The following is a 139,195-nucleotide window of genomic DNA, read 5'->3' on the forward strand; positions in this document are numbered from 1 at the left end:
AGAGCGGGGAGCCCCACGGACAACTCCCCCTGCGCATGCAGACCACCCGCCGGAGACCCCCAGGCTGCAGGACAGGTCAGCAGGGAGAGAGGGAGCCAATAAATAGAGGCAAATTTGCAGGTACTGGTGGCAGCCCCATCCGCCCGGGGAGCGCAGGCCGCCTCTGCCGGGGCTGGCCCCCGAGAGCGGGGCAGGGCAGGGCAGGCTGGATGGCGAGTGGCAGGAGCGCCCGTCCCTGGGGAAGGGGCAGGCTGGAGGGAAGCACCCCGTCCCCCGAGGGAGGGCAGGCGGCTCTGCGAGGGGCTGGCGAAGGCGCTCTCCCCGGGGACGGGCAGGCTAGCTCTCCGAGGCCGTGTGGCACACAGAGTTCTGATCGGCACAAAATCTCTTCAGAGGCGGCGCACCGGAATCCTCCTCCTCTTCAGCTACCTGCAAGAGCCAGAGGCACAGGTCACGGGCAGTGACAGGAGCTCAGTGTGCCCACCAAGCCACATGGACCTAGACAAGGCGGTGTCGAGCTGCGGGGACACCCCGGGGCTTTCATCTGTGAGGAAGCCCCAGGGCACCAGGAGTGAGAATCGACTTCAGCCCTGGAGTGGCTAGAACCATTGTTTTACTCCATCTCCACAGCCTTTCTTCACACTTTAACACCTGAACTGAACCAGGGGACAACCCGGGAAGCCGGGAGGTTTGGGGAGCTCCTGGAGGGCACTTTGGGACGGCAGAGCAAGTCCATCCGTCCAGATGTTTCTGCTACAAGGGGCAGCAACGGGAGTGAAAGGGCCAAGCTGGGTCTGTGCTCATTTAGACGAGGTTTCAGTGCCCCTTCCCTTACCTGAGTCTCAAGGGGGACTGGCTCTTCCTTTGTGAGAGTGGGAGGCTCATCTGCAACTTCCGAGGAAGGCAGGGAGGGCTCTGGGGAGAACAGAAGGGTTAACGAAACTGCCGACCCAGGAGCACAGCAGTACCCAGCTCCGTGCTGAGCTGGGAGAGGAGACCTCCAGCAGAAGACACAGGTCTCCGCTGCCGCACCCACTTCCAGCAGTGCCTCCATCACCCACCGGACAAACAATGGCTCCAGCAGGGCCTTCCCCAGGCCCAGCTGTCCACCTCCTCCCTTCCCAGCCCAGCACCCACCTTCCAGCGTCTCCTGCCCCAGTGTGGGTGGCTGCGAGTCATCCGTGCGGAAGTCAGACGTGTGGGCAGGACTCATGGACTCGCTCTGCTGGGGACTGGGGCTGGAGTTCGGGCTGCTATCCACCTTGAGCTGGTAGACGTCCGACAGGGAGCTCTGGTTGCTGTTCTCATCTGCAGAAACAGCACCTAGTGAAGAAGAGCACCTTGACCCAGGGGCACAGGCAGCCGAGGGCAGCACTGAGAGCCGGGGTCTTAGGGAGAAGGAAGAGGACGGTCAGAGGCAGTTAGAGTACAGGGGATTCACTGTCACCCATCAACATAAGGGCTGCCAGGCACAGGACTCACTGCCGAGACACGTCTGGCATCAGATGCACAACTGGCCCACTGGCGAGGGGGTGCTACTGCCCGGGACTGAGTCTGAGCAGACAGAGAGCAACCCTGGGCTATTCAGAAAGAACGAGCAGAAGGCACAGGGGCGAGACAAAGTGCCACGCTGCCAAATCTCACGTCTGCAGCTTGCGAGGGCCCCAGGCGCTGGAGGGCAGGAGGCCTCTTGCCTGTGAACCAGGGTTATGTACCTCCTCTGTTTGTAAGGCAGCAATCTAACACCAGGAGCAACATACAGCATCTGCCTCTGGACAGGGAGGCAATCCTGGCACACATCTTTTCCAGGTAAAGCAGTCCCAAACTGCAGACCTGCAACGCTAACCTTCCCACCGCATCTACTGGAAGTGCCAACGTATTCCCCAATTTTCCTTGGCCACACTGAGAGCGGAGTGGCGAGGCTGGGGACAGGCACATGCTCTGCTCCAGCAATAAGTCCATGAGCTGCCTGAGCCTTGCTCGGCTCCACCACAGAGCCGGGCCTGCTCCCGGCTGGCTGCAGTGCTCCGGGATCAAGAGCAAGGTCAAGGAGATCTCTGCCCTTTCATCCTAAGGTCCATGCAAGTCACTGCTGGAAGCCGCGGGCTCAGCTGCAGGCAGTTACCAGCCTCTCCCCAGCAGCGACTGCAAAGTGGGAACAGGAACCCTCACTCCTCCAGTTCCCCATGAAGCTTCCTACAGGAAGATCCCATAAACAGCTGATTAAGAATCCTTCTGACGGCAAAAATGAACAGTTTCAGAGACAGTCCAGAAGTGGATCAGCACAACCCTCCACTGAAGACATGTGCTGCTCTTCCCAATACACGTAGCGTACATAAGCCAGCAACATCCCAGCTTCTATAAGGCCTTGGAGTCTTTCCCCAGCTTGAAGGGGGCTCAGCCAGACTCACCTTGGAACTCCAGGAGGAGAGAAGAGTTGGCAGAGGTGTCAGCTGGGAAGCCATTGGGTTCTCGGGCAGTACTGCTACTCGACTTGGATTTCTCTTTCTTGAGGAGAGAAAGAAAAGCAGAAACACAAGGTTAGAGGAGCCCATGACTGGATGCAGAGGTTCACAATTGCTCCAGGGAAGCTACTCCCCTTTCTCTCTCCCAGCAGCCCAGAGGGATGTGCTCGCACAGGCTTTTTCCCTTTCCTTTTTTGGCACTTTTCTAATTGAGAGGCAAAACTTTAGCTGCGAAGGGTTCAGAATCAGGAGTAAACGGAGGAGTTGACACCCGCCTAGGGGTACCACCAAATAAAACCGAGTCCTCTGGGGATTAAGGCAGAAAGGATCAGAGGCAGCCAGAGGAGATCAGCCAAGAGCACGCGCGGTCAGGCGCGGGGGAGAAAACCGGTGCCGACCCACCGGCACGGCTGCCTGGCGACGGCAGACGGAGACCCTGGGAGCCGTTACAGCCCAGGCTCGGGGGCAGCGAGCCCACCCCAAGGCACAACCTGCGGCGGGCCCCGGCCCCGCTGGAGAGGCCGGGGGGAAGAAGCAGCACAGAATCACCGAATCACTAAGGTTGGAAAAGACCTGTAAGATCATCAAGTCCAACCTAAAAAAAAAAAACCAAACCAAAAACCACAACACACCAAAACCCAACCCACCCAACACCACAGCACCATGCCCATCAAGCCACATCCCACAATGCCACATCCACAGCAGCTACCAGAGCCGCCCCGAGGAGCCCCCGGGCCTCTCCCCTGCAGAGCGACCGAGGCGAGCTGCTCGGCCGGGGCCGGGGGCGGCAGGTCCCGGCTCGGTCCCGGCTCGGTCCCGGCTCGGTCCCGGGCCCCCGCCACGGGGCAGCCTAGGCCGGTCCCGAGAGGACGGGTCCGGCCCGCGCGGTACCCACCTCCTTGCTGTCCGCCACCGGCACCCACTTGAATATCCGCAGGGAGGTGTCGCCCACCGTCACCCACTTCTTCTCCCTGCGCGGACACAGCGGTTAATGGCGATGCGGACGGGGGAAGCCGGGCCCGGGGTTACCCCGGCAACAAGACCCGCCCGCCCGCAAGGCTCCGATTGGGCCAGGAGAACGCCAATCCAGAGCAACGCCGCACCCCGCACACCTCGTTGTGATTGGTCGTGTCGCCCGCCGATCACCGGCGCTTCCGGGCCCCCCCCACACGCGAGCCGACAGGGAGAGCTAATTGGCTGCTGCCTCGCTATCCCCGCCCGCTACCCCATGCAGCACGCTGATTGGCTACTCGCCACCGGAGCACCTCCACCGGCACCCGTGTGGTGCGGTGATTGGCTGCACGCCGGGCAGGCCCCTCCCCCCGCGGCCCCGCCTCTCACCATCTGCGGACGCGCTCGATGGCCGCCATCACTTTTTTGATGTCATCCTTGGCGCGGCTGCGGGTCTCGGCGCGCACCGAGCGGCCCGACATGGCGCCCGCAGCCCCGGCAGCCCCGGCTCCGCAGCACCCGCCGCCTCTCTCCGCGCATGCGCGCGCCCCGCCCCGCCCTGCGCGTGTGCGTCACCGCGCTCGCCACGCCCGGAGGAAGGGAGTGGGGAGGGGAGAGCAGCCCCGCGTAGTGCGCCTGCGCGACTCGCCCCGCCCTCCCGCAGGCCGTAAGGCGACGCGGAGGCGGGGCGACGCCGACGCCGCCATCTTACGTTAGGGCAAGTCCCGCCCAGCGCTGGGCAGGACGCAGGTGCTCCCGGTGCCGGTGCAGCGCCTGGGGAAGGACCCGTACCGGGACTGGAGGCCCCCGGGTCGTGCCCACGGCGGCTGTGCATCACCTCAACTCCCCCACCCGGGTGGAAGGAGCCCTGCCTGTGCACAGGCTGCACCATTAAAGCGCTGCCCCTTCCAGTGCAGCAGAAACCCCACCGTTCAGCGTGAAAGCTCCTCCGCAAAAAAGAAAAAAACCACACAAAACCCCCTCTTCTACGCCCAGAAAACCTCACTGGCCCTGTCTGAGCAATCACTCCCATGGGATATCGATGAGGCAGCAGGCAGGGACAAGCCACTGGACCAAAACAACAGCGTCACCCCAAGGACCCCTCATTCGCCCCCCACCTTCTCCCCGCAGACGTGCCGTCCAGCTCTCCAGCGCTACGGTCAGAAAGCACGTGAGGCCCTGGGGGCACTGTCTGCGCGCTCTTTTATTACAAGTTGTTCAGTGTTACTAAAAAAAAATTCCCAAAGGCAGAATGCAGCTGCCTGCGACCGCAGAGGGCCGGGACGTGCCACCACGGGGGGAGGATTAGTGCTTCTTGCCGTAGATCGCAGCCAGCGCCTTGCGGGCACTGGAGAGCTGCTGCTCCAGCCTCTCTCGGGTGGCTTTGTTCACAGTTTTTTTCAGCATGGTCTCCATCTCCTCCACCACTGCCCGGTGACCGGCAGTGTTGTGGAAGACGCGGATGGCCCGGTCCCCACATGACACCAGGTAGCGGCTGTTGGTGTCAAAAGCCAAGTCTGTTATGCACTGTCCGTGCACACCGAGAAAGCGCTCCTCCTCCTCTCCTCTTCTCGTGTTGTACACGACAATGTCTGTGCTGCTAGAGATGGCGACAACACGAGCATCGGGGGACAGGGCCATGCGACAAGGCTCTGCCACCTCACACTTCCCTGTCAGAAGCAGGTACGGATCCTGTTGCTTCTTATATTCCACGTCTGTGTCCCAGAACTTCCACGTCCCATCCTTCGAAACAGTCGCCATCCTGCAGCCAGGAGACAAAGCAAAGGTGAGCATAAGGAAATCTGGCAGCACCTCTCCCCCTGCCACGCCTGTGAACCAGGAATCCTTTGTGGCCAGAGAGCTCTTTTGGGAAGCGCGAGTCTGTACACATATACGGTCCTCGTCCTATTTCCAGAGCACAGATAGCAGTCACCCCCAGGAGTAAATTCACGGGGAAGATGCAGATAGCACGAGCCAGTCAGGGTTTTGCCGCCCTGGACTCCCAGGAGAGCGCACAGGGCAGCATCCCCCCACACCACACAGGGCTGCAGCCCCACTGCGCAGGCTGATGGCGTACGCTTGGAAGGGGTGAGCTCACGTGTCCTGAGGGCAAGCCAGGGCGTACTGCTTCAGGCAGCGGGTAACACACGCTTACCTCCTCGAGTCATTGGAGAAGGAGAAGGAAAGTACGCCAGCAGCGTGGCCTTTCAACTCAAAAGCCCTGGCCACCTCCCGGAAGTCTCCGTTCTTGCCAAAACACACCTCCCACACCTTCACATCAGGGGTAAAGCCACAGGATGCCACAAACCTGCCACAAACCAAGCAGAGACAAAGGTTACAGAGCACCTACTTCAGCCGGGCCGTGGGGCCAGCCCTGCAGAGCTCTCCTCCGGCCTCCCGAGCAAGGCAGGGGCCAGGGGCAGCCCTCCTGGGCAAAGGGCTGCGTAAGACAGGGCTCTGTGAAGGCAAATCTATTCAACACTCCTACATTCAAATCTTTGCTTTGGTCAGCTGCAAAAGAGTTTTCACTTTTCACTGAAAGCAGGCTGGTAAAGGCAACGCTAAGGAAGGCCACCAGGGACCAGAGCAGCAACTCCACAACTCCGGCATGAGAAACTCCCAGGCCAAAATAAAAAAGCTAAGTGCTTTTGATCCCCAAGCTCACTGAGCTGGGAGCATGGCAAGCCTTCCTGCAGCAGCAAGTTAGAGACAGAGCAGAGAACACAATTTTCCTGTTAAACAAGCTCTCAGTAATAAATATTTTAATTGTATAATTAACCTTTAAAAGGTTAAAAACAAGTTAGAAATGCTGTTTGCTTTGCATATGCTGTTTGCGTTGTCCCACCTCCATCACCTGAGGCCAATGCTGTTCTCAGCTCTTCAGGAGACAGTTAACAGGAACAGCAGTGCTGAGGCACAACAGCAACCCACTGAGCGTTTCAGACTACGCAGGCAAGAATCAGCGCTCCTGGAGGGCTGCTCTCGGGGGCCAGAATTGCTTTTTAAAATGGGGAACCCTCAGAAAATTGCATTAAAATAACAGCTAACTGCTGATGAACCGATGACATCCCCTGGGAAGGAGCGAGGTTCCTGTTCACTCCTGTGGCCTCCCACTCCGCAGCAGGAACGGCCTGGAATACCTCACGCCCCTCACCTTCCACAAGGCGACACCGTGGCGTAGGCATTGTTCATCTGGTTAGTGTTAATGCTGGCCAGGACTTCACCCTTCGGGCTCCAGATCAGGATGGTCGTGTCACTGGAAGCTGTCATGATAAACTTTCCTGGGGGAAAAAGGGCAATGGATCAGGAGAGCTCCCAGGCCTAATGCTGCCACAGGCTTATCTAAGGCCTGGGAGGGTCACTAAGCAGGACAACCTCACCCTGCACCTGGACAGTCAAGAAAACCAAAAGCAGCACCAAAATTCAAGGAGTGTCAATCTCCCAGCACAGAGAGAAGAGCAACAGCAGAAGACTCGGCTCCTGGTTATGCCTTAGTGCACCCTTGGCTTCAGCAGCTGTTGGCTGGCACCACACGTGCGTCTCGCCCCAGCACCCCTCAGATCGCACTTGTAGAGCTCAGCACTAAGCTGGTACCACAGGATTAATACAGCAGAGCTGATCTTCCCCAGATGGTTAAAACACAAGTCGAGGTATCTGTGGCTTTCAAGTCATGGATTGCAGCCAGGTAGTTGACTACAAGTCACACTACTATTATCCACGATTACTGGTTGTGTCAGCATTTTGGACTCCTGCTTGTTCCCACTTGCAATGTTTTCCCCTCTCCCATCTCAGCCCTGACAGGGAGTTGCCTGTTTACCTTTCAGCTACTTGTTGCAGGTTTAAGTTTTCACTTTCACGCTGAACAAAGGTCTCAGTTAACATTTTCTCTGCTCTCCTATTACAGAGGTGAGCCCACATTCACCCACTTCCAACTGCGCGCTGTCACATATTTGAAGCATTAATCCAACAAGCCCTCACCACTAACATATACCCCCCAGCCTCTGTTCCAGAAGATCGCAGAAGTCCAAGACAGACCATATGAACTCACTAGAGAGATTTTTGACTGGTTAAAGACAGACTGATGGACCAGAAAATAGCGATCCTCTTGATATTGAGACCAGCCCTCTTTGCAACAGCGTCTCTGAAAATGCAAATTAAGAGACTGTGCGTATCGGGGACCTAATTCTGTACTTACAGGAATATCGTCTGTCTGAAAATTACATCTTTCAGTTCACTCAGTAGCGTACGTAACTTGTAAACAAAGGCTAAAAAGTAACATCTAAGAGACTATAGCGAATCGAGTACTGGTGCAGAAATGGGCCTTGAGAATGCCAAAAACTCCAACACTTTCATCCCAGCAGCTCTTGCTTTACAAGGAAATCAATGCGATCTCGAGAGCTCAGAAAGTGAGCAGCTCATTTCCATACCTGTCTCTGCAATTCCTATGTTAATGACAGGAGCCTTGTGCTTCTTTGGGAAGTCCCCAGAAGTTGCAGTGAAGGTGAAGCTGCCATCGTCCTTCTTAGTCATTTTATAGACACGAATAGTCTCACCATTCGCCAGCCAAACAATGAAGGCCCTGTGGAAGGACAGACACCCTGAACCGTTAAGAAACAGGCTACCTCAGCTCAGCCTAGCTACAACAGCTAAGCTAACAGGTCGTTCAGTGGCACCTGGAGAATGGGATCAACTGGCAGATAAAAAGCTGCATGCTTTACGAGGGCACCAGGTTCTCTCCCTAGGTTAGCTCAACTGCAACACTAAATGGAAAAGAACAGAATTTATTACTCCACATCTGGAAACGAGATCCGTTCCTCTTTCTAAAAGAGGCTGCTTCACAAAGTGCCAAGGCATGTTTTTCAACCCACCTTACCAGCCAGCAAGAGCTCTCTCCCCAGCCCCCGGAGAGGTTCAGCAGCTCAACCCAGCTGCAGGGCCTGCTGGCAAAAACCTAAACAAGCACCTTCCACGGGGGTGACAAGCTGGGCACCGGGATATTTGCCCGGAGCACCGCATTAGAGTGCCCGCTGCTTTCATGAATCAGTGCTGCTGTCAAGGCCCTGAGGGATGCAGCCTCCGTGCAGCCCCGTCCTGCTGGTGCCGGCTCACCCCAAGTGGTCCCCGGGCTGGGGGGGGATGAGGAGTGGGGAGGCCTGGCCCTACCGTGAGTCGGGGCTGAGGCGGACAAGCTCGGCGTGGTCCAGCCCCACGTTGGCGCGCAGGCAACGGTGCTCCCGCGCCGTGAAGTCCCGCGTGCTCCACAGCCGGACCGTGCGGTCGTCGGCGCACGACGCCAGGTACTTGCCGCTGCTGCCGAAGTCCAGGCAGGAGACAGAGCCGCCGTGGCCCTGCGGAGAGAGCGCGGTCACCGCGGGGAGCGGGGGCAGCACTGGCGGGGCAGGAGGCGCCGGGCCCGGCGGGGCACCCGCGGTACCTTCAGGGCGGCGACCAGCAGCCGGTGGGCGAAGCTGTGCTGCTGCGGTTTGTCCCTCCGGGCCCGCGCCGGCAGCTTCGCCTTCCTGTGCTCCTCCGGCCTGGCAGCGGCGGCGCCGTTCGCCCTGGGGCCTGCGGGGAGCGGAGGGCCGGGTCAGCTCGGCGCCGGCCAGGCCAGGCCAGGCCCCCCCGGTACCCGCGGTACTCACCGTCCGGCGGGGCGGCGGGCGGCCGCGGCGGGGCGGCGCGGCGCAGCGCGGCCGCCAGCAGCAGCAGGATGAGGAGGAGGGCGAGGGCGCCCGGCAGCACCGACCCGCCGAGCGCCACCGCCTCCATCTTCCCGCCGCCACCGCCACCTCAGCGGGGCGGCACCGACCACCCCCCCCCCTCACCCCCCCGCGGTCGGACCCAGCGCGCATGCGCCGAGGCGCGGCGTTGTGCGCGGCGCGGCGCTCCTCTCCGCGCGCGCATGCGCGCCAAAGGGGGCGGCGCGCGCGCGCGCACACACACACACGCGCGGCTCCACGCTGCTCCTCCTGCGAGCTCCGCGCAGGTCGGCCCCTGGCGGCTGGGGGTGGTACTGCCCCGCTCCGGGCCTGCCCTCAGCCTGCCCGCCCCTGCCCTCACCCTGCCCCTGCCCTCACCCTGCCCTCACCCTGCCCCTGCCCTCACCCTGCCCTCACCCTGCCCTCACCCTGCCCAGGGCAGACCCGGGGCAGGAAGAACCACGCTGGGGCCTGTGGGCAGAGAGAGTCCTTTATCATCCGGGAGCTCCCCATGCCCCGGCCTTCTGGCCGCGGGTGGACCGGGCCCCACGCCACGCCTGCCGCTCTGGGGTCTGGCAGGCCCTGGGGTGCAGGACCATGATGGAGCCGGCGGCGGCCCTCGCCCCTGCGCCGGGGAGAGGGAGCCCACGGCCCCAGGTTCCAGCAGGCCCCGCCAAGGCGCTGGTCTGGCAGCACGGAGGGTCTTGGCAAGGCTGGGAAGGCCCCTCCGGGGGTGGCTAGGAGGAGCCGCCGCCACGGCCCATCCCCGCCACTGCCTGCGTGGCCTGCTCGGGGATGCAGGCCGGGTCGCTCAGGATGGATGTGGAAATGCTCAGTTGCCGGAGGGAGCTCAGGACGGCTGTGGGGAGACGTGGGACATGTCAGCTGCACCCCTATGCCTTGGGGGCTGGAAGGGGCCCGGGTTAACCCATCCCAGGGAAGATGGCTCTTCCTGTCCCCGCTCCAGCCCTGCCATGGCCCCTGGAACAGCACCACAGCTCCCTGCCACAGCCCCCAGCAGAAAGGGCGAAGGGAAACCCACCCTGCGGGGCTTTGGGGAGGGCTGAGCCCTGCCCAGCCAGGACATGGGCTCTCGGGTTAGGGCAGCAGCAGCCAGCTTAGCTGGAGCGTGGGTGTGAAAGGAGCGTGGAAAAGCACCGAGCACACAGCCCCAGGATGTCCCACGGGTGCTTCCCTCCCGTGCGGCAGAAGGGAGGTGCAGCACCAGCCCCACCGCCCCCATCCTTTTCCCCTCTGCTTTTCCGTCAGTCCGTGCCAGTGGGCTAGCCTGGCTTCTTCAGGGTGCCAAGGACAGGAGCAGGGCCACCTACTCGGCCGAAGTGCTGGAAGGGAGCAGTGTTGGTCCAGCCAGGCGAGAGACGTCTGGGTGAGGCTCTCCATGCTGGCGGTGGAGACCATGCCATTGAAAGACTCGAAAAGGGGCCGGATGATGATACTGAACTGATGGGGGCAGAGGAGTTAAGGACCAGCATTGCCAAGACCATGGTCTCCCACCTGCCAGGTGTGGGCAGCACCCTCCTACGGGCAGCAGGACAAACCTCCCTGCCTGGCCATGGAGCAGACCTGCTCAGTGCCTTCCTCAGCGCAGCACCACGCAGGCACCAGCCCATACTGCTGGGGTGATGGGGACCTGAGTGTCACCCAGGGCAGGCAGTGGGAGAGCTGCATAACCCCCGTCACGACTGGGGCTGCCGGAAATGGTTGATTAGACACAAGACAACTCTTCCAGAGCAGATCAAGGAGCCAGCTAGCGCAGTGTCCTCTGAAGCGCTTAGGAGCAGCGTATGACACCAGTGTGTCCAGTGTGCTTCCCTTATGCTCCCAGCCTGCAGGGACCACCGCTGGGGACTGGGGACTGTGCATGTAGTAATCCACAGCAGATACCTCCACCATGAGCATGTCCTGGAGCCCATGTTGACTTCAGCATCCCCAGTGTCCTGTGGAAGGAGCTCCACAGCGCTCCCAAACTCTGCGTCAGGAGCCATCTCTACCTTGCCCAGGCTGCCTGCACTGGATTGGACTGTGGGCAGCAAGGCCTGCCCATTTCTCTGCCTCTTAGGATTTTGTAGACCTCACAGTCTGCAGGCTTAATGGTCCCAGTGTAGTTAACCCCTGCTTACGGAGAAGCAGGTCCCGCCCTTTGACCACCCATTCCCTGGCCCTTGGTCCCCTCTATCCTTTCCACTGCGTGGAGCCCAGACTTGTGTCCCAGGCATGGGCACACCTGGGTTTCCAGAGTGTGCCACACGGCCACCAAGGCCAAGCCATCATGTCCCCAGCTTCGCGTCTAATCCCTAGTTGATGGTTGCTGCCTCTCAGAGCCAGTTCCCATGTCACCAGGAGCTCTTCCCTGCACAAGCTCAGCTCCGCTAGTGACTTCCCTTCTCCCCGAGGACTGACCATTTACTCCTACTCCGTTTGCATCTTTGTAACAGAAGCTTCCTCCTAACCACAGTATCTTGGCATGTTCCCACCATGTGCCCTTGACTGGGAAACATCTCCCCATGGTCCCCAGAGCCTCTCAAGCTGGAGGGACCCCACAGACCCAGGAAGAGTGCGTTAACCAGAGGACCCGGTGTTTGGTGGAAGGGTGAGAGCAAGTAGCCAGCCCCAAAGGATACGATCCAGAACTTCCAGTTCTGCAGCGTGGAGGAGCGGACGTACTCATCAAACATGCTGCGCATCTGGTCGAAGCGCTGGCGCGTGATGGGCACCCCCGTGGCCGGCAGCTGCTCCTGGCACAGGCTGTGTGGCACAAGCAGCGCTGTGGGTCCGTGTTCAGGAGGCTGGGAGCCGCAGGGGCCGCCCTGTGGGGAGAGGCTCTGGCAGGACCTCAGCTCTCAGCAGTGTCCCCCCACCGAGGGCAGCTGTGGGGCATGGCCCCACACTCTGGTCCCACACACCACTGCCTCTTGAGCACACCCCCCCCCCCCGAAACAGGGTTTGAGGGGGGACAGAGTCCAATCCAGGTCCTGGGAGATGCTCAGGAGACCTGCTGTGTCCTGCTGCCTCCCCGGCACTGCCGCTTGCCCTGCCTGGCTACCCCAATGCAGGCAGTGGCTCCCTCCCACCTCCCCCGGGCCATGCCCCTCTTACTTGATGGAGCCATTGAGCTCCTCGATCTGCTCCCGCAGCCGCTGTGCTTCATCCTGCAGGGCCGCCCGCTCCTGCTGCAGCTTGCAGATGTACTCGGCTGTCTTCTGCAAGGTGGTGGCCTTGCTGACCTACAGGGCCGTGGGGTCAGACGGTGAAGGGACCCCCCAGGGTGGGCAGGGTGTGGGGCACCCGGCGCTTTGTGCAGCGGGGCTAGCAGCGCGAGGTGTGGTGTTGCCCACTGCCGAGCCTTGGCAGCTTCTGCCACAGGCTCCAGAGCCCAGACCACCCTGGCACGGCTGCACCGTGCAGGTCTCCATGTGCCTGGCGTGGGCTCGCAGCCTCCTGCCCTATGGGCTGGGGTGCAGGGCAGGAGCCCCATGCACAGGGGCAGACGAGGGACGCAGCGTCCCCGGGTGAAACACCACGTCCCTGCGTGCCCAGGGCCAGTCCATGCAGCCCTGGGCGCTCACCTTGATGCTGGGCTGGGCGCTCAGTGTGCTCACCAGGCTGTGCAGCGTGTCGAAGCCCAGCTTGATGTTGAAGCGTCTCTTCTGCTCGGCGGAGAGGTGTGTGATGCGGCGGCTCTCCATCTGTGGGCAAGTGCTGTCACGCACCTCTTGGCAGTGGGGACAGCCCTGGGCCACCTGCCCCATCCGGGATGGGCTGGCCCAAACCTCACAGCAAGGGCAGGGTTTGGGGGGCAGCAGGAAAGGGGGGTGCATATGGAGATGGTGCCCCCATAGCAAAGGCAGCTCCTGATGTACCTTCCTGGACTCAGGCCTGCCCCGACGGGACACAGGGTGGTGCAGAGAGGTGCCAGCGCCCAGCCCCACAGCGGGTCCTGGGGAAGCCTGGCCGGGCTTGGGCCAGTCACTGCCTGGGAAAGGAAAGGTGATGCTCTGGGGTGAGGGGCAGCAGCAGCGGCAGCCCCTCATGACAGACTGACACCAGGGTCCCGTGCTGGGACGGGCAGAGAGGAGCAGCCTACAGTGCTATGCCAGCCCCGACCTCGCTCAGCTGACACGGATGCTCTGGTCCAGCATCTGAACACGTCTTATCACTTTGTCGTGTTCCAAATCCCACTCATTTTACAACTGTTCAGAAATGGGAACATTTGGGATGTGACTTTTTAAATTACTGGCGTTTCTTGGGGTGGAAATCTCCGGGAGAGAGTCCCAAGAACAGCAAGACTGCGGTCTGCAGCACCAAACTGAAACTGGGAACAACATCAGAGCCGGCTTTCCAGCCGCCGCTCTGGTTTCTGCGGGTAAAAGCAGGGTGCTTCCTGCTCAAAAACCAAGCTCCGGGTTTTCAAAACCACAGTCCGACACTTAGCTCCTTTTTGTCTTGTTCTGCTTTTGCCCCTGGAGAAGGAGGCAGGTGAAGGGGCTGTGTCCTCCCCCGCAGAAAGAAATTATCCATGCTCAGCTGGGTCAATGTAAATATCTGGGATTGAAGCCGAAATGAAACATTCCCACAATGTTTGGTCCAAGCTCCTTGCAGGAAACGTGGTGTCCTGTGGAGCTCCTTGGGGTGCCCCAGACTCACCGCAAGCCGACGTGGGAGACAGCTGCTCTGCCTTGGGGACCAGCAGTGGGCCTGGCTGGGCACCCGCCAGCGGCACCGGCACTGGCACCGGCGCTGCCTGGGAAGGGCTGGAGCCAGCAGCCAGCCCTGGGCTCAGCTGGGCCATTCTGGAGAGGAAGGCGGCAGGGACGTCGGGGACAGCGCTCTGCTGCTGGGAGAAGGCAGAGGGGAGTAGGAGGTTGGGGGGCCAGCGCCCCACACATGCCAGGGACTGGACCTTCCCCTTTGGTCAGTCAGTGCCTGGGCACTGACAGCTGAACACCCGTGAGGGAACCAGGGAGGGGGACGTGTAGCCCTGTCCCTGTGGGGCAGGGGCCGCCCCAGCCCCATCGCCCCAGGAAAGGGGCCCTGCAAGCAGGGTATTTCCCACCTCTGCCCTGTTTCTTTTATGGGAGACAACACACAGGTGACTCCCGGCACCCTGGCCACATGTCCCCACCTTCACCCCGTGCCTGTCCAGCCCCATATTGCAATGGGTGACCCCACAGAGCCCCATCTCCCCACCTGCCATAGGGTGGCTCTACCCCTGCCCCAGCAAGCAGGAGAGGACACTTCCTGAGCTGGGGGGGCAATTCCCAACCTGGGGGTAGGCGAGCACTTACCGTGGAAACAGGGGACGGAGGCGTGAGTCCTGCACCCATCGGGCATGGGGCATCCAGGGCCAGCTCCTGCTTGGCTGCAAGAGGGCAGGGAGCAGAAGGGTGCTGCTGTGTGAGGATGTCGGGGCTCGAGTGACCTTTCCTGCCCCACTGGACAGCCAGTCCCCAGCACCAGCGTTGCTGCAGCCCCTTCCCTGCCTGTCTGCCCCAGGGAAGGGTGCAGCAGCTCCTGGGGAGAGGTGCCTTTGACCTCCGCAGCGGGGATGTCCTTGGGAGCCTTGGTGCGGGCAGGGAACCCCAGCCCCTCCCCAGCCAAGCCCAGGGCCAGACACGACAGCCTCTGTGGGATCTGTACCATCGCACACATGGGCAGCAAGTCGGGCAGGACACTGGTGACCCCTCAGCCATCCGTGGAGAGCCATGGAGACCAGGCTGGGGACACAGGGACTTCGCAGCAGTGCCCGTGGCCAAGCCCTGGGGCCATCTGGGCCCCGTCTCCTTCCAGGGGCTACTGGAGCTGGGGGGGCTCCCCCGGCCACAGCTTCACCCCTGGGTTTGGCTCTGCCCCACTGTGGGGACAGCCACGCGCCCTGCCCAGCATCCCCAGCATCCCAACCCTGGGGAGAAAGCGGGCCCCCCTCTCCGATCCCCGCCCCCAAGCATCCCCCCCGCCACCAGCTCGTCTCTGTGTCCCGCCGCAGCCCCCCGGCCCCATTACCTGTGGTCAGCAGCTGGCTCAGGCAGGAGTTGGGCACGGCCAGGTGGGGCGATGCAGGGGGTCCCGGCAGCCTCTTTGCCTTGGTGCCGCCTGGCTTCGCCTTCTGCTGCCCGCCCTCGCCCTGGGGCAGCCCCTTAGGGGGGGCAAACCTGGGGTCGCCCAGCAGGGCGTGGGGCAGGAGCTGGGGGGCGGCCGGGCCGGGGTACCCTGGTGGCACCATGCCAGCGGCATAGCCCAGCCCTGGGGCGTGGGGGGCGAAGCGGGGTGCCGAGAGGGGGGAGGCGGGGTGGGCAAGGAGCGAGGGGCCCGGCGAGCCCACGTAGGGGAACTTGGACCGGGGTGCTGAGGTGGGGGAGAACGGGGGGTCTGGGCCCAGCAGAGGCACCTTAGGGGGTGGGACAGGGGGGGCATAGGGGGGTCCCGGCGGCTCTAGGCTGAGGCACTTGCTGGGGAGGCCATACTGCAGCAGGGGCTTATGTCGGAGCTGGGGGCTGAGGCCGCTGGGGGTCGCAGCAGGAGGCTCGGGGGGCAGGGGGACTGGGGGGAGCTCGGGGGCCAGGAAGGCGCCGTGGAGGCCGAGCTGAGAGGCACCGCCAGGCTGCGGGAGACACGGGAGGGTCAAGGGGGGTGGCTGGGGCACCGGCAGCTGCGGGCCGCGGGCCGGGGTCCCGCTCACCTGGAGGAGGGTACCGGGTGGGAGCGGGGCTTCAGGGCTGGCGGGCTGCCCCCGCACGCCCATCAGGGACCCCCCGCTGCCGAACAGGGGCTCGGCCATGGGCATGAAGCAGGGCGGCTCCTGGTAGCCCAGCTGTGTCTGCGATGGTGGTGGCCGGTGGCTGGTGAAAATATCTGCAGGGCCAAGTGGAGACAGAGTGACGGGCATGAGGGGACTTCCTGGAGAGGGGTGGCAAGCCCTGGGGCATGCCGGGGGGAGCCGTACCCCATCACCGGCACTGCTGGAGATTTGGCAGTCCCACCTTCACCTGCGGGGCCAGGGCAGCTCCTGGCTCTGCCAGCGGATTTGGCGCCTGGGTTGTGAAACGCTGGAGTGTGGAGAGAAGAGGCAGCCCACATGCTGAGGACCAGCCTTGCCACACACATGGGAACAGGAAAACCCGCCCAGGGTGCCACCCAAGGGTGGGAACCCCATCCCTGACACCCAGCTGGGCACCACGTGCTCCCGCGCCAGGACTGCTCCCAGGGGGTGCATGGCCATCTGGCTTCTCCTGAACCAGCCCCGGGCTGGGGCAGGAACCACAAAACCCAGGCTGCGGGGCAGCCACAGCGGGGGAGCTCAAAGGAGCAGGTCACAACATCCCTGAGCCACGGGGACGGTCCCCTGGGGTCGTGGCGAGTGCTTGTCTCCCTGCCCCAGCGCTGCTGTGCGTGCAGCCTGCGGCTAACCACATCCCATGGCCTTCCCGAAGCCGAGCCCCGTGACCCTGCCGCGACTCCCTCTCCCTTCCTCTCCCCTTCCCACAACCCTGCTCCTTCCGCAGGCCCAGACGCCGTGGCGCAAAGGGCTGGCCTGACACTTTGAGCAGCTGCCTCCCCTGTGAAATGAGCTCCCCGGGCACATCAACCCCACGTATGCCTCAGCCGGGTGCCGGTGCTGCTGTTGCCTGTGCCAGTGCTGGCTCGGGCATCGCCACCAGGAGGGTTTTCCCTGTAGAGGGTGACTGTGGGGCAGGGATGAGGCTGCTGGATGCTTCCCCGTAGGATGGAGCAGGAGTGCTGGGTGGGTTTGCAGGCAGCAGACCGACAGCCCCTGGCACAGGCTCTGTGCCTGAGCAGCCGCCCCGGGACACAGACGCTTGCTTCCCCTCCGGGGAGCACCCGGCCATGCTCCCAACTCCTTGGCTGGCACAAGCATCGCTGCTGGCAGAGCCCAGCTGAGCCCACATGCTGGTTCTGTCTGCCCGGCGTGCGCAGCCATGCCATGGGCACCGGCAGGGCTGCAAGAACTCCGCACTCCCTCCACGCTGTGGCACAGGCTCCAGTGCCTGGGCTGCCCTGGTTGGGACCCACAGAGGCCTGAGACCCTTTTGAATCTACACCAGAGGAGCAAACGTGTCAGCAGAGTATGATGCCATGGGGCTGAGCATGGTGACGATTCTGGCAATGCCATGTGCTGCCAGCCAAGGGTAACACTGGTGCGAGACAGGGCAGTGCCGCTGCTAAGCTGCCCCGCTCAGCCCTCAGACTGCCCCTTCCCCTTGCCAGGGACATGGTGAATGCCCGGGAGCACGGCAGAGTTGTCCCTCTGTGGGCCAGCACTCACCGTGGGCCGCGGTGCTGCCAGGGAGGGTCTCAGCCTCCCCAGGGCGCAGCACCCAGCTCCACGCTGCCCCCGGCCTTCCACCGTGCCCACGCTAGGCTGTCCCCCGCCACCAGAACTGAAGCTCTGTGGGTATTTATAGGCATTTCTGGTGCCCAGCTTTGCAGATTCGATTCCTCTTGTGCCTCTCACTGTGCTGCAGGAATGGAAGGTGTCTGGCAGCCTCTGGGTGCCCTGTCCTCCCTTTCTCCTGCCCCTTCCCCACCCCACAGCTCTTGCCCACACTCCTCTCCACTGTCGCATCACCCTGGCCTGCTCCCAGGCCACGCAGCGGAGCCAGGGCATGCCGCTGCTCAAGGGAGAAGAGCCCGTGCGGGCGGCACGCCACGCCTTTGGCATCCCATTCAAACCTGGGGCTGCTCTCCAAAGGGCTCGGGGCTACTGAGCCCATTCCCAAACCACGGACCCTCCAGCATTGGCCCTAGGCTCTGGGAGACTCCTGCAGTGCTTCGGGGTGATGCCACCCTGCGGGAAGGCCAGTCCAGCCCCGAGCTCCCCGGTGCCCGGTGGGGGTCCTACCTGGAGGACGGTGCCAGCAGGGCACGGGGCCGGGCTGCTGCCTTGCCTCTGCCATCAGGACTTCTCCATCCGCCTCACACCACGCTCCAGCACCCACCGCGGACACGGGGTGCTTCCTCATTTGGGGATTGGTTTACACACATTGACTGACAGGCGCCGAGCTCTGCCACAGCCACCAGACACGGTGACAGCCATGTGACCCTGCGGGACCCTGCACCAACCATCGCAGTGCCCACCTCACACGCTTGCACCATGGTGCTCTGCATGAGGCTGCCGAGCGGATCCCCGTTCCCAAGCCACATAAAGCCATCGCATGCCCTGCTAGAAAAGTGGCCTTTGGGACATAACTGGGTTGGCTGGCACCCGCAGCTCTGGCACCCAGCACCCAGCATTCACCCCCCATCTCCTCTCCCCACTCCTCCCACTGTCCCATGGGCACACACCCCTGGTGCTGCCCATCGCATGGTGTGTGCACACCTCTCTGCTCCTACACCTCTACCCCGCACACCGGTGCAGCCCAGCGCACACATCTCTCGCACACACACGCAGCCCTGGCTGTCACAGGACTGTAACCTCTCGTCATCAGGGCAAACTGCTCCGTGCAGCGTCCCAGGAAATGCCACGTCGGGACAAAACTCCCACCCACAAGTCTCTGAGCACCCCGCAGGGTGCTGCTGTGCCCCGGGGGCACACAAGCCTCTCTCCAGCCATACTCTGCAGCCGGAGCCTGGGCAGACAAGGAACCAGACCTGGGATGCCATCCCTGACCCCAGCTGGGCTTGGGACCCTCCCCAGCCCCAGCAGTGCCCCCATGCAGAGCCGCTGGGCATGGGCAGAACAGGAAGGGATGTTTTCCTAGGATGTAGTGGCTTGCATTAAGATGCATCCCATTCCCAGGCAGCACCCTGGAGCAAAATGCAGGCCTTTTCTCCAGGAAAAAAAAGATAACTTGGCTGCTCATAGAAATATATTGCTACAGATGGGCACCACCGTGCCCTTTGCCATCTCCTGCTGAGCACAAGGACATGCCACGCCGGCGGCACAAACGGCAGCTGGGCCCACAAAGAGAGGTGCTGGGGCTGCTGCTGTGACACCATTGCAGTGAGGTGCTGCTTGAAAGGGGTTGGTGCAGCTTGCCAGCACCATGCAGGACCTCTCGGGGTGGGAGGGACAACTTGTCAAGCATCAATTTTACCCATTTGGAGCTGTCCCACCTCCTAGCGACTGATGCCCACATGGGGCACCTGGGGACAGGAGGCAAAGGGCCAGCAGTGGGGACAAACCCTCTTCCCAGCACAGCTCACCCTGATGGGACCTCAGGAGGGAATGAGCCAAGGAGGGTTGGCAAGAGCCTTCCCACCCCATCCATCCCCAGGGCATCCCACCACCTGCCCCGGCACATCAGAGTGCCCCAGCCTGCTCCCTGCCAGCATCTGGTCTTGCATCACCCCGCAGCTGTATGGTGCAAGCACCCTCATTTCCTCCCGCCGAAGGAAGTGGAGACCAGCCGCAGAGCTCGCAGGGTGCTCACGGATGCACAGAGGGATCTAGAGATGCTGGTGCTGCCTGAGGCCATCAGCTGCCTGAGAGGGCTGTAGCCACCAACCCACACCGACTGCCACCCTGCGAAGTGTGCCCAGGCCACGGGCTCCGGCACGTTTGAGGGCAGAGCTGGTCCCCAGCGCAGCGTGCACCAGCGGTGCCTTGCCCTGGCATATGGGGACACTGCACCGCACAGCTGGGACCGGGACATGTCCCAGCTGACTCCACGGTGCTCGCAGACACTCATGGCTCAGAGCCTGCATGGCAGCGCTGGTGGCAGCCCCATGGGAGGATGCTGCCATTGCCCGGTTCCTGGTGTTTCCCTCAGCAGCCCCCTTGCCCCAGTTGGACTCCAGTGTCAGGTTTGTCTCCGGGCCAGCCTGGCAGGGACAGTGACTTGTCCCCAGGGGACATAATACAGCTCAGCAGAGGGGCCCAGCTCCAAGCCAGCCCCCCTGGGCTGGTTAGCCTGGGGCTGGCCAGGGAGTGGGGTGAGGAGGGGGACACAGCAGCATAGAACCTGCTCTCTAGAGGTTTCCTCTTTCTTGTGGGGGACCATTGTCCCTCCTCTGTCAGTGGCCAAAAACTCCTGGAGAGACCCTCTGTTTGTAGAAGTTCCCTCCCACAGCTCCTGGTCAGGCCCTTCCCGACCTGCCATGGCTCTGCCCTGTGTGCAGGCAGGCATTCCAAACCCCTGCGCCACAGCATGCCGCAGCACCCTGGCCCATGCACGCTGTTTTTTCCATGCCAATGGATATCTGGTGCTTTCTGGCTGCCTGACCAACCCTCTGAGCCTCGCGTTTGCAGCTGCCGAGGGGTGCAGAGTATGCTGGGCTTTGTGGGATGTGGTACCACATCTGGGCTGGCTCTTACCTGAGATCTCCATATCATCCAGGCTGGGCTGCAGGGGTGCCAAGTCCGGCTGTATCATGTCAGCATTCCCAACGTATGCTGGAAGAGGGCAGAGCTGCAACATTGGGGTCCAGCCACTGCACCCCCAAGACCCTCCCTCAGGGCTCCCCCCACCACTGCCCTCACACCTGCCTGGCTGCCCCCTCTCCGTGGCACCCCAGAGTCACCCCGCATCGCTGCACCCTGCCCCGCAGCCATGCATGGGCAGGGAGATGGGCACCCACCCTGCAGACACCCAGGGCCATTCCATCCCCATCACCCTGCCCAACAGCACCTCTGGGACCTCACCCAGCACCCAAGATCCTTGGCACAGGACCTGCCTGGTGCTGCAGGAGCTCCAGGGACCTAGCCAGGCAGGGACAGCAAAGAGTGGCCATGGAAGGCAGGACCTGCCTGCCGCTTATCCAGGACTGGCAGCCCTGCCCTGAGGTCTGGTGCAAGGTCCTTCACAACTCAGCCCATCCCACCTGGGACAGCCTGGGCTGGTCTGTAGGGAGCCACCGGAGGAGGGGATGCTCCGTTTGGGCAGGGAGGAAGCATCCCCTCCTCTGGTGGCTCCCTGCTCCATTTGGGCAGGGTAGGAGCATCCCCTCCTCCTGCCCTGGCAGGAGGGGTGCCAGGGGATCCTGTCTGCCCACAGGACACAGGTGGCAGCTCTCAGGGGCTAAGTCAAGAGGCAACAAGGTGCTACGGTGCATGCTGCCTGCCTGGACCTTCTCCTCCACATCCTGCTAGAGCATGGTCTGGGGCACCTACCATCCTCAGGGAGTGCCTGGTGGGCACTGGGCGTCTGTGTCATGGTGAAGAGGGTGTCAGAGATGTCTGAGAGGAAGGTGTCCAAGTCAAAGTGCTGCCTGCCCCCCGATTCCTCTTCCTCATCCCCAAGCAGCATGGGCACCACATTGCAGAAGAGCTGGTTGCACCATTTCTCCGTTGGCCTCCAGACATCCTCATCCTGCATGACATGGAGCAAAGGAGCCAGGTGGGCACCTCTCATGGGTAGGGTCCGTCCCTGGCTCCCTAGCTGCTCTCGCTGACAGCTCCCATGCTCCCCACAGCATTTATCACTCCAAAGCTTTCACATCTGGCATGTTGGTGCTTCCAGAAGGGTGAATCCAGCATCCCAAGTGCTTGGCATCCCATCCCATTGGACTTCGCCAGGCCTGGGGCTTTCATCTGCCCTTCTCCCAAGCTGCCCAGCGCAGGGGTTCGAATTGTGCCACCCTTTTCCCCCCTCCCCACCCTTCCCCAGTGGACTCACTCGCTTTGGGCTGGACAGCTCTCCCTCCCGGGTGGATTTTCGGAGCTGGAAGGAGAAGACAGGCTCTGTCAGCCCCCAGCCAGGGCAGGCACGGCATGGGGCAGAGCCAGGGGCAGGGCAGAGGGGGGCAGTGCTCGGGAGGGGGATTCCTGGGGGACTCAGCGTGGTCGCCACGAGTTCACATCTGTCTTTAGTCTATAGGGTCTGGGCTGAGCAGCCGCTGCAGTGGTGGGACCGGCGGTGTGTGGCGGTGCAAGGCTGCCAGCACCCTGCCCGCCTGTGGCACCTCCAGCCTTTATCAGTCTGGAGCAAGAGTCTGGGGAGGAGGCTGGACCACGCTCCACCCCACGTGGCACGTGGCCAAGGTTGTGGTGCCAGCATGCTCGAGAGTGGGCACCCGGAGTGACACGGAGCCACCAGCCCTGCCTGGCAGCAAGTGCTGCCGGGGTGAGACGTGGCTGCAGTGGCATGCCAGCAAATCCCAGCCCAGCTGGAGTGCTGTGGGTGAGCTGTGGCCCTGCTTGACCCACCCCAACATGGGTGCTGTGGGTGCATTGCCAAACCCAGCCCCAGATTGTGCACTGGGCAGGGCAGAGTCAGCCCAGGTTGGGCTGCCGGAGCACACTGCCGCACCGCGGGCAGCTGGGGATAGGGTCCCCACCAGGCTCCCCTCCGTCGGTGCCACGAGGGCAGCCAGCATGCCTCTCGCATGCAGGCAAGAGCCTGCCACGTCCCACTCCCAGTCAGCCATGGCTCCACTGATGTCCCATTCCACCACTGGCACCGCCATGGGACGGAGAGCAGCACAGGCAGAGCCACTCACCCGCTTCTTGTAGTAGATTCTCCATTTGTGGTACTCCCTCATCACCACCTCGATGCGGCGTTTCCAGTAGTTGCCCTCCAGCACAACAGCCTGGGGGAGCAGGACAGGGGGTCACGGCTGAGCCCCCCAGCTCCAGCACCCCGCAGCCAGGGCTGGTTTTCTCATGCTACGTCAGAAACACCTTTCCCAGCAAATCTATGAAATACCATGAGCTCTGCCCCCTGCGTGTCCCCAGCTCCCACCTGTGCCACCCAGACCTGCTCTTGGGACAGAGAGCTGCGAGGGGCCATGCCCTACCTCTGGTTTTCGGTGCTCGTCAGCCTCCGACCCCTCCAGCGGGGTGATGAAGCCACACACAGGGTTCTTCCTCCGCTCCACATCTGCACAGGGGGAAAAACAGCTGGCTTTACCCATGGTTCTATCCCCAGGCAGGGGAGGGTGCCCGTGCACCCATACATTGCTGCCCCGGTGCCAGCCCCATCCCACTCAACATCGCCCAGCACTCAGCAGACAGAGCAGGGTCTGTCCCCGTACTCACACTGGATGTACCACGCTCTCCAGATAGCGTTGTTGAGACGGATTTTATCCCGGCAAAGCAGCCGCAGCCCCTTGAAATTCTTCCACTTTGGAGACACCAGTTTCCCACTAAAACACCAAGCAAAGGAAGGCATGAGGGGCACCATCCCAGAGCCCTTCCAGTTCCGGGTCTCCTGAGGGGGCCGTGCCTCGACAGATGCCCAGGGCCACCAGCATGGTGGCAAGCCTGGAGCAGGCACAGCCGTGAGGCTCTACTGCATCCTGCTTGCCTGGCACCCATGGGAGCACCCATGGGAGCACACTGAGCTCCTGTTCACCCTGAGAGCATCACTGACCTAAACCAGGAGCTTCACAGGCCCACACGAGGCTTCTCGAGCTCCTGGGATTAAAGCACAGCACATGGAGGAATTGATTCACAGAGGCTTGAACCCCGGGGTCTGAGGTGGGACACCGCTGCCCCCAACCAGGACGGCTGCATCCTGGCTCCGGGCTATGGGAAGGGAAGTCTCCTGCCCAGGCGAGACACCTGGGGACATGTGTTGCTGTGGCTCTTGCCTCATTGCAGCATTTGGGGAGCTATTTCTGACCCTCCTTTTAACACCAGGCAAGGCTTGGAAATGCTACCTTCAGCTGGGGGCAGGCGCAGGCAGTGGGTTGGGCAGCGGCAGCCATCTGCCTGGGTCTGAGGAAGGCAGGACAGCAAGCTGGAGGATGTTAAAGACATTAAGGGATACTTGCCTGTGCCCCGGGAGGGGCAGAGAGCAGGACCAGTCCTGCCCACAGCCCAGCGCTGCCCTGGGCTCCTCTCTGCACCCATCCCTGCAAACCTGCGCCCCTCGTCCTGGCCCCCAGCCTGAGCTGGGCTCCCTCCTTCCCGTTTCCCGGCTCCCGGAGGCAGTCGTGTTTGTTCTGCAGCTTGTCGTGGTGGCAGTGATGTCCCTAATGGGGTCTGCAGTGCAGGCAGCCTCATTTCACTAATTGTCTTATTTCCTTCTAGCTGAGGGACACAACCTGGAAAGCTGGAAAGTGGCTGGAAAGCTGCCTGGCAGAAAGGACCTGGGGGTGCTGGTTGACAACCGGCTGAATATGAGCCAGCAGTGAGCCCAGGTGGCCAAGAAGGCCAACGGCACCCTGGCCTGTATCAGAAATGGTGTGGCCAGCAGGAGTAGGGAGGGGATCGTGCCCCTGTACTCGGCACTGGTGAGGCCGCACCTCGAATGCTGTGTTCAGTTTTGGGCCCCTCACTCCAAGAAGGACATTGAGGTGCTGGAGAGTGTCCAGAGAAGGGCGACGGAGCTGGTGAGGTCTCTGGAGCACAAGTCTGATGAGGAGCGGCTGAGGGAACTGGGGTTGTTCAGTCTGGAGAAGAGGAGGGTGAGGGGAGACCTCATCGCTCCCTACAGCTACCTGAAAGGGGGTTGTGGTGAGGTGGGTGCTGGTCTCTTCTCCCAAGTGACAAGGGATAGGACAAGAGGAAACGGCCTCAAGTTGTGCCAGGGGAGGTTGAGGCTGGATATTAGGAAAAATGTCTTTACTGAGAGCGTGGTGAAGCACTGGAATAAGCTTCCCAGAGAGGTGGTGGAGTCACCATCCCTGGAGGGGTTCAAGGAACGTGTGGACGTGGCACTGCGGGACATGGTTTAGTGGGCATGGTGGGGTTGGGGTGATGGTTGGACTTGATGATCTTACAGGTCTTTTCCAACCTTAGTGATTCTGTGAACCGTCTCGTGTGCACCTGCCGGCGGGGGTCCTGAGGATCCTGCTGTCCCAGGAGCTCCACAGGGGAGGTTGGGGTCTCTCTGCCTTACTTTGGGGTCCTTTTCACCTCTCTCTGCAAGCCCGGCGGTTGCCTTGGCTCTCCAACCCACCAGGGCATGGCGTCAGGGCAATGTCGGCTGCACAGAGGGGCCCTTTGAGAGCAGGCTGGGGGCTGCACAGCATCCCTCCCTGGGAAGCCCACATCCCTCCCTAGCCAAGAATTTGTCCCTTAAAGATCTTGGCACTGCTTTGGGTCCCACTTAACCTTGGGGTTAAGTATATACCCTTATGTAGGGGTGCTGTATCCCCCTGTTTCCAGCATCTCCTCAGGTGTACGCCAAGATGCCATCGGGCCGTGTCCTGGGGGATGTGCTGGGGGTGAGAGCAGTGCCTGGCTAATGCTTTAAGAAGCTGCGTACTCATTCATTCAAGCTTGTGAAACCTTCAAGCACCCTTGAACAAAGACTCTGGCCAATTCTGCATTAACCTGCCTGCGTGGCGTGGCACAGCACGGCAAGTGGGGGTCCGTCCCTCCCGGCTCGGCTCGGAGCTTGGCTCGGAGCTTGGCTCGGAGCTCCGTGCAGCCCAGCAGGCAGGTGGCTTGTTGCAGACAGGGTGCTGTCCTCGACGTTAGAGCCAGGCAGCCTGAACAGGCAGCAGTGCAGGCAGCAAGACCCCTGTGCTGGTCCAGCATGGCTCTGCGGCCTGGAGGGAGTGTGCCGGGGCGGAGGGGAGAGGAGACCGCTGCTGTCCCATCTCACTATGGGGGACAAGGACTGGGGACCCCTCCAGCTCCAGGGCCTGATGCAGGGACATGTCTGGGAGCAGGTACTCCCACCTGCACCGGTGGGTGGGGATGGCCTCCCCAGGGAGACCCAGCCCGGCCCACAGCCCCAGGGGCTGGGGAAGGACCCATGTCCCCGAGGGCTCCAGCCCGCAGAGAGTTAAGGACTTGGCTACGCGCTGACCACTCCGCTATCACCAGGATTTTGAACTTTCCCCAGTGGCACAAGGCAAACAGTGCTGTGGTGCTAAGCAGAGGAGCCAATGGAAGGGACGGGTTTCCCGGGCGCGTAGCCAGATCCTGCCGGTCAAGGCTACCCAGCCACGCTCCTCACCAGTGCCACCTGCCCTGACAGCCAGCTTAAAGGAGCAGCCCGAGCCTGCGGGCTGCGGCCCTGCAGCTGCAGACAGGCACCTCAGCCCCACACGAGGCTGGTGAGGCCGTGGCTACAGAGCTGCCGTGGACCTGGAGACAGAGGAGAGATGACTTTGGGCTTTGCCTCTAACCACCTTTTTTCCCCATTAACCATTCTTTCAGTTTTGGGGATTATCAGGCTGATCTTTGCTCCGTCGTTTGCCTTGAAAATGGCCCCGCCCTTCCCTGAAACCGAGGAGATGGATGCAAACCCCACGCTAAGCCACGAGGAAGGTTTGGGATGCCCCAAACAGGCTGGAGGTCCCATTGCCCCATGCTGCCGGAGAAATGGGGACACAGACCCCACTGTCAGCTAAGGGGTCTCTGTGGGATGGGGTGAGGTGGGAGCAGGGCTCAGCCTGTGACCAAACCCGGTGTGGGTCAGCACTGACTCTGTTTCAGCCAGTTGCACCTTGTTTGCTCCGTGATTCATTTAGCCCGTCCAGAAGTTTAAGGTGTTGCAGCCCCTGCTTTCATGGCAAAATGAGTATTTTGCTCTCCGCTAACGGCAAGAGGAGGGGAGAAGAATGATCTGGCGAGACGCAGAGCTGCACGAAGAGAAACGGGTGGCAGCAGGAGGGGAACAGCTAAGCTGAGTGTCCTCTGGCAGGTACAAGCCTGCTCGGCCTTCCCAAGTTTAGCAGGAGCAGGATCCCACAGTGGAGCCATCGGAGCCCCCGTTGCTCCCTGGGCTGCCGGAACACAGCTTGGCCCTGCACTGGCTGAAAGAGGACAGCCCTTCCTGGAAGTTCTGAAAGCTCCCGTTCCATTTCTCACAAATTTTGCTACCAAAGCCATGTTTTTTCTTGAATTTTTATGTTTTAAAATCCAGAGTCTGGGAAAAAAAGTTAAAAATCTAACCACAATTTTCCTGAAAAGTGCCCCTAAACGTGCAAAAAACAACTGTGTTCAAATCCGACTTCAAATCTCTACTATCCGACTGAGCTTTTTTCTTTACCGCGTTGTGCTACCACGTGTAGCCCTGGCACTGCGGGACATGGTTTAATGGGCACGGTGGTGTTGGGTTGATGGTTGGGCTTGATGATCTTACGGGTCTTTTCCAACCTTAATGATTCTGTGATTCTCTGCTGATGAAAAGGCTGCTGCACCAGCTCTGCTGCTCGCCGCGCTGCATCCGAGGGAGCGAGCTCTGCCCCAGCAGGCGCTGCAGCCGGTGCGGGTGCATCTGTGGTAATTCGAGGGCAGTGTTGTAACAAAGGTGTTAATAGACTGTACTGGGGATTAGATAGGGACCCATTCTGTGTATTTACTCCCAGATAGGAGTGCCTCTGCCCTTATAGTTCTGCCTCTCGGGCAGCCATTTATCTCCGTGCAAAGTGAGCATGAAGTGCTCCAGACGAGAAGGGAAGTCATTTAAATCCTCTCGCAAATAGTTGTCTGGGAAGCTGGATAGCTGCGAGCCAAGCTAGGTACATCTCCACAACCAGTTATTTTGGTGATCTCTGGAGGTATGACCCCGCTGTGCATCAGCGTGGGAACAGGCTTGCATGCCAGCCCAGCTCCTCTGCACACTGCTTGGGCAGGATCAGCCCCAAACCCTTGGGAAATGACAGAGGAAAGGCGTGCAGCTCCCTGCCGCAGGTGACAGCACAACCACACTGCAGCGTGGATGGGTGTAGCCCGAACATGAGCCTTTCCCCCTCGCCAGACCCGCTATTGCCCGTCGTGTGGATAATTCATAGCAGAAGCTGCCCAACCTGCCGCAAAGCCCCAAAGGGATCTGCCGAGCCAGAGCTGCCATCGGCACCAAGCTCCGCTCCCCTGGCCGGAGCACCCCGCTTCCTTCCGGCTGGGGCACAGGCAGCGCCCAGTCTTAGGTCTGGATGAGACCGAAGCCTCATCAAATGAGAGGGGTGGACCCAGCAATCGCAGGATGTGGCTACATCGGTGCGAGCCACTTCCAGCGGGTCTGAGCTAGTGCACAGGGCTGCAGGCAAATGCTGGTGAACTGTAGTGAACTGAGGTGAGCAATTTGCCAGGAGGGCCAAGGGAAGTGCAGGCTAATCCTGAGAGAAGAAAATGGGGAGAGGGCAGCTCAGCATGTGCATCACTGGGGTCTCTGTTTGGGCGCTTGCTGCCCCTGTGCATGAGTGTTTAAGGCACTGTGAATTAGAGAATCAATTAGAGAGCACGGCAAAGCTATAGCAGCAATTCTACTTCTAGGAAAGCCTCAGAGGCTGCTATCAGCTTGCCAGGAGGATGAATTAGTACCGAATAAGCATGCAAGGGTGTAATCGAAGCCTACCTTGTTTTAAATCACGAAAGGGGCAGAGTGAATACACCACATCACTTACCAGTCTGATGTCCCTGCTAAATCTCCCCTCTCAGTACTTGCAGGGGAGCAGAGGAGGTTAATCTACATCACGCTCTGGGAACAACTACAGGAGGCTTCTTCTGAAGCACAAGATAGATGTGTGCATGGGTGTCTGCAGTTTGCAGTTCCCATCTGCACCCTGGTTTTCTCCCTTCAGGAGGACAGTTCCCCAGGTCAGTCACCCAATGATTCCCTGCAACGGGTGACAGGAAGGTGTGTGAGCGCAGAAGACCAGCTCTGCAAGGCAGGACACCGGGGAGTGACACTGCGGAGAAAGTTTGCTCAGCTGGGGAGATCGTGCTAAGGCGATAACGTGAACAGTTCCTGAAGGAGCTCGGCTCCACATGCTCAGCTTTTTGGGGGAACCTGGGGAGGCCACGTGTGCTGCAGGGAGGTCCACCCATGGGAGAAACAGCAGTTTAAGGAAGGGATTCAAGAAACACAGCAGGTTGCAGGAGAAGTGGAAGAGAATCATTAAGTCTTTGGCAGGAATGCTGCTGGAAGGAGAATAGTGTCCTGGAAAATGGGTACAAAGGGCCTGGGAACTGCTTCATCCCAACCTCTAGCACCAGGAGGAAGACCTTGGTGGGGGAAGTTGCCTCTCTTTGAGGGATCTGAAGAAACAAGTTACTGCTAGAAACAAGTCTTGATGCAGAGAGAGCGTTTCCTTCCCAGCGAGCGGGTGATGCGCAGTCCAGCCCATGGGGGGATCAAACGGCAGATCTTTGGGGCAATTGCTCAAGCTGAGACAGGACTGCCATAAAGGTCTGTGAAGTGCCACGGAGGAATGCTGGAGAGGGGAGGAATCACAGCTACCTAAATGCCTATTCAGCTACAGCCTTTGAAAAACAAATGTTTAGAGAGAATTTAATGTATTTGCCTTTGAAAAGGTGTGAGCCAGGGCTCGGACAGCAAGGAATGGGGGGCTGAAACAGTCACAGCTGAGCCAGCAGGGATATTGTGTCCAGCTTGGTCCCCCCGATAAAAGAGGGAGGCTCACAAAGTGGAGTGATTCTGGAGGAGGATGTTAAGATGGTTGGGAACTAATGTACATGACAGAAGAGGAGGGTGAGTGATGGGTTTGTTCAACCTGAAGAAGGAAAGGTGAAGAGAGGAGCTACTTACTGTCTTCAACTACCCAAAGGAGGCTATAGAGGAGATAGAGCCAGACACTTCTCAGACATGCACCAAGAAAGGAGAAGAGGCAGTGGACACAAGCTGAAACGAGGGAAACTCCAATTAGAGCCATGGACAGCACTCTTCCCTGTGAGAGCGGTGCAGCCCTGGGACAGGGTGGACGGGTGGCGGGCTCACCGTCCTCCGTCTCCATCCATCAGAGTGATGGCCCTGAGCAACCTGACCTGGCTTTGCAGTTAGCCCTGCCCTGCACAGGGGTGGGACTATGAACTCTAGAGGTGCCTCCCAGCTGATACCATTCCGTGGTTTCCGCTTTGTTACGGAGTTAGTCTACAACATAACTGTGGACGCACTCCTGACGACTGGAGGACATTCGGCTGGCCGCTCTAACTGAGGCTGTGCTGCACCAAGACCCCTTCTAAGGAACCTGGCTGGGAGGGAAGGTGGGAAATGGCAGATGATGCAGAGAAGTATCAAATCAGATAAGACTAAAAGTAGAGGTGCACCAAGTATCTTTAAACTCCATTTTCCCCCTCTGATACCTTCCTCCAACTACTGCTTACAAGTCTGACAAAAATGTATTAGCAAAGCTGCCGTGGGTTTCCAAAGCGAGAAAAGAAATGCCTGAGCAGCAGCTAGCCAGCAGAGCCATCAGCTCTAGAGCCAGAGTCCAGACCCACCTGTGGAGAGGCATATCCAGCACTGCATTGCAGGTCCAGGTTCACCTGAACCTGATCTCTGATCAATGCTTGTCATCCTGTTTTTAGGGTGCTGGCAAGCTGCAGAGCATGACAGCTGAGAGGTGGAAGGGGAGAGCATCTAAGGATGGAAGGAACCCCAAGAGAGAAGAACCGAGCACGACGTTTGGAAAACATCTGAAGTCAACGTTTCCCTGCTTGGGTCCGATGGCCTGCAGCTACTCTGGCTTCACAGCAGACCAAGAACTGCTCCCGTGGGTGTTGAGCAAGACCTGGTCTTGCACCAAGGCAGTCAGGAGACATCTCTAGTGCTCTGGACTCCAGGGTGGCCATCAGTGGTGGCACTAATGCTTTGTAGCTGATGTGGATCCTCCTCACTGAAGGCTACCGTCCAACTGCAGTTACGGTTTGCCATGGTGCTGGGCTTGGGGCTGGTGTGTGCATTGTCATGCTCAGTGCCGGAGGGAAACAAGACCTTGAAAGAGTCCAAGGGATAGAGAGATCTGGAGTGATGGAGGCCTGTCTGCACCGTAATGGCCAGCCCTGGGTGGCATATAGCTGCTGTGGTCTGGTCCACCTGCCAAAGCCTTGCACCCTGCCCCTTTCCCCTCTGCCTGGGGACCACCAGAGCTCAGGAGCACACAGAGGCTGTGGTGCATCTCAGGTGTCAAGAGCTTGAGCGCCCTGGGGTGGAGCAGTGTCTGCTCCTCCAGCCCCAAGCTGCAAGGACCACAGTACGGAAAATATGGGGCTGGGAGCGCAAAAGAGAGTGAGGCCACCAGTGCCTCAGTGTCCCCTACACGTGGCACTCAGGGGTGACTTGCCTGACTAGGAAGCATGACCCTCAGCTGGGTCACCCCATGCTGAAGCTTACTGTGCTCCCGCAGAGCGCCAGCTTCACCAGCACCTCGGAGGAGAGCTGCTCCACACCAGCTGTGAGCAAACCATGCAATCTGGGATGTGGCGATGGGCCAAATGTACACAGCTATGTGGCAACTAGTACCCTTGGAGTGCTGTCCCAGTGCCTGGCGTCACCAGGGCTGCTCTGGCAGTGACCACATGTTCTATTGTATTGAGCACTCAAGGACTTCAAGGCATACCTGAGAGGTCAGCAACTGAATGAGACCCTGCGTGGCACAAGGCAATGGGCAACTCTTCAAGGCTGTTTTGCTGAGGTTTTGTTTTCATGCAGCATCACTAGGACATCATCATTCCAGGTTTTCACCTGGACATTTTGGGACAGCTGTGCAAGCAGTTTTGCACTGACACTAGTAGAGCAAGTCACACTAATGCTATGCTTGAGAGAACTCAAAACCTTGGGGCCTCAGCAAAAGAGAGGAGCTGCCTCCAAGAATGTGGACCAAGGTGCTAAGAGACATGGTGCAGGCTCTCCTGTTGTCACCGAGGAGCTGTGGGATGAGCAGGTCCCTAGCATCCTGAGCTTGAGTGATTTGTGTGGTTGGGGGAACAATGCAGTCACCCATCTGATTTTGCAGGAGAGAAGGGGGGAAGCTTTCAGGAGGCCCTGGACAAAGCCCCGTGCCACCATCCAGCCCTGAGTGCTGCTGCATGTCCTGGAATAACCTTGGGACATGTGGGCAGAGTCAAGGACAGGAAGGCAGGACTCCTGCTCTGGGCTGGATTGCCAAAGACTGAGCGTTGCCTGCCCACAGGGTTATGGCTGCTCTACAGGGTGTGCAGGACCTGGCCGCGAGGGTGCTACAGCCGGGTGCAGTGACTGCAGATCTCATGGGACGGTGGAGGAGGGTTAAGCTACACATGAAGAGAGGAGGAACTTCTTATCTGGCTCCATGGCCAACAACGGAGCACCGGCTCTTTCTCCCTGAAACCTCCCAGGATGGTGGGTTTTGAGCAGATTGCACATCACAACCCAATGGACAAGAAGATGAGGATGGCAATTAGCAGCAGGTTCCCGGAGGGGCAGTGAGGCTCAGAGAGCCTCATGCCTTCAGAGAGCCGGGAGGGGTCCGTGAGGTGCATGCCAGCGAGAGGGGTCTCGTACTCACCTGTACTCCAGGCTCATGCACTCGAAGAGCCGGGTGAGGGTTGGGTCGATGCTCCGGGGATCAGCCGGTTCGGGCTTGGTTCGGTGGTGGCGCCGGCGGGGCAGCGAGTCGCTGTGCGGGGATGACACCATGAAGTGGCCACTGTGGATGACCTGGGAGGGGTTTTGCACCCCAGCACTGGGTCCTGTGCCACCTGCAGCGGCATCCTCGGAGTCTGAGTCGGAGTCAGAGACGGGGCATGCCCCAACTGAGGGCTCCGGGAAGGGGCCCAGGAGCCCCACCTGAGCTCCTGCCATCACCTGGCACCTGCTGGGGAGCCCTTATCGGCCTGCCCGAGCACTGTGGTTCCACGTCCTCGTTGTGCCGGAGCCTTACAGGAGCTGCGTTGGCATCGAGCACATGCCGTTGCGCTCCCCAGCACAGGACACCCACACCACACCTCCTCCTCAGCACCACTTGCCCCACGCCGGACCACGCCGTCTCCTCCACGCTCCGAGGTTCAGCTTTCGGTTTGCCGGGGCGGCTCGCTGTCAGCCCTATTTATAGTCGTGGCAGCTGATCCCGCCCACAGCGCACCATCAGCCAGGCCACAGCACCCTGCCACTGACCACCAGCCACCGGCCACTGGCCACGGGAGCTCAGCTCTGCGCTGCCGTCCTCTTGCAACGCGCCTGATGACCCTGGCTTTTATTTCCCCTGCAAACCTGGGGAGGAGCAGCTGTGGGTCCCCTGTCCCCCCCTCACCGGCAGCCACGGGTTCGCTGGCAGTCGGCTCTGTTTACCCGGGTTAATCGCTGCTCCCCGCGCACCGGCGGGGAGAGAAGCGGGCAGTATTTACCTAGTGCCTCTGCCCTAATGTATCTCCCTGCACTTCCAAGGGAACAAATACAGATTAAGGGACACAAACAGGTAAAATTATAGCAACGGGCACCCAGCTCAGCACAAAGCACGCCGAGGCACTGAGCCGTGTGCCAAGCTGAGAAACAGCCCAGGCAAAAGCCTGCTTTGAGGTGTGACCCAGCAGGAGAGGGGATGCAAACGCCGAATGCAAGAGAGGACAACGATGAGCTCAGGTGCGGTGGGATTTACACGCCTTGTAGTCATGCAGTCCTTACGATGCATTGCTGTTGCCTCTGAGGTGTCCTGAGAGATGCAGGCAGGCAGGGCTCGCTGCACCAGCCCCCTCCCCTGCTTCATGCCAGCTGATCTTTGATAAATACTGAGAGTTCTTGCCGGGGCTTAGCATGTGCCATGCCAGCCAGACCTGTGTCACAAGCATCTCCTCGCTGACCAGAGCCACAGGGGGACAAAGCGGATATAATTTCAGGCTTAAATCACTCATTTTCTCTCTAGTTTCTGGCAACCTCTTTCCCAGCTCCACAACCTGGCACAAACACACACACCTGGAGAGCACCCAGGCACAGCTTTTAGGCACGCCTGATGAAAACATGGGATGAACGGTGGCATAAAGCTAACACAGATGGCCGCAGGCATCTGAACTGCAGTCCAGCTTGCAGGTGGAGCAGAGCACCCTCCGTACCACACAGGTGGGTCCTGCTGGTGCTCCGGTGGAGTGAGCAGCCAGCCAGGGTATTTTTCAGAGCTGGAAGAAGAATATGCACAAATAGCTGTTTTGGATAGTTTTCACGCCGATTGTTGCAAACCTCACTTAGGAACCATTTCTTCATCTTTCAGCCAGATTTGCATTGCTCCGTAGCTCTCTTTTCCCCCTCTGTGATTCATTACAACCATGTCAGCCTGTCCCAAGCTCCCTGTCAAGATGCTGAAGAGAGAAGTAATTTTAAAAGTACTGTCTGAAGACATTTTAAAGCAATAATGGGCATCTGGGTGTCCTGGGAAACTAAGAATTAGGCACGCCACAAGAGAAACAAAGATATCAGCGATACGCAGGCTTTCTGGGAGCGCTCCTCTGTGCAGGGCCATGCTGCGCAAAAGGAACTTTCCAGGTTTTTGCCCAGGATCGTTTGCCATCTGTTCACTGGCCACAGGCAGACTTCGGTCCTCTGGGACAGCGTATGTCTGAGAGAAGCAGAGAAATACATCAGTGAGGCTTTTAGGGACATCATCACTCCATCATCCCCGGTCTAGCAGCTCTTGTGCTGCAGAGGAGGGAAATCTCATGGGCGAAGAGCACCCAGCCTGGGGAAAGGGGTGACAGATCCCGCAGAGGAACCTTCCCCAGCAGGCAGTGAACTAGAGCAGGAGTCCCACACAGGAACAGGCAGGCTGCAGTGCTGACGGATATTGTAACTGGCTCCTTGGATCCTAAAACGTGTGATGCCAAGTACAACCATATGGATACAACACAGTCTCGGAGAGAATGCAGCAAGGGAGTTGTGGTCCTGAGTGCAATGCGAGATGGATGTCCCAAAGGTGTCCCAAAACATGCACCGTCACATGGGAAGTTAGAGATCAGAGTCCCCAGAGAAATTCTCCAAAATGACCCAACACCATGCACAAAGGCAGAGAGAAACAGCCTTTGTGTCTGGGAGGAGAATGGTGTTGGGACAGAGAGGTCGGATTTATCAGTAGCTGAAGAAACTGGGCGTTGATGGGATCTACTCAAGCACGGAAATCCCCATTTGACCCAGACAGAGCCAGGATGCTGGGATGTGCAGTCACAACAGTGATGGATGGGGATGGGTTGGACTCAAACCTGAAGGGTCTTCTAGTCCCTCAAGATGGAGATCCTTTGAAGTCCTAAAAATTCAAAATCTTAAAAACAAGGACTAGGACTGAAACTGCTAGCATTGCTACCAGGAATAAGGTAGAGAGAGGAAATATATTGTGAAAGCTTTATTATCAACCGACCACCAAAGTTGGTGGCCTGAATATGTCATGTTCAGGGAGAGCAGAGAAAATCTATGGGTAGAAACAGTGGGAAACATCCACTGAGAGCTTGTTAAAAAGAGGTTAAAAGGAGCAAACAAAAGGGTAAAATGTAGGGAGGGATTTACAGACCCTGTGGTGAAGGTTTGGAATAAATGTAACCAACTTAACCCCAGCCAGATGCTGAGAGGGTCAAAAGAGCCAGCAGGGACACCAAACAGAGGAGAGGAGACTATTGAATGCCTTTCAGAAAGTGGAAATCACCTTCAAAGAACAAGAAAAATAGAAAACCTTATGAATTTCAGCAAGTGGAAAGGCAGGCCAAAAATAATTTTACCGAGCGATTTGAGAAAGACAAAACCAAATATTAAAACCTTGTTCACGGCTGTCAGAAGTGGAAAGTCTGCCAGAGCATCTGTAGGCTCTGTAGAAGATACACCAGGGATGCTGAGGACAGGGAGGGCAGAGGGAGGAGCACTGCATGAATTCACCGGGGTGCTGGCGGTGGGGAACCTGCCGTGCCAAGGCTGCTGCGCCACAGGAGCAACAGTGCGGAGGGTTTCCACCTCCAAACCCTTGTGGGGTTGGTGGCAGGGATTAAAATTGAGGAGTCAGCGCAAAGAAGTCGCAGACCTCATCCATCAGATGAATAGCTCCAGACCTCCAGGACCAGAGACCATCGCCTGGGAGCCCTCGCCAAACTCCGCCAGGACATTGCTGATCTGCTGACAGCAGGCTGCGACCTGCTGCTTGCCTACCAAGGGAACGGAGGTGCCACAGATAGCGTCCGATTTTGAAAGGCTCAGTCACTCATCCAGGGCCCTCCAGAGTTAGAGGTCTCATTTCTCCACCTAGCGAAGTGGTAGAAATTGTTATAAACATGGAATTCAAGGGAACTCTTGGGCAAATACAATAACGTGAGGAAGAGTCAATATAGCCTTTTAGAGGAAAGTCATGGCTCAGAAATCTGTTACATTTGCTGGAAGAAGAGGCTGTGTATGTGGACAACAGTGATCCGATCAATATAATGTAAGCCAAAAAAGCTTTTAAAAAGATCTATCATAGAATTTTCAAAGACGCTGAGCTATAACAGATCAATAGCTTGCAAAGCTGGGAAGCAAAGATAACACTAATTGGTAAATTTTCACAATGCAGAGAGATTGCCTATTGGATGCTACAAGTATCTGTACCAGGGCAGGATTTTTCAGCATATTCATAAGTGATGGAGAAAAGGCAGTAAATAGCACGGTGACACCATTTTCTGGTGGAGAAGATAGTGCAGAACAGTCGTATCTAAAGGTGGCTGGAGAAAGCTGCAGAAGGATTTCAGGCTGCAGTGAGTGGGTGATAAAATGGCAAATGAAATTCAATGTTGACAAGGATAAAGCAAAGTACATCTCTGACTGTATGCAGTTGTGGACTCTAAATTAGCTATTACTGTTCAAGAAGCTGATCTGAGGGTAATTGTAGGCAATTCTCTGAAAATGTCAGCTGAAGGTTCAGGGGCAATTAAAAAGTAAAAAGGCTTTAGAAATGGCAAGGAAAGGAATGGGCTTTTAGCAGAAAACATCACTTGTCATTGTATAAACCAGAGGGTGCTCACAGCTGTGTGCAGTTTTGTGTCTCAGAAAAGATGTAGAAGAACTGGAAAAGGTCACAGAGATGAGGAAACTGGGTGATCAGTGGTAGGAATGGCATCCCTGCAAGAAAAGGCTGAATAGATCAGGACTGCCCATGTGAGAAAAGAAATGAATGAGGTGTAAGTGCTAGGGATGTAGACACAGACGCAGTGGGAACAGAGTGGTTAGAGAATGGTTATTCAGCACTTTTCACCACACGAGCTAGGGGCACCGGCAAGTTCATCTCAGGATGTTGTGAAACCAGAAGTCTACGTGGACTCAACAAGGAGTTAGACAAACTGATGGAGGACTGGAACTATTAAAATTCATGGTCCAACTACTCTGCGTGTACAAAGAAAAGCTCACTCGTGGGAACTCAGGACGCATGTACAAGCTCACCCTCAGCCTCCTGTAGCACGGACGGGAGTTAGTGAGCACAGGGTGAGACCTTCCAAACCCTCAGGGTGAGAGGCATCTCCAGCTTGTCATAACCATCTGTGCTGACCATGGAGATCTGTTCCACAGGCCCATGCAAGAATCTGCAGAGGAAGTCTTTGCACTTTCCTTCTTTGGCTGCAGATGCATAAAAGATCTGCAAAAAAAGCAAATTATATCTTTCTATCATTCCCTTTTTCCCTGTAGAAGATACGCAAACTGCCTGCTCTCTCACCCAGGACATGAACAAATAAGGGTGCTGTGGAGGCTGTGGTCCTTCAGAGCTTCTCCCACCCTTGGCTGCCTCACTGAAGAGAGGTGGACACCTGGGCCAAGCAGCCAGGCACTCCTCATCTCCTGCTTTGACTGCTGCGGTGCTGCCTCCCCCCGCCAGCAACCCGCTCCTCCCTCTCCCCTCCTAATACAGTAGCAGCAGAAGACAGCCTAGGATCTGTATTCCTGAACCCGGTTATCCCTGCTTGTGCAAGCTCACCACATTTCCTAGAAGACGATTCTGTGACCTACATTTTCCATCAGGAAGCGAACGAAATTCCCGTAGGTAGGCTCCATCCCAGACACCAAGTGGTGACCAACAGAGAGGACTGGATTAAAGCTAAAGGGTTGGGCTGCAGGATGCTGGCACATGAAACATGGGTGCAGTCTAAGTAGCAGTGCCTGCAGTGGTTCTTGCTTTGCAGGGTGGGTGAAGGAGATGGTGCCATGCTGGTGGTCTTGCCAGGTTTCCCGTGGGGTCACTGGCTCTTATTCATCAAGGCAGTTGAAGAATGGAGGAAGAGACTGAAATCTGTTGTCATGGGCTCACTGTACCCACTTCCCTCTGGAGCTAAGGCTCTTCACTGGGAGCTGGCATGGCCATCCCTTAATTTCTGGGAACACCCAAGCCCTCCTCAGTGCTGCTGCGTGAGGCCACAGGCGGTGCCAGGAGGCAAATCCTGACAAAAGCGTTGCTGAGATGCAGCCCCACCTCGGAGGCTGAGGACCCCTAAGTGACGGCAAGTTCCAGTGTCACAGTGGTATGGTCATCTGCAGTCTTGCTGCGAAAACATTCGTTTGGGAAGGCTGGATCTCCAAATCGCTGCAGCAGAAACCACGCACACCCAAATGGCTCAGAACCAGATACGACGTGCCTGTCGTTTCCTGTTTCTTAGGATTTTCTGTAATCCAAAAAATGTCAACAACCATCCCAGAAGCCATTATCGTCCCAGAGCTCAATCAGTAAAGGTTGGAGGAGGTGGAAGCAGGAGGTACCGGTGCAGTGTTGCCACCTAGGCTGCAGCCTGTTTGCTCAATGCTGTGTTACAGGGGTCAGATTTAAGGCTTTAATCTTATGACACACTCCAAAGTCACTGACTGGTCCAGGTGCCAAGGCAAGCTCTCCTTTGCTGTGGCCAAGTACCACGTACTGAGAAGGTCACCTCACATGACCTGCGCACATCACCAGAAAGGGCTCCGGGGGCTGCTTGGGAAACGCGTGGCGATAGGGTCCAGATAAAGCACATCATTCCTGCTCAAAACATAGAGCTCATAATTATGAGCAGTGAAAGTGAAATATGGCCTTAATGAGAACTAGCAGGCAAAGAAGAACAGCTTTGTCAGAGTCACTGGTGGCTTTCGCTTTTAAAATGTGACGATGCATGACTCCCATGGGGATCTGGCCTTGTTTCTGTCTTTATCTGCTGCTGGAAGCACTCTCTCCCCTGCAAGCGAGGCCAGTTGGGGAGGACTGCCACTTGTCACAGCTGTGACAGTCCCAATTGTGGTGGTGCTGCCGTATCATGCCTACAGTGCATCGCTTCTCTGCTTCCTCTGCCTGTACATGGGGCCGGCCTTTGCTTGCCCTGAGCGTGTGGGTGCACATGGAGCTGAATTTATCGATCTGGGCAGGATTTGACCAGGTTGCTGTGAAATGAAGGAGAGAGACAACCCACGATAGGCAAACTTAGGAACTGGAAACACAGCTCTGTTCCCCAGCAGGCAGACAGGCACAAAGAAGCCCCTTCAGCCGTGGCAGGAGGCTGGGTATTCCCGCAAGCCCACGACGAGGAGACCCCAGGGATGGAGCCCCTGTGTGCAAGAGCTCTATGGCAGATGCAGGCAAATGCACGGCACGAAGCGCCTGCATCACACGGTGCCGTGCCTCCCTCTGCTCGGCCAGGTGCCAAGAGCCGGTCTTCGCACAGACATCACCTGATGTGGCCTTGGGAGAAACCAGTGCCAAGGGTGCGCTTGCAGGGAGAGGAGGTGCCAAGTGCGGAGTGGAAGCGCGTCAGATCACACGGTAACAGCTAACGGAAAGTAGCAAAAGCTTTTGCGGGGAGGTAGAATATCAGTTTCTTCTTCAAAAGAGACGGTGGCATCCCAAATAATTCAATCCTTTGGAAAAGGTTGGGAAACCCTATTTAAGAAAGAGCTGAAGGTATTCCCTCTGCCTGGAAAGAAATTTTCTGCTGTCTATCCATGCAATGAGATTTTTGGTGCTTTCTTCCTCAGATGGCCTTGCTCACACACTCCCATGTGTAGAGACTGTGTTGATGGGCTCTCAGCACTCCTTGCAGCAGGACAGAGCCACGAACATGGAAGAGAAAATTGCAGCCTGCAGCTGGACTCCTTAGGCAATATTTCTGGGCTCTCCTTGCCTGCAGGACTTCCTTCATGCTGGAAGCTGCCTGGCAAACCCTGGGGCAAGAGCACCCTCTGGGGACCCGGAGAAATGTAAGCAATGATACTCTACATGTCTCGCATCATTTCTTTTCACTTTGCCTTTGCATTTTAAGTGTGGTTCATGGTGATGATGGGTGCTAGCTTGCTTGCCCAGAAAGAGGACCCTGCTGGAGAGGGCTGGCTTGCCACTCTGCGTCTCTGTCACTACTGGACAAGCTGTCTGAGCCTCTCCGGAGCGAGCAGAAGAGACCTTAGGACACACAGCAGCCCTAGGGTTTGAAGAAAAAGCAAAAGTCCCACTGTTCAGGGATAACAAGAGGACATGGTACAAAAGAGACTTTTCTGCATCTAGCTAAGGAGACTCACCGTGAGGATGAGATACCCAATGGTATCCTCCTTCCCGCTGTGGAAAGGGAACATGCTGATGGGAACATAGCGCAGGTGGGTGCTGCTGCATCTTTGCTGCCTTCCACCGTATCAGCGGTGCACGGCGGATAACACCCATCGGGTCCTGGAGGGGAGGGGATTAGCAGAGGGTCACTTTAATCACACGTCTCCAAATCTATCTTAAGGCAAGAGAGTTAGCCAAAACCAGATTTCTAAATGCAACAAGAAATTCCTGAGTTTGACAGCTGAGAACATTTTATTGAAGTTATTATCTCCTACACTGAGTATAGTCTTCACTCTGAGCTGGCAGCTGCCTCCTCTTGCCCGTCATGCGCTTCATGACTCACTGCAAAGGGGGCCTGAACAGGGAGAGAAGGGAGGCAGGGAGAGAATTATCACTGTAAAAGGCAGACACACGAGCCCAGTAAAAACGTAGCATAGAAAAATCCCACACAAGCATAACAAGATAATAAAAGACTTGTTTTCACCGGTTTTTATTTACTAGCCTATCTTTCTCCATTTATGAGGAAGGCAGCTCCCATCTCACCAAGCCAAAGGCACTCTAAAATTCACATGCCGTTGTAGGCATTTTTAGCACATTAATACCACAGAGGCTGGAAGCTGAAGTAGATGGCATTTGCTGCCGTGCTTCTTCCCTCAAAGAAGGGAACATATTGATCCTTTCAAGAAAAATGTAAAGCCGTGATTTTTGTGGGAAACATTGTTTTGCATTGGTTGGCTGATGGTCAATGATGGAATTGGTGTGTCCATAGGCTTGACCCTGGCAGAGATGATAAGATCCTGCTTGAAGACTTCTGTATTTTCTGAGCTGTAATGTTGAGTCCTAACATAAATCCATGCAAATGTTGGTCTGTTCACTTACCTGCTGATACCTCGTGCCAGAGCTCTTCTGAGCCCTTCCTGCACTCCCTCACTTTGCTCAGATTCGAGTCTCTCCTTCACAAACGAGACCTCTCATGCACAGTCTTAAAATCCCTAGAAACATAAAATACCTCACTTATATCACCTTTCCTGGGACGTGTTAGTCATACATGAACTGCGCTAAGCCTGCAGCCTTTCTTTGTCAAGCCTGACCGTGTTAAGCCTGCAGCCTTTTGTGTGGTTCAGCTCTTGGAAAGCCCAGGCAGTGTTTTGGGTGTGCTGTTGGAAAGACCAAGCACAGGTCACGCAGACGTTTTTGAGGGCAGGCTGCTTCCCTTGCTCACCTTGGGCTTGAGGTCTTCCAGGTCACATCCTCCTGCCATGGGAAAATTAGGGCACCAATGGACTCATCCTGCTTCTTCTCTCTGCAGGTGGTGACTGTGGAATTCAGCCTGTGGTAAGCAATAGGAGTGCAGCAGACCCCACCTGCAAACCACGACACTGGCTGATACAGCAGCAAAATCCCCCGTCCGTGAGAAGCAGTTCTGCAGATGCCAGAGGGATGGACTGCAGGAGACGGGAGGTCTTTCCACATGGAAATTTTACGGTACTTTGAAATCTCTTTTCAGTTTCAAAATAGCAAAGGCAGGATGGTGCCTTCCCTCCGTGCTGTCATCTCTGGGAAGTGGTCGTGGTCCTGGCTCAGGAGATGGACTCCCCACAGTGCTTAGGGATGTGAGTTGCATGGACAACAAAACCTAAAACTCACTGTTGCTGAGAAAAGTGAAAATGTTTTGACATTTCCTATGCTTACACAAAACGACTGTGTGCAAAGGCAGAAGTCTGCATGCAGTATTTCCAGTTTCATTTCTGCATTGCTTTTGTCCTGCGGTCCCCAATGTCTGTCCTACAGGAAAGCTGACCTTCAGTGGTGGAAACCTTCTAACACATTAACCTCTGTGAGCACCTCAAAGATTTGACATAGACTTTTACAACTGAAACAGTTTTTTGAATACAGATTTATTTTAATATTTAACAACTATTAAGCCTGAAATGTAGAAGGTACAGAGTGGGAATTTGACTGTGCACATTAATATCTTGAGTAAGATCTTCAGGAAGTGAAAATTAGGTAGTTTGCCTGATGTTAAGGATATAAATCAACTTATACAGCCATATAGATCCACTGGTGTTTGGCCATTTCACATTTTATCTGAAGCACACTACAGATCTGGAAACTCCAGATCTTGCAAGAGACTGTTCTGATTATCAACATACTTAAAATGATCTGACTCTGAATAAGAAGGATAATGGCACAGTTGAAGAGTAGAGGGAACCTACAGGAGGGAGAAGAAGTGGAAGATGCCTTATTTTCCTCAGTAGTTAGGATACGACCAACCTCAGCAAAGACCCCCTAGGACACTAGGTTTGGGCATGACATGTTTTGCCTTTTTCCATCTCTTTGCAGAACCAGAATTAGCCTCAGGTTGGACAGAAAGGAAACTAAAATGCAACTAGCAGTAGGAAGCTGGTTTGATGAGGATGGCAGAAGCTTGGCAGTTCCCGTTGCACAGGCTGCCCCACGTTAGGCCCCCCTTGACGTTCAGCCGTACAGAATAACACGCCGAGTACCACCACCCGCCCCCATAGCTGGAGGCGCAGTTCCCGCTGTACGTGTCCTGATCCAGATCTTTGGCAGAGAACTTCATGTTGTCGTGCACACTGGAAGCACTGTTTAAGGTCATGGCGTCCCCTGCCAACCCCGAGTACGTTCCCAGCCTCAGCCGGTAGCCGTGGGACTCATCTTCCAGGCTGAAGAGGTTGTAGTCTGCAAACGTGATGTTGTTTGCGGCATCCCAGATGACAAACCTGACCTGGTAGACCTTCTGCTTGGAGATCTGATGGATGTACTCGGTGCCCAGCCAGTACTCGGTGTGCACGTTCCCAAAGCCGTACTTGTAGGTGCTCCAGGACTCGGCCCAGGTGATCTCCGTGCTCTGCCGGTTCCTCTGGATGACTGTCCAGCCCCCGTCCGTCACGTTCATTTCGCAGTACACCACGATGGGGTGCAGTCCTGTGGGCTGGATGACGTAGATGCCGCTGGGGCTGCCAGCAGAGACCTCACTGCAGTCCTTGGGCCAACCTGGGGCAGGAGAGAACATGGAGGACCAACAGCTATGGCAACACCTCAGTCTGCTTGTCTGGCCCTGTGAGTGGGATTTCTAGAAAAGGGGCATATGTGGGATTTTGTCAGGGTAGTAAAAAGTCTACAGCTGTGTTTCTTACTGTAAGTGTAAAAGCAGAAAACCTCTGTAAGGGAAATACAGTGATTAAGAGGCTATGCATGTATTTTGAAGGTATAAGCATAGAATTTGCTTCTCCTTCTGCCTCAGGCTCTTGTTTCCTCAGCCTTGCCCAATGTTCAGCTGTTTCTTCTCCGTCATAACGATACAGGGTTCCAAGCTTGGCTTGGTGAGGGCTCTTATTGCATAGTTATGCAGAAACTTAAATGAGCAAGTGAGCTGTTCCTGCAGCCCTAGCATCCACTGCATCCCTGGGGACCGGAAGGAGAAAACCTCATTCCTTGGCATTGGACCCCGTGGCCAGCTGTGAAACCCCAGCAAGCATTGCTTGGGAGGCACAACCTCCGCTTGCCCTGTGCTGAGCTTCACAGCAGAGGAAAGGACTTGTGGCATGTAAGTAATGTTTGCAAAGTCCTTTGGGATCTTGTAAGGCATGGTTCAGTGTGAAGCTATCGCTAGTAACGAGTGATGTCTGAGTGGCCTTGGCACATGCGGTGGAGGAGCACATCGAGTCTTGTCCCCAGGTGCTGAGCCGGATTATCCCCAGGCTCGTTGCCCACCCACTGCTGTTGGACCCTTGGCCTACACCTCTCCCTGTTCCCTGCAGGGTGGTGCTTACTGCGGTGCTCTATCTGCTGAGGGTTACTGGCTCGGCTCTGCTGCATGTTCGCTCCATCTCCATCTGCATTGGGAAAAAGAGAAAGAGTGAGATGAGCATCTCTGTGCCACAGCACAGAGGTAACTCCAGCCTCCACAGGTAACTCCAGCACTGTTTTTTTGGTAGGGCACTTCAACAATGCCACTAGGCTCATTTTTCTTCCTGTGTGGCAGGTTTTGGTTGTAAACTCTTTGAAGGGATAAGATATTCACAGAATCATTAAGGTTGGAAGAGACCTGTAAGATCATCAAGTCCAACCATCAACCCAACACCACCATGCCCACGAAACCATGTCCCGCAGTGCCACGTCCACATGTTCCTTGAACCCCTTCAGTGATGGTGACTCCACCACCTCTCTGGGAAGCTTATTCCAGTGCTTCACCGCTCTCTCAGTAAAGACATTTTTCCTAATATCCAGCCTGAACCTCCCCTGGCGCAACTTGAGGCCGTTTCCTCTTGTCCTATCACTTGTCACTTGGGAGAAGAGACCAACACCCACCTCCCCACAACCCCCTTTCAGGTAGCTGTAGGGAGCGATGAGGTCTCCCTTCAGCCTCCTCTTCTCCAGACTGAACAACCCCAGCTCCCTCAGCCGCTCCTCATCAGACTTGTGCTCCAGACCCCTCACCAGCTCCGTCGCCCTTCTCTGGACACGCTCCAGCACCTCAACGTCCTTCTTGTCGTGAGGGGCCAATATTAGGAAGGGTAACACTGCAGTCATTGAGAGGCTGCTATTTGGTACACTCAACGTTATGGCTTTACAGAGTTGCATGGAATGGACTGCGTATCTGAGTAGTAGTAATGAGGACAAGGAGATACTGCTGGAGAAGAAGGATCAAGACGGAAACAGGCGGTGTGTGGTTTCAGACCAAGATTAAACTGTTGAGTGATGTTGCTGTAAACCTACATTGCTTTTCAGTGGTGGCTGAAGGGATTCATGTGTTCATTCAATTCATAAAGAGCTTCAGAAACCTTCAGAGAGAAAAGGAGCTCAAAGCGTGTAAGATAGCAATGCTCTCTTTAAAGACAAATCACAGCACCCATCTTTGTAACATAGCATTCCCCGAGAGCTTGCAGGGGTGTGACCTCTATCAGGGGGGTGACGAGTTTTTTGTATCATTTAGCCATGTGCCTGCTTCAGAAAGCATTTTGGTTGGTCACTCACACAAAATTTCTCTGAAGTTTCAGGGTTACAGAAGGCTTATAGATAGCAAAAGTTATTCCTTTGAATATCTACAGCTCTCTAGAAAAAGCTGCCACATATGGTCTTGTCAATAACAAAGAAGGTTGAATGACCAAATTGTATGATCTTTGGTTAAGATCTGAAATTGGAGTAAGATTTGATCAGGCTCCTTTTATTTCTGAGTGTGAGTGCCCTTCCCCAAGATTATTTTCCACATCTCCCTCCCTGTGCAGAGAGGAGAGGGCTCCTGATGTTTGGATGAACAGAGTTTAGGGGTGTAAGAGAGAAAATACATACCAGGATGGGGCTCATCTGAATGGAGATTAGTGATTTCATCTAAATTTGCTTTCAATCTTTCCAGGTTTTCAATGTGCAGAGCAAGAAGAGGGGCTAGCAGGGCCAGCACGGAGGTGAAGAACAGAAGATGGGAGTGACGAGCAGCTGGAGAAAGAAGACACACGGTGAATCTGGAAATGCAAACCCTCTGGAAGAGAATTGGCTAACTAAATTCAGCAGAAGTTAAAACAACCTTACAGTGTAGACAAATCCACAACATTAATTATACTTTTGCTTTATTGAGCAAATAAAATATAAAGAACAATTTCCAAAAATAAGCATTCTGCAAAGGCATACGTCCCCAGAGAGAAACAATTTCTTTGACTACAACCTACAGGCCTAAATCTGCAGCTTCCAAGAGCAGCGTCATCCTCTTTGGCTGTGGTCTGGGCTAAAGCAATGGGCTCTGGGCCCCAGAATCAAGATGTTAAGCCAGCATCAGTCTGCATGTCTTGAGAAAAACATCTAGCAAGGCAGGATGGCATGCTGATTTATAGGTACTGCTGTGACCTGAAGAGAGTCAGGAGCTACTACAGCAGTGACAGACAAGGCGCAGGGACCTGAGATCTTGGAAAGAAAGGAGCTGTTGTGGCCACAACGCTGATGGTACCCTGAGAGTCAGGGGCTTCACTTCACTGTCCCAGAACTGCCCCCTCCCACCGGGGCATCGTGCAGAGACTGGAAGCTGCCCACTGCATGAAAACGCCGGGAGGAGAGCATCCTGCAGGGAGCCAGCAGCATTGATCCGGCATCAGACCCCCGCTATGTGTCACGAGGGACATGCCGAGGGTCAGTCCATCCCAGCTGACATCTGGGCCAGGACATTCTATGTTTTAAAGGATGGTTTCTGCCAGCGTCTGGAAACCTGAGCAATCTGACTCCTTTGGACCATACCAGATCAGGACATTCCCCAACAGTTTGTTCATGGCCAGCTCCACAGATTTGTGTCTACAGCTTGCCCACCCGGCTTCAGTACCCTGAAGGACTTATGAGGATGATGGGTGATTAATGCATTAATTAGCTTCCATTCCAATTTTTTTTTTTTTTTTTTGGGTGCTTTGGGCCATGGCACAAATATAAGTTAAATAAATGTTGTCTTTACAACACCACCCAGAGCAGGACAGTTTTGCCTGTGGTCAGGAATGGAGGAGAGAGAGTGAGGAGCAGGAGGGTCACAGAGACCTGGGGGGTACAGCGGGAATGGGGTCGTCCCACTGTCCCGAGGCCAGAAACGGTCAGTGGGAAAAGCAGAGCCACAGTGCTGGCAGCAGAAGCCCAGAGGCAGGCAGAGGAGGCAGGGATGCCCAGGCACACGCAGCGGTGCCGTCCCCTCCCACCCCATCCCACACTCACCCATGCCGTCTCTGCGGGGACCCTGCGGAGCGGGAAGCAGCGGGTTTGCCCACGCAGCAGGGTGGCCAGCCCTGCCTTATATAGGGCTCAGCAGGCGAGGTGGGGCTGGCTGACCCAAACTACAACACTCGCCTGCCGGTTGTCATCAGGGCTGGAAATTTATGGTTTGTTTGACCTCCATCCATAAGCGCCTCTGCTCACAAACCAGCTGTTGTGCCTCTGTGATAAGAGGTCCCAAACAAACCTCAGCAAACAGCACCTGATGTTCACACAAAATTCCACCAAACTGACGAATGCTCCTGATAAGGATTTTTCTTGAGATTGTTATTACTTACGGGATTTGAAGCCAAACCCTGTGGGGACATTCAGTGACCTGGGTCATGCTGGAGATCTCCATTAGACACCCTTTAGGGTCTGCTGACCCTAGCATGGTGCATCACCTGAGAGGGAGCCATGCTTTCTGACACTGCACCCTGGTTCCCATGCACACCAGGGCAGCAAAGGGGCCTTGTCCCCAGCCCTGACCCCGCCACGGCAATGCAATTGTCCGGCTTGGTGCCAGCCCTCCGGCAGTGAACTCATCCCATGGGGCAGCCAAGCGTGCAGAGATGCTGCTGCCCCAATGCCAGTGTGGGGCAGGTCCCACAGCCCTCCCAAGAGGTCCAGCGCTGACACTTCAGGAGGCCGAGGGGTCCGCTGGAGGGTTTAGCTCTGACTTCACAGCTCTGGGTGAGCTGGGGAGCAGACCTCATCACAGAGCTGGTTGCAGACTCAGTTAACAAGGTGGCTGTGGGTTAAGTGGAATAAACGCTTGACGGCTGTTGAGCGGTCCAGTCTGGAGCCAGCCTTGCAAGTGGCACAGGAATGGGAGGGCAGTGCTAAGGAGGGCAGTGGCATAGCCTGGCAATGCTGGCTTATAGCTCAGTGACACCGACCTAGGACTGCGGTGAGGCGTTTATCGATTGTTTGATACCAGCAGCTGCTGAGCCGCAGGAGCGAGTCCCTGCGCCGGCCCTGGGATGCTCCACGGCACTGCTGGGGACCCACACGGGCTCTGCTGCCACAAGGCTGGTGCCGGCTACTTGGCCCCATGTTGCCTTCATCCCCATGTCCTTCATCCCCATGTGGCATTGCCACCCCTGCTGTCCCCCAGGATACCGGCAGGTGGTGGTGAAGGTCCCAGCACCAGCACACCCTGCCACCGTGCCAGCACCTCGCTGTGCCCTGCTCTGGGTTACTCCAAGACTAAATGGCTCTCCTTTCAGTACAGCAAGGAGGACGTTTCTCACCAAGGGACACATCTTCACCTGCCCTACACCAGCCCCTCATAAAGTTACCAGCTCCAAAATTACACGTGTATTCTCAAAAAAAGGGATTCTTGCCAAGTCCACTTTGTAGTAGTATTTGTCATGCTCTTGGACAGCAATGAATAACTTAGACCTGACCCAAGACTGTCCTCAGCAGTTTCCTTTGAATGAAGCACCATTCTTTTCACAAGAGCTTCCCAAAGCCCCTTGATAGATAACCTGGGGCTGTAGCATTTTCCTTTGACACATTTCTGGCAGCCAAATTTCAAAAAGACGACAAGGGCCTTCCCAGCCCTTTCAGCCAGCTGCCCCCACGGCACGCAGGAGTGGGGCTGGCTCCCCACACCCACCAGGGCACCAAGTGTCTGTACCAAAGCCAAGGTGCCAAGCCGTGGCTGACATCCCAATCTGTCACTGCGTGTGACCCCGGTGAGCACTGGGGTGGCCCTGCATGCTGTTACCCTTCGGTGCCTCCTGCCACCCTCACTTGACAGCCGTAAAAGAGGTCCCTGAAGCAGGGAGCCCATTGTGAGGTCTCCTTGTGCTGCTGGTCCTTGGGGGAGTGGTGATGGGCCATGAGCAGCCTCAGAGCAGCGAGCCCAGCCGAGGCATGCAGAGGTGGCAAGTGGAGCTGAATTACGGAGCGAGGGAGAGGAGGCAGAGGAAGGGATTGAGCCTCCTGTGCAGATGGGGACAGGCATCTACCCCCTCGCTCCTCCCCTGCCTTCACTGCTCCAGTGGGACCTGCTGCCAACGGAAGCATCACCTTCTAGAAGACAGAGTGTACTGCAGCCAAAGACCCCCCGCTAGTGACAGGGAGGAGTACAGACCAGCCCAACAGGACTGGCGCAACCGCAACCATCACCGGCCAGTGGGTGATGGGCGAGGACCTGTTGACGCCTCCCAAGGCACTGTATGAAAAGAAGGATTGAAAGAAGAGGGGAAAAGGGAGGAGACTCCAACCCGGTCCTGAGGGTTTGCCGAAACACCCTGCGATAGTGCGTTAAACCAGTCAAACCTCCCCTGCCAGATGTGGTCCCAACAGCTGTAGCCACTGCTTGATGAGCTGGCCACGAGTGCCTTTAAGATGCTTGCCCAGACAGCACCCAACCTGGCCCAGGCTGCCAGGGCAGTGCCCACCCCACAGGCAGTGGGGAAAAGCAGGAGGTCAGCAGAGCCTTCCTGAGCCTGTTTCTTCCCACCCAGTCATATGGGCCAAGGAAGGGAAGTGTAGGGGAAGGGGTACTGCGTAGACACCCCCACAGCCTACTTCTGCTCAGAGCTGCCCCAAGCATCTAGGGGACAGGGACGGCCCCTAGGAAAGGCTGCTGCCTTCAGCCCTCAGCCTCTACTGATCGAGGGCAAAAAGGCATCAGCGTTTGCAGCCCAGCTCTGGGTCTGACTTCTTGGCAGCTCTCTGCAGGGAAGGAGCCCAAGACAGACCTCTGGCCATCGCAGAAGTGTCGTGACATGCTGGGAGCTGGTAACTGTTGGCAAACCACTGCCCATAGGTTTTACCCTCTTTGATCTGCGGATGATACAAATCTCCCCTGTGCCCTCGGTGTTCACGCTCCTTCCCTTCTATTTGCCTTTCCCCTCCCCTTGAGCTCCTTTATTGCCCTGCAGCAGTTGGTAGATCCCCAGGAAGATTTAACTCCTGGGCAGGTCCAGTATATTGCAGTCGGTAAACGCCCCACAGCTGGGAGGTTTGGAGTACCGTATTTTCTCTCAGAAAAAAAATCTTAGGACCTCTTTGTGTAATCTTGAGCAAAGAGAAGCCACCAGATGGGCACACAATGATTAACTTTGCCCATGCAAACAGGGGAGCTGAGATCCTCACGCAGGGGAGGTGTGTATAGGGAGATACCCAGGTATAAAGGCACAGAGGCCAGGATGGAGTTGAGAGCAGCGGGACTGACTGCTCAGGCTCCCGGCATCCGCTCAGCAGCACCGCGGAGATGGGTGAGTTCTCCTCTTCCTCATGGCTTCTTTTCTGCAGCGCCCACAGCTCTGGGGGATGCAAGTAGAAAACCAAGCTCAGTGACAGCATTGGGGACCATGGAAGCGGGAGCTGATGAGCGTCCAGCGTCCATCCCATTCCTCCTCTTTCCACAAAGCTGTTTCTTTCTAGTTCTCTGCTGCTGCTGCCTCTGGGTTGTTTCCTGCACCCCTGCGAACTACATGCTCTGCAGCTGGAGCACCAGGTTTTATACACCCAACAACTCAGCTGCAGTGCTTTGAACTATTTGCTCGGAATGCCCTTAACACAGATTTACTTCTTTCCCATAAATATATCCTTTTGCTTCTAGACCTGTAGAAGAACAAACAAACCACATTTAGGAGAAACATGAGAAAATGTGACTGCAGGTTGCTGTCTGGTGCAGGGAAGGGGCTGACCAGGAGGGTGACAAAGCCATTTCTCACCCTGCTTCAGCCCTGCAAGGGCAGAGCCTGCACTGAAGCCACAGCTCCCACCACTCCGGGAGCCCCTCTGCCCTGTGGCTCTGCCTTCCTTGGTCCGAGCTCCCTGGGGGCCGCCCAGGCATCCTGACTGTGATGGGCACTTTCCTCCCCAGGGCTCCAGGCTGGGACACGTCGGCTCCATGGGGACCTTGTCCTCCTGCCCTTGGCAATGGCGATGCTTCTCCTCTGTGTGAGCCCAGCGCGTACTGCCAGCTTCCAGGGCGGTGAGTACGGGTGCCAGGGGGACAGTCGATGAGCTGCCAGGTTTGGGTGCAGCCGCGTTGCCCATCGCTGAGCGCGGCCAGGCTCCGAGGTGCTGGGTGCAAGTGTCCCCATGCCAGCAGCCGCAGAGACAGCAGGTCTCTGCATTCAGACCTAAGCTGCATGGTAGGGTAATCCTTGCCTCTCATCACCAGCAGAGAAGAGGCATTCCCAGCATGTTCCACTGGTTGCGGAGCACCCAGTGAGATCCAGTGTCAGCAGCATCAGTACAGCTGCCCCACAGTAACCTTCCAGCACATTCTCCAGCACAGGTCCCTCATGTCTTGCTTGATCTGATGCCGCAGGGTTCCCCGCAGACTGCAGCCACCTCTCCAGCAGCAGCCCCAGTGGGGTGTACGTCATCCAGCCGGCAGGGTCTCCCCCACGGGTGGTGTGGTGCGACATGGACACCGAAGGCAAGGGCTGGACTGTTGTCCAGAGAAACACTTACACCACTGAAATCACGTGGAAGGAGTCCTGGACCACCTACAAGTATGGCTTCGGGAACGTGCGGGGCGATCACTGGCTGGGCACCGAGTACCTGCACCTCCTGACACAGCAGGGCACCTACAAGGTCCGCTTCATTGTGCAGAATAAAGCCAACGTCACCCATTACGCCGAGTATGACATCTTCAGTGTGGAAAGCGAGGCCAAGGGGTACCCGCTGAGGCTGGGCCGGTTCCTGGGCAGTGGGGAGGACTATCTGACCAGCTATCACTCCCAGTACGGGGGCATACATGATAACATGAAGTTCAGCACGACCGACAGGGACCAGGACCAGTACAGTGGAAGCTGCGCCAACAATTATGGGGGCTGGTGGTACGACAAGTGCCAGAACGTCCTGCTCAATGGCAAGAAGTACATCTTCTGGCCAGGAACCTGCTCAAGCGGCGACTGCACATCCTCCCTCATCCTGGTCAAACCCACAGATGTGTGCTGACCGTGCCGCAGCGCCCAGCCTCCCGGGAGTTTGTGGGAGTGCCACCGTCCCCAGCTCAGTGCCCCGTTCCTGTGCCTGCCAACAGCCCTGTGCCAGCCCCGGTCAATGTCCTGCGCTGCCCGCAGCTCCTGCACCACCACCAGCTGAAACACAGTGGCTCTGGGGCTCGGGAGCAATCGCCCGGAGCCCCGGGCATGTGGGCAGCTTCGCCTGGTGCTGCAGTGCTGGCTGGCACTGGGACGCAGGCACTGGTTTGGGGTGGGTGCCCCCACTCCTGTCCTCGGGAGCGGGAGACAGTGCAAGTTCCCTTCCCGGTGCAATCGGTGTATCCCTGCTTTGCTCAGGCCCTGCTCCCTCCCTGGGCCCCATACGCCCCACAGCTCTGCTACCCATGGTGGGAGAAATCAGCTGCAATAAACCCCAGATCCAGACTTTTTGCTGCCTTGTGTCTACCTGCCGCCGTGACACTGCACACACACGGGAAGAGTGGAGGTCCCGGGGCAGTGGAGGATGCTGGGGGGTACCATGTTCGTGGAGGGTCCTATTTGCTGCATTCCCTGTCTGAGACTCACCCGTTCCTTGCTCCGCTCCATGCCACAGCTGGGAGAGCTGGAGCCCCAGCCCCGTCCTGCAGCAAGGGCTGGGGGGGTCACAGTGCCCCTGAGGGGCATCAAGTCACCAGGAGCGGGGTTCATGCCACAGGGGATCCGTTCCTGGGGCTGTCCCCGGGGGGTCTCTCGGCAGCCCAGGGCTGGGTGCTAGGGGGGAGATGCGTCGAGTCCCCAGGAGGGTGGGGAGCCCTGGGGGGAGCAGGGGTCTTGGGGCAGCCCCACAGCCCTCAGCCTGGGCTCCCTGCAGCGGGGGGCCAGGGGCTGCGGGGCTCCCGCAGGCGGCAGGGCATTGCATCATGGCCAGTGCTTTCCTACCCTGGAGTGGGTGACGTTGGGTGGCCGAGACCCACCAGGACCCGGCTGGCCATGGGAGACCCACACCTGCGTTTTGGCCAGAGGCCAGGGAGCACAACGGGGCTCGGCGACGGCACCTCCTCCCCGGTGAGCCGGACCCGTGTTCGCACAACCCACCCCACGGCGATGGCGCAAACGTGCTGCGCTGAGACTGTGCCAGGACAGGCACGTGGGAGCACTGGGCACCAGTGGGAGCGCCGGGCGATGCCCCGTGCAGGTGCCCAGCCTGCCCAGCCGGTGGCCGGGGGGTGCTCTGCAGGTACCGAATGGCCCCTCTCCCCTCGGGGCTGGCAGTGCCGTGCAAAGCACCCGGAGCTACCTGTTCTTCCCCGAAGCTCCTTCAGCATCAAAAACTTCCGGTTTCTTTATTCAAATGTAGCTGTGTTTTATTAAAATTAATTCCCTATTTGATATTTTCCCTGCAATCCCACAGATTTTTTCCCTAAGAAACCTGGCACTGCCCTAGCACGCCTGCTCGCTCCGTATCGGCCTGTACAAACACGCGGGAGATACGGAGTAGGTATCTGTAGGTTGTAGGTGTTGTTTTAGACACAGGATTTTACCGGAGGTTTTAAGAACTGCTGAACTGAGAGCCAGCGTGGGTGAAAACACCTCTCCAGGTGTAGGTGTCAAGGCCACATCTTCAGCAAGCGGGGTTAATTCAGATTTACTAGGAAATAAGGAATCTTTATCCTTCCCCCACCCCAGTGGGGGCAACAGAAACCCTGAAGAGAAGGGGACTGATTATTTATACAGCTAAGAATAAGGACGTTTCCTGTGATGCTCATCCAGGCATTATGTTTCTAAAGCACATTTTATTCTCCAGAGCAGGTACGTTTCAGAAGTACAGGGTTTGCAATGTCTTAGTCTGATTACAATGCAATTAAAATAAAAACAGCTCAAAGGCGAAGAACCCAGCAAGGGAAGTAGAGGAACTCTGCAAAAGAAGCGAAAGAAAGATCTCTTGGCAGCCCAGAATGTGCCCCGCTGCCACCCGCTCCGCTCCCCCCAGCAAAGGGGCCCGGCGGGGCACTGGTCTGGTCACGGGCCCAGCGCAGACAGGCAGCGACAAGCCCTAGCAGTAGGTAATGGGTTTGATGAGGATGGCAGAAGCTTGGCAGTTCCCGTTGCACAGGCTGCCCCACGTTAGGCCCCCCTTGACGTTCAGCCGTACAGAATAACACGCCGAGTACCACCACCCGCCCCCGTAGCTGGAGGCGCAGTTCCCGCTGTAAGTGTCCTGATCCAGATCTTTGGCAGAGAACTTCATGTTGTCATGCATGGTACTGGGACTCACCGAGGCCATGGCATCCTCTGCTGTCCCCGAGTACGCTCCCAGCCTCAGCCGGTAGCCATGGGACTCATCTTCCACACTAAAAAGGCTATAGTCTGCAAACTTCATGTTGTTTGAAGCATCCCAGATGACAAACCTGACCTGGTAGACCTTCTGCTTGGAGATCTGATGGATGTACTCGGTGCCCAGCCAGTACTCAGTGTGCACGTTCCCAAAGCCGTACTTGTAGGTGCTCCAGGACTCGGCCCAGGTGATCTCCGTGCTCTGCCGGTTCCTCTGGATGACTGTCCAGCCCCCGTCCGTCACGTTCATTTCGCAGTACACCACGATGGGGTGCAGTCCTGTGGGCTGGATGGCGTAGACGCCACTGGGGCTGCCAGCGGGGATCTCGCTGCAGTCCTTGGGCCAACCTGGGGCAGGAGAAGAGGGTGATTTAATAAGACCCTGTGCAACAAGACAGAGGCGCATCCCATAGTCCTCCTGCGGCTGATTCTGCAAGACCAAGAGGTTAATGAGACCTGGATTGCCTGAGGAGCAGAGATGATGCGAACGCCATCCTCACCTGAGCACACAACGCCTGCGTCCTCGCTGTGCCTGCAGTTGTGTTCTCCCCAAGCCTGCAGCGAGCACTCCGTGAGGAGCTCCTCCTCCCCATTGCAGTTAACGTCGTCCAGCCAGATAGTCCCAGATCCACTCCCGAAATAAGCATTGCTTGGGGCTGACACCGCCTCCCCGCAGCCGAGCTGCCTACACACCACAGAGGCATCTCTCATGTCCCAGTTGTCATCACACACCGTTCCCCACTCATTGCGGTACCAAACCTCCACCCGTCCGGAGCACTGGTTGGAGCCATTCACCAGTTGGACCTGACCTGAAACATAGAAAACAACAGTAGGGAGGAGATTTGGAAATGGGGGAGGGATGTCACCAAAGAAAGCTGGAACCCAGATGAGGAGGTACTTTCTGGCTTAAGAAGTGAAGTCCAGGCAGTAAGATGTAAGGCCTTTACACCTCTGATCTTGCTCCCGGCTGGGAAAGGTGCCTAGGAGCCTTTATCTTCTGAAGTCTCCATTTCCAACTATTTTTAGTGTGTTGTGGCCCCAGAGGCTGGGCACGGGTTTGCCATGTGTTCCCCCAGCCAAGTGGGCATCAGCCATGCTCTCCCACCACTGCAGGAGCTGTGTTTCACCCTCCTGGGACTGTGAGTATCCCAGGAGCAAGGCTGAGGGTGAGACAGGGGATGGTGCAGTCTGGTGAAGTACCCCCAGAGAAGGGTATTTCACAGGAGAAGACCACTCTTCTAGTTCTTAGCCATAGGACAAGCGAAATAGCTGGGGATGCTGGCGGCAGGAGAACCCTTCCTTTCTTCTGCATCTTTCCCAGTGAGTGTCCCTACCGTCCTCCCATGGGGCAGGGGGTGTCGGGGGGGACAGCCTTGGCTTCGGGAGGAGATCAGAGCAAACCCTCCGGGCTTCTCCACACCTACCCTTGAGCAGAAAGGCCTGTGACCGCAAAGTCCCACCAGACATTTGAGGAAGGGCGGGTGACTCAAGCTGGGGCATGTATCTCTCCTGAGGGATGCTGGGGCTCTGCTGACTGCTCAGGGGGAGCACCGGGTTGGAAGACGCCCTCCCCGACAGCCCGTTCCAGGGGGTCCTAGCTGTGTCCTGCTGGCAGAGGTGGAGGCCTTCCATGTACCTACCGTTCACTAACGTGTTCAGAGCAGACACGGTGTTATTCAAGACAGATCGATCGAAGAGGGACAGGCTTCGGGTGCTCCTGGTGAGATGTGGGGCAGGCAGGGCCAACACACAGGCAAGGAGCAGGAGGGGAGCGCACTGGGCAGCTGGGGGAGGAAGGGACAAGACGAGAGTCGAACGGAGCATCCCACCGCTGGTGTAAAACACGGGGTGGGGAACCAGCTGCAGTGAGATGAAACAGCTGCAAACCACCCCAAACCTGCGAGGACAGCACGGGGTTGCCTTTCGGACACAAATCTTGTAGCCGGAGTCTTTGCTGTCCCCAGGCTTCCTGGCAGAGCCCGAAGTGCCCAGGAAATTTGGGGAGCAAAATCAAGCAATCACAAGAGATTCCTTTGCAAATCAGAAGAAACTTGACCAAAGTGTTTATCCTTAAGCACAAACTTTAACAGAACCTTGTGGAATATTTTCTGCCCCTCCAGCTCACTGAACAGCTAGATGGTATTTCTACGCTCTGGAAAATTCAAATTAAAAAACCACGTTATACTCAAATAAATATGATAATGTTATTCAACTTAATTATAATAATAGTTATACCAATATTAAAATCTGAACATTCATTTAAAGATGGCATCACAGCTGCACTTCTGGGGGCTACAGCAGTGTTAGGTTGTGAAACACCTGGAAAGGGATGACTTTTCGAACAGTGCCTCAATTTTGGACACCTCACAATGATGGACCCTTGGTAGCAACTGGAAACCTATGCTTTTCATACACCGGTAAATTCAGTCTTATATTTTTAACACATTTACCCTTAGATTTATGACTCTGCTGGGCTAGAAATGAAGCACAATGACTGCTAGACACGCTGGATCTGCTAGACATGAACCTGTCCCTTCCTCTGAACCTGTCCCTGCTCTGCCGGGACAGAGGGGTACTCCTAGGAGATGAGTTGCTGCAATGTTTTCCTTTGTTCAACGTCTTCTCTGCCCCCACTGACCCATTTGCATGGGGAAAGGCCACTCTGACCTTCCCTCCGTAGGTTTTGCCCTCCTGCTCCTGAGCACAGCCCTGGGTAGACCCTGTTTGCAGAGACTGGCCCTTGCTTTGCCTGGACCCTGAGCCTCGCTGCGGCTCTTCCCCATGCGCTCGCAGCGATGTCAGGTGCGGAGAGCCCCCGTCCCTCCAGCCAGAGCAGCGTGGTGACCGGCTCTGCAGGATGGCCAGCAGGTCTGCACCCCTCGAGCATGACCCAGCGCTGGTCTGACCCTCCTCTGCTCCCCACTCTCTGGGGCAGGGCGGCACGCAGGTGCCCTCTTCCCCCACCCGACCCCTACTAGGCTCTCCTCTGCCCTGATGCTGCCCAGGGAGCTGCTGGGCTGGGCTGAGGACAGACCCAAGGACTTACACATCCCTGTCAAACCTTCTCCCTTGCCCTGGGAGAAGCAGCAGGGACCTCAAGTCTGCCCCTGCTTTGTGCCCTGTGTCATCCACGGGAGCAAACGGACGGCTCTGCCAGGGGGGAGGCTTTCACCACCCCCCCTCTGCCAGCATTGCTTCAGTGGATCCATGGGCCAGGCAACCCACCCTGCCCCACTCCCCACGCTCACACTCACCCATGCCAACTCCACGGGGACACTTGGAAGTCCAGAAAGTTACTGTAGATATGCTTTGAGTCACAAGATTTATACCCGTGCCGTGCCAGGGGAGGAGTGCGGCTGCCACTGCTGCCACGGGTCCCGTCCTGTTCTCGTCTTGGGGCGTGTTAAAGAGCTGCCGGCAATGGGGCTGTAACCTGAATGGGCACTTCCCCGTGGCAGGGATGTTCATCTGCTCTGATAAGAGCCCTTATCAGGACCTGAGCAAATACAGCCCAGGAGCGGCAAAGGCATCCAGGCATTTCCCATGTGTCAAGCAGGACTTTTCCTGGATATGCCACCAACGGGTGTTTGGAGACATTTGCTGATCTCCCTCCTGTCACCTCCGCAGGTGGTGATCCAGCCCCGCTCATCGCACAGCTGAACAGGGTCCGGGGTCCCTCCTGCTCGCTCCGTGCCAAGGTGGACAGGAGCTGGATGCCGCAAACCAGCACTGTGGAAGACCCCAGGGATGTCCCTGCTTTCTTCTGGAGCAAACACACCGCATGGCTCAATTGCGGTCATAGGCACAAAGCAGAACCAAGCGATGGTGGCAACTGTCCAGCTTGTCACGTCTGGGGCTCATGTCAGGAACGGAGCTACAGGGACTGGAACAGTTGAAACATGAGACTATTTCTGTTTGAGTCTCAGATGAAAGCAGGTCTCACTCCAGGTAGCACCTGGTGCTGGGAATATCTCCTGCCTCTTCCAACTGAGAGTGCAGAAATTGTGTGGTCCACAGCATGCCCTCTGCACGGGGCAGCCACGTGCCACCGGCCACCACCGTGCGAGGCCCCTGCTATCTACAGTACAACCTACGGTGACAAATGACACTTTTTGCCCAAGTGAGCTTTGAGCTATGGTTGCAAAAAAATACTGAAAAAAAACACTTTCCCAAGTCTCACATTTGAAAAATGACTGAATAATATCAGCAGCTGCAAAATGTCACCTACTGAGAGAGCAAGAGCTCAGGACATAAGGGGCTTTCCCCAGCAAGGCTGAGAAGAAGGTGGAGGTGGGAGACAAGTTGCATTGCTTGCACAGAGAAGTCCAGGTTACCCCAAGGCACTTCCAGAGTTAGTCTTGGGCACTAACTTGCAGCCTAGCCATTGGAGTAGAGCAAACAGGGAGATAAACAGGATTTCCAAAAATGTTGATGAGTGAATCAAGAAAGCAGGAAATTTTTTCCCCCATGTCCTCTGCCTGTCACATGATGTTTCAAAAATATTTTCTCTCATAACTCATTTCCGCAGAGATGTGATGCTTGGACCATTACCCTGGGAGGGATGGGATGTTATCCCATTCCCAGCATTTCTGTTTCATGACAGGTCCATGTAAATGCCACAAGCCAGCCAGAACTGCAGCCCCCGTGGTAGCCACGAAGCCATGCCGAGCACAGACGAGTCCTGTTTGAGAAGTCAGGGGTGTCTGACCTGTGAAGTGGGGTATCACCAAGCAGGCAATGCTCTTTCAGAGCTCTGAACAGACACCATGGACCCACCACCCTTGATCACTGCCAGCGTGGACCCGCACTTGCAGATCTCCCCTGCACCTCGTGGCTACAGAGCCCACTCCAATGTGGCTGAAGCGGCTTCGTGGCAGCGTGGAGCTGCCCTAACGCTGATAAAAAGCAGCCCCCAGCAGCCACAGCCTGCCCGGCCCGCCCAGGGCACAGGCATGGAGCAGGGGCAGCCCCGGGCGCTGAGCAGGCAAGAGGCAGCTCCCACCACCCCAGGAATGCCCTCGTGTTGATGTGGGCTTATCGAAGAGCCGCTGCGTGCTACTAGCAAGCTGTTCTCCACCGGTTTTATGGGCATTTGTTTCTAAGCAGATATTTCTACCTCCCCCTCCTTGACTTTTTTCTTTTCCTTATTGGCCTCTGGAGCATCTGCAAGATGGGAAATGTTTGTCTCCCAGCTGTGAGGTGGGAGCAATGGGTTTTTTTCCAGCAGAAATCTCAAAGCACATCCTGAGTAAAGAAAACACTACTATCTACGCTGTCATGTACCTGCACACACACATAAAATTTTACTGCGATGACTGTGTCACTTTCAGTGCCTGTTTCCAGCGTTATAAACTAGGATTAAGTGTTTGTAAAGCAAATATTAATGTGTTGGGAAGACTGAACTGAAAGATCTAATATCATCCGAGTATGGACAAGCAAGAAATTCTTGTAATAGCTGATAAAGTCTATCTCCACGTTCACCAGGAGAACGGGGCCTTGGGTTTCCATCTCATTGATGGAGGAACCTCTTCCTCCTTTTTAGTTCCAATGGCTTCAATGCCTGCAAGTGAATATACCAAAAAGCACCATTTATGAACACTTTGCTGTTTGCTGAACCCTATTTCAAAAGCCAGGGCCTTCCTGGTGAATTTGCATTTCTTTTTGCACAAGTGTTTGCGATCTTTGCTCTGACCATCATCCTTTCCTTCTGCCACTTGGCCAGTTTGCTCTGCCCCTGCCACTGCCTGAGCTCCAGCTCACTCGCCCTTTCCTCCAACATTGCTGGGGAATTTGAGGCTCTTCCAGGATTTTGAGCAGCGGAAGGGTGGCCCCTGCCCCTCAGGGACACCGGCCGAACCACTTCCATTTGCTTTCATCTAGGCCTGTTACAAGGATTTTGCTTTCCCCTTCCCATGTCAGACTGAGCCAGCAGCCGTCTCCCCCTTCCCACCCTGTTGTTGGGACCAACGCAGGCACTGCTGAACCCTGAAGGAACCATCCCCACACCGGTGTAAATGAGACCGTCGAGGTGAGAGGCCACTGGTGCGGGGCAGAGCAAGCCGGAGGACGCTGATGCTCTCCTGCATCCTTCCAGCAGCAGCCAACGCCTGGGGTGACATTTTCTGCCAAGCAGAGCAAGCCTGTAACAACCATCTCTCCTGGGAAACTGATCCCAAATCTGCATGCAGAGGGGATGGAGCAGGTGGAAAGGATCTTCCTGACCCCTGCCAGTGGGATGAAATGTGGAATTAAGTAAAATCCACCATGTATGAAGCAAAGATGGTCAGCAAAGGCTGGGACACTCCCAGCCTTTCTTCTCCCAGCCTGCGTGGACTTACTGCTTCCACACAGAAATCCCAGAGTTGCACCTGGCCGCTAAACCAGGAGGCCATTGGCCTCTTCCCCTAGGAAAAACCCAAGATCACCACCAGGAACTGCACCGTCCTAGTCCCTGTCCCATGCGGTTATGGATTAAAGATTCATCGTGCAAGCAAGCCTCCTGCAGCACATCCCACCCCTCCTGGTTGTGACCATGGTGGTCTGCAGGGAGGGAAGAGGCACCCAGCGGTGACCAGGAGTTGCCACGGGGAGCAATGCTGACACCCACGTGGCAGTAACCCCGACCCTGCAGCCCCGGTGGCAGCTGGGGGCGGGAATGGGCAGAGGGACCTTGTGCAAGGTGCTCCTGGTCTGAACTACGAGACAGAAACATCTCACGGTTGTCAGGAGGCTGAGCCCCTTCCCTGTGGCTGTCTGGGGCCAGGGGACCTCCGGGGCTGGTGGGACCCCCTGAGAACCAGCTACCAGAAATCAGACTTCCCAACACGCCAGAGAGCTGACCCCAGTGGCTCCCACCGCAGCCAGGACATGCGTCTCATTACCCTCGGAACCCAGCACAGCACCTTCCCGCGTCGGGGTAGCTCCTGTCTCCCCTTCAGAGCATGTCTTCTGTCCCCCTGTGAGCCCAAAGGACAATGTGAGACACAGCAGGTACAATATAACCACATCACCCACCTGCAATGTCCCAATTTCCTCCTAAATGCTCTCAAGGCACAATGTGACCATTGGCTGGCACAGGAGTGAAAAGGAAAGCAGATATGCATAAGCACTGGGTCAATGTGTAAATTTGTAATTGAGAAAGAAATTGCTTAAAAAGGAGGGATTTAATGGCTAGCAAATGTGGACCGAGAAATATAATCCTCTGAATGGCTTCATGGCTGCTGGCGAGCAGCAGACGTGTTGTGCAGCAACGTCATCTGCTGCCTCCAGCCGCCGGTGAGCCAAAACCTGGGAGCCCGCTCTGCATACGGCCACAGCGGGCTCAGGGATGGAGGGGCATGCTGCTCATTACTTTCCATCTTCCAAAACCTGGACTTCATTGCCATGGCTGAACTGATTAGCAAGCCAAGAATGAAATTAAGTGCTTTTACGGTGGTACCTCCGCACCATTCATTTAAACCACTGCGATGATTTAACACTTGATCTTCCCTGATGGGGAAGGAGAGTCCCTGGTTTGGCATGGGGACTCTGTGTCCCCGCAATTTCAGCCTGAGGAAGGGCTGGGATGGTTAGGAGACACCTTACAGGTAGGGGAGGTCGTTGCTGATCTCATCACTGCTTCGTGCACTGCAGGTACTGCAAGTCCTCAGAGAAAATGGGCTCAAGGAGTTCACAGTGTGTAGACACAGATATCATGGACAGTCTTTAGCAGAGGTTTGAAGATGGCTTTTGAAAGGTGGCATTGGCACTGGACTGAGTGTGATAAGAGCTGTTCAAGGGGAATTTTACTGGAGTTAAAATCAAAAATGTTAGCCAAATTCTCTAACTATATCCCTTTTTCTCCCTTATTCATATCCATATATAACAGTTGTGCTGAGCTTTGGTACCTTCCCGGTGTTCTCAATACCTGCACGCCAGCCGTGCTCTCCCCGCACGGGGGCCAAGCCACCCCCTTGGCCAGGTTCGTGAGCGTCGCCCCTCGGCACAGCGTGCACAGGCTCACTGCAGGGAGCCGGGTTCACAGGGGCGAAACACAAGGACATTTGAGTTTGCCAGCGTTATTGGTAAAATCCAGCTCTCCAGACGAATCCATCATATTCCAAACCCAAGAATGGAAGAAATAAGATGATACAGATGTCTTCATATCATCCCGGGGCCATCCTCCAAAGAGGCGCTTCTAACACCCTTTTACTTTCAGACCAGTGAATTTTCATATGCACTTACAGTGTGTGCAACCCCACAGCGACGCGGATGCCAGGTTTTATCAGTTCAGCGGAACATCATTTGCTTTACAGTGCTACAACACTCGATTACACCATCCTCTTCCCTCTGCCCATAGATAGGAAATACTTTGAGGTCAAGGCTACTTGTCTCATGAAATACTTTCCCAGGTGTTAGGCAGCAAAGCGACTTTTCTTCCTACACTGTCCTAATAATTTGGCTATGGCTACAGGCTTGGCAGGGCTCAGCTAAGCTCCAGCTGCAGCAATTACTGCCCTGTCCTGGTTCCTGCATCTCAGGAGCCCACAGGTCCCCTCCAGGTCCCCTTGCCTCGGGATGGTTTCAGCAGCGCCATGGTCCAGCCCAGTGGTCCTGCTGCGGCGAGAGGTGGTGGGTGGCCTGGGAGAGGCTCTGGCTCCTGCGGGACCTGAAGCAAAGCCTCAGCAGGGGCACAGACACCATGCCAGGAGGAGGCACGGTGTCCATCAGCTGGGGTCACCAAGCTTCCCCCCAAAGTGAAAACCGATTAAACAGCAGCTTGACATCGTCTCCTCTTGGCCAATGCTGAGTGCTACAGTGAGAGCTGTGCTACAGCCAGAGCTGTGTGACTTGGCCCTGGGATGGGTGTCTTCTCACTCCTCTCAATTCCCCTGTCATGGAAACACAGTGTGTATGAAGGAGCTTCCCTGCCCACTCCCAGGCTATAAAAACCGCTTCTTTTAGGCCAGAGCAATTTCTTACTAAGTAGGGATCGGTGAAGAGAGGGGAGAGGACCCCTTCTCAAAGAGACCTTTGGGTGCCAAACGAAAGGTGCTGTGGTTGGGTGCAAAGGCCACCTCCAGGTGCAGAGGTGGCCACAGCTCCCTGCTTCTTGTTGACATGGGTACAAGAGAGGCCCCAGCTCCCGCAGGATGCCCCACAGCTGCAACTGACCCCGAGGCAGGCTTTTGCCTTGGCGATGCTCAGCTGTGAGCAGATATTTCCTGGCCAGGACTTTGGGGGGGTTGGGGTGGAGCCGTTGAGTGGGGTTTGCCCATTGCACACTTCTGCGGTGCGGCTGCCTGTGCCGCGGTGCCAGCCCCGATCCCTCAGCTGAGAAGCTACCGAAATCTGGTAACGGGGATGGCATTATTGGCTCCGATAGTGAAACGGCGATTGGAAATACATATGTATATTTGCATCTGGGATGGCCATCTACTGCCATGTCCCTCAAAACAGTACCTGAGGCCTGCACGTCAGTGCCAGAGATGGTGCTGCCCCACGTCCGTTCGGAGGGAAGGCTGCTGACAGCCCCTCCTGTTCGAGCAAGACCACCAGCCCAAAAACGTGCTCCAGGCTCACAGGTACGGAGTAAAGCCAGAGACTTTTGGTCCAGTTCAACAGCTCGCTGATGTTGGAAAGAAACTAGAGTCCAGCTGGATTAACTCCAGGCTGGAGCCAGAAAAGGAAGGGTGACACTGGTGCACCTGGGGGATGCCTTGCCATTAGCAGCAAAGAGAAAGAGCCTCTGTAGGTGTCTCCATGGGATCGGCACCCATCGCATGAGCCAGGAGCCAGGCAGTGCTCACTGCCACACTGGGAGAGGGTCAATGATGCTGGTGCTGTTTGGGGACATCCCCTGGCAGCCCTGTGTGAACATGATGGGGTTGGGGTTTTCCCACAGCAGGACCCCCGTGAGCTCACCAGGTGCTGCTCTGCCCACCCCACCGGGATCCTGCCTGCCTGGCAGGGACATGGACATCACTGCACCACCAGGCAGGCAGCCGTCTCCATTGGAGGCGATTGACTGAAATCAGTCGGGGAAAACTGCGACAGAAAGTTTAGCACAGTCTCCTTGGAATATATCAAAGCAGTGTCAGGCGTCTAATAGGATAAGTAACGTAAGCTGTGTTGCACAGAGGCGCGCTAATGGGATATCGCTTTATGCAAGAGACAGTTTGATGTATCTGGGCCACTGCTAACTAAATCCTCCCTGAAGTCCCCTCTTTGTGGCTCTTCTGGCTCCAGGATTAATCAGCTCTCTCCTTTTTATCTGAAAGACATGAGGCCATCGGCTGCCTGCAGCTCCCAATGTGAAGCACCGCAGGAGCCCACGTTACCCTCCGGGAGCATCGGTGGGGACACCGCAGTGGCAGCCTTGACCACCCACCCAGGGGCTGTGTCCTGCTCTCAGGACCTGCTTTATTTATGGTGGCTCTTGCCTGCATGATGCCCAGGGAGCCAGCGTTGAGCCTGGCACTGTGTGGTCCAATGGGCACTGGGGTGCATGGCGAGCCCTCATTTTGGTTGCTGACAGATGGGGTGCAGGGGAGAAGCATGTCATGACCCACATGGCCAAAGTCGCATTTAGGATCATAACCCAGGCTCGTCCTGACTTCAGAGCACTTGGCACAGGGTTGACTTCTGCTAGTCCAGGAATCATCCCCAAAATCAAAAGTCTTCCTTGCAAAGAGTCACAGGGCAGGAGAAAGGAGGAGAAAAGAGACTCACAGAGAAGAATTGAAATGCCCTTCTGAAAGAAACCCACAGCAACGTCAGCTGCCTGTGTCTCGGGGGATAACAGACCAAGTGGCCCCAGAAGGACCCAAATGTCCTCCGATTTTATGCAGCTGAGGCATGAACCAGGGAAAGATGCCCCATTTTACACCAGTGCACAGTTAAGCAAAGCCCTGCACAGAGACAAGCTCGGAGAGCAGCTGCAGGACATCTCATTCCATCAAACCCCCATTTCAGCAAGGTGCAAGATCCATTTCCAAGACCAAGACTCACAGCCCAGCAGGGCTTCCTGCTGCAGCCCCCAGTTTCAGTGCAAGCATTGAGGGCTCCAGCTGGGAGGTGCTCACAGGCTCCGAGCTGGGCCAGGGTCCTCCGGCCAAGCTGCAGTCACCCAGGAGAGCGGTGGCAGCAGGGCATGCACCAGCCTTGCTGCCGCAGGGCTGCGGTGCTGCCGCCAGCCTGGAGAGAGCAGGATGGGGTAACTGGGTGGTCTGAATAGTCATGGGATCTGACTGAGGAACATCATTGCTCGAGGTTAGGAACACAAGAGGAAGTAGTTTTCAAGCACAGATCCCAAGAACAGCAGGACGCTGTGTCCAGGGATTCCGTGTAATAAAAGGTCCATCAAAGGAGGGAGCAAGTGACCCAAAGACGGGCTTTGCAAACCAGCAGGTCAAATGCCTCCAAGTGTGTTTGGAAGCTGCTGGGAATGTCACTGGTGCTGCATCTCCCCAGGTACCCTCAGGCCAGGCAAGATGGGGCAGGAGCCCCTGCTCTGCACAGCCTGGCCACGAGCCAGGACAGCCAGCCCTGTGAGCCGCACACATCACCTCTCCCACCGCTCACCAGCTCCTTGCTCCGCTCCTGTGGGTCACCAGCTCCTCAAACTCACTCTCCAAACACGCATGTGCCAGGCTTGTAAATCTTCTGCTTTTGTCGCTGAAGAGGGAAAGTCTGAGAACATCCTCAGAGAGGCAGTTTTACCTCCTCCTTGTATTCAACTCATTTTCTCAGATAAATCCCCTTAGTTCCACCAGGGTTTAACAGGAGTGGAAGGCTGTTTCAAATGAGTCCAAACACTTCTATTTCCTATATGTACGTCTTTCAACTTTAAAACAGCCTATTTAAGTGCCAGTGCTGCTTAAACAGCCTTCAGCCTGAGACAGGCATCAAAGGAAGAACTGGCCGGTCAGGAGAGCAGGCTGCCTTCTCATCCTAAGTTTGCAAAGGGATCACGAGATAGCAAATTAATTCCCCAAATAATGTGAATATTTCATGCTGAAAGAGTTTTCTACAGCATCTATTCTGAGGAGGTCTTTGGGTATGCATCGGTACATACTGAGATGGCATCTAGCAGCTATGATGTAAAGGCACCAGTATTCTACATTCACAAAGAAACATTTGAAGAGAAGCTCTTAGGGTTGAAAAAGTTTGAAGAACAACAAAGTTTTCCATCCTTAAGTAGAAAAGTGATCAAGAAATAACTGACAACTTCAGTACCGTATTATATAACAATAAAAATTTGCAAAGTTTAGAGAATAAAGACTACAAAGCATCTACTAAAGAACATAATTTCAATAGGGGGATTTTTAGAATTGCTTATGTGATTTTAAATAGAAGAGGGATGAAGAGGCTTCATTTCCCACAGGAGTTTATGGTTCTGCAACATGTCTGCAACCATCATTTTCTGGAGTGCTGAGCAGTGCGTTGTGACAGCACTTTCCATTACAAACTTCTTTTTCTGCCCTAAAAATAATCCAGAGAAGTTTGTTTTCTTGCTTTGAAGGTCGGATCTTTCCCTATCTGGTTTCTCATGCCAGGGATCTTCTCATTTGAGAAGATGCTCTTTTTGGTTGACTCTTTGGGCCCAGCTGTCTCCAGACTTAGAAGCTCTATTTGCAGTGTATTTGTGATCTGAAGTCTCCTTGCAAGTGCTCTATGCAGCACCACATCACTAACTCTAACACTGATGACTGTCTTTCTAGAAGAACAATAAAGGGAAGAAGAATTTTGAAGCTGCAGCCCAGGACGGGCACCTGGGAGGTGAGGCATATCGGCTTGTGCCCAAGGAGGTGGCATTGACTGATGTGTTTGTTGTTTGTCCCTTGTTGAGGTAGAACCTAGATGGGTTCAATGATGGATTTCCTCAATGGGTTCAAAGTTTTGGTTGGCAAACAGATCATTTGCCATCATCCCAAATGTAAAAGTCATTTTAAGTGATTCCTGCTGTGTAATGGCAAAGACAAGCTTTCTAATCCAGAGTTTGATCCCAAGTTGTTGCTGGTTACCTCCAGCAGCCTCTGTGAAGGGCTGTGCATCGAGCGTGGCCTCTAGCACCCTTCCAGCAACTGGGCCCCCTGCTCAGCTCTGCTGCTCCTCCTTTGAGCAGAAAACTGCCCCACTGAGAACGTCACCTCTCACAGATCAAAGGGCAAGAAAGGTGAATGAGTACGGGACAGGAGATGGAGAGAGGGCACAGCCCATGAGCGGAGCTGGAAAGAGGACGGAGAGCCCCAGGCAGGACAAGGGTGACTTGGGGATGTTGGTGAAGGTGAGGGAGGATGGAGACGGAGGGGAAGGACGACAGCAGCTGAGGGCTGTAAGTGGGGAGCAGGAGGACTGATGGGGCTCCTGGTAGGGGCAGGGGTTGGCAGTGATGATGGTTCCCATCCTGCATTCCCTGCTTAAGTGCTAAAGGCGTCAGCCATGGCTCCACTTGGGAAGAGGCAGCCAACTGTCAGGCTCCATTACAGCGGGCTCGATCTTCGCAAGGATGCTTTCATTTGGCTGTGAGTAAAGCCTGAAGGTTTGAAAACCTTGAGGAGCTGAAGCCACACGGACCTCACATCTGCAGGTCATCTGCGGTGATAACTCCATGACAGTGACACCGCCCCATTGGTGAGGTTTGCACCATTAATACTTACCCAGGAACACTTTGTCTACTGAGCACAGACTGTCCTCATTGCTGATGGCTCACCACCACAGAACAGGACAGACCATCAGTCCCAGCATTCTCCTTCCCCAACAGAGCCAAACATACAGCCTACAGCTTGGGTTTCCTTGCAAACCTCAAACCGCTCTTCAGGAAATCTCTGGTGCCGCCTGGGCACCGGCTGCACGCATTGTCCAAATGCAGGACTGCCATCTCCTGGGCAGCTGGGAAACTTGGTGTGCAGCAGCCCCAGAAAACCATCCCGGAATAACTCAGAGGCCACGCGGCTGAGAAGCCACTGCGATGGCAGGTACTGACGATGAAGAGAAACCCAACTTTTGGGTACTTCAAAAGCTCCAGGGTCAATTAAACGCTCTGTGCCCAGCGTGTGTTTAACCCGTGCACTAAGCAGAGCGCGATTCCCACCACTGAGTAATATATTTTTGCTCTAATGCAAAACTTAGCAGGCCATCGTGTACTGGAAGTCCCTGGAAAGCCAACCGGGCCCGAGCAGAGACCCTTTACCATCTCACAGCACCTTTGGTGCAGTCTTTTGCACACCCTTTCCCAGCCTGAAAAACAACTGGGTGAAACCAGACCTTCACCAGTCGGTCCTGCACCGATGCCAGAGGGTCGCCATGCCTCGGAGCCCAACGGTTTGCCACAGAGGAACATGCGTATGGCCCCACGCTGGACTCAGGGGAGACAGGCGGCTCACCCTCCCATCCCTCCCTGTGGGTCCTGCTTCCCCCGGCCCCCTGCCCTGCCTCCGGCTCCCCTGGGACTACTCCCTGCCCAAGCACTGGCCTCCTGCCTGCCGGCCCCCCTGCCTGCATGCTGTCACTCCCCAGGGCTGGACCCCTCACACGGCCCCACAGTGTCTGCGCCTGCAGCGGGGCTGTGCTCGCTCACCTCTGCCTTCCGGCCAAACACCTCCTCCCTAAATTATACTGCTCCCCAGGTCGGTACCTGCCCCCCAGAATCCCAAATCCCTCCTCTTCTAGTAACACTCCAGTTTTCCCTCTCCTCCCCACCTTCCCCTGCAGCCCAGAGAGGCAGGCATGAGCTATGGGGAACTTCAGCCCAAGCGGTTTAAGGTCTGGCAAAATGACATGTAATGAAGCCAAGCTTTATGGGAAGGACCATGCAATCCTTTTTCACTGGCTGTGAGCTGCCTGTGCTTTGAAAATAACTCCCATAGCACCTTACAGAAGTAATGGGAATCCTCAACAGCCGTTCTTAAACTCACCACTAGATTTATGGCATTAAATCTCCGTTCTGGTAGCAGCAGCAAATAAGAACAAGTGTGATCATAATAAAGCTTTAAATCCCTCAGCATTAATTTTATGGTCTATTTATGCGTGCAGAAATTAGGGGAAGACGCTTACTTGGAATACAAAAACTGTGGAGGCATTGGCAGTGCTCCCAGAGAATCATTTAGGACAGCCAGGTGCTCCCCACCATCCCTGTTTGCTTGGCATGGTAGGATGACAGAGGGAAGCGGGGTGGCCCGGTGGGTCCTGCTCCTGCCCACACAGCAGGCAAGATGGGCAGGGGCGGTTTTGGCAGCACCACAGCAGGATACAGGAACTGCCTGAGAAATGAGGGTCAAGGAATGGCATTTGTTGGGATAAAGCCAAGCAAAGGCTGCACCATGGGAGCAGACAAGGAGGCTCTCATTGTGTGGACAAACTTAGAGGTGACCAGGCTGAAACTAAGCCAAGCACAGCAGGACACCCATGTGCCTTTTCACGTAGGAAGGACAAGCCCAAATTTAGTTCAAACGTAGAAGCCGGGTTAAAGATACCAAGTGTAGCAATGCAGTGGAAAGAGAGAGGGAGACTGTGTCTAGCAGCCCTATACAGTCAGAGAAGCCAGCTAAATACCCATGCTCTGCCTGCATTTCTCCTATTAAGCGACCCCGTGAAGTCATTTCTTACTGCACCACATGGCACCTGCACAGGCAAATGACAGATGAGCTTTGTGCTCCTCAGCACCCATGGCCAAGTGAGGTCCGGCAGTCATCCATACACCCTGGCTCTCTCCAGCACCTTGGAAGAAGCATCCAGGGTGCAGCTGATTTCTGTTATCAGGAAAATATCGTCTCCTCTCTCTAAGCATACTGCTGAATCCATAAATTACATCATGTGGAGAGAGAGGGATGCATTTGTAGCTGCACCCATTGGTAGGCACTCTTATTCTGTTAATTAAATTTATCCTTATGTTACAGTATTACCACTATGTCCTGCCTGTTAAACAATCATTTAAAATGCTGTGGAAAATACAGTTGACTTCCGTATGCCAACAGACACCACGTTCTGTGCGTTAACTGATGTGTTACAGGGATACTCAAAGCACAAACCTCTCTGTTTCCAAGATTACAAACACCTCAAACAAGTAAATGCCCTGTGAAGTTAAATGCTTTTATTACTCCACCACCAGAAATTATGCGATCCTTCTTCTAATAAAGCAATCTGGTAAATACGTGATAATAATCTGGTAATTACATCTACAATCTGGTAAATATCCTGATCTTTCATGTCTGCTACAGAAATGAGTGACACTGTTGGCTCTGTCGCTCAGGAGCAGAGCTGGTTCCAGTTTATATGTCCACTTGTGCCAAACCCCTCAGGGCAAACAGCGCCCGGTGCAAGTGGGTAACGCGAGTGTACGTGTGCCTTGCAGACAGCAAGTGGAAAAGGCCAAGGAGCAGAGGGACAGGGGCTGGAAGAGTGACATGGGCAATAAGTGGGCTTCAGAGGGGACCGTAGCTCCCAGGGCTGGAGACAGGACAGAAACCTGAGCTTTGTCTTGGGACAGCTCTTACGAGATGTTCTAACTTATGTTGAAATAAATGATATTTCTTAATAAGCTTCAACCACATTTTGGGACAGCTTCAGGATTTAAATGATATATAAAAGGGATAATTGAGGACCAAAAGTGACTGGAAAAGCCATGAAAATACTAAAATCAGCCAAGTCCTGTTCCTGTTTCTCAAGAGAGATGTTTTCCATAGAGACGTGAAGTCTTGTCAAACACAAAAGCTGCATATTTGTATTTAAGGAGTGATAAAGTTTTCTGTGTTATACATATTTTTAGGAACATAAAATCGACATCTCCTGGTATCTTGGGTTACAGCTGAGGCCTGGGGACACAGCATGAGAAAAGAGATGGGAAAACTCAATGAGGGAGTACCCGCAGCAGTTTAAAACAGTAATATATCTGATTAATCGTCTTCTGCATTACACCCAGGGAAGTTAGCGGTGAGTTACATACACTCTAGGGTCCTTTCATACCGTCACAGTGATGGGAAAAGGCCTTTGCGTTCCTGACAACCGGGCTATAAGTGAGCACCACTGAAGAGATCTCCATCAAACTGAAATGGGTTTCAGTTCATTCAGTCCAAAGGGAGAGCGCAAACTTTAATTAACTCAATAGCTGTCAAGAGCTTGAAGACCTGCAGATTAATGGTGCTGGCTGCAAAACTGCAGAGCATCAGCAGTACAAGCCAGCCCTGCCACGCTGGAGACCGGCAGGGAACAAGAAGAGCTGGGTGAGAAACTCCCCTGCCCTCCTGGTGATGTGCCAGGGGAGCTCCTCACCACGTCCACAAAAAGATGCCAAAGCTCAGAAAAAAGCACCAGCCCGAGCTGCCCAGTGCGTGATGGGTGCTGGCCACTTCCAGCCAGCACGGAGCTGCACTGTGGAGTTTGGGAATAGGAAGGAAATGCGGTGAGCTCGGCGGGGCTGTAGGGCATCTCTCCTGGGAAGTGATAGTACAAACGGCCCAAAACCTGCCTTTTTCCATATGCACAGTCAAGCTTTAGCTGTGGCAGGGTTGTAGCAAAGTGCAATTCAGGCTGTGCAACAGTCAGTACCTCCCAGAGCCCTGAGCCTCTGGCAGCAGGAAACCAGCAACGCGCGGATGTCACCCAGGGAGGACACCAGAACAAGCCTGCTCGGGGCCCACAGGGATGGAGGACCAGAATGCAAATCACTGACAACCCTTAATATGCTTCTGCATATCAAGCACTGCTACCTCTCCCCGCTAACTTGCAGGTGACATAGCTGAGCTGGTGCAAAGTTACCTCTGACCAAGGGAGGAGAATCCACATCACCCAGTAGGTGCCAGTTTCTCCAGTAAGGCACATGGATTCTTAGCACACCAAAACATGGGCCTTTTCAGGATATACCTTCACTACGGGCTTTGTGACCCTCAGATGACAAATCCCGTATTGCTGCAGAACATCTAATGCTCAACTGTCTTAACTCACAGTCCTTGTCCCAAATCGTGGATTCCCTTCCCTGTCCTCCCCAGGAGCAGGACTGTTGGGACTGCCAGTGGCCCGCTTGTTGCCAAAGGATACATATTGGATGGATCTTCTTTCCCTTCTTTCTAACACAACTTAGGGCACACCGAACAAAAAGCTAAAGTAAAAATGCCATGACGGGCAGAGAAGTCTTCCCAGGTTAGAAGATGCAAAAACTGAAGCAGTAACTGGAGATGGAGGTCTGTCTCTCTGTGCATTATCATCTGCTCTTGGATTCCATGGGTGTGTAGGGGCACTTCTGCATGAAATATGAACCTGCCACCGTGCATTGTCTCCCACGTGGCCCTCCTGTGCATGACCAAAAAGCAAAACCTTTTGGCTTTTGTCAGACCTAGAATGGCAACCTGGTGCCATTTCGATGGCACCTGTCCTCAGCAGACCACGCTGTTTCAAACCCGCAGGCACAGTTGCTTCCCACCACAACAACAACCCCAGGCAACGCTACAGACTGGGGGACGAGTGGCTGGAAAGCTCCCCCGCAGAAAAGGACCTGAGGGTGTTGATTGACAGCCGGCTGAATATGAGCCAGCAGTGTGCCCAGGTGGCCAAGAAGGCCAACGGCATCCTGGCCTGTATCAGAAATGGTGTGGCCAGCGGGAGTAGGGAGGGGATCGTGCCCCTGTACTCGGCGCTGGTGAGGCCGCACCTCAAATCCCATGTTCGGTTTTGGGCCCCTCACTCCAAGAAGGACATTGAGGTGCTGGAGCGTGTCCAGAGAAGGGCGACGGAGCTGGTGAGGGGTCTGGAGCACAAGTCTGATGAGGAGCGGCTGAGGGAGCTGGGGGTGTTCAGTCTGGAGAAGAGGAGGATGAGGGGAGACCTCATCGCTCCCTACAACTACCTGAAAGGGGGTTGCAGAGAGGTGGGTGTTGGTCTCTTCTCCCAAGTGACTAGTGACAGGACTAGAGGAAATGGCCTCAAGTTGCGCCAGGGGAGGTTCAGGCTGGATATTAGGAAAAAGTTCTTTACTGAAAGAGTAGTGAAACATTGGAATAGGCTGCCCAGGGAGGTGGTGGAGTCACCCTCCCTGGAGGTATTCAAGGAGCGTGTGGATATGGCATTGTGGCATGTAGCTTGATGGCCATGGTGCTGTGTGGTGTGGGTGGGTTGTTTTGGTGTGGGTTGTGGCGTGGTTTGTGGGTGTTTGGGGGGGGGGGTTGTTGGTTTGTTGTTTTTTTTTTGGTTGGACTTGATGATCTTACAGGTCTTTTCCAACCTTAGTGTTTCTGTGATTCTGTGATTCAGAGACACACAGGTCTGCACTGAGGACAAGATGCTTCTTTCTTCACCTTCAGACTTCATGCCCTCGGTTTGCCTATGGGATCTTCTCAGCTCTCATTTCCAAACCCATCTTCTTCCTGTGCTGAGCCTCTTGCCAGGACAGGCAGGCTGAGCTGCAAGAGGTCTTGAAAGAGGTGAAGTCCAGCCACAAATTGCCTGTTGCCCTGGAGAACGTCGTCATGCAGCCCGGAAGGGAGGCAGAAGCCTGGAGGCTGATGCAGACGCTGCTTCAGGGTGTCCTCTCTCAGCAGCCCTGGGAGAGGAGCAAAGAGAGTAGGGAGCAGGGCTTGCCAGAGGAGGTGGGTGTGAGGAAGGTGGATCTAGAGGTGGAGACCTTTGCTCCTGGCCAGCCACAGGGGAAAATGGCCATCGTGAAAGCTGTCTGGCAAGCATCGGAAGTGCTAAAGTAGAAGTGTCCAGGTGTGGAGAAGGATAGAAAGGGTAGGAAGATCCCAACGCATCTAGGGGCTGCAGCGGAGTATGGGATCATGAGGGGGTAACTGGAGGAAGAGAAGGGAAGATGGGCATGAGAAGGCAGTCCAATACCACACTATGGCTGTGTCTTTTCCACAGCCTGGAGGTGGAGGATGTATATATATTGCTAATAAAGGGCACTTTCCTTCTCAACTCATTGCTTGGCCCCTTCAAACCTAAGAACAGCTGAACTAAATCAGACCAAGGGTCTATTTAGCCCAGCATCATCTCTGCGATAGCTGTCCTGAGTCCCTAGAGAAGCACAAGAACAGGGCAATGAGATGTTATAATTTCTGTGAGAACTTTGGAGCCTCCGAATACCATCAGCTGAGGGATTCTCTGGGCTCAATGCTGTTTCTGTCCTCCCTTGCCAGCTATTAAACTGGTAGGAATGCTTTCTTGGCTATCACGGGCTTTCCTTTGTGCTGGGAAGCACATGACATCATTTACAGAAGCTCATAAATAGCAATGGGTCTCCCAAGCCCCCATGCTACTGACTCATTTTGACATGCTGCCTTGAAGGGACAGGATTCAGGTGACAGGGTCCTTCTCCTTCCTTGAAGTGGCTGCCTGGAGCCCATCATTATCAGGCTAGAGGGGGAGGCTGGCAAAGATCCTCCTGCTCTTCAGGGCTGCGTTTGACTAATGTTGCAAATTGCTGCCTGTGGCAGTACTGCAGCGTGAGCAGCAGTACTGCATCAAAGATTTCGGGGCTGAGAAGGCAAGGGGGAAGGTGCGGCGGCAGAGTCTGCCGTTATCCGGGGACCTGGAACCTGTAGGGTGTGAACTTGCAGCTACACCAGCTCCCATATCCCTGGGTCAATATGGCAGGATTTCCCCTGAGCACGAGGCTCCTGACTTTGGTATCCAAAAGGTTTTCTGCCACTACAACTGTTTTTAGAAGCAGCGGTGGAATTACTGAGGTTGTGGACAGGTAGGAGGCTCCTGATTCTCCCTGCTGCGATAACAGGAGTGAGTCTTTGTCCTAAGAGAAGAGTCAGAGATACCAAACACCATCCCAGAGGACAGTTTGAGTTTTGTATACTTGGAAAGTGCTTCGGCTAGGCATGTGGAAGGACTTCAACTGGGAAAGGAAAATTCTTGATGACTAAGAATCATTTTACTAAGAAAAATTTTGAAAGAAATGAATGTGTCGGTAAGTAACTCAAATATGGAAAAATATCAACAGCAAGCTTTGCTCGTGCCTAGGCTTCAGGGATGTGAAGAGGTTGAGGAAGGTCACTTTGCAGAGTGCAGCGAAAACACAGGAAGGCTGTCAGTGTGATTTCATATGGGAATAAAATGCAATTTCAAAGCTTTTGGGAGTGTCTGAGGAGCTAAAACCCCCGCTAAGCATACCCTGCAGAGTACACACAGGAAATGGGGTATCTTCATTTCGGCTAAGGAAGCGGGGAACTGGCACTGCAGGGATCAGGAGAAGCACAACTTCCTTACAGCCACAGTAACCAGGAACGCTCTTTGCAATGCAGCAAGACAGCTGGGTGCACTCTTGCACCTAGAGGTCTGCCAAAAACATGTCAGAGGCTCTTAGATGTGATACTATCTACCAACACAAGGCGTTTGTGGCTTCTTTGAGGAGGTATCTGTTCCTTGAACCCTGCACAGATGCCATCCACCTCTTTAGGCTTATTGTACAGATGTGCGCAAGGAGACATTGACCTTGAAAATGGGGGGACATTTGGCTTGATGGACTTTTGAAAGTTGCAATTGCTCTCAGAAAGGAAATGGGCCCAGAATAAACTTTACTGCTTGAGCTGAGGGGCTGAGCAGATACTCACACAGCCTGGAGACGTGTTTGTAAGTCACCAGGGCACGGCCCTTCAGCCCACTGGGTTTCCTTTTCTGCTTGAAAGTGTGTGTTGCAGAGCACAGTGTCATTTCTTCAGCAGAGGAAGGAGATCAGCCTCCAGCAGAAGGTGCTCTGGAAGTCTGCAGTGGGGTTAGTCGAGGCTCCAGGCTGGGCCAGGGCGCAGAAGCCTACAGAGGGAAATGTCTGGAGTAGATATGTCTATTTGTCAGGTATTTCTACAAGCTGGAACGTAAAGCATTGGAGATAAACATTCACCTACTGAAAAACTGGCTGAGATGGAAACCAGCTTTCAATTAGAAACTAGGCTTTGCAGGCTGAGAGCAGTAGTCACCAGCACTCTCACTCCCAGGGGACTTGCAGGGTCACTACCAAACAAAACAGGAAAACCAGAGCTAAAGTCAATCTTAGAGCAGCAGCTGTGTAGAAACACCTTCCCAAATCTGTTCAGGCCAACAACCTCACCAGCCTGTGTGCTGCTGGAGTGAGATCACATTGGAGCTCTGGTTCAGCATGTTAGATAAACTGCATAGATAAGGAGGCTGACATTTTAAAACCAGTGTTAACCGCGCCCCTGCGGCAGCATGGATGCACTGGCAAGCGGACATGCTCTGTGCATACCTGATATATGACTTCCACTGTTGCTGAGCGATTGACCCCCTTTACACCAGAAGAGAGAGCACCTGCTCACAGCTGAGCAATGCGTTTTCCCCGTGTGAGTCACATCTGCTCACTCTTCCTGAGGAAAGAACTCGCCTTTCTAGTAACCTGCTTGGAAAGGAAGAAAGTCACTTCAGAAGCAAAAATCATGCAAGGCAGCAATGCCTCTGTTGGCCTGAAAGACAGGGAGATGGAGTATTTCCCTGGGTCATTTAGGATAAATGGGAAACAACAAGCTCTTTTTAGGTCTTGGGATTCACTTATTTTTCCCTGTGCTCAGCTTCAGTTTTTTTAAAGCAATTGGCACTGTTAGGAAGCAGGTGCTTTGCCTCCAGGGAGATCCCTGAGGGCTGTCAGGCTTCTCTCCAGATCAGCTCAAAGGTCGGTACCACATCGCACTCTACACTGCACTGTCCTCAGGAAGGATGCTTCAGTCTGCCCCTATTGTAGAGTCCAGGAGTGACTCACAGGGAGAAAACACAGCACCCATCAGAGGCAAAACCACCACCGTGCACTGAAGGAGTAGGTGCGGCAGAGGCAGCAGCGGTGTGACAGCTCCAGCAGCAGGAAGGAAGCCAGCTGACAGCAGGACCCATCAGAGATGATAGCCGCGAGCAAGGGCTGCAGCAGTCATTTGCTGCACTTGGCAGGTGACTGCAGCAAGAACTGCACAGACACCCAGGACAGTGTTGGAATTACTTTGGCTGAATTATACAGGGGAGCTGTTTGGCGTTCAACAGTGTAATCTGTGGATTTAAACATGAGTAGATTGGGTCACCTGGGGAGGGATTTTCATATTCTCTGACCATACCTAAATGCTGCAACATTTGGCAACTTTTCAAAACATCCAGATTAACTTTGAGCATCACACTTCACCGCCGTTTTCATGCATTTTCCCTGCCCTTCCCATGTGCTTAGGAGAAAGGATCTTGGCTAGTCAGGTGGCAAAACACCAAACCAGTGAGACTGAGACTTTGCTGGCCAGAGGAGGTGGAGAGGTTCCACACTTCAGGGCCCGGGAGAGCTCCAGCTGCTACTGTGTTTTCAGGGAGCAAGTACATCTCCGTGTGCTTTCACTGACGGCTAGCAGGGTGGAAAGGAGGCAACATTTTCTGTTATTACCTGCTCTCTTCAGAGCTAGATGAAGCCTTCGGGATACAGCAGTAACTCCTATCTTACCGTTTTATGCAGTTGTGTTTTTTCTGTGGAGATTCACAACAGAAGGATGTAATGTTTACGCTCCATGTTGTACAAAAGCTGTACCTAACTTTATGGGTAGTTTGGGGAGTTGAATTTATCCCACGCAGCTCTAACCAGTTTGCCAAAGCCGCATCTTTTCATCCTCAAGCAGCCACAGCAGGGCTATACAAAGCAGACCTATTCCTCAGTACCACAGAGCAGCAATGACCCAGGATCACTAGATTATATTTCTTTAATACACAAATCTGCTTTCCTCATCACTGAGAAAGGGGTTAGAGGGAGCACTGCTGGGCTTTTATTTTTGCTGGGACTGCTTTTGGCAGGCAGTGCTTGGGCTGCTGCCTCTCTGATCCCTAGTAAACACTGAAGATACAAAAACTCCACATACAGTATTTCTTATAAAGGAGAAAAAAAGAAAACCACAAAAAAACAAAACCACATCTCTCGACCTTTTGCCTTTCCTCTCAGAGGAGCAGCACCCAAGGGGGGCCCGGGCCTCCTGCCCCACTGCACCCACAGCCCCGGTGGCAGCAGGCACGGCGTTTGCCGCGCACCTCGGGACCACGAGGTGCCACGAACCGCCTCCACGCCGGTCCCTCGGAGCACGGGAGCCTTCTGCGGCCTGTCCCCGGCCCGAAACCGCCGCCGCAGGGCCCCGTCCCGGAGCCCAGCCGGCTGCCGCGGCGCCGCTGCCTACCGGGGCTGCTCAGACGAGCCCTGGCCGCCGCACCACACTAGCTGCACAAACGGACCAGCCTGGCGGCACCGGCCGCGCCGCCCCGAGGCCGCGGCCTCCCTCCTCACCCGCCCCAGGGTCCGGTCCGGCCCGGCCCGCCGGAGCCGCCGCTTCGCCGCCCCGCAGAGTCGAGGGGCGCAGGCCGCCGGGGTGGGGCGAGCCCAGCGCTGAGGGGGTGCTGAGGCGGTGCTGTGGTAGGGCCCGGGCCAGGCCTCCCCCCGGTTCCGCGGTACCGAGCCGGGCCCGCGCTCCCTGAGGGGCGGCGGCCGCCATACCGACGCAGAACCCCCCACAGTCCCACAATGCCCTGCGCGCCCCTGCTCCTTTAAGAGGCGGGGGTGGGCGGCACGAACCGACCGCGGAGGACAAAGCCCGGCGCGCGGTCCCGCCGCAGTACCCGGATGGGCGGGGGCGCGCCCCGATTGGCCGGCGCGGGGAGGGGGGCGGGCGGATAACGGGGACACAAAATGGAGTCGCGGTCCCTGCCACTTACATAACGCGACCTCTCACCTCGCGCGCGGTGCAAGCCAGCTTGCTGCGCCGGCGGGCGGGGCGAGGCGGCGAGATTGGCGTGCCGCGCAGCCAATCGGAAGCCGGCAGCGCCGGCGGCCCACCAGTGGGCTCCCGGGACGGCGGGGGCGGGCCCTGAGGGGCGGGAGGCAGGTTCGGGTGCGCGCGGCGAGGCTCGGCCCGCCGCCCGCCCGGGAGGGGGAGGGGAATCTCCCGCCATTTTTCAATCCTCCCGCTCGGGTCCCGCCGCCGCCGCCGGGGTCGTCGCGCGGATCCGCCGGCTGCGGCCGGGCCCCCGCCTCGTCCCGCCATGGCGCCGCTGCTGGGCCGCAAGCCCTTCCCGCTGGCCAAGCCGCTGCCGCCGGGGGAGCCGGGGGAGCGGTTCGTCATCCCCCACACGCAGGAGGCCTTCCGCACCCGCGAGTATCCGCCCGGCCCGGGGGCGCGGGGGGACGGGGACGGGGCGGCGGGGAGGGCTCCGGCGCCGCCGCTGTCACCTGCCGCGGCGGCCGCCCCCGGGCCGGGCGGTCCCGCCGCTGCCGGGCGCGGAACCGGCCTCCGCGGCGGCCTCGGCCCTCCGGGGGGCGGCCCAGCGCGGGGGGGGGGGGGGCGGCGGGGCAGAACAAAGCGGCGGCGGGGCGGGCGGGGAGCGGGGCCGTTCGGCTCCTCCGGCGCCGGTTCCTCGCGGGAAGGGCCCGGCCCGTGAGGGGAGCCCGGCCCGTGAGGGGAGCCCGGCCCGCGCTGCCGCCGGGCTGGGCCGTGGTGCCGGGGGGCGGCTGTTCTGGCGGGTTTCTGGCCCGGTTTAAAACGCGGTTGCGGGCGGGTGGGAGGCGAGGCGGGGGGAGCGGGGGCAGCAGCTCCACGGGGCGGGAGCGCTCCGAGGCGGCGCGGCCGTGGAAAGAAACTAACGGGTGAAGGCTGCCGGGAACCGGGAGCTGTCTGCGCATTCAACAGATACCGGTGGGTGGGGGCTGGTTAATGCAGTTAGCGCAGAAGCAGCTCTCGAGGGGGGCTGAAGTACGAATTTGGGGGGGTCTATCCCGTGGGTGAGGGGTGGCATTGAACTAGAGCCTCCCACAAGGAGGGGGATAAAATAGTGACAGAAGGAGCTCGCCAGTGGAGACCCCGGGTGTTCAGTCTGACTGTGAGTATCATCGTCTGGGCTGCTTTTGCATGAAAAACATGTATTTTTTTTATGATTCCATGAGAGGTCAGCATGTGACACTCCCTGAGCGGCAGGGAGTGGAGGTGGGCAAAGCAGATAACTGTCACAGCCGACGTGCCGCCCCGAAAGCAGAGTTACCGTTCAGGTCCCGCGTAGCGCTGGAGGGGCAGGACTTCGGCGCTGTAACCTGCAAACTGCTACTTCAGGAGGCTGGTTGGTTGTTTGTGTTATAAGGATCAAAATCTGAGCCATTGAGGACTGACAGAAGGACTGGAGGTGAGCCGGAAATGCACGAATATAGGAACATACATTGGAGATCTTGGCAGTGCAGAAGACAAAGGAACTCCAGAACTTATACAGACCCCTGTATTGGAGAGTGTCTTGTTACTTCAGTATGAAGAACAGCCAGTGAAAGCCCCTAGGAAGGATTAGGTAGCTTTTGAAGAGGAAATGCATATCTGAGTGCAGATAGGCATTGCTAATGCCTTCAGTCCAATAAAGTGAGATTGGGTAGAGTGTTAGATGCTTGCTTTTTAACAGTATTTTAAATTAAAGCATTTGATCTGTGACTCAAAAACCTGCTATTGTGGTGTGTGCAAACTGAAAGTAGCTCAGTCATCCATCTGCCCAGGCAGAAACCTGTTCTCTCTCTCCCCCTACAAGGAATGATCAGTGATCAAAAAGACAGAGTTTAATCCTAGTTACCACTTTTGTAAAAGAAGATGTGGCTTTAAGGTTTGTCTACCTTGTAGGAACAGCACAGAGGAGTTATGGGGCACCTTCTGAGAGTACCAGTCTGTTGGTGTTGCTCTTGTGGATCTGTGGCTAGATGGAGGACATGTTTCTGCAGACACTTGGATGGTATTAACATTATGGAAAAAAAGTGACGGTTTCTCATCCTCAGAGGGGATGGCGTTAGCCACAGGGTCAGAAATAAAGAGGAATCCAATGCAAGCACTGAGGTTCTAGGGGGATGCTCTTCTGTTGGAGAAAGTACTGCATGGGATGCCGTGGGAGGTGGACAGCCTAGCATGTTCTAGAAAGTTCATCTTGGCGGTTAGACGTCATGAAGCTAAAAAGAGAAACTAAGTAATGTTGGGTTTCTATCTTGCTTTGTTGACTGTGTATAATACAAGCTAGGCAAAAAGTGGAACAGAAAATTGCAAATGAGTCAGTGAGTTGAAGGGAGATGTTACCTAAGGAAGACTCGGAGGGGTTTTTTTTAGTCACTTCTGTTTATCCTCGATAGCACAGAGGAATGGCTTTTGTGGATGGGAACGGCCTGCAGAGGGGGCATGTCAAAAGGTACCCGAGTCTTCGCCCAGAGCAGCGCTTGGTGTCGTTTATGCTGAGGCCTGGCAGAATATGGTCTCCTGAACTTTTCTTTTTCCATCTTGAAAAACTATTGATAAGCTTTTCTCCTGAAGGGTGTACAGGTTTGTATACTGTGCAGCTACAACTGAGGTATTTGAAAGAATTAAGAAGTTCTTAAGACTTTTGTTTTTCTTTTTTTCTTTTTTTTGGGGGAGTTTGCAGCTGTAGATTGGGTTGAACAAAAAATGGAGATTGGGTATTATATAGGAGGAGAGACGTCTGCCCTGTGGGCATGTGTTAAGAAGTGTCTAGAAGCTGTGGACAGATGGATAGGCTGGTCATCAGAGCTCAGGTGTTTCTTTGCGTCTGTTATTTCTTTGGAGCTTTATGTGGCTTCCTTTGACTGCCAAATCCCCCGAAAACCTTTTAAGAGAAACCATGCTGGGTAGAGCCCATTGCATCCTGGTGAAGCCTTGGGCTTCTGGCATCTAACTAGGAGCGAGCCTTGCTAATTTTGTGGGTGTGGGGATGGGTGGATTGCTGGGCAGTCAGAGATAGACTAGTCCTTGCAGGAGCTCTGTAGGTCTGCTCTGAGATGCGTGAGGTGTCAGGTTCACATGTGGTATAGTCTTGTCCGTTTTATGTCACCTGTGCACCTGGTCTGTGGTGCACGTACTGAGCATTTGATGTCTTCCCAAATACCGAATTTGTTCCCTGTTGAGCAGGTAATCTCTTCCGTTAGCACGTGGGACTGCTGCAGCGCATGTTCTGCTATACCGACTGCGGTTTGGAAGACCATGCTGCCAGCTCAAGAGGGATGCTCAGTTCAGAGAGCTAACCAGCCTGGACTGGCAAGAAGGGACTATTCCAGCCAAAGCTTTCCTTCAGCCATCAGTGTATGGTTTGGGGAAGCTGTATTGCTTTCCTCCCCAGATAAAAGCTTGCTGCCTGTCTTTAGTTAGTGTTTTTGTATGGTAAGCAGCACAGAGAACATGAGGAATCGGGCCATGTTTGGCATTCAAGTTAAAGGCTGTCGTTCACATCTTCACATGTGATATCAGGTAGTTAAATACTGGGTGAAAGATGGCAGCGTCAAAGCACGGTCGTGTCACGCTCTGCAATTCTAGGAAAAATTTGCCACCCACCCAGGGAGTAGCGTCTTCTAAATGTACCGACCTTTCTGGTAAGTTTGCCCACTTAGCTAATACAAGTGGAAATGATTAAGATACTCTAAAGCTATTTTGGAGTTGATAGTCATTTCTGGGAGAGCATCAATAACCCAGGAAGAAGTAAACTTTGTGTCTGCTTAATAGTCATCTTGTGCGGTGGTTAGCTTGTTTATTTTTAAACATTTTTCTTTAAAAGCCGTCCCTTGTTTTTAATGTAATTTTGTTTTCTGCCTTTCAACATTAAGTGATCGTCAGTGTGATGCAAACAGATGTGATGTATTAACTATTATGCAGTGGGTAGGCAGCTGTTTAACTTAACATGTGTGTTGTTATTCATGGCTTTTTGGGGAATGTTCACAAGTAGCTGGTGTCCAGGTTTTTTTATGTATTATTGTGTTGGGATTTTGTGGCAATGGCAGCTCCAACTGCATAGAGAAATGGGTTGGTTATGGCATACCAGTAAGCCCTCACTTGTAGTCCTGACTCAGACCGGCTGAACAGTCTGAAATTTCTTGGGTTTGTTTCCAATCTGAGTGGAAAGGATAAATAGCGTATGTGTAGTGGAAAGTTTGAGCTATAGTAAACTTTGCAGAAACATCCTCCTGTGTTTTGGCTTTGTGGTGGCACCAGGATTTCAAAGCAGAACCTGGCTTGGGAGCTTATGGGGGAGCACAAAGGCAGGTGGGCACCGCGGGTACGAGTCTCGAGCGCTGGTTAAGGAATGTGTCCAGGGGTCAATGTTAAATGAGCTGACCAGCTGTAGGGGGAATTAAATTGTGTTTGAGAAGCAGAGCTGAGCTGGGCAGGGAAATGGCTATATCTGCCGCTTTTAAATTCAGTGTTGATCTGAAAAAATGCAGGTCCTGATATGGTGCAATTAAGCTTGTTCTAATAGGTATGTACAAGGAGGGGAAAATTCTCGTGAATCTTCCTGTCAATATGGGAAATGGTGTTAGGAAAAAAACATATCTTCCAATTATTTTTCAACTGGAGATCAGCATTTATTTGCTTTCCTTGCTGGAAGGAAAGGGATCTCCTCACAGGTCTAGAGAGAAGAAAGTTGATAAATGTAGGAGGGAAATAGACCATAACTTTGTTTCCCAGCCATATCTCAAATATTTCTTTATAGTTAGACTGCTGAAGGTTTATTAAGGCAATGTCCTGAACCCTTAAGAAGTGTGTCTTTCCTTTAGAATGCATGTTAACGCAGCTGCGAGTCCTTCGTATCTAGGTCGTGTCCACAGATGCACAGAAGGAAGACCTAGGGGAGAGTGAAGGCAGGGTTGCTGTTATGTTTAGGCTCCTGTCTACTGCGAGGATTGAATTTGCTTTTAACTCATCTTTTTGTGGGAAAGGCACAGGAAGGAATAGTATTATGGTTGCAATTTAGTCACTATTAAAGTGGTTAATTGCTGTAAATACAAGGAGAATTCCTGGTTTCTTGTTTGAGGACTCCTGGTTTCTTGTTTGATCACTCCCCCCCTCCCTGCCCAGCTCAGTATTGCTACAGAAATTTGTTAAAATCACACTTTTGGTCTGGTCGGTGGTGCTGTGCAGATGAGTTCCTCTGTAAGCTGTGGTTACTCCTTGCCGCTGTCCCACCACAACGATAGCGCTTCCTGCCCCTGCCCTGTAGCACCTCTCGTTCCTATGGAAACTTAAGCATCTTTGAAACCTCAGGGAGGGGTAAGAATTGGCCAGAGGGCTCAAAACTTAATGGGGTGATGACTTGTCAGATCGCTGTTCATCTGCTGAAGAGCAGGAGACTCCACAAGCAGGGCAAGCTGGGGAACCACAGGATTTCTCCTTGGTTTTAAGACCTGCTCCAGGCAGAGGGAATACTGTCAGCAGTGGCAGCCTCCTCTGGAGGTGGCTCTGTTCCTGGCTTATATTCTTGCGTAGCGCCAGTTGCTGTGTCTGCAAGATCCCTGTATATCAACGTCCACAGTGCAGCTTCTGTACCTTCTTGTGCTTTACCTTGAGGCCGTGAAGAAATGTCCAAGAAAACTGGCTTTGTTAGAGTTGTAATTTGGCATCCTAATAGGAATCTTAAAAAATAATAACAGTAATAAAAAATAGGTTAGTTGCACTAAAATTTTCTTGAAAGACAAAGCATATGCAGGATACGATGAGTGATTTGCTGTGGCTGGTGGCTCTGCCTTCGCAGGAGCGAGGAGCAATCTGCTTGCTCCCACAGAGACTCATAATTAGCACTTGTGCTGCAGCGGGCTGAGCCGCTGTAGTTGTTACAAGTATGCTTTGTACTCCGTGCTTGCTTTTCTGCTGGAGAGCACGCTGAAGGATAAGGGAAAGATGCTTTTCTTGTCTCTTTTATAATTTCTCCACTTAAATTACAATTGGTAAGCATATGGCAACTTAAGCAGGCTGCCATGGGGTAAATTGGTATGGATTTACACTGTGCTGATAGTTGTGCCTGTACACGTTCTATCCATAGAAAGTATGAAGTAGGTTGTATCTGTTTATGCTGACAGTTAATTACCGCTTAGGTGGAATGGGTAGAGCATAGCTACAGATGCTTACAACAGAGCAGCTAACGCTGTAATTCATAATGCTGTCTGCACCACGTGGACTTGCCTGTGGGCCCGTGAATCCTAACGGCCGGAGTAATTTAACCTTCAGGCTGGGTGTGGTATGGGAAGCAGGTGATGTGGTTCGTGGGAAAGATCCTCACCTTGTGCTAATGCAGGAGACTGCTCTTGTTGGAAACCAAAAGAAAGGTGGCCTTTCTAGTGAGTTCAGTTTCAAAGCTTTTGGGTTTTTTCCTCAGAAGATTGGGACTGCTGGGTGGACTTATGAGGGGAGACCTTATTGCTCCCTACAACTACCTGAAAGGGGGTTGTGGGGAGGTGGGTGCTGGTCTCTTCTCCCAAGTGACAAGTGATAGGACAAGAGGAAATGGCCTCAAGTTGTGCCAGGGGAGGTTGAGGCTGGATATTAGGAAAAATGTCTTTACTGAGAGAGTGGTGAAGCACTGGAATAAACTGCCCAGGGAGGTGGTGGAGTCACCATCCCTGGAGGGGTTCAAGGAACGTGTGGACGTGGCACTGCGGGACATGGTTTAGTGGGCATGGTGGTGTTGGGTTGATGGTTGGACTTGATGATCTTAGAGGTCTTTTCCAACCTTAGTGATTCTGTGACTGATAATTTGTGTCTAGAGTTTGTAACACCACCCTAAGGCATTAGTAGTAGTAACTTAGCAATGCCATGAAACTTTCAGCCATATGTGTTCCCTTTGTGCAGTTCAGCTGAACTGACGTGTGGCACCTTCTGTATGCCAATGCCGAACAGGACAGGCATTTCACCTTCAGAAAGCTCCGGTGCATCCTGGCCTGAAAATCTATTGGATTTATCGCAGCATCTCCATGTTAGACGCAGGGTCACACTACTGTAGCAATCCCCAGTCTTTGTGCACTCTGACAGTAAGGGTTTAATTGAGTTTGATTGTCTTGCGCTACTGTGATTATGCTCTCCACTGCATAAATCCTGTTTTCCTGAGCTGCTGCTTCTACAGAGAGTATGAAGCCCGTTTAGAGAGGTACAGCGAACGCATATGGACGTGCAAAAGCACAGGAAGCAGCCAGCTGACGCACAAAGAGGCTTGGGAGGAGGAGCAGGAAGTTGCTGAGCTGTAAGTACCAGTAAAGAAATTGGTATGTGTCTGTCTTGAGGCATTGGGGCAGAAGGGTGGACTTGGGAATGATACGCGATTGCAAGTGTATGAGGTGGGGTAAGTAGCTTTTTACTGGCTGTAAGTAGATCTGGGGATTCTGGAGTTGAAAACAAATTGAGTCCAAATTTGATGCCATCACTAGTGCAGTTGAGTAATGTACTTCTGTAGTGCTGTATCTTTGTGTTACTTGATCCAAAATAGTTCAGCATATGGTAGTTGACATATTTTAAAGCCCCTTGAGTAATGGGAATTTTTCAGGGGGTGGAGGGAGAAAAAATCTTGAAGGAGCTAAAGTAAAAATACAGTAAAAAGAGGCCATTGAAGTGTTTCACAGCAGCCAGGTCCACAGCTGTAATTATTTTTTCCAGATCTGCATTGGAATCAGTTGTTGTACTAAACAAAAAAATTATTTTGGAGTGAGATTTTGGGGATTTGCTCTACTTGAAGCAATAAAGAACAAAGGGAAACCAGCGAGAGTCATTACTCTGTTCAGACCGGCAGCGTTCCTCTGGGCTGCCGTGTCCCTGACCTCCCCCTCCAGCACACAGCACTGGCCCCGAAGCCTTGGTTGAGATCCAGCGTGACTCTTGCCATAGAAGTCAATTTTCTGTAAAGGTGCAAGTCCTTGGCTCAACCAACATATATAGCTTACTTTGTGATTACCAACTTGGAGGAATTATGCCAAACAAATGGCATGTTTCTCTGTTCTGTGAACTGATGACTTGGACCACTTTGACTCTTTTTTTTCCTGGATTTAAACTGGGGAGACTGTCAGCAGTACTGCCTCAGAGGTGACATTTTCTGCTGCCTCTCTTTCATGAAGAATCCACATTTCTGATTCATTGGCAAAAGAGTTAATAGCCTCAGCCTAAGGAGAAATTTGAGGTTAATCACATCCTTAAAGGCAACAAATAAGAAACCTATTTGCTAATAGTCCTAATTTCTATGAGGGTTGAAGTACTACTGTCTTCAGTCTTTCCTCCCTAGTGTTCTTGTTTGAGAAGAGGGTGCAGAGCCAGCTCAATAAACTTACAATCCTGAGTCAAAAACCACTGATCTAATGTTGCTTACTTTCGGTTAACAACATTGGATTGCTTGGCCACTTCTGAAAACATAAAGAAATGTAAATGAAATATAAATGAAAGATCTCTCAATAACAAATTTAGCTATAGTATCTCTAAATGTGGGGCAAAAAAAGACTCTCTGAAATGAGATTTTGGTCTTGTTTCTTTGAAACAGGATTAAAAGCTGCTCAGGCAGTTTGCTGGCTGCTTTAATACCCAACACTGGTTTGAATAAAAAAAGTTCATTTAGGCACTTTGCTAAAGGGATGAATTTGTTCATGGCAGTTGTAGAAGAGCAAATATAGCTGAGGATTGTCAGCAATGGATCCCTGAGTCTGGGAAGCTGAAAGGGTTTTGGAAAAATGGAGTATTTTCTTCCTCCTTGCAGTAACTTGAAACGGACTTTACTTTTTAGCCAGAAAGCTTTGTGCAACATATTTCTTGGTACTCGTATCAGCTAACTGACCTGATCTTTCAGAAAAGAATCAGTCAAGTAAATTTTTAACAGTCCTTTCTCTTCTTTGAATGAGAAAGTTTGGAGATGATAACATGGTGAAACACACAAAATATTTTTCTCTGGAAAGATAACTTGATTGCGTCAGCCTGCCTCTATCTTCTTTACTGTGTTAGCAGTCTGTTTGGGAAGAAAGAAATGCTAAATGTTCATCAGCATCGTGTTATTGTTGGAAGCAAAAATTTTAAAGTAACGAGCCCCAGAATAATGACATGGTCTTGGTATATATTTAACATCTAATAGAGTCAGTAATAACCAGCAGGAAAGGGTTCACTGCCAGTGCTGCTCTTCCAGAATGCTTTATGGTGTTCCTTCTGGGAAGGACAAGTACAATTTGTATTGTCATGCCAATTAACATGGGGGGGTGTGTGTGCTGGAGGGAGGGCAGCAAAAAGCCCTGGGATGTTTGCATGCTAATGTGGCATCTGCCTCAAACATTGTCCTGGCTGTTAATGTTCCCGGAATTGCGAAATGGGAGGCTACTTTGCATTTTGGCTTTTATTCCCTGCATAATGAAAACTTCTTGTGTGCTTGCTCAGCCTGAAGGAGGAGTTCCCCATCTGGTATGAGAAACTGGTACTGGAAATAGTCCACCACAACACTGTATCTTTGGAAAAGTTGGTGGATGCAGCTTGGCTGGAGATCATGACCAAATTTGCAGTGGGGGAAGAGTGTGACTTTGAGGTAAGGATCTGTTTTCCATTTTATCCCATGCTTTTGCCCAGAGCTAACTTGGGATATCTAAAGGCAGGAGATGGGAAGAATACGTTAGCCACTTACATTATCAGAAAGATGGTGAGAATTTCTTTTCTATAGAATGCAGGTGACAGCACCTGCTTTTGAGTGCAAAACGGTTCCATAAGCAGAAGCGTGTGAATGACCCATACTGATGGCAAGAGAAAAATTACTGATCTATGTGTGTGGGAAATAGAGATATATTTGTTGTACTGCTTAAATATGTGATGGTCTGTGTATATATTTAAATATATATATATATAAATAAAATACATATTTTGATTAAAAGGAGTTAGAAATTATAATCTGCCGTAATCTTTTCACCTACCATATTCCCAGAAGCAGTAGTAGTCTTAAACAAATGTAGCTTGAAGTCAACTGCTTACAAATAATGATGCTCTAACGATTAGAAAATTCCCTCCAAAAATGGGAATGAAGTGGAAAACTCAAACTTGTTAAAAGGAAGAGAAAGTTATAAAGCGTTCTCTGTTAGCAATCTGTTTAGGACATACTCTCTCAACTGGGGCTGCTGAGAGAGCACTCTTGTAGCTTGCACATGCACCCTTTCCTTAGGCTGAGAAAGCAGCAGTATTAAACACTGGAAAAACTTGTGGGTTGGCAGTTCTTTCTCTCTTAGCAATTTGTACAGAACTTCCAGGTAGGAGTAGTAGAAAGAAACGCTGTAATTGTTTCCTGAGAGGGATGATGAGCTCCTCTCAAGGAGGATGTCGGTGAAGAGTTTTGCCAAATCACGGTTTGTAGGTCGTCTTAGCTGCTTTTTTTCCTTCCTCGTAGTGTTGCAGCTCATTAGTTCCTATGTCTTGCTCAGGTTCAGTTTTCATCAATATTTCCGTGCAGGTTGGTAAGGAGAAAATGTTGCCTGTGAAAGTTGTGAAAATACATCCCCTGGAGAAAGTTGATGAAGAGGCCTCTGAAAAGAAATCTGATGGAGCCTGTGATTCCCCATCCAGTGACAAGGAGAACTCCAGTCAGGCAGCCCAGGACAACCAGAAGGAAGCTATCCTGAAGGAGGATGACAACAGGAGGGAAAGTACGAGTAAGTAGTAAGACAGCATGCCAGTAGGTAGCACCTGGAAGTGAGTATTTGAATTTACGTACGTCTTGGGCCTGGCTGTGAATGTTGTATGTGATGTTTAAACAGTGTTATGTAATAAAAATCCTGAAATTGTCATTGTCAGTGGTGCAGCTTTGGTGGCATCAGTGCTGTTGGCTTTCAACTGTTCTTGCCTGTTTTAAAGCAGGAAATGTGCTGTCATTCTAAGGTGCGATAATAAAAGCTATGCATGTAAGTTTTGAAAGTATAACAAGTGTATTTAAAAAAAAAAGGAGGGGGACAGCAAAGGTTCATGCAAAATCCTAAAGTTCTGCTGTGATGTTCATCCTCAGAACAAACATCTCTAGTTCTAAAGCCTGTTGTTCTGCAGTCAGAGACAAGCTCTAATTCTCTTTCATGTCCCCAGCTGACATAAAAAATAAGTTGGTTTCTTTATTTTGGTTTATCCACTTCCCAGTTTTCAAATACTGAGACAAAATTCGTGCAGGAAAATGCATATTAATTTTTTTTTCTAAGGTTTCAAAATAAAGCATGCTTTGAAACATTGTTCCCCTCTTTCCTATCTGTTCCTCCTTGCTGCAGAACTAAACAGTGGATGTCCAAGGCTTTTCTTGACTCTGAGAAGGTACTGTTGAAAGAGAAAAAAATAAATAGTTTCATGTCCTGTGTAACTTCATAAAAATGGAGTTATAAGATTCTTTAAAAGAGATTTTGAAAAGTGTTTTCAAACAAAAAAAACCCCAACCCCACAGCATAGCTCTAAGCTGGATAGCTTAATTTTAAAGGCACACAAATGTAATAAACTGTTTACATGTGTAAATAGCCACTCCAACATCTGAGGAAGGGGTATATAACCTCCTCTAATATGGAGAAGAGGAAACTCAGAAAACAGCCCAGCAAGCTAATAGCAAAGTCAGGAGTGGAAAACAAGTTCTACCAAGCTCTAGTCCCAAGCTTAATAATTGTCAACTGTTTCCGATTGGTACTGGAAAAAGTTATGAGCTGGTTTGATTTCATTGCAGTGTTCTATATAACCAGGAAGGAAAAGTTTTGCAGAAACGATCTGGCCTTATGTTCACCCTTTGACACAGCAGTAGTGCTTGGAGAGGGACTAATGCGTTCTCTCTTTTTTTTTTTTTTTTTTTAATTGAGTGGTAGTTCTCTCGAACTACCTTATAAAAGGCATGGGAAATACCTTTTACTTTAAAAATGTTCATTGACGAAATTTACAGCAACATTTTTGGGCGTTTAGTAAAGTCTACCATAATATTTTGTTCATTGGTGTGCCATATTCTAACCAGCTGTCTTCAGCTGTGCTCTTACTGGTGTTGCCAGCATAGTGCTCTGAGATTAGAAGAATACTGCAAGAATGGGGATTCCTGCGCCTTCTTCAGTCTCTGACTCAGCGGATTATCTGGCCCGTGTTTAGTCACCTCTATAAACTGGGACTACCCTCTCCTTTCTGTAAAAGAAACATTTTCAAATCAAAGATGCTAGCAGAGTCATAACATAATCAGTAAAAGCAGTAAGCCCTCATTCTTTTAACTCTTCTCCTTGTACGTGTGCATTTATTAAAAGGATATTTTATTGCTAATGCTTTTATATTTTGGGTTACAATAGAACATTGGTTCATGGTAAAACCAATAGACTCTGGAATATAGATTCAGTAATAAAATAACTACGTAGTTTTTGTGCCATTTACACAGCATACTACAGAAGTAGTTAATACTGGCTTTTGTTTAGTGGGTTCAGGCCCTGAATTGCACTTGCAGGAGGCTGTGTACAGTATCTGGAGGTACCCAGCCACGCTTCCTTTGACTTTTTCTTTCTAATAATTTGCATACTTGATCACTGGTAATACGGGTTGAGGTCACTACGCAAGAGCGAGCATTTAGAAGCAGTAACAGGCTTTGCGTAACAGTGTGTGACGTAAGAGCTGTATCTTTTTGTGCACACACGAGGGGGCAGAGTTAACCTTAGCATTTTTACTAATGTTATGTCGAACTTGCTGATTTTGTTGGAGGAAAAAAGGGGCAGAGAAAGAGCTTCAGTCTCTCTAGTTGGGAGTCTACTATGCTTCAGAAGCTAAAAATAAGGCTTTATACCAGCTTTATTGTTTCATGTGTGCAGTCTGAAGTGGCTTTGTAGTTTTAGTTGCTTAGGGAGTGAACTCAGAGTGAACTCTGGAAAAGCTGCAGAAATGAGAGGAAAGGCTAGTTTTTCCTGAAAATGGATGGTGAACTACTGAAGGCAGGTTCTGCAGCTTGATCTGTACTTGGAACTCATACTGCTTTGGAAAATCCAAAATAAGTGGTGAAGAGAAGGAAATAACAGCATATGGATGCTTTATGAGGTTCCAGTAGTGTAGTGAATGTAAGTTTTGTTACAATACAATGCAACAACAAATGAAGTATGCTTTTTGTAAAATAGTTTTAGGAAGGAATGTATAGTGATTTCTTCTTCCCCACCCCCAAGAATCCAGGTGCTGTTTGATGGAATTCAAGGTAGTCATGCCTATTTCTAGAATCTAGAAAGTAAATCACAAAAGGAGATGTTGCTTACAGGCCCATTGCAGAGGCAGCAGCGTAACTGAGTCCTTCAAAGTTAGAGCCAGGACTAAGCAACACATTGTTATTTCCCAAATATAAACTTGCTATGCGTGGTACGCACATCCAGCAAAGATAACATTCAGCCGCTTAAAAGACGTTGAGGCAGATCTCTGAAAGCGAATCTTTTACAGAGCTTGAAGTGTCTTGTATGCGACTTCCATTGTGCTGTTGAGCAGAAAAACATAGTTCAGTATTTGTAAACTTACCAAAATTTTTTAATACAGATGTGGAACCAAAGCAGACAAAAGTTGTCTCAGCTTGACTTGTGATGAGAGGATTAGTCTCCTTTCACACATACTATCACTGTTACGAAATTCAGGGGCTTTTATTTCAAAGAAAAACTTCTATAATGAGTGATGCTTGGAGCAGAGCATTCTACATTGCATTATCTGAAAGGTAGCGCTAATGAGGGAAGTAGCTGCACATTTATATATAAGGTGCAGTGAGCCTGTAGCATCTGTGATCTGTTCCCTAACTAAGGTGACTGATTTTTGGAAGGCGGCGGGGGGGCGTGGCAGAACTTGGCTTTATACTGTGTAAGCTATAATGCTGCTGAAGCTTAAATGCTATAGGGCTTACAATGGGACAATGAGAGATATATATATATATTTAAAAGTCTGACTTAGGTCTAGCATCTACTTGTATTCTGCATATACTTAGTAGATAATTATTCTCATCTATCATGCTTGCTTTAGTGTTTTCTTTGAGTCACAGCTGCAACCAAAAATGTTTGGGGATTGCTTTCTTCAGTAAGCTTGGATTTTATCTTAAATGATTAACATTTGCAACCTGAATATAGAAATAATAGACTCAACACCAGCTAGCAAGAAGATGTGATGCCTTTGTACTCTTTCAGTTACAGCTCTCTTGAGAATAAAAAGCCTGGTTGTATAAGCGTGCTTAAAATGTCCAGCTAAATGAGCCCGTACGCATAAGGCTCATAACTGTAAAACACTTCATGGCCACCAAAATTAAATTATTTTAAAAGTTACGTTAAGTTAGAGTCAGTAATTCCTGCAGTAGAATTACTTCAAATACGGCATGGCAGCCACAGCTAGGGCTCTCAGCAGGAGCTCCCTAAGCAGGTTACTGGTTAGGTTATGAAACCTGTCTCCCCTTCATAAATTATATAGACATTTTCTCTCTTTGCATAGGTGGTTGCAGCTTACTGTCTGTAGAGAGATGGGTTTAAATACTGCAAGTGGTCCTTCATACTCCTTGAAGATAGGTGTTGCCTCCTAGTTCAGAGCTCTTTCGGGACTCCATTCCCAGCCTGCATCTTCAGGATATTTCTAACACCTGATTTGGGATTTTCTCCTGCTGTTCTAGTTTAACCAAACACTGTATAGATAGCAAGGGGTGGGGTGCCCAGTCCAGCGATGGTCTGGATGCCTTAACTTTTTTTTTTTGGACTCAAATAATACAGCACTTAATGTCTGACCTTGCTTTATCAGACGATCGAGCACGTAGGTCTCCTCGGAAGCTTCCCACTTCTTTGAAGAAGGAAGAAAGGAAGTGGGTTCCACCTAAATTCCTGCCACACAAATATGATGTCAAGCTGAAAAATGAAGATAAGGTGAGTTGTCTGCTTGAATCCTTTCTGTTATAACATGAATATGCAGCTTTAAATAATCACTAACGGTGTGTCTATACAGCACAATGTAGTACTTTCTGCCGGAGTTGTGGTATGGGAAGCAGGATGGCTGCGGTTGTCTGTGAGGCGGATGAGCCTGGCTCTTTCTGTATATAATTGGGTTTTGTGCGTGGAGACATCTGACAATTCCCTGGTACTGCACACGGAGTCACAGTGCTACAGTAGCTTTAGAGTGGTTGCTGTTAACTAGCTAATCTCTGGTCAGGCAGTTAATGAAACTTGGTCGAAGGCAGACTAGTTAAATCATGAGCAGCAGTTGCTGCTCTTGTTCTAACTGAGCTTCTCTGAGAGTCGTAGGTAGCTGCGCTTTGGGAAGCTCTGTGTAGGTGCAGCACTGCTGCGTGCTTTTTGTCATCTGTTTGCTAATTTGACAAGAGAGGCAGTGCTGACCTCAATTTAATGAGTACCACTTGCAGAGTTACTACTCTGGTCTCAGGAAAAAAAATCAAAGCAAAATAAATGTTAATATGTTAAAGCTTTTAAGTTAGTAGCAAGCACAAGCCAGAGGAAGGTCAGAGATAAAGCAGTGGGCTTTGGCAAGAAATCTGCAACATAAACTAATGTTTTTTACTTTTTTGGCTAACTGACTCTCCTACCAATCTCTATTGTGCATCTCAGTTCTGCAAGTTCTGTTTGGTTTGCTTTGAGTCTTTGCAAGAGAGCTTTGAAAGAGCGAAGATTTTGTGGAAGATTTTGTGGGCATGAAGCAGTACAATGGTCTTTGGTCCTTTCAGCCATATGATATATATTTATAATGTGGTTAGAAGTTAAATGTTAACAGTCTGTCTGCTTGTTATCTCCAAGATCATCAGCAATGTACCAGCAGATAGCTTAGTCCGTACAGAGCGTCCTCCCAACAAGGAGATCCTGAGGTACTTCATCCGTCATAATGCGCTACGGGCCGGCACGTGTGAGAATGCCCCATGGGTAGTGGAAGATGAGTTAGTGAAGAAATACTCTCTCCCCAGTAAATTTAGTGACTTCTTGCTTGACCCACATAAGGTAAGAATTCCTAAAAGTACATCCTTTGCTTTCTCACCCATTCCCCACCCTTAAAGAGTCTTGCCAGAGACTTCAGTGTGCCAGTTGGGTTTTGGTGCTCGCAACCTTACATAAACTTAGAGATGCAGAGCAGGAAGGCCCTCTCTTTGAAGATTGACCCTTTGTGAGGTGACACAGCTTGAACGTCTGAAACAGTGGTCTACTTTGAAAATTTGAGGTGTAACTGCCTTTTCTTGATTTTTCCAGTAGTTTACATTACTTGTCTACAAGTAAAGACATGATTTCCTGGTGCAAGACAAATGGAAGAGCTGTGGTCCTTACCTGGTAATGTCAGTTACTGGGCCCTTTTCATGGTTACAATGGAGCTGGATGTGTTTGACTTCATGATGCTTATTGGTTCTTGTATGGTGCTGGATTGAGTGATGCAGATACCACAAATTTTGTACTGATCACTCTAAGTAGCAGGGAAGTTTAGTGGGGTTTTTTATCCAGCCCTTTGTAATGACCAGCCAAATACACTGTTAACTGGGTAAATGCCATATCGTGAAATCTGCTGTTTTAAAATCCATCTTTGGGTGTAGAATGCACTATTTTGTTCATTTAGTAAACTCGCTTTGTCATGGACTTGGTCTTTGTCAAGCATTGTTCTAAAGCTAGAAGAGAAATATTTGCTATATCCCTTTTTCCTTGTCAGGAGGAGAACACCCTTTTCTAGCAAGCTTCTAATGGTCTTTTCTGGATGCTTGTAAATTTTCTGAAAGGGAAAAATAAATTCTTCATATTTGAGCCGTGTTTACCCTTGCTGTAGTATTTGGGGTCACTGCCTTCATAGAAATTAAAGTATTTGCTGGTGGTGTACAAATTCTTTTATTCAGCACACTGATGAATGGAGGCATACCTTTAGTATAAGAAAAATTATAAGAAGAATTACGCAACTGTAACATCTTCGATTTGACTTACAGATGTCCTGTGGCACTTTTATGGGTGGCACTTTCCGTAGTGTGTTTCCCACTTGGCATAGAGTTTGAATTTATGTTGAATTTTTAAATTTGGGAAGTGGCTGGAAAATGTATTAATCCAGAATTAGCGTTCTGACAAAATAACTTTGTATAAGTGACAGTTGGATATACAGTATGAGTTGTAGATCTGATATTTGTGAATTTGTAATTATCGTGATTCACATCAATGCTGGATGCTTTCAGCTTAGGTAATTCTCTTCAGCAAAGGTTTCAACACAGAACTTTTGTAGAATGCATTTTTGCAGACACTGGATTTGGTAATTGTGTGATCTTCAGTAAAAATAATGGGCTAATGAGGGCTCTTAAACTAAAGCCTTCAAGAGTGAACATCCATGAGCCAGAAAATCTGAATATTCCTATGGTAATTTTAACTTGATCACGTTTGTGTATGTCTGTTCTTAAATAATTGCTTCTTAGATGCTTGCACCTTTTGCTGTGCTTACCACTGTGGAATTTTTTATTGCTAATGAATCTCAAATTTTCAGCCCCTGTTTTCTGATAATTTTATCCCTAACCTAAAGGTTCTATCCTTGTATTTTATTTTTCACTTCTTGAAATATATTAGTATTCTGGTGCATCCTGAAACTGAACTTGAGATGCTGAGATAGTCCTGAAATCAGTTTCTCTTTGGCTCTGGGTTAAACTGTTCTGTGCTAAAAGTATGCTGTCAGGTAGGTTATTTCAGCAGCTTAAAATCCGTCAGATGTTCAGTCACATTACTTCAGAATTGAATCCTGTCTCACCTTCATTCCAGATGCTTTCAGGCAGTTCAGAAACCAGTCCCTGAACTCCTGTTGACCCATCACTTCTGTGCTCCTTCACTTTTCCTCTGGGTGGGGTCCAGGACTGAACCCTACATGACTCATTAAGAAATCTCTGGACAGAGGAATAGTTTTTGAAATTAATGTCAGCATTTTCCAGGCAAACCCCCTCCCTACAACCTTTTAAGCAGAAACAAAGTGGTTTTATGTAAAGTAGTAGGAAACATTTAAAATTCTTTGCAGTGTTTCATTTTATAAAGTTAAATGTGAACTTTCTGGAATGAGCTAATGACCTCATAACGAACCCAGTGACTACAACGCAAAATATTGAAAGCTATTGCAGAAGCCTGTTACCCTTAACGTATTGAGTACTCCTTGTTCATTGGAAAAATATATTAAAAATAAACATAGCCAAAAATAATTGACAGAAAAGGATCTAGATAACCTTTATTTACCTTTAAATATTAATATAAAATCATTCTTTCTTTAATTTTAGTATATGACTCTCAACCCCTCAACCAAGAGGAAGAGCTCTCGATCACCTGACAGAAAGCCTTCTAAGAAATCCAAAGCTGATGGACCATCCCTGGGCCAGCCACTGAGCCCTACTCTATGGTGCCACGTGCATTTGGAGAAATCTATTATTGGCTCTCCACTGAAGGTGAAAAACTCTAAGAATTCAAAATGTCCTAAAGAGGAGCTGGAAGAGGTGATGAAAATCGTGTCGCCTGCTAAACTTGGTTCTAACTTCCACATTCCAAAGAGGAGCCGACTGGGGAAGGGCAGCAACAAATCCTTGGACAAAAAGCAAAGAGGCAAAAGAGTTCTGAACGGGCAGAAGTCATCGGGGAAATCAAAGTCTCCTAGGAAAGGCTTGAAAACCCCTAAGATGAAGATGAAACAAATGACACTACTGGACATGGCTAAAGGTACCACTAAGGTGTCCAGGGCTCCCAGGAGTTCTGGAGGCACCCCTAGGTCTTCCAGCAAACCGCAGAAACATCTGCCTCCGGCAGCGCTCCATCTCATTGCCTATTACAAAGAAAACAAAGACCGGGAAGACAAAAAAAGTGCTCTTTCCTGCATCATCTCCAAAACAGCTAGGTTACTCTCAAATGAGGATCGTGCCCGTCTCCCCGAGGATTTGCGAGGGCTAGTACAGAAACGCTACGAGCTTCTAGAGCACAGGAAGAAATGGGCCACCATGACAGAGGAGCAGCGAAAGGAGTACATGAAGAAGAAAAGGGAGAAGCTGAAAGAGAAACTGAAGGAGAGGGCAAAGGAGCGGAAGGAGAAGGAGATGAAGGAAAAACTGGAAAAGCAGAAAAGATATGAGGACCAAGATCTTAAAGGGAAGACCTTGCCTACTTTTAAACTGGTTGATACTCCAGAAGGACTTCCTAATACGCTCTTTGGGGACGTCGCCATGGTGGTGGAGTTCCTGAGCTGTTACTCAGGGTTATTGATGCCAGATGCTCAATATCCCATTACAGCCGTTTCCCTGATGGAAGCACTTTGCGCAGAAAAGGGAGGCTTCCTTTATTTGAACCGAGTACTGGTCATTCTCTTGCAGACCCTGCTGCAGGATGAAATTGCTGAAGATTATGCTGAGCTGGGAATGAAGCTTTCTGAAATACCGCTTACTTTGCATTCTGCTTCTGAGTTGGTTCGCCTATGCCTACGCAAGTCAGATGTGCAAGAGGAAAGTGAGGTCTCAGATAACGTAGATGAAAGCAAGGATTCAGCAGCTTTTGAGGATAATGAAGTACAGGATGAGTTTTTAGAGAAACTGGAGACATCGGAGTTCTTTGAGTTGACTCCTGAAGAGAAATTGCGGATACTTGGAGCGCTCTGCCACCGGATTCTAATGACGTACTCAGTGCAGGACCACGTGGAGGCCAAGCAGCAGACATCAGCTGAGCTGTGGAAGGAGCGCCTAGCTATCTTGAAGGAAGAAAATGACAAGAAGAGAGCAGAAAAACAGAAGCGAAAAGAAATGGTGGCCAAGAACAAGGAGAATGGGAAAGATGAGCATATGATGGGAAGAAATGAAAAGAAAAAACCCGAGATGATGAAAATAGAGCACCGGGTGGAAATAGAAGCTGATGATATGATCAGTGCTGTGAAGAGCAGGCGCCTTCTTGCCATCCAAGCCAAGAAAGAGAGGGAGCAACAAGAAATACAAATGAGAGGTAAGAAAAATACCAGGAGAGCAGAGCACTTGCGTGTTGTGGAGTAGATGGGAGTAAGTTAATGGCAAAATTGACAGCCTATTTTCAAAAGCATTACGTGGTTTTAAGGGATTTACTCACTGGAGAAGTATAATTCAGCTGCTATGGTTCCTACGGCAGCTCAAAATCTGGGATGTTAAGAAGAAGCAATAACTCCTTCTAGATTTTTATCTGGGGGCATCTTTATCTGTGGGTACCTTTCTAATTCTGTCAGGCCCAGGAAGGTTGGAGAACAGAAAATCTGTTTTGGGGACAGAAAACAAAACAAAAAATTTGTCTATGTCCAAACATCTTCTGGCTCTTATGTACAGAGGAGATATTTCCTGCCTAAAAGCTAGTTCCTACAGCTGCTGCTGGCCTTGCTGCCATGCACATTGTCAGGTTGATGCTAGCAGCCCTTCTTCCAGATAAGGACTGAGGCAATACATTTCATTTGACAGTTTCTTACTTTAAAAAATTAGTTATGGATTTGTATAAATATAAACTGTCCACTCAAACCTCTATAAATCACAAGTTGCGATACCAAACTTCGTATGCCTCTGTGTAAGTAGTGCATTTTGCTAAGTAGTATGGAATACGAAGAGCAAGATGCTTTGGTATTACTCTTCAGGGATTTTTTTGGTTGTAAATGTGGGTACTGGACAGATGGAATTGGACAGCATAGCTCATCTAGGTTGTTACTTCCCTTCTGAAAGAGTTGGGGGACAAGCATCCCACATGGAACCTGGCTTATGTGCCTTAGCTGGAATCTGGGAGTATCTGTTCTAGGAGACCAAGAATAGGTAAATAACGTGGAATACTCTGAGGCTCCTAAGGAAGTAGACTGGATACAGCCATGCCTGACATTGATAGTAAATAGACCTTTCAGATCTTCTGTTAAGACCTGTGATTCTCAGAAGTATCAATAAACTGCTGAAGTTCTGGAACGCTGTCCTACTGCTCCAGAAAAACAAAATAGCAAGTATCTAATGTGTTGTAGCTGAATGGCCTCTTGGCCCCAGTTCTTGTACTGTTCCAGTTGTTGTTTGACAGCAAGTTCAAGTTGATAAGATTTTACTGCAAAATTAAATGCAGTTTGGACACTACTCCTTGGGATACTTCTTGTTGTTCTCACTGGATAGTTTGTACTAGTTATACATGAAGAAAAGCAATATTACATTGATGGAGGTAAGAATCATTTGGCTTGTGTGCTGAGGAAGTTTAATTCATCCTTTTGGACCCCACAAGGAAAACCAGGTCACTCTGGCAGGGAAGGAAGCATTAAGCATTTCATTAAGGTTTGAATTCATATTGCTTCCTTTCCACATAGCAAACCCCAACATTTCAGGCATCCAGGGCTGCTTCTACCCGTTAAGCAGTTGCTACCAGGCATAAAGGTACCCTCAAAGTACCAAAGCTCTTGGTTAATGCTGATGGTGCAGTCGTTAGGGCTGCAGGGTTAGCAGCTCGGAGCTAATCTGTTCAGGACATCAGACTTGGGGGCTGGTGTTGTTTCAGCATGGGAAAACCAGTTCTCCGTAACCACAATGAGAACTGCATCAGAGTGCTCCTACCATCACACAGGCATTCTGTGAGCTTTTTCAGCGTGCCGTCTTTCACACCACTTCAGTTGCATTTGCTTTTAATAGTGTTACTATCTCCGGGGGAAGTAAAAGAGTAGTTGCTGACGAAACACCTATTGTGCAGTCGTTCATATATATACATATATGAATATTGAACCACTGCACAATAGGTGTTTCATCAGCAACTATTCTTTTACGTGTGTGTGTATATATATATCTGGCAGTCAGAGGTTTCTTTTTTACCACTCTGACATCTGTAACACTGAGAGCCCTAACCGCTTTCAAGTTAAACCTCTCAAGGTTGTGGCCAGTGCTACGAAGCTAGTCTCAGCTGAAAAAAGAACCCAGTGTAAGAAAGCGTAAATGTTTGTTTTTTTTTTTTTAAATCTTTCTTAACTTCAAAAGAAGTCAGTACAGAGCTTCCTGTTGAGATAATGTGATTAATATCTGTATTTTCTTGATAGTAAAGTCAAGTCACTTCCATTTCCATATTACTGCAGCACTTACTAATTGTTCTTTTTCTTATCACTCCATGAAGCAATAGCTCGCATACAGTCTGTTGGAAGAAGCTTATACAGCTAACGAAGCCTGCTAGAGAGGAAAGTACCAATTGAAACTAGCTTGCCATCACAATTGAGAATGAGATGTGGGGAGGAATCCTTTAGTTTGGTGTCTTTGAGTAAATTTAAGTTTCTGTTCTTAGGAACCCTTTAGTTTGGTGTCTTTGAGTAAATTTAAGTTTCTGGTTTTTTCTTGCCTCTTCCTTGTTCTGGCACTTGATGGTACCTGCTGCAGCTGGTCTTTACAGTTGGATAGAAAAAATACCTGTCTTGTGAGCGCCCACGATATCCCATGTTGCAAGCATTGAAGAGTTTGCTGGCAGTATGGCTTGTTTTGGTTGGAGTCTTGGCTCTTGAGGGGAGGGTACTGAGGAGGAGGGAAGTGTACCTTGTGCTGGCATCAGGTGACGGCAGCAAGTCTTGAAGGTGTCAAGGAGAGAAATCCTGGGGGAATTGTATCACCTCCTCTCCTTCTAGTGGAAGGTGAGAATGGTACTTCCTGGAGTATGGGTCTCCTGATGTGGTTTGTGAGACTCGGATAGAGGTGACACGAGGCATTTGGTACTGTGAGAGTGGCTGTTGCTACTTGTTCTGATTTTGGCACTTTGATGTAGGGAGAGGTCATAAGGTTTAGGGAGCAGTTGGTATTTACAGGCATATGGGTTGTGCAGCTGCTTGTGTCTCGCAGGTATGGATTAACAGGACAATTTTGCCATGCTGCAATTACTGTAAGTTGGTATATTGTTGGTATATTATTATGTAAAAGCTGATGTATCAAGTTGGTATAACAAATGCAAGGGTATATTTTTTCAGCATGACTTCTCTAATCAGTCAGGATTGATTACCTTGGCAGGACTTCAGAGACTTACCAGGTATTTACTAATCAACTGTGATGAAACCTATCTTGATACAGAAAATGGCTGCAAGAGAAAGAGTAGGTGGTAGCCCTGGGAAAAATCCTAGCAAGAAGTTAGCTTTCTACCTGGGACAGCAGCCAGCATATGACCTCTATATGCTCGCTTTTACCTGCCCCACTCCACCCCACCCCTTCCATATAGTCTTATTCCATCTGCTTCAAACCCTCCTTTGTGATGCAAAGGTAAGTCTTCATTTCTTCATCCTTTTTATTTTTTTCCTCAAGTTTTTTCAGGACACAGAAGAATGTTGCCCATAGCCTTTTGTGCAAGCGAAGGGGTGATGTTTTTGTTAGCCTGAGGTCAGGCTCTGAAGAGCTAGTGTGACTCAATTTGACATTTTGTTCCTTTTTGTTCAGGCAGTTCTTAGTGAAAGTACACCTATTCTTCAGAGACTGGCAGAAGTGTAGAGGGACTCTTGAACCATCATGAGAAGTGTAAATCCTGTTGATCTTAATGTTTTGTCTCTCTGCAGAGGCTGCCTTGCTTCTTGCTCCTTGCCTAGAGATGTGAAATGACGTCTTTTGTTCTGTAAGACTTTTGCCAAGGAGCTTGTGATGCCAGGATTTAGGCCACTTCATATTTTTCTTTCGCCTCTTTCTTGTCAACAGCCATGGATAGTGAGAGCTACTGAAATTCCAATACTTCTGTCATGAGTACGAAACCTGAGGTTTCTATTTGAATGCTCTTCCACATCATGGCACGTAGGGGAAAGCATGAGGTGTTAGGAGACGTGACTCGGTTGCTATTGTGAGACAGTTGTGCCTGGAAGAGGCCTTGATTGTGCCAGATCTGTTTCTTTGGAAGGTAAGGTTGTGGGGAGAGCGTTCCCCATAGCTGCAGTTGTGGAAATGCAGGTGTCCATTAACCATCCCGACCTCTGTGGTGTCACAGCTGGACCACTCCCAGTGCTTGGGCTGTCCAGAGCAGAAGTTCTTGTCGTCGTATATTGTGCTGTAGTTAAAGATCTTTGACCCTGTTGTTGTATGGAGTTGCACAGCAGTGAATGCCACTTTGTTGATCTAGAATGAGAAATAATAATGAGGACTAATTTATCCAGATAATTTTTATCCACACTTTCTTCCTTCCTCAGCCCGGCTCATCCTTATGCCTTGACTTCTTAATAATTCTTGAGTTTTTTCTAGAATGGTGGGTGGAAGGGTGATGAAGGGTGGATGTCTGTGCTAAAAGTATATTAACCGAAGTCACCAATAATTTTTTTTACCCCCATGGTCTAGTAAAATAAAAGAGGATATTGATGTCTGGATACAATAAAGAAAGCTAATACTTCTCTTTGCTAATTCCACCAGTGAGGATGGAGAAAGAAGCAGAGGAAGAAAGAATCCGGAAGCATAAAGCTGCAGCTGAGAAGACCTTCCAGGATGGAATTGCCAAAGCGAAGCTGGTGATGCGCAGGACCCCAGTTGGCACCGATCGTAATCATAACAGGTAGGAAAGGAAATGATCCTGAGCTGCCAGCTCTCCCCTCTGAGAGGAGCTTTATCAGATAGCACCCCCAAGAAGTGATTGATACGGAGGGTGTTGAGTGGACTCCCTGGGTATTGAACTGGGGAGCAGAGCAGAAGAGAGTATGTAGAGTGTAATGGCCTTCACTGGTTTACCTGGACAGCTTTTTGAGGCCTTCCTGTGGAGGTCAGGATCCACTAGCCAGTGGAGCTTCAAGTGCTTGCATCAGTGTTCAAGACCCTCATTCCTGTTTTTTTATTAATTTTGTTGTACAGGAATGCTCTTAGCAATGGACTCTGATTAAAGGTTTTCATGTTTCTCAACTGTGCTAATATAAAGATATACATGCATTCAGTTTTTACTGAGTCAAGCACACAGATGCTTCTCGCCTCTAGGCAAATAAAGGCAGATGTGTGTAACTAGCCAGAAGAAGAGGACAGGTACCTGTTAACATTTGTGTTTCCTACAGGTATTGGCTGTTTTCAGATGAGGTTCCTGGCTTGTTCATTGAGAAAGGCTGGGTACATGACAGTATAGACTACAGATTTATCCTTCCCCATCAAAGAAGAGAAGATTTTAAAAAGGACTACAGCCCAGGAGGTATGATCAGCCTGCTTCTCTGTGGGTATTTCCTTTGTTGCTGTCTGACTCTTAGAATGGATTTGTGAATGTGAGAGAGAACTGTCTAGACTGAGTGTTTTCATGGGGATACTCTGATTTCAGCTTTCTTTTAAACTCTAGAAGCCTGCACACAGGAGAGTCTGATGCTCATGATTGTCTCCCTCCTGCTGCTGCAGGTCTTGAGACTGCCTGCAATGTACCTCATAAGGACCATGGGATACAATCACCTCTCCCTTAAAAACAGTGAGGCTGATGTCAATTGTGGACTAATCCCTCTGGTTTACTCTGAACCTGCTGAATTGCAATCTGCCAGACTTCTTGGACAAGTAATCAGTTGCATGCTGCAGAGAGTGAGGGTATCCATCACAATGCCAACATTCCACTGGTGGCAAGACTCCCAGATTAACCTGTGAAATAGTATCAAGCAGGACAGTCTTCTGTGGCTGAGTACGAACGAGAATACACTTGAGCTTGTGCTTTTCTTTTACAGACAAGCGGAAGAGCGCAGCCACCGATGGCAGAGTGAGCAAGCTTCATCGGTCTGTGCATGTTGCAGACCTTCCCGCAGAGACCACTGCACCCAAGCAGGGACAGAACTTATGGTAACACATGCTTTTATAGCTGCGAATTACTCAAAGCGTAGAGGTCAAGGAAACTAGACAGATTTCTTCTGATAGACCCTACTATATACCTATTACTCTTTCAGTACTTAACAGTTGGATTAGTTTAGCAACTCTCCAGGCCTCTGTTACTGATACTATTACTAGTAGTGAATGGCTAATAGGGCAGCCAGTCCAAGAGCCAGTGGAGCCATTATAATCAACCTAATTAATCAAACTTAAAGCCAGTATAAATTAAGCTGGTAAAATGCTACGTTGATGTATTGCTTTTTAAATATTTTATATTCAGGAGTATTGTTAACTTAAAAGAATTTCTGTGTGCTTTTTTCAGTATTGGTAAGCGTTACTTTAAAAAAAAAAAAAAAAAAGGAGGGGAGCAGTGACTTAGCTAAGTGTGTGTAGGTTTCCTTTCATGGTTCATCTCAGCAGACCTGAATTGTGGCACATGAAATTAAAGTCTTCATTGAGATCTTTGGAGCAGGCCTGTATCCCGCGTGTTCTTGTACTACGTGAGACGTGCAGAGCCATCCCCCAGCTCCTTGTCAGTGTCTTCTTCCTAGGCTTCACAGCAGACTGTGGTGGTGTCCATTTGTTCTCCTATAGCACCATGTCATGGGATTGATTTTTGTCGCTACTGATAGTTATAGCTTAGCAAAATTATTCTTCCGTGTTGACAGCCTGTTATCCCTTTAATGCTTTCCAATGCCAAGCAGTAGCCACCAACGTGTCTTCTAAGTGGATCAAATCTAAACACTCTACCATTGCGCATGTTTGATTGTGACTTGCTCCAGTAATTGGCCCTACCAATCTCTTTCATCTTTAAAGAAAATCTCCTATGTTGATTGTTGCCCAGTATGGTGAGGAGTGGTCAGCAGTGTCCCTGTGCCAGAAAATGCTGGCTACAGCTTTACCGACTAAACTGCCTGTGAAGGACTCTGCATTTTATTTAGATAACCCTGAGAATTAACTGCCACAAAGTACTTGCTCCTGCAGCTCCCCTATTAGCGGTGGCTTTTCCCCAGAAAACTTGGTCTTTGATAAATATCACCAGTCGTGAGCTTAGCTCCAAAGCATAGTTGCACTGCTGTAAGTCAGAGCTACTTTACTAAAGATGTTCCTGCTCCCCCACCAGGAACTGCCAAAGAGACTGAAATTTGTGGATGTCTTGATTCATCTGAACCATCAGAAACGAGTGCTGCCTCTTTGTATTGCTCTACCCCTTCTCTTTCATTGCTAGCAGGTCATAGGAGATAGCAGAGTTTCCTCTGCCTGCCTTCGCTCTGTCTAATATTGCCATGACAAATCTCCACCCCTTTCTCAGTCCAGTCCTTTGCACATCTTGTCACATGGCCAAAATTCAAGCAGTTGGGCTTTCCTAGGGAGTGGGTGCTAAACAGGAGGTTGTAGAGGGCAGTACAATCCACAGGGAAGTCCTCTCTGCTCTTTCTAACTGCCTCTTCATTTAGCAGAGGTGGCAAGATGTGTTCCAATAGAAGGACAAATTATATAAGGAAAACAGTAGCTTAAACTACTAGTGCATAGTGCTATAAACTGAAGACAACACAGAGCCCAACCGGATGAGTTAAGTAACACAGAATTCCTGCAACTTACAATTCCAGGCCAAACTTGAAAAAGCGTAGTATTTGATATTACAGCATTGAATTGCTCAGTCAAGTTGGCAACTCTCAACAACCTGCTGAGAGAGATCAGGGTGGTTACAAAGGTAGGAGTGCTTTGTAGAGTAACTAGTCATACAGCCCAGGAGAAGCAGCTCTTTGAATCAGGTCCTGTACGCTCTTAGGACTGAATTATATTCTGTTACTAAGAGCTGCTTTGTATGAAGTGACCATAATACGTGGTATTCTCCTTTTTTTAAAAAAAGAGCAACAAAACGCATTAAGAAACTTGTGTTGTGTTTTTTTTTTTTTTAAAAAAAAAGCCTAAAACGGCAGCCAAAAGCCTAAAATGCTTTCAGAGAGATTGTCTTAAAGTTTCCATACTAGATGGTCAAAGCAAGTGCTGCCTCTTACCTTTGAAAAAAAGGTTTGAGGAAACTTCGAAACAAAACAGCAGCAACAATCACAAAACATTCTCAGTATGGTTCACATCAGGATAAGGAAGCTATTAAAAGTAAGAAGGCCTACTTAAAAGCCGTGGTTGAGTCTAAATGAAGGAAATAAAAAGGATGATAAACTGAAGTACAGACTAAGGGCGAAACAATTTTTTTTTTTCTTTGGTGAACAGTCTTGCTTCACAAGATCTGTTGTTACAGCGCCTGCCTTAGGATAAGAGGGAAGCTCTTCTCATGAGTGAATAATTGGCTAAGAAATACGAAACAAATTACAGAAACACTCTAATTTGCATGTTCAGCAGGAAGATGGAGAGTAATGCTAGAGGAGAATGGGGAAGTCTTCTAAAGAAAGAGGATTTTCTTTTGATACAGAAAAAAGGGATCAGGAAGTTAAACTAGCAAATGGCAGTTTTGAAATAGAGCAGAAAGTACTACTTCAGATCGTACAGCTGATAGATGCAACTCACTGCTACCAGCTGCTGTGGATCTTCAGATTTGTACCTGTTCAAAGCACCAGTTGGACAAATTGCTGAAAGAGGAGTTCATTGGGGAGTATTGAGCACAAAGGTTCTTGTCCTGGCACATGAGGAAGTCCTCAAACCAGCAGATGCTAAAATTTGTAGGGGCAGGTCGAAGAAATGTCACTGCATGCCTGCTCTGCCCTTTTGCCACTCAGAAATAAGATACTGAGTGGGATTTATTTTTTTTTGCCTGGCTCTTACACCACCGCGTCTTTGATTTCTGTCCTTTTTGGTACCTGCTAGGAAAGACTGCTAACAATCACAGCACTTGCTGATTTTTTTTACTGAGAGTATCATGCCTGTGTGCATTGTTCTGCCAAGCAGGTTGGCGGTGTCAGGATGTCGAGGTAAAGCAATGCAAATGGAAGATCTGGGCTAGATGTATTAGGCCTTCGTGCCCTTAAAGTGAGCAGGGTGCACAGTGGCAGCTTTTCAAAGAAAATGTAACCACTTCTAACTTAGCTTTCTTCTGTGCTGTCTGCATGACTTTCTCCTAACTGACAGGGCCACCTAAAGCCATTTCTGCAGATAAGCAGTAAGTTTCCTCAGCTGAAAGACTTTTCTTTAAAGCTCTAGAACTGCAGAGAGCCTGTTTGCTAAGTACCTATCTGACAGCTGTCACCATTTACAGGTAGGCTTCCACAAAGACAAGTGACAACCTGAAAGCTGTTATTTCAGGGGATAGCCAGTAACCAAAACTTCCCCCTGAGGAAAGAAATCCATATTCCTATTACTGTATTTTCCTCTGTGGCCACTGCCATTGATCTCTCCAGTCTCAAGGACTCCCATGAGTATAGATCGTTATGGAAGAGTCTCCTCCTTGGGTGCTTTTTGCACATCGTCCTTGCACGCTCTGAGAAGCCCTGAGACCACACTGAAGTCCTGGGATATCTACACCCCGTGTTGTGTGGATACAAGGACTTGTTCAGCTATAACTCATAACGTTAGCATGTGGTGCATACGAAGTTTCATTTCTTTGTGTTCTGCTTTAACTCCTGCCATCTGTCTCTTTTTCCTTGTAGTACATCTCTAACATGGGATTGAGAGTAGCGTCACAGTGCATATAGAGCATCTTTAGTTTTACCCTTTTATACTCTAGAGCAATGAGACCTTGAAATGAGCACCAAATTAACTCTGTGAATGGTTGTATTTCACAGTCCTGCCCCTTTTCTCCTTGAGGGTGGGAGCTGGTAGGACATTGATAAAATACTTCTGCCAAGAGCTACATAAACATATCTCGTAGAAGTGGTTTCTGCTTTCAGTACTTTGTCCCCAAAAAGAAGAGGGCCCAGTGTTCGGTCCTAAAAGTGCAGAGGCTGAATCATTGTTCTCGTTCAGAATCACACATTCTTGGTTACTTCTGTCTTCTCCAGACAGATGGTCCAGTCCCATTTCTAACATTGTGCACCACTGTCCCTGATGTTGATGTATATTAAAAAATCTCCCTGTTTAAAGCTTCTGGGCACGTGGTCCCTGAAAAAGTCTTTTGTCCGTACCATAGTGCTTTGTGAGCTGTGTACATGCTGGTCTTTCCTGCAAGAACCACAGGTTAATCACAACCTTTGCAGTATATTAGTGTGCAGGAGACTTCTTGCTCATCCTGGTCAGAAAGCAGTTGAATTTTGGAAACAGTGGCATCTCTGCAGAGTAACTCCCGTTGTTCTTCATCTATTAGGAATACACCATGATATGGCGGGTCCCCTCAGCAGACAATTTGAGTTAACCATGAGTGGGTGCTGACAGACTCCATTCTCACGCCTATATTCTACAGATGGAGTTCCCCTGTTTCCACCAACCCTCCAGAGCAGGTACTGGTCCTGGCCTCCTCTAGATGTTGTCCTCTTGATTTCTTCATTCCCTAGTCTGCAGTCCAGGTTTTATACCTTTCTCTGTCCCTTGCAGCCTGTAGCCTGAGAACAGGTAGGAATATTCAGCCTGAGTGAATACTGAGAGCTCCTTTTGACTTGATGCTTGTGCCGTTTGTCCCCTCTGTTTTGATTGCTGACCAGTCTGCTGGCTTGTGCTGCCAGAAATACAAGAAAAGAATCTAGGCTGTTATTTAGGCATGCATGAAGCCCTTACCCTAGTCACGATTTCCCCCTTTCAGATCAGTTTGAAGACCTCCACCTGGTCTTGACTCTCCCAAAGGCATCTTTCCCATCACTCTGGATTGTGTTATTAAGCTCTGTGTCAGGCCACGTGAAGGGCACCGATTGCCTTCCCCTCCCTCTTACCAAGACCCACAAGCTCATAGCCGTTGCCTCCCCCGTTTAAAATGCCAGCCCTGCCTTGCTATATCTGTGCTCTCAGCCTCGTGCTGGTTGAGCCCTAGTTGAAGGTGCAGGTGGTTCCTTCAGGTAGTAGGCAGTGCACGGAGCTAGGTTGAGAACCAGGAGCTGTGGCTGCACAGAGCAGGAAGGTGTCACCAGTCCAACTAACCCAAGTACCTCTTTGCTGTGTTTGTATTTTGCTCATTTGAGTTCAAGCTGATGTAGAATTGTTCCCTCTCCCGGAAATGCCAGTTCTTACTCTCAAGGCGAATGGGGAAGCTCAAGTACCTGTTGCAGATGTTCTCCCTTCCCTGTCCCATTTCCTTTTCAGCAGGAACAAAGTTGTTCCAGGGCTTAAGCCTAGCTTTCTTAAAAGGATGATACCTGCTTTCTCACGCTGGCCAGCAGCCTGTTTTGTCTTTCCCCAAACCACATAACACTGGATAATCCAAGTGCCATATGCTAACTGTTTCCAGTGCCCTTTCATTTTTACAGCAAGACAAAGCTGTGCGGGGAATTCCCCCCTTAGATTTGCAGCCATGGGGGAAAGCTGAGAAAGCTCGGTCAGGTCTTCTCAGATATTTTTCCAACTGGATCCCGTAGTGTATCACCAGCAGTGACATTGTTTCATCATGACCTAGGCAACCTTCTCAACATGCCTGAGAAATAGTCCTCTGCTGGGTATCTGCAGGGCAACTGTTTTGAAGCTCGGTTTATGCCATTCCCATATTGTGACAGATTCTTCATACTGAAAGACGGCTTAGGACCAATCCCAAGATTTGCCCCAAGGGTTTGGAAGTAATTTGATACCAAATATTCTAGAGAAATTTCTCTTTATTTAGCAGAAGTCCAGTAGACTTAGAAATGCTAGTCCTTGCAGTGGTCTGTCTGTAGACCTTCCAGTGAATGTAAGAATGCTAATTAGTCACCACAAGTGGCATCTAGAAGAAAAAGACACAAGTTATATTGTTACAGGTTTGTGTGAATGCCTGTTGGATCCCAGGACCAGCTCTTAGTTGCTACTACTTTTGAAGTGCCTGTGCTAGGCTGTAGTGGGTGAAAGATACTTGGAGCTGCTCTGTCCTGTTTCTCACAGGGAGGGTGTGCAGAGGATAGTGGTGGCCAAAAGATTTGATCTCAGTGTGCGAAGTGAGGATGCTCCGCAGGGTTGGAGTATACTGAAGCAGGTGACTGGCAAGAAACTATTTTTCTTCCATTTTTAAACAATCAATCCTGTGTTTTATTAGAGTAATTAATTTACTAACTGAATGCAAATTGTGAGGCCATTCCCCTAATATGAGCATACTAGAACTCTGAAATATTTTCTTTTCAGATATGATATTTAGGAAGTATTTCTGCCAGAAAAATAAGCATTGTGGATACTGGTATTCCCATAGGAGTCAGAACAGCATCTTTCTCTAGTTGTTGCTTGGCTCATCTGAGCTTGTGCCCAAGAAAAATTAGATCTGGAGTCTTCTCTGTGGCTGGTAAGGATCACATAGTGGTCCTTTGCAGTTGTTTCCATATAAGGTTGATTTTGCTATTCCCTCACTTCCCTCTTCTAAGGAGTAATCCTCTTCTAGAAGATAAGGAATTAGTCTTATTTTCTGGAAATGAGCTCTGAAGCTCAGATTGAATCCCCGCCCCCATCAGGTGAGGATTCTCCATGGCATCCTAGAGTAGAGTTGGAAAAAAAAGTTGAAAGGAGCAGAATTTCAGGCTGTCTTAAAGCTAGTTTAAATCTACAACCCAGCATTAAAACTTGATCGTACTCTGGAATTGCAGAGAGAATGCCCTGTGTAGAGAACTCTGCAAAAATTTTCCCCTTTGAGATTCAGCTAACAGCCGATTACTGTTGCCATCCCGAAGGACTTTCTGAGCAGAAAGATTTAAATCTTAACAAATACCGTTTTCACATACTGCATTTGAGCTTTCAAGTTAATGTGAGCTTCTTAGAAAGAAGGACTTCTGCACTTGCAGGGGGCATGGCCTTCACAGTCACCAATCTACATCATCAGCAGTTGTGGTATGAGCTGGGCCATACCCTTTGTTGATCTAGGGACTTCTTGGGTTAATGAAAGAAGTCGAAGGCTCTGCAGAAAGAATGATTAAACTGCCATGCTATGCAGTGCATAGCAAGTTAATCTCTTTTAGCGCATCTAAAATGACATTCAGATTACTTAAACTGATTGCAACTTAGTGAATCTAATCCCTGGGGTAGATGACTAAATTCAAATGCCAATGTTTTGATAAACTTAAGGGAGGGGGGAAATCTATAAATCAGTTCTGTGTTTATTTTGTTTTTATTTTTCTTACCCTGGAATTGGCTACATTTGGGGACCTTGAAATGAGGCCAGTCTGAGTCAGAATGCTTATGCCAGCATTACTGGAAGTGTTTCACCTTGCTCCATGGGGTTGGGATATAGGTTATTTGTCATCCCTGCCTACTAATACTTGTGAACTATTTAGAAGAAGGAATTGTCTTGCCACAGAGATATGTTAGCTGATGTTGGTGCATTTTGTATCTTTCAGGTTTCTCTGTGACAGTCAGAAGGATTTGGATGAGCTGCTGAATTGCCTGCACCCACAGGGAGTAAGAGAGAGCCAGCTAAAGGAGCGTTTGGAGAAAAAGTGAGCCTGCTCTTTTTTCTCTGTGTGTCTTCTCAAAGTCAAAGAGTATCCTCATCATAGCAAGCCTTTCCATTCCTGGGGCAGCATTCTGCGCTTTGCTTTGACTGTGCCTGTGCTGAAGAGGGGAGGATATTGAGGATGAGAAATTGCTCTTTTTCTTGGGCAGTTAACTACAGATCCTTGATAAGTAATGCTCTAAACTGTGAAGAAGTTCTGTCAGTCTTTAAATTGCTCCTTGCAGCTGGAAACAAAGGCAGTGCTGTTTCACTCAGAACTACCACGTGCTTTCAAGCATCTTTGAAAGAACGTTCTACGCTGGTGGAGCATGTAGATCACGATGGATACCATTGTTGCCCCAGTGCCTGCACAGCTCGCAGGGCAGTGGCCTGCATGTATTCAAAGGTTGTTTTTGATTTTCCAGGTATCAGGACATCACGCATTCTATCCATTTGGCTCGGAAACAGAACTTAGGCCTCAAATCCTGCGATGGCAACCAGGAACTGCTGAACTACCTCCGAAGTGATCTAATTGAGGTTGCAACTCGGCTGCAAAAAGGAGGCCTGGGATATGTTGATGTGACACCAGAATATGAAGCAAGAGTGAGTGAACAGGCAAAGTAGTACTGAGTGAGACAAGTGCAAGCTGATACTTTCTGTGGAAGGTCTTGAGTCCTTTGTTCTCCTCAGACAAGAGGATCAGGAAAATCTGTTTTCTCATGTGTCCTCTCTTTATAAACTATTATTTCAAGATCACACAGCTGCTGGCTTGAGGTCCTTTTGGTGTAGGTGGGTCATAATGTTGGAGCTAGGTGTTCTGCACGGCTGTCTAATTGTCCCATTTCCTTCATCTGGTGGTGGAATTCTTTATGGAGCATTTGCAGAACTTTTTGTAGCTGATTTTTAGCTTCTGCGTCAAAGCCAGCATGTCTTGTTTTCCGTTTTTGGAGGGTTTTTTCATGAATTCAGACCACTTTAGGCTTGAGGTAATGATTGTGTCCCAGTTCCAAGACCTAAAGGATGTTCTGTTCATGGGTAATGTCAGCACAAGGAAGTTACTGTGCAGTGAACTATAGTACAATTTTTTAGTGCTCTGGCTAGTTCAGCCTAACTTACGTGAGCATTACTGGTGCACTGAGTGTCTTTAGGAGGGGATAAATCTCCCTGGTGTGGGTACAGTACACGCTCCTGTGACTAGTGCATGCGCCTCCTACCAAAGGATGACATTGTCTGGCTTGGAACGCTTAAAGCTCTGTTTAAGCTGCATCCTGAGTCACTGCAGAGACTTCCCTGTGTAGATGAGACCATAAGTGCTAAGAGGAGGGGAAAAGTGAAGTCACTAAGGGAGTGCAAGAATAGCTTAGGGCTTGGTCATCATGGATTTGGGGTTTGGGGGGTTTTTGGTGTTCTGTTGGGGTTTTTTTCAAGGCATGATGCTTTTTTCTGAACAGTGCTATGCAAGATCATCAGCTACGTATGAACTCTAGCAGAAGCAGCAGCAATATGTTGATTCCATAACCAAGTGTGGTAGATAATAACACTGCATTAAGTATCACATGTATCCATTTGCAGGACAGACCCACCTAAAACAGCACAGAGAGTAACGTTACAACTGTTACGTGAACATATGCTCTTCCTAACAGGTATACTCACTAGAGAGCTTGAAGGATTTTGGAGAGTGTGTGATTGCACTCCAAGGTGGTGTTGTTAAGAAGTTTCTGCAAGGTTTCATGGCCCCCAAGCAGAAGAGAAGGAAACATCAAGGAGAAGACTACATTGCCAAGGCTGAGGAGATAGATGAAGACAAAAAAATGGCAGAAGAAGCTAAGGTATTGTTCACTTCAGGGCTCTGTTTCGGTCTTGTAATATAACTCTTTGAGCAGGAACAATACACTTTATTGGGTACTAAATCCTGAGCAGCTTCTCCCCATTCCAAGTTTAGAGTGCGGTGGGTTTGTTGTTTATGGGGCCAGCTGTTCCTGGTTATTTTGAAGAGTAAAGGTATTGGCAAAATGAAAATCCTACTGTGGAATCACAGTTAATTTTCTGTCTATGAACAGGAAGTGGGTCAAGTCAAATATTTTGACTTCCTTTGTGCAGTTCCTCACACAATGAGGACTAATGGTGGCTTAATGTCTTTGATCTGTAAAGAGGAGAGACATGGTGAGGTTTTGGTGACTGCAAGGGAGTTAGGTTCAGGTAAATATCATCGTATGTATGGGGACACCCACAGAAGATGCCACACTGTGGGTTGCACACAGCTTGTCTGGACATCTGGGCAAGCAAGCCATATGCGCAGTAGAAAAGTGGTATTGTGAGGGTAAATACATAGACTTCCAAATCAAAGCTCAGAAGGGATGGAGAAGAGCTGTGGAGGATTTGGTAGGGTCCTACAGGCACTTGAGCTGTACCAGTGTTTCATCCTAAGACAGATACTAGTGCTCGGGAGTAGTTTCAGGGGTAGTTTCTATGCACTGAGTTGAATGGGACATTCATGACCCATGACAAGACTTTCCCCACTGCCCCCTTCAAAGTGCTCTTCCCTGATCAATCGCTGACTTCAGCAGAAGTAGGAAGATGAGAATTGGCTCAACAGAAGCATTAGGAATTCCCAACTTAAAAAAGAAGTATTAGATGCTTGACAGGTGCTGGGCTGTGGGGTTTGGGGGTTTTTGTTTAAAGCTCCTGTCAGTGTATGCCAAACCCTTGGTTGAACATGAAGTCTTTGCTATGCTGTGGTATTGCCATGTTAGCAGGATATTTGGATAGGCACTAGAAATTTCCACATTCCCTAGTTGTCCTGCAGTATTTAAACTTTGCTAACTTTGAATCTTCCAGTCTTCAGTGCAAAGGGAATAGAAGGCTACCTTATCCTAAAAGCTATCAGCAGAATACAGAGCTGTAAAAAATCAGTTATCTCTGGGACAAAAAGGACCTGGATCATCACATTTCCTGTATCTGCAGCAACACCATGTCATGCCTTACTCTCATGTGTCTTACAACCATAAGGGTTATACCTGTAGGGCATGCTTTAAGGGTAGCATCGGATTTGCTATGATATCTAAATGGATAGTAATTCAGCAGCATGAACTTTGTATTTGAACCCTGGTCACTTCTCTACTATTGCTAAAGCTGTATCAGATTTAAACCCCAAGCTTGTATTTGCCTGAAAATTGAGACATTTTGACCATGAATGTTTGGTTAGTTTATCCATTCTGCCTTAGAGCATTGTTCTCTTATTGACGTCGTTATGGAGCATTGTTCGTTACAGCAAGGCCAGGCTTCTGTAGCATGCTTCGGTCTGGCAATTGCAGAACTTTCAGCTACAGCAGCCTGGTTAGGCGAAGTGCTCTGTGTGACTGAAATATCCCGATTTGTACTTTCTCCTCTGTAAACCGGCTGGAATAGTAGGATTTATGAATATCGCTGGACTTGTAATCCTAAGTTACTTTGAATTCTTGTCTAATCTTACCCAGTTTGTCTAATGTGACTGCATACTTAGCTATACAGTTCAGCCTTATAGGTGTACAGGCACAGATTTCAGTATTGCCAGTCTGAGCGTGCGGTCGTGCAGGTCTCCCTCTGGAGCACTGGCTTCTGTGTTGTGCTGATGTCTCTGGAGCATTTATTTATGCAGTGCAGTGCCTCCTTTATCTGGCTCAGAGTTTTCTAGACATTTGTGGTGGTACAAGCAACGTTGAACTTTTTGTTGCATTTTTGGGTTTCTTGGTTTTGGGTTTTGTTTGTGGGGTTTTTTGCCTCAGTTTATCTGGAATGAGCTTTCTTTTTGCCAAAGCAGAAAACCTTTATAGAAGACCTTGAAAGAGCAGCCCAGATCTTAGATATAGTTAACCGATTAAAAAAACCTGACTGTTAGGCTTTTAAAGACAAATCTCCTTCATAGGCCAAGAATTATGAAGTCTTTTAGAGCCAGAACTGCACTGAGAGTACATAGTAGATAAAATACAGCATAGCTGTACTGGAAAAACACACTTAATGTACTTACAGACTATATGAGTGAAATTGCAGTCCTGTGGTATGGTTATGTCTCATTTTTCCTGTGAGAAACAAGTTATGGCTTAATAGGCACCCGTTTGCTGACATAATTGTCTATACTAAGGGTTCCTGCTGGCTCAGCTACATAGCTAGAGATCGCACTGCTGAGTGGCAAAAGATTGCAATGTAGACCTGGCTCATGGCTGTTTCTGAAAATCGGTCTTGTGCCTCTGTGTTTATGCAAATGTTCCCATTTCCAGTGGCAGTAGCACTCTGGACTATCCCAGAACAGGACAGGGAATACGTGACCTCTTTGCAGCATGACATTGCAGCACAATTGCCGGAGCATAGTGAAGGGCATGGGTAGGTTATCCACCCCTGCTACTTGCTGTCAGCGGTGTTTCCAAGGGAAAAGGCTGGGGGCAGGGGGGTCAGTCTTCACCTGCAGACAATACCTCAAAGAGCAGCTTCACAACCAAGCAGTTACAATTTCAGCTGTTCAGAGGGATTTCTGTCATCTTAGGATACTAGATGAGATCCTTTCTAGCTGGAGGTTTGTCCACCTTTACCAAAGCAGGTATTTTCTGCCACTCTGAAGTTGAAATGTGACTGAGGACTTCTCCTTTAGTATTTTTGTGGGATTTTCTTGTTTTTCCTGCTAGATTGCTCCTCTCTAGTCGGGAGGGTATTTAAGTAACTTCTTTCAATCTCCTGTTTTGCCTAGTTGGCAGTCTGAACTCCCTTGATAATGGTACTGCTAAAATGCCATAGTCTCATGATGCTTGGGAAGCAAGGCTAAAAATCTGTTAAATTCCACAGGCTTGGGGAGAAAAATCTAAGCAAAACTTGCCAACAGCTTTTGCAGATTTATCTTGGCCCAGCAGTTACCCAGTATGTTAACAGCAAAACCCATGGAACAGTTACTTGGAAAATCAATTACACAATATGTGAAGCACCTCAACAATGTTCTGCAAAGAAATAGCACAGCGCTGTGTAATCTGCCACAGTAGGCTGTGCAGGTTTCCGTTTGTCTTGAATGTCTTGGGCTCCAGGTTCCACACTAGCAATGGCAGCAAGGATGTTGGCATTTTAGAACAGTTTGTGTGTTTTTCCAAGCATCTAATATATGCTGTGCTTCCTCAAATTCAGTGGGAGGAGAATGTGCAACTCTGCAAAAATCCTGGGTTTTGTTTGGCTCCCAAATTGCTGTCAACTGCAGGGTTTAGATTTTCCCGTCTGACACTTCACTGTTTGTTTTTTCATTCTCCTGGGGTAGAAGAACATAACTTGAGTCCTATTATGTCCCTGTCATGTCTAGGCCATCACCTCATTGTTGTAAAGCAAAGGATTAACATTGGAGTTGAACATACGGTGGCTCTGGATTACTTCTCTGTTCTGGTGCATTTCCGATTTACCACCACGTTGTTTCTAAACTTCCAGAGCTGAGTTTGAGATTTCGCATGTGGCTTGCTACGTGCAGACTCCAGCAGTTGCCTTGGTGCAGATCTCAGGTTTAATGCTTTCATCCTCACCTGCAGCCAGTTCTGGGATTTCACATGCGCTGAGGTCATCTTGTCTCAGGAAAGCAGCTGGTTTCATATTTGGGGCTCTAAATGCTTTGCCTGTCAAATCTGATTGTAGCTGATGTCATGGTCCCCTTTGCCAGCTGAGCAGCTCGGAGGACCAGGAGGACCAAGCGTCTGGCGGGTCTTGCTCTGAAGGTCTTGAGCATCTGCAGTACCCACTGGAGGGCAGCACAGGCTGCTCCGATCCACCACGCTCAAGTGGTGTTGCCAGCTGTCTCCGAACTTTCATCCCATATTTTACAGTGCTAGATTTCTGCCCTTTATTTTCTTAGCTTGATGGTTATTTGGGTTAGACTTTCAGAGCAAGAATTCAGTGGAGTTCACATAGGTTGTTTCGGCCCGGCCGTGAAATGCAAAAGGGCTCTACTGTTATGAACAAACTGTCTGATCCAGTGAGGCTGGTTATGGATAAACCACAAATAGGACTGCTGAGGCTATATAGAAGGAAAGAAATACAGAGTTGAGCTTTGGCTATTAAGGGCCCTAGCTAAAGGATATAAAAACATCTTCAGACTGTAGCGAGCTGTGTCTGTGTGCTTCGTTGTAAGTTGTTAGGTCTGTCTGCAGGTTGCTTCAGCCATGGAGAAGTGGAAGACAGCAATCCGTGAGGCCCAGACCTTCTCCCGTATGCACGTGCTGCTCGGGATGCTGGATGCCTGTATCAAGTGGGATATGTCGGCAGAGAATGCCAGATGCAAAGTGTGTCGCAAGAAAGGTATGCATTCCTGCCCCACGCCTGCGTAACAGTCGGACGCTGTCACCTCTCCATGCCCTGCTTAGGCAACGTGCCCTTGTAGTCTGTCACTCTGTCTTTGGCTGTATTTTGAGTTTTGGACGTCAGGTTTTACAGTCAGAAGCATTGATCTCACAGAAGCGTTTGACCCTGACTCCAGTAAACCATTCTTACGAAACCAGTACAGTCTTGCAGAACATTGCAGAGCTGCTATCCCCTGGATATTTAGGGTACTTGGACACAAGGCATCTACAGATCCTTCTGGGAACACCTTGTGCCACTGTCCATTCCCTGGTTTCATTTTTGAGTTGGAATGGTCTTTGGGTCTCTGAGCCTTGTCAGTTAATCCCATCTTTTACAGAAAGAACGAGCAAGGAGAGGTTGGGAAGGTTATTATCTTTTGTAGCTGAATGGGAGAGAGCGAGGTGGGATGATGCTGCTTTGAGGCTAGCGTGGGAGTAGAGCTGCTTGAGCTGGAAGCCTTACCAGCTGGTAAGGCTGGGGAAGTAACCGAATAGGTGACAAGGGGCTACCTTCTCTGTATGCGCTATAGGATGAAGAGCTTTAGAGTCTTGCAGGTGGAGGGTGAAGCAGAAGGGTTGTCACCAGTGACAGAGTGCTAGCATTTGTTCTGCCATAACCTCTCCTTTTGGATGGAAGCCTGGAGGAAAGAGCTTGGTAGTACATTCTGCCTCATCATATGCTTTTTGTCTCACTTACTGTTTGCTGAAACACTGGTGGGAAGTGAGGCCAGACAGACCTCTGAGGGAATGCTGGGCCACTTTTGTTTACCAAAAGGCTATACCATCCACCTCCTCAAAGAAATAGGACTGAATTGGTGCAACGTCCTCCTTCACTGTGGAGCCTCAGGGATACTCCAAACCAATACAAAAAACCGTCCTATCTGCTGTTGAGAGGGGATTCTAGGTAGATGTAAGAGTGGGCTCACCTGAGACTAACAGATTATAGTTTCACCGAATTTAAAAACTGGGATGTTAGAGAAAGAGACATGCTGGCAAGCTCTCTGCACTTTCTTTTTTTCCTGTTCAGTAAATGAAATAGCTGGCTTGGGACTGTCTCCCCGTTTCCCTGCATCAGTGAGAAGCACAAAGAGACTAGTTCTGCTGCATACTGATTTTCTTTGTAGGCTTGCTACCTTAAGTAGAAAGAAGATGCTGTGCAAGTTGACCAGATTGAGGCTAGAATAAGAATAGCTGTGTTTATAGCTTCTCGCTAGGCTTTTGGGCATCTTTTGCAGCAAATTTCCCTTTCCCTGTGTTTGGCTTGAGTTTTAGCCTGAGTGGAACCTATTTGGCAGGTTTCTACCTTTGCCTCAAATGAAATCTTTGCAGGGCAAGGGGCTTTGCATTGTTTTGTTTTTAAATGCTCCTGGTTTCCACTGCAGTGGTGGAACCGAGAAGGAAGGGTCCCTGCCATCAGAGGGTACTTTGCATCTTTCTCTTGCTTTGTCCTGACCTCCAGCGCTGCAGCAGCTTCTGCTTCTCAGGTTGAGCAAGGCTGTGGCACCCGTTACAAGTAAGTTGCACTCTCCTAGGTGAGGATGACAAGCTGATCCTGTGCGATGAGTGTAACAAAGCCTTCCACCTGTTTTGTCTGAGACCGGCACTCTATGAGATACCAGATGGTGAATGGCAGTGCCCAGCGTGTCAGCCTTCTACTGCCAGGCGCAGCTCGCGGGGCAGGTGAGTGACCTTCCTTTCCTTTGCATTGCCACTGATGCACAGTTCCAGCTGTGCTTTCACAAGACGACCAAAACAGCCTGAAACAGAGCCCCTTTAAAAGGTTTGAAATAGCCTAGTTAGCTCAATGGCACTGGCACAATGGAAAAGCAATTTTTTCAGGCTGTAACTTTAGCACACCTGTGTTGTACTGACCCATGACAACTTCAGGAGTTTTAATAAATAACTTGTGCATGTTTCCACTGCCGCACATAAAACATAAACCAAAATGGGATGTGCTAAGGGCTGTTGCTTTCTTTGAGCAGCTAGTTGGGTTGCTTTTTCATGGGAGTGTAGTTGGTAGTACTGCAGCTCTGTAGCCCACTGGACTGTTTTACTGTTGTGCTCTTGTCAAGTTAGAGCAGACGTTAACTCCAGGCTGCAGCTCAGCCCCTGCTGTGTTACTAAAAATCAGGCTACAAAATGCCCCTCTGATGGTTTTCTGACCTGATAAACCTTAACAAGACAGGAGTCCTTACAGAGCTACAGAGGGAACATGATTTGAGGAGGAATCAAAGTTGTTCTGTGCAGCAGAAATTAGTAGTTGCCTCCCGACAGCAAGGAGTTGAATTGTTTTTTGAATTGCAAGCTGAAAGTTAAATGTATGTGAGATGTACTTTTCTGTTTACAATGTATGTCCTCTGCTGATTGTGACTCTACCCGCTTGTCAGCGAGGTGAGGCTATCAAATGGCATCTGAAGCATAAGCAGTCAACGGATCCTCCCTTCCAGAGCAGCAGCACAATAAGAGGTGTACTAGCTTGTAACATGCAGGTGGTGCATGGCCTTAAAAATATTACTTACTCTCTGGGCACCATTTAAGAGTTCATCAGGCTTGTACAAAAATGCCAGGGCTTCAATGCAGCTGTTCTAGCCTGAGATCGTAATTACTTTGATGTGGCAGAATCACCTGCAAGCTGCTTGGCTCCTGGACGAGAGCCATCAGGTGGGGTAACACCTGTCTTGTTACCTGCTTTCTGCTCTTGTCTCCCTAGCAGGAAAAAAATGTCAGTCTGGGAGCACTTTTACCCCCCCTGTACTGTGGGAGCTTATTCTTATTCCTTTTACTGCTCAAGATCGTCTTTCTCCAGAGGACTGAGACTCCCACAACAGCTTTGCCTTTGTCCCCTTTTGCCTGTGCATGCTGTTTCGTTTTCCTGTTTTTGTAATGGTTTGAATGCTTTAACAGACACGTGCAAGAAGTTGCAACTGTCCTGGGCAGGGAGTCTCTGTGGCTTCTGACATCAGTGCAGAAGAAGCCTGATGCTCTGCTCACTGATAAATACAAGCTTAGCTGTGAATAATACTAAATGAGGTCTGTTTCCTATAGTGCACATGCAAGTGGCATGACAGTGGAAGGACATAATGGGAAAATATTCCAGCAGAAACAAAAAAGCCCCCCTTTTGAAACTCCTTAGGCCAGGCCTGCAGACCTGGGTGAAACAGCAGCACGTCCTCTCAGGGAGGAGTAATTGCACAGCAATCACAATCTTAAAATCCATTATCCCGTGGTCAAGGTGCCTAGAACAGCAAAAAACATACAGATTCAGCCGTTCGTGGATTTTCAACCCAGCTATTCAGATGATAGCCTGGGAAGTGCTCTTTTAGCTTGTAGCTACAACTTGATACTCTCTGAAATACAGTAGACTGCTTCAGTCTGAGACTGGGTGTTTATTTTACATTGAGGTGGTCAGCAAGTCTCTGCCTGTGAACACACAGTACAGAGGGCCCAGGGCCTCTGATGCCCAGGCTCTGGTACAACAAATGTGTTTACCTGCCTTACTCTAGGAACTATGCAGAGGATTCTGCTGAAGATGAAGGTGAAGAAGGTGAGGAAGCTTCTGATGAACCAGATGCTGAGGAGGAAGAAGAGGAGGAAGAAGATTATGAAGTTGCTGGACTGAAATGTAAGGCTTTGACTGTGCAGGAAAGTAACAGAAAATATTAAGACTGCCTTCAGTGTCCAAAGTTTTGATCCCATTTGGGACTTGTGCTCTTCCTCACACAGAATGGGTTCTTACTTGAAACCTTGGGAGATGTCACAGGGGAAGGCTGTGGTGGTGCTGTATGTTACCTGGGGAGCTAGAGTGGAACTCTCGTCCCTTTGTGATAGGGTCAGCGCTAGCAAAGATTGAAACTGCAGTGAGCTCTTGCTTGCTGCCCAGTCAGTCCCCTGGTAATGCTGCTGAGACCATTAAGAGTGCTGCAAGGCGGTCAGCAGAGGCTGCAGCAGGGCAGGGTGAGGCAACAGCATTACCAGTTCCTGGTATTGGCAGTCTCTGTGCCTGCAGGGGTTGTTGGTAAACTGGATGCTGTTAACAGATGCTTATGGAGCTTCAACCACAACCCCCTCTCCTCGCTTTTTCCCTTCCCACATGCTCATAACCTTAAATGCAGGATTTCTAGTGATTTGGCAAGGAGGCATTTTCAAATAGTAGGACTAGCACTTCCGCTGCCCATTCCTGTGGGAAAGCGCAGTACTCAAGATGTACTGTGGCCTGGACCACCAGCACCCTTTGGTTGCGTACAGAGGCCACTGGGGATGCATAACTGACTCGTTCAGGGTCACTGAGTGGAATAAAATAGCATTTTCTAGACTCCTCAATGACTGCTTCTGCACTTGACCACTTTTTAGTATGTGTATCCACTTTGTTTTTAGCGGAATTTGACTCAGTCTCATTTGGGTAACTTGATGCACTGAAAAGATCCATCTTTGGAATGACACGCTGCCAGCACTTGCTTTCTGTCAAAATGCCCTTGAGTGACACAAAATTAACTTCAGAGCATCTTAACCAGGGCAGATGGTGGAATCCAGAGACTGGGACCCAAAGGATTATCCCATGTTCTTTCAAGGGTTTCCATCCAGGTCTATGAGTCTTGATTCCCCTGCTTTATTCTGGTTTCAGGGATGTTCACTGATACCCTGGCTATGGACACTGCTTGTTGTTCTGCGGTGTATCCATGTCCACACTTGGAGTGTGTTCAGCCTGTGTTGCATGGCCAAGTCAGGAGCTGAGCCAAGGTTTCCAAACAATAGCAAAAGAGGGTTACAGTCACTAAAAATAAAGTGCTAAATGCAACCTCTGGTTTTAAAGAGCATTAACATGGAAAGGTCACTGTGGAAAACTTTTGTTTTAATAGAGAAGTCCCATTAATCCTTGTGGCGTTTATCCTGAGGGATATAACCTAGAATGTTGGATTGTCAGACATTTAACACGTGCCGCACGCTTGACACACAAGCAGAGCAACAGCAGGCAGACGTCCCACTGCCCTGACACACGCTCCTCATGCAGGGGGCCCAGCAAGATGATTTATTGGACAGGGCTGGATTACAGGCCGCAGATGAAGTGCTACAGTGTGCTGAATACAGCTTGCTCGAGCACTTGTGACCAGGTGGAAGGAGCTTGGCTGAGGAAGAAGACTAACATTCGCCTGATATAGAGGGGTCATGGGAGAAACTTAAGGCAAGGGAGTGCGTCGGCACGCTTGCATTTCCATCAGTGTGAAGCTCTGACAGGCAGACTAACAAACGGGCAAGTGCCTTTCTGTGGGGTATAAAGCAGCAGCCCCGGTCTTGGGGAATAAAATCCCATTGTTTCCCACTTGCAGCACGTGGAGCAGCTCCCGGCTGCAGTAACTCGACACTCTCCCTGCACACAGTTCACTTTTCAGGGGGGCTTAGCAACTGGCTTATCCCTCTGTGTGGGCCCACTTATAAATGCTTGGAAAAGCACCCATCCCCAAACCGGTGAGGAGCAAGGCGGCAGCAGGAAACTGCAAGTTTCTGCTCCCAGTGCTTTCAGAAGGGATGTTGTGGTTATATTTGAGACAACTGTCTGTGCTTGCATTACTTCCTCTTCCCTCCCTCAAGTCTCAATGCGTCAGGGTCTCAGCACTTGGTTCTGCAGGCAGAGGGGCTTGCTGTTACAGCCCTGGGCAAGCCTTACCTGCAGGAGAGCAGCTGGAAGCTCCCAGGTCTCCCTCCAAGCTTGAGGGTCTGCCAGTGCTGTTGGCTGGCGCGTGTGACTACCCTTTAGCAGAAGGCTGTTGCCAGACAGCGATGGCCTCTTTTTGGACAGGAGGCGATTACCGGCGTGTCTCATCTGGAGAGGGTATCAAGAGCACAGCTGACATGAGCATGTGCTGAGTGAGGACAGGCTGAGAAGCTGGATCATTGCAGTTGTCCGTGGGTTCGCTAGCTCCTCTGTGCTGTGAGCGAGGGTTTGCCCGGTGTGTATGGCTGGGCAAAGAGCTTGTGATCTCTGCTTCCAGGTTAACCCATTCCTCTAAGCCCATGGCTTATATGTTTCAGTGAGACCCAGAAAGGCAGCCCGGGGCAAGCAGAGCACAGCCATGTACTCCTCGAGGCAGGGAAGGCACCAAAGGAAGAAGCAGGCGCTGCACCCTGCCAGGGGACCCCGGCAGCGGGCTGCACCTGTCAACGGCGCAGACATTGATGAGCTGGTAAGAGCCAAATTGCTCCCCGGAGGCTGCTCACATCATGAGTTATAAACGAAACAGGTGTCACGCTTCCTCCCCTCCCCTTCCCAAAGAAATACCCTGAATCGTATTGTGAAACCCGGGCTGGGCTGGGGGCGGGTTAACAAAGGAGGCATATCCTTAAGGGCCCAGTACAAACGGAGCACAGATATGCCAGGCATCTTTCCCCAGCCGCTTTCACACATTGTCCCCCTTGAGTAGCAGGCAGCCTGCAGCTTGTTGAAGGGTTTTAAATAGTATCCATATGTCTCTGCAGAGAGGTGGGGGGACTGAAGGGGTCCTGGATGGTCAGAGAATGCCAGCAATGTTGGACCGTTGCTCCCCAGCCTTGGCCATTTTCTGGCAGTTGTTGTCCGTATGGTCACTCCCCAACCTCCAGGACATAATTTGGCTGGTTTAGGTTTCACTTGACATTTAAAGAATAAAACCTTATGCTCCTGAACAGAGCAATCTTGTGTGTGCGTGCATGCGAGGCGGGGTGGAGCTGCAGCGTGCTGTGCTGTTTGTCCTGGGGGGGGATGCACCACAGGGGATACGTGAGGATACTCTAGCCCCATGGGCCACATCACAAGCCTCTGTTAGATCTACCACCTGTCCGCTGACCAGCGCTAGTAGTGCTGGTGTATCCTGTCGCTCTTTTTGAGCAGTCTTGATAACGATCTTTGGGCTGGCTGCTTCTTGTGCTGGGTGTGGGTAGGCTGGCTAGTGGATCTGCAGTGTCCTTTTAGCTGGTCTGTGTTACAGATCAGGGAGCAACCAAACCAGCAAGCCCAGCATGGGCTGCCACAGCCAGCTTAGAGGGATATTCAAGTGGGGAAAATCTTACTGGAACAGCTGGGTGAGCATCTCTGACAAAACACTGTCTTGGGGAAGAGGACTCTGCTAGGGCTTTTTCACTTACTGTTTGTCCCTGGGAAGAGATGGAAGCTCGCTCAGGAATAGTGCCCTGCACAGTGCCCTGTGGAGCCTTCCCGTCATCTGACGTACCCTAAGCAGCGATGCCTCGCGACCTGTGCGCTCAGAGCCGAGGGGATGCCCCTGTGCTGGTGGCTGACCTGCAGATCTCTGGGCAAATGGCTGACCTTGTGTTCAGCCTGTGTACAGAACAGCAGTGCTTGAGGCATCAGCTGCTCTTTGGTATTTAAGATGGCATGGTCGGTTCTGCAATGTCAGTACAGCCGCACAAGTGCTTTCCCCCTCTGCCTCTTGCGTGCTGTCCACCAGGGGCTCGGAGGAGGCAGGGAGAGGGAATTCACACTCTCCATTTGCTGTCATTTATTCTTTGTTTTGACTGTGTTGTCTTTGAACCTGTCTTGAAAAAGCTTGCTGTCCCCAGAGAAAAGACAAGCTGCTTGTGAGCTATTCCCACCAGAGCTGCTGGATGGGGCTCCCGTTCTGTAACTCAAGCTGGCACTGCACGTCTTGGTTGTTACCATCAAAAGTCCTGCAGCAGAGCAGTTTGCCTCTTGATTATTGTGGAAGATGGCTGCATTTGAAAGACTTGAACTTTGTTTCTGCAGCGGTACTATGTATCCCCACCCCTTGAGACACTAGCTCGTAAGTGAGAGGATTGAAGAGAAGAGCTCTGCTAATAACCAGCTGCTTTGGCCTCAAAACTGTTTGCTGAATGCTAAAGCCCATAGTGGTTCCCCTCCTTTTAACAGCATCCTTTGTGTGGGCAGGTCCTGCAAACAAAGAAGTCAGCACGTCGCCAAAACCTCGAGTTGCAGAAGTGTGAGGAAATCCTCAGCAAGCTGATCAAGTACCGCTTTAGCTGGCCCTTCAGGTGAGGGCAGGTGGCCTCAGGACTGTCCGCAGGCGGTGTGTAGGTGTGGATTGGCCATGCCGCAGTCCTGCGGGATGCCCTTGCTGGCTGCGAGACCGGGGTTTCAAAAGCAAGTTACGGATGGGAAGAAAGGGAGTGAAGAAGAAACCACCATGCTCTCAGTCCTCTGTTGGACTGAAGATGTGGGGCCCTTCTGAGGCGATGTAACAGAGGGTGGTAGGCTGCGGGCTGAAGAGGGGAGGCTGGGGTGGGTGCTTTCTGCAGCCCCCAAGATTTTCAGGGTGCTGTGTAGGCGGTGTGACTGAGAGAAGGTAGCCGTACCTGCCACGTGCCAGTCCCTGTGCCTGGGCCAGCTCTCTGGGCGGAAGGGCAAGCCGCTGTCCTTCCCATCATCATGCCATGGCCGCCATGGGGCTGATGTGTCTGTAGCACTGTCGAGGTGCTGCTTGGGTTTGTTACGGCACTGGGGGGGTGCAGGTCAGGGCTGCCGCTCGAGCGAAGGGGGTGGGGGTGGTTCTTGCTCCTCTGCAGCTCCGCACTGCGTGCGGCCAGGGCCATCATTTTCCTCCTATCTTTGTGGCTCTTCGTTCGGCAGGGAGCCAGTGACCACAGAGGAAGCCGAAGATTACTTTGAGGTCATCAGCAACCCTATGGACTTCCAGACTATGCAGAGCAAGTGCTCTTGTGGCAATTACCGCTCTGTGCAGGAGTTCCTCTCTGACATCAAGCAGGTGTTCTCCAACGCCGAGCGCTACAATCAGAACGGGAGTCACGTACTGTCCTGCCTGGAGAAGACGGAACAGTGTTTGATTGACATGGTGCACAAACACCTGCCTGGCCACACGTATGCACGCAGGAAACGCAAGAAGCTCTCTGCCAGGTCTCAGGGACTGGAGGAGCAGGAAGGGGACAGTGAGTCAGAGCCCCTTGAACATTCCCGGGGGCGGAAAAGGAAGAAATGAGGGATGGGGAGACAAGGGGGAGAGCCAGAGCTGGAGCAGGCCTTATAGCGCTGCTGGGCAGCAGGATGGGTTGTCTGGAGGGAGCTGGGAAGCAGCAGGCACTTCTCTATTAATCCAGCCTTCCCTTTGGCCCGTCCTAGTTTTAATTTTTCTGCAATTTCCTCAAGTATTTGGTCATCCATTGAGTGAGCAGAGATGACTTACTGCTTCCTGCAAAATCCACGAAGATCTTAACAAGTCTGTCCTGCTAGGAGGGGAAGGTGGGAGGGCAAAGGGAAGGCCTGGCCAAAGCCTGGCTGGGCAGGGGAGCACGAAGCCTACTCCAGCTCGGGCACTGTCGGCTTCCTTGGGATGAGCTGCTTCCTCCCCTCCGCGAGCAGCCAGCGCCAGAGCACGGTGGGACCTCTGCCGTCTGCTGCCTGTGATGTGAAACCAGCCTTGAGCTGGTGCAGGGAGGGATCATATTGCTTCACGGAAGGACTGGGTGCGATCAGGCCAATGGGCTGCTAGTTCTTGTATGTATATATTTATATGGTGTTAATTTTGAGCCCCCAATGAAGGGCTGCATAGGGCGAGCAAGCACTTACATTTATGGAGACGTGGCTTTCACCAGCATCCTAACACAATTGGCTTTGAGGTGCTCTTGCTTTTCCCCTCTCTCTCTTCTTGGGGAGCAGTCTCTGGAGGTTGCGTTCTGAAGAGGATTCTTCTGAGCTCAGCTCTCAACACGTACACGGCAAAGAGGAGGCAGTGGGCTTCCCTGCTCACCTTGAACAGCACACAATCACGTAGCCCTTTGGATGAAGCGAGTGCCAGAAGCATACTGGAGAGTGTGGTTTTCTGCACGCCTTGTAGGGAGCTCCAGGGCAAGGGGAGCAGCAGAAACATGTTCTGTGTAACTTTTTAAATTAATTTTCTAGTTAAAAGTGGCTTGTTTCTAGCTGTGATCTTGTACAAAGAACACCTGTAAGATACCATTGTCTTGCTTTGGCACATGTACAGTTTATATGAAATTGTGTTTGCTTTATATTTTCCCCTTCTTTAAAACTCATTTTCCTACCAGTAGCTGGAGTTACACCAGGGGACTTGTTGGCGGGGGGGTCTCCCAGTCCCTCTCTAGCCATGCTCTCGCCATGTTTTATAGTAATACCTCCCCTAGCTCACCTCCCTTGCCCCTCGCACTCCCCCAGCACAGCGAGGACCGTCCCGTACCAGCCAACCAGCCCAGTCCTGCTGGGAGATGGCTCTGCCACGGCCCCAGCAGTGGGTCCTGCCGCCCGAGATACTGACTTTTCTCTAAGAAAAGGGTGTGTTTTTTCATCACCTCTCCCTCTCCATCATGACACGTTTTGATCATACAATCAGGGCTTGAACTTTTTATTAGAGAAGTCTTCAGTTTGGAAGAAACCGGCCACAGGGCTGCCCTATGCTGGTTTCGTAACAGAAAAGCAAAAGCAGCTGTTGCAGCTCCTGTGATTTGAGAAGAAAAGAATCATCGATTAAAAATTGTGGCCTACTTCTGTGAACTTTTTAGGTTTGGGGTTTTTTTTTTAACAGGCATTTGTTTCAGTTCTGGACTGTCAATGGCTGCGGATACTAGGCAGGTTTCCAGCCACTTCCCTCTTCCCCCCGGCCCAGCCTCACCTCCCTGCCCCACAGAATAGCACTGACGTTTGTATTTCGCACGTCCCCTTCAGAGGCTTTGTTTTGTCCTGTTCATAGAGAACATTTTCTGCAGGTCCTACATGGTGAAACCTTTGGAACTGTACGTTTTTTAAAAATAAATGTCATTTGGGGGGAGGGGGTTTCTGCTAAGGGCTGTACTTGTAATAAATTGGAAACTTAAAAAATAAACATTATGTACTTGTGTTTGTAAAACTGGCTTGCAGTGACTCCTTTGTGGGCACCCTGTGTTCATGCGAGACTGGGATGGCTTGTCTCTGCCTTCCCTAGAACCCCGGTCAGACGTGATGTTGCTGCCTTCTGGAGGGAGAATGGAGCCGCAGAGCAAGGAATCCAGGGAACAGCGCGTCTGGGTCAGGTCAGCTGATAACTGTGGAGAACCGTCTCGCAGGCCAGGCTCTGCTCAGGTTTGGTTATACCAGCCCCTGCGCTGTGCCTCGGTTCCTGCTGTCGCAGCCGGGTTGTGCCATGCCCTCTGTGGCAGGGCTGCCATCACACACCACCTTTCCTAAGCCTCGCTGGGCACAAAATAACGTGCTGGCGTGGATATGTGCGCTCTGAGCTGGCCCTGTTGATTGTCCTCCCCAGAGACAACAGACGGGGCTGTGCCCTTCCTGCCCCTGGACATGGGGAGGTCACCAGGATGCAGGAGCAGTCCTTGGGCTGGCCACCCTTTTCCGTCCCTTGTTTCCTGCGGGCTGCCAGCGTGACACTCGACCTGCCACAGCATGCAGGGTGGCACTGAGTAGCTCTCCTGAAGGGAATACCAGGGGGTGACGGGGGAGCTGAAGTATCTCAGCTCCTTCACCCCAGCGTTGCCTGGCTGGCTGGCCATCAAAACTGCCTCCCTCATTTTTTTAACGCGTGTTTTGCGACCGCAGCCTCGTGGGCTGCAGCTCAGAGCTCAGCAAGGACCGTTCACACTGTGCCTCTGAGAGCACGACTCCCAGCCCACCACGCCGGTCTCCAGCAGCCTAACGGGGATGCACTGGGACCTCTGACATACCGAGCGGGGGAGGTGATGGACTGGTGCTGATGTACAACCCATCACCTGTGGAACAAATGTGTTAGCCAAAATTTTGTCTGCACTTCTGCCAGTGCTGCACTGCCAGGAGGGTGATGGTTTCCTGGGTGTCTTCATCATCCTCCTTGCTCAGGGGCTGAGCTGGAAGCACTCCAGCCAGGTCCAGCTCTGCTGGGCAGAGGAAATCCCCTCATGGGTTTGAGGTCTCGAAGCCTCTTGGCAATGTACAGATGCTGCTTTCCCCAGAGAAGCCTCATCCCCTCTCACCAGAGGTGGTTTGGCTTACTGGGCATGCAACAGGACCTGGGTGAATCAGAGCGTGACTCAAGCTGGGACGTTTCCAGGCTTCACCGTGGAGACCTCACACCAGCATCTGCTCCGAGACCTTTTTGGAGGCTTGCTTTTTATAGCAACCCCTGCATGGCATTAGTGTCCTGTGCAGGGGCTATAAATAGCTGTCCCCACGCCTGGCAGGCGAGTGTGCGGGGCTGGTGGGCAGCCATGGCCCTGCTGGTACCGTGGGCTGGGAGACGGTGACCTGCCTGGCTGCATCTGCCACCGCGCTGGCGCTGGCCTGGGACAAACTCCCGTGGGGCACCTGCGTTTTCTGGAGCTCCAGCACATCCTCAGGAGGAGGCCAAGCGGGTGAGGAGCCTTGAGTTTGGCTCCTTGGCTTCCTTATGGCTTAATTATTAATATTAATCCATTAATATTCTGGGTAACATATAGGATTTTTTAGCACATTCCCAGATCAGAGCGACTTTCCTTCTGCTGCTCAAAAGCTGGAGGGAGCGTCCTGCCTTCTGAGTGCTGGGACACGGCACCAGGCTTGCCTTCTCCACGCTTAGCTGGACCCACCTTGGGTCCTTGGGTGTTGGGCTGCCTTTGGGGTTGCTCCAAGTAGGATGGAGAGGGGATGCAGGGATGATCTTGGGGTGGGGGGATGCGGGGGAAGGCTGAGCTTCCCCAGCACAGTGTTGAAAGCGGTTGTGACAGGGGGACAGCTGGTGGCCCTGGCACAGAGCCCTTCCAAGGGGCAGCTCCACTTTGGGGCAGGCTTTGTGGAAAGGCTCTGTCTCCCCAGCAGGACCAGCGCCTCGGGGCTGGCTGCCTCCGGCGGAGCCGGCCGGGCTGCCGGAGCTGATAGCATGTGGTGGTCGGGCGCCATCGTCGCCCGATAGCTGGGGCCCAGTGGGACCAGTTATCTGGGTGAGCGCTTGAGAGGCAGCGAGTTGCTTGGCAAGGACCGGGGTGCTCAAGGGCAGGCTGTCCCCGCCGCGCGCCAGGACACGTGCACGCCCCAGCACCATCGCTGTGTTGTGTGTCTGGGTGTGCGAGCCAAAGGTGCACCGAGCTGGCTCAGGGCTCAGCGCCGTGGGGTGGCCTGCCTGCAGCCCTGGGGGGCAGGGGGGGGTTTGGTGCATGGACTGTACTTCTGGCACAGAGACGTGGCCCTGTGCCCCCTCCCAGGGCAGCCCCAGCCCTGCGCTGTGTCCGGCTCCCCGGGCTGGACTTTGGAGCCTGTCCCACAGCCAATATTGACTCTGCTGCCCCAGGTCACGGCCCTTTTATCTGCCCAAACAAACCCTCCCGTGGCAGCCGGGGGGAGCCCATCAGGCTGTGACCCCCCCTCAGCGCTGGGGGCCAGGCAGGGTCCCTGCCCTGGCATCACCACCACCACCAGCCCAGGGAAGGGGCTGGGTGGCCACCGGCCCAGCCAGGAGCACGCCTGCCTCCCAGCACCCCAAACCACGCGCGTGGGGGCTCCTTCGCACCTCGCTGCCGCGCCAGCTCCTGGGGCAGGCGAAGGCTTTTGTCACATCAGTTCTCCCGCCGTCCCCGCACCCCCCGGGGGGAGCGGATGAAAGGCACTTCGCCGCATCAAGCATGGCAGGACAAAGCCCCGGCACAGCACAGCGGCGGGCGAGGGTCCGCCAAACCCAGTCCCTGCCACCACCTCCAGCTCGGGGCCGGGGGTCTTGCACCTCTCCGTCAGCTGCAGCCCTGACACGGGGCTCTGAGCTACAAGGGCTTTGCCGGGGCGGAGGTGTGGGCAGGTAGCGGGTGCTAATTCGGGTGCTGAAAGGAGGGTCCTTCGCTGGCTTGTTGCCCCCTGGACAAGAGGGACGAGGGCCCCAGAGACCCTCGCTGGGGCCCAGCACTGCCCCAGCCTGCACACTGCCTAATTAACAGGCAATTAGATGATGGACAAGTCTGAGCATCGCCAGGGCTGCCTGTGTCCCTGCCCACAGCCCCTTGCCCACCGTGGGGCCAGGGCAGAGCCCCTCTCTCCCCCTGACACTGGGAATCCACTGCGCATCCCCGGGGGCAGCCGGGCAAACCAGCCCCAGGAACCCTCTGCAGAGACGAGCTGCACCCTCCGCAAGCTGTCTCGGGGCAGGGTGGGCAGTAGCCCCCACCGCTGAGCCCCCGGCAGAGCCACCCTGCCCAGGAGGACAGCGGCACCCACCACCACTGCCCACCTTGCGCCCCGGCCAGCCTGCAGTGAGGACGGCCCCGGCTCCCCACACCAGCCCCAGCGACATCAGCAGAGGCTTGAATTTCCCTCCGGACAATGGGGAAGGCAAGCTGGGATTGTAACTGGAGCGGGGGATAAATAAAGCTGCCCAGAAGTTTCCATTACCCACACCTCGGGCTTCTGCGTGGGACATCAAAGTCGAACCCTCTCCGCCCCAAGGTCCCGCTCCGCAGCCCACCACCCTGGCCTCTGGCCTGCCGTGCCCTGGGTGCCACAGCGCCAAGCCCCCTCGCCTGGCACCGAGGCCCCGGCAGCTGATGGCACCGACAAACATCACCTACAGAGCACGGAGTGGAAAAGATGATTCGTTAGCGTGACAGCACAGGAAAATCCTCCTCCGCGGCCGGGAGGCGGTGGGCGCCAGAACCGGCCCCCGGGGAAGCCACGGGGGGAGCTGGACGCAGGGACCCCCCCGGTACCACGCTTCCGCCGCAGCCAGCGGCACCCTGGCACCGCACACTCCTCCTTTTTCCACCAGCACGAGAGCCCCCCGGGCCCGGCATGCACCCGCCACGGGGACCGTGGGCCCAACCCGCTGAGCTGGGGGGGCTCCCGTGGGACTGCTCTCGACCCCCTCGAATTCCTCCAAACAGCACCAGGCTCGGTTGAAATAACACATCCAGGGTTTATTGTTTTTTCCATTCCTCGCAGCTAATGATTAAAAAAAAAAAAAAAATCTAAAATAAATTACAGAATTAAATAAACACGGACTGGATTATTCCCCTCCCTGCCCCGTCCCTGCTGCCCCCCCAAAAGAAAGCGTTAGAAGAGTCACTGGATTTGGCAACAGCAACAACAACAAAACAACCTCTAGGAAAAAGCAGCTACTTGTCAGGATCGAGCGGTGCCGGGGGGGTGTCCCGTGGGCCTCACCGCCCCAAACCAGTGCGCACCCCACCTCCCGCTCAGCCTCTGCCCTCGCCCCCAGCAGCATCCCCTCGCCCCTTACCCGTGAGCTTCCCCCGGCGCGCCATCCCCGGGGAGGGGGCAGCCCCCTCTCTAGACGTGCGTCGGGTTGTCCAGATACGGGTCCGTCTTGGTCATGTGCAGCATGACCGTGGGGGCTTTGTAGTGGCAGTGCACCCCGCCGCAGCTCACCCCGCTGCAGGGCTTGCCCCTCGTCCTCATGCCCAGCTTTCTGTTGCACAGGCTCTGCCAGGTCTGCAGCGTCTTGGAGCTCCACACCCACACCCCGCTGGTGATGCCCACCACCAGCGACATAAAAATCTTTAGCATAAAGACGGCCACGGTGGGCACCGAGGCCTCCAGGGAGCAGTTGGCGGCCCGCCGGCCGGGGAGGTGCCGGCAGCCGCGCTCCAGGGCCCTGAGGTTCCAGTAATCCACATTCAGCCGCTCGTAGAAGTAGCAGACGATGACGCAGGTGGCCGGGACGGTGTAGAGGATAGAGAAGACACCGATCTTCACCATCAGCTTCTCCAGCTTCTCCGTGTTGGTGCCGCCCGTCTTCATGATCTTCCGGATGTGGAAGAGGGCGACGAAGCCCGTGAGGATGAAGGAGGTGCCAATGACCAGGTAGCAGGAGAGGGGAATGAGGACGAAGCCGGTCAGGGCGCTGACGTCCATGCTCCCCACGTAGCACAGCCCCGTGAGCTCGTCCCCTGCCACCTTCCGCATGGTGAGGATGACGATGGTCTTCATGGCCGGGATGCCCCAGGCGGCCATGTGGAAGTAGCTGCTGTGGGCCTCGATGGCCTCGTGTCCCCACTTCTTCCCGGCAGCCAGGAACCAGGTCAGGGTGAGGACGACCCACCAGAGCGAGCTGGCCATGCCAAAGTAGTAGAGGATGAGGAAGACGATGGTGCAGCCTGTGCTCTCCAGCCCCTCCTGGATGATGTAGAGCTCGCCGTTCTCCCGGTCGCAGGCGATGTTCTCCGCCCCTGCCACGGAGCGGATGATGAAGGCCACGGAGTAGACGTTGTAGCACATGGAGAGGAAGATGATGGGCCTCTCGGGGTACTGGAAGCGGTGGGGGTCGAGCAGGAAGGTGAGGACGGTGAAGGCGGTGGAGACGAAGCAGAGGGTGGACCAGACGGCCATCCAGATGAAGGCGAAGTCCTTGTCCTCCCGGGACCAGTAGACGTCCACCCCGGGGGAGCACCTGGGCGCGCAGGAGAGGCTCTTCTCCACGTACTGGAACTTCTCGGGGTTGTCGCAGGCCCCCAGGCCGTTGGGTCCCCGGCCCTCAGCGGTGCCCGGCGGCCAGGGCCGGGGGGCCACGGGCAGCATGCCCTGGCCCTTGTGGGGCTCGGCGGCCGAGGCGTTCTCGGGGGCCTCCATGCAGAGGGCATTGGGGTCGTTCTTGGTGGGCAGCTTGCCGCAGTCGAGCGACTCGGGCCAGCCGAAATTGAACTGCTCCATGATGGGGACGCACTTGTGGCGGGCCTGCTCGCACATGGGGCGGCAGGCGGGGATGCTGGCGCTCACCTGGTCGGTGCACATGGGCGCGTAGAGGGAGCAGAGGAAGAAGCGCAGGTGGACGTGGCAGCCGTACTCCACCAGCGGGGCGAACTCGTGCAGCTTCAGGGCGGCCTCGCGCTGGCTCTCGTGGCCCAGCAGGTTGGGCATGCGGGTCAGGTTGTACCCGATGCCCCGGCACATGGGGATGTCGACGGGCTGGCACCGCGCCGCCCGTCCCCGTGGCCCCTCCAGCGCCCCCAGCTCCAACCCGCGCCCGGCCGCCGCCAGCTGCCACAGCACCGACAGGGCCAGCCGCAACCGCAGTGCCGCCATCGCCCGGCCCCGGCCCCGGCCCCGCGGCTACAGCGCCGCCATGGCCCGGCCCCGCCGCCCCCGCGCCCCCGGGACGGCCGCTCGCTGCTGCGGCTGCTGCGGCGGCGGCGCCACCGCGCCGGGGCAGCTCCCCCCGCCCGCGGCCCCGGCCCCGGCCCGCGCCGCCCCGCGCGCCATGCGGCGGCGGCCCCGCCGAGCGCCCCGCGCCGCCCCGCGCCCGCCGAGCCCCCGGCAGCGCCGCGCCGCGCAGCGCCCGCCGGCCGGGACGGCCCCGCCCCGCCCCGCCCCGCCCGCGGGGACACGCCCCCGGGGCGGGGCCGGGGAGACACGCCTCTCCGGAGGGAGGAGGGGCGGGGCGAGGAGGGGCGGGGCGAGGAGGGGAGGGGCGGGGGCGGGACCCGCACGCGGAACCGGCACCGGGACCAGCGCCCCTACCGGGACCCGCACCGGGACCGGCACCGGGACCGGGACCGGGACCCCGGACACGCACCGGGCCCGAACCGCGCTGGAACCGGGACCCGCACGCGGAACCGGCACCGGGACCAGCGCCCGTACCGCGACCCGCACCGGCACCGGGACCGGGACCACGGACACGCACCGGGCCCGAACCGCGCTGGAACCGGGACCCGCACGCGGAACCGGCACCGGGACCCGCACCGGCACCCGCAGCTGCACCCGGAACGGGGACCCGCAGCGGGACCAGCACCCGTACCGAGGCCGGGACCGGGAGCGGGACCCGCAGCCACAGCGGGACCGCAGCGCCGGTGTCACCCGTCCCCACACCCCCCGCGGGGGCTCTCCCCGGCCCACGCGTGGGGCGCCCGCGGGTGAACACCCCAACACAGCCCCCACGGGGCGACCTCCCGCCCCGCACCCGCGGCTGTGGGGTGCAGGCACGGACCCCGCACCCCCGCCATGGCAGCCCACGCCCCCCCCCGACCCCCACCGCCCTCAGCCCCGGGCCAACGCCCCCCGCACACCCCCTCGTCCCCCCGACACCCCACCCGCACCCCCACACGTCCTCACACCCTGCTGACGCCCGTGAACACGTACACATGTGAACACGTACACATGTGCACGCACACGCGTGCGCTCACGCACATGCACAGACACATGCACACACGCACACGCACACGCACACGCACACATACACGCACACATACACGCACATGCGCACGTACACGCACACGTGCACGTACACGCACATGTACACGTACATGCGCACACACGTACACACACGCACACATACACGCAGACGTACACACACACACATGCACACATACACGCACATACACGCACATGTACATGTACAAACACACGTGCACACACGCACACATACACACAGACGTACACACACATACATGCACACGTACATGCGCACGTACACGCACATGTACATGTACAAACACACGTACACACACGCGCACATACACGCAGACGTACACACACATACATGCACATGTACACGCACACATACACACGCATGTACACGCACATGTACAAACACGTGCACACACACACATACAAGCAGATGTACACACACATACATGCACACGTACACGCACACATACACGCACATGTACAAACACACGTGCACACACGCACACATACACGCAGACGTACACACACATACATGCACATGTACACGCCCACATACACGCACATGTACATGTACAAACACACGTGCACACACGCACACATACACGCAGATGTACACACACATACATGCACATGTACACGCACACATACACGCACATGTACATGTACAAACACACGTGCACACACGCACACATACACGCAGACGTACACACACATACATGCACACGTACACGCACACATACACACGCATGTACACGCACATGTACAAACACGTGCACACACACACATACAAGCAGATGTACACACACATACATGCACACGTACACGCACACATACACGCACATGTACAAACACACGTGCACACACGCACACATACACGCAGATGTACACACACATACATGCACATGTACACGCACACATACACGCACATGTACATGTACAAACACACGTGCACACACGCACACATACACGCAGACGTACACACACATACATGCACACGTACACGCACACATACACACGCATGTACACGCACATGTACAAACACGTGCACACACACATACAAGCAGATGTACACACACATACATGCACATGTACACGCACACATACACGCACATGTACATGTACAAACACACGTGCACACACGCACACATACACGCAGACGTACACACACATACATGCACATGTACACGCCCACATACACGCACATGTACATGTACAAACACACGTGCACACACGCACACATACAAGCAGATGTACACACACATACATGCACATGTACACGCACACATACACGCACATGTACATGTACAAACACACGTGCACACACGCACACATACACGCAGACGTACACACACATACATGCACATGTACACGCCCACATACACGCACATGTACATGTACAAACACACGTGCACACACGCACACATACAAGCAGATGTACACACACATACATGCACATGTACACGCACACATACACGCACATGTACATGTACAAACACACGTGCACACACGCACACATACACGCAGACGTACACACACATACATGCACATGTACACGCCCACATACACACGCATGTACACGCACATGTACAAACACATGTGCACACACGCACACATACACACAGACGTACACACACATACATGCACATGTACACGCACACATACACGCACATGTACATGTACAAACACACGTGCACACACGCACACATACACGCAGACGTACACACACATACATGCACACGTACACGCACACATACATGCACATGTACAAACACACGTGCACACACGCACACATACACGCAGATGTACACACACACATGCACACGTACATGCACACATACACGCGCACGTACACACACATGTACAAACACGTGCACACACACACATACAAGCAGATGTACACACACATACATGCACATGTACACGCACACATACACGCACATGTACATGTACAAACACACGTGCACATACGCACACATACACGCAGACGTACACACACATACATGCACACATACACGCACACATACACACGCACATACACACACGTACATGTACAAACACACATGCACACACACACACATACACACAGACACACACACACCCCCCCCGCCAGGCTCAGCCCACCCTGTGGCCCCGCACACCCATGGGATCAGCCGTGTGCGCTGGCACAGGGGTGCCCCAACCCCACCGGGGTGCTGCCTGAACCCGCTCCTGGGCCGCCTGCGGCGTGGCGGTGTTCTGGGGGTGAGCGGCGGTGCACGATGGCGCGCGGGGCGCAGGCGGCCACGGGGCGCACACGCCGGGGCTCACGGACGCACGAAACCCGCCAGGCTGGCACTGCCACGGCGGGTGGGGGCAGCCCCTTGGGACCCCCCTTCCCCGCAGGGTGGTGGGGTGACATGCCTCAGCTTGGGGACAGAAAGTGCTGCTTTGGTCCTGCTGCTGAGAACTGGGAAACTCACATCACCATGGTGCACCCACACCCCGCATGGAGCCCATGGGGTTGGGGGGCTGTGGTGGGACAGTGGGGACCGTGGGAGGTGGCTCAGCCCCTGCACCCACAGCATGGGCCGGGAGAGCCGTGTCCCTGCCCAGCACCCTCCGTCCCCGGGTGTCACCCAGGGCTGACGGCAGGGCGGGGTGCCCGGTGCCCAGGGGCAGGGGATGGCAATGCCACTCGGCGCTGGTGATGTGCAA

The 139,195-nt window shown here is 52.4% G+C and overlaps 8 protein-coding genes across 10 annotated transcripts; 2 read left to right on the top strand and 6 right to left on the bottom strand.

The window, feature by feature from the left end:
- Window positions 1–254: 254 nt before the first annotated feature.
- On the bottom strand, window positions 255–3,898 carry BCL7B (BAF chromatin remodeling complex subunit BCL7B). Of its 3 annotated transcripts, none has more exons than XM_059829397.1 (6): window positions 3,807–3,898; window positions 3,361–3,436; window positions 2,412–2,508; window positions 1,138–1,308; window positions 836–915; window positions 255–429 (listed from the first exon to the last, which is right to left on the bottom strand). In XM_059829397.1, the coding sequence occupies exons 1-6, from the start codon at window positions 3,896–3,898 to the stop codon at window positions 337–339; spliced, it is 609 nt and encodes a 202-aa protein (XP_059685380.1). In that variant the 3' UTR covers window positions 255–336. The 3 variants fall into 3 exon arrangements, with proteins under 3 accessions (XP_059685380.1, XP_059685378.1, XP_059685381.1); XM_059829395.1 differs by having other exon boundaries at window positions 1,138–1,323; XM_059829398.1 differs by lacking the exon at window positions 1,138–1,308.
- Window positions 3,899–4,602: 704 nt separating this feature from the next.
- On the bottom strand, window positions 4,603–9,185 carry TBL2 (transducin beta like 2). The gene is given in 8 exon segments (XM_059829353.1): window positions 4,603–5,178; window positions 5,572–5,724; window positions 6,571–6,697; window positions 7,844–7,995; window positions 8,135–8,176; window positions 8,580–8,764; window positions 8,851–8,981; window positions 9,059–9,185. Coding segments are annotated over 8 exon segments (1,374 nt in total). The 3' UTR covers window positions 4,603–4,721.
- Window positions 9,186–9,852: 667 nt separating this feature from the next.
- Window positions 9,853–32,517, bottom strand: MLXIPL (MLX interacting protein like). Its single transcript, XM_059829485.1, has 17 exons — window positions 32,222–32,517; window positions 23,070–23,176; window positions 22,829–22,911; window positions 22,532–22,621; window positions 21,709–21,753; window positions 21,204–21,402; window positions 20,409–20,486; window positions 15,813–16,030; window positions 15,137–15,734; window positions 14,422–14,495; window positions 13,781–13,970; window positions 12,997–13,109; window positions 12,703–12,822; window positions 12,233–12,360; window positions 11,758–11,881; window positions 10,447–10,576; window positions 9,853–9,974 (listed from the first exon to the last, which is right to left on the bottom strand). Exons 1-17 carry the CDS (start codon window positions 32,515–32,517, stop codon window positions 9,853–9,855), a joined length of 2,715 nt encoding a protein of 904 aa, XP_059685468.1.
- A 10,070-nt stretch (window positions 32,518–42,587) lies between these two features.
- LOC132319205 (fibrinogen-like protein 1-like protein) lies at window positions 42,588–46,910 on the bottom strand. Its single transcript, XM_059829486.1, has 4 exons — window positions 46,907–46,910; window positions 45,515–45,658; window positions 43,996–44,058; window positions 42,588–43,216 (listed from the first exon to the last, which is right to left on the bottom strand). The coding sequence occupies exons 1-4, from the start codon at window positions 46,908–46,910 to the stop codon at window positions 42,588–42,590; spliced, it is 840 nt and encodes a 279-aa protein (XP_059685469.1).
- A 3,261-nt stretch (window positions 46,911–50,171) lies between these two features.
- On the top strand, window positions 50,172–51,877 carry LOC132319206 (fibrinogen-like protein 1-like protein). The gene is made up of 3 exons (XM_059829487.1): window positions 50,172–50,175; window positions 50,790–50,900; window positions 51,243–51,877. Exons 1-3 carry the CDS (start codon window positions 50,172–50,174, stop codon window positions 51,875–51,877), a joined length of 750 nt encoding a protein of 249 aa, XP_059685470.1.
- Window positions 51,878–53,917: 2,040 nt separating this feature from the next.
- LOC104255256 (deleted in malignant brain tumors 1 protein-like) lies at window positions 53,918–55,830 on the bottom strand. Its single transcript, XM_059829488.1, has 3 exons — window positions 55,623–55,830; window positions 54,754–55,007; window positions 53,918–54,628 (listed from the first exon to the last, which is right to left on the bottom strand). The coding sequence occupies exons 1-3, from the start codon at window positions 55,828–55,830 to the stop codon at window positions 53,918–53,920; spliced, it is 1,173 nt and encodes a 390-aa protein (XP_059685471.1).
- A 23,346-nt stretch (window positions 55,831–79,176) lies between these two features.
- On the top strand, window positions 79,177–129,251 carry BAZ1B (bromodomain adjacent to zinc finger domain 1B). Its single transcript, XM_059829305.1, has 19 exons — window positions 79,177–79,289; window positions 86,047–86,163; window positions 88,323–88,467; window positions 89,377–89,575; window positions 93,657–93,778; window positions 94,661–94,858; window positions 97,135–98,830; window positions 103,216–103,354; window positions 103,842–103,972; window positions 104,484–104,595; window positions 112,008–112,106; window positions 112,528–112,705; window positions 113,746–113,931; window positions 118,252–118,399; window positions 119,973–120,120; window positions 121,944–122,062; window positions 124,468–124,619; window positions 126,338–126,441; window positions 127,037–129,251. Exons 1-19 carry the CDS (start codon window positions 79,177–79,179, stop codon window positions 127,401–127,403), a joined length of 4,473 nt encoding a protein of 1,490 aa, XP_059685288.1. The 3' UTR covers window positions 127,404–129,251.
- A 4,314-nt stretch (window positions 129,252–133,565) lies between these two features.
- On the bottom strand, window positions 133,566–135,400 carry FZD9 (frizzled class receptor 9). The gene has a single exon (XM_059829155.1). The coding sequence runs from the start codon at window positions 135,398–135,400 to the stop codon at window positions 133,649–133,651; it is 1,752 nt and encodes a 583-aa protein (XP_059685138.1). The 3' UTR covers window positions 133,566–133,648.
- Between the last annotated feature and the right edge of the window lie 3,795 nt (window positions 135,401–139,195).

The sequence above is a fragment of the Gavia stellata genome, chromosome 25 (assembly GCF_030936135.1).
Source record: "Gavia stellata isolate bGavSte3 chromosome 25, bGavSte3.hap2, whole genome shotgun sequence".
NCBI classification, from domain to species: domain Eukaryota; kingdom Metazoa; phylum Chordata; class Aves; order Gaviiformes; family Gaviidae; genus Gavia; species Gavia stellata.

Coding starts and splice junctions, on each gene's coding strand:
- FZD9 (XM_059829155.1), bottom strand. CDS start 135,400: ATGGCGGCACTGCGGTTGCGGCTGGCCCTGTCGGTGCTGTGGCAGCTG.
- LOC132319206 (XM_059829487.1), top strand. Junction 50,901..51,242: donor TACTGCCAGCTTCCAGGGCG/GTGAGTACGGGT, acceptor CTGATGCCGCAG/GGTTCCCCGCAGACTGCAGC.
- BCL7B (XM_059829395.1), bottom strand. CDS start 3,898: ATGTCGGGCCGCTCGGTGCGCGCCGAGACCCGCAGCCGCGCCAAGGAT. Junction 2,509..3,360: donor CGGTGGCGGACAGCAAGGAG/GTGGGTACCGCG, acceptor TCTCTCCTCAAG/AAAGAGAAATCCAAGTCGAG. Junction 916..1,137: donor GGGGCAGGAGACGCTGGAAG/GTGGGTGCTGGG, acceptor TGTTCTCCCCAG/AGCCCTCCCTGCCTTCCTCG.
- BAZ1B (XM_059829305.1), top strand. CDS start 79,177: ATGGCGCCGCTGCTGGGCCGCAAGCCCTTCCCGCTGGCCAAGCCGCTG. Junction 79,290..86,046: donor GAGGCCTTCCGCACCCGCGA/GTATCCGCCCGG, acceptor CTGCTTCTACAG/AGAGTATGAAGCCCGTTTAG. Junction 103,973..104,483: donor AAAGGACTACAGCCCAGGAG/GTATGATCAGCC, acceptor TTTCTTTTACAG/ACAAGCGGAAGAGCGCAGCC.
- LOC132319205 (XM_059829486.1), bottom strand. Junction 44,059..45,514: donor TTCAGATGAGCCCCATCCTG/GTATGTATTTTC, acceptor TTCCCAATGCAG/ATGGAGATGGAGCGAACATG. Junction 43,217..43,995: donor TCAGCAGATAGAGCACCGCA/GTAAGCACCACC, acceptor CTCCTGCCCCAG/GTTGGCCCAAGGACTGCAGT.
- LOC104255256 (XM_059829488.1), bottom strand. CDS start 55,830: ATGGAAGGCCTCCACCTCTGCCAGCAGGACACAGCTAGGACCCCCTGG. Junction 55,008..55,622: donor ACAGGCCTTTCTGCTCAAGG/GTAGGTGTGGAG, acceptor TCTATGTTTCAG/GTCAGGTCCAACTGGTGAAT. Junction 54,629..54,753: donor TCACGGAGTGCTCGCTGCAG/GCTTGGGGAGAA, acceptor TTGGTCTTGCAG/AATCAGCCGCAGGAGGACTA.
- MLXIPL (XM_059829485.1), bottom strand. CDS start 32,517: ATGGCAGGAGCTCAGGTGGGGCTCCTGGGCCCCTTCCCGGAGCCCTCA. Junction 22,622..22,828: donor ACGAGCACCGAAAACCAGAG/GTAGGGCATGGC, acceptor CTGCTCCCCCAG/GCTGTTGTGCTGGAGGGCAA. Junction 10,577..11,757: donor AGAACTGGAAGTTCTGGATC/GTATCCTTTGGG, acceptor TGCCCCCATCAG/TTCAGTATCATCATCCGGCC.